The 144179-nt window shown below is 46.1% G+C and overlaps 1 protein-coding gene and 1 pseudogene across 7 annotated transcripts; one reads left to right on the top strand and one right to left on the bottom strand.

Annotated features, from left to right (window-relative positions):
* Positions 1-13493: 13493 nt before the first annotated feature.
* On the bottom strand, positions 13494-13586 carry LOC121824575 (U6 spliceosomal RNA; annotated as a pseudogene).
* Positions 13587-55626: 42040 nt separating this feature from the next.
* Slc38a1 (solute carrier family 38 member 1) lies at positions 55627-121866 on the top strand. 7 transcript variants are annotated; one of them, XM_076556668.1, is made up of 17 exons: positions 55647-56106; positions 56288-56374; positions 72205-72421; positions 83341-83416; positions 83743-83858; positions 103596-103669; positions 105680-105772; positions 106065-106146; positions 107521-107603; positions 108970-109028; positions 109142-109252; positions 109607-109686; positions 111610-111710; positions 113486-113607; positions 114110-114251; positions 114346-114443; positions 116170-121866. In XM_076556668.1, the coding sequence occupies exons 3-17, from the start codon at positions 72300-72302 to the stop codon at positions 116269-116271; spliced, it is 1461 nt and encodes a 486-aa protein (XP_076412783.1). In that variant the 5' UTR covers positions 55647-56106; positions 56288-56374; positions 72205-72299; the 3' UTR covers positions 116272-121866. The 7 variants fall into 7 exon arrangements, with proteins under 7 accessions (XP_076412785.1, XP_076412783.1, XP_015848692.1 ...); XM_015993206.3 differs by having other exon boundaries at positions 55687-56106; positions 56254-56374; XM_076556667.1 differs by having other exon boundaries at positions 55702-56106; positions 56284-56374.
* Positions 121867-144179: the final 22313 nt, after the last annotated feature.

Genomic DNA, 144179 nt, shown 5'->3' with positions numbered 1-144179 from the left:
ACCTACACCTGATGTCAGAAATGGAGCTACAAGATTTAATGTATTTCCCTCTGGTCTTCAGTGTTGCTCTGGACCATTCCTTTATTGATATACTCTCCAAAGGGGAGGAAAGATCTACTTGGCGACACTATATGTTGGAAGTGTGTAGCTGGCTTTTTAAATTACAGAGGCTCACAGTTAAGGCTTGCCTTTGCCACACTGGCTGCTGTAAGCCTGTAATCTGTAGGAGAATATTATTTTTAGGGGTGTTACTTTCGTTTATGTTGCATTTGTTGAACTCTGGGAAGCTGTGGTACTGTGCCTGTCTAGAACACCCGATGGCTTAATAAAGAACTGGCAGGAGAAAGAATAGGTGGGGCTGGCAGACAGAGAGTATATATAGAAGGAGAAAATTGGGAGGGGAGATCTAGAATCTAGCAGCCAGAGGAGAAGGAGGACTCCAGGGGCCAGCCATCCAGCTACACACACAGCCAGCCCCTGAGTAAGAGTAAGATTTACAGAAGTAAGAGAACGGGAAAAGCCCAGAGGCAAAAGATAGACAGGATCATTTAAGTTAAGGAAAGCTGGCTAGAAACAAGACAAGCTAAGGCCGGGCATTCTTAAGTAAGAATAAGCCTCTGTGTATGGGAGGAGCTGGATGGCGGCCCCCCAAAAAGGGCCAAAAACCAAACAACAATAGTAATTCTAGTACTTGGAAGGTTGGGGCAGGAAGACTGTCGCTCTAGGGCACCCTACACTACCTGCTGAGACCCTGTCCCAAATAACAAAAACAAACAGACAAAGACTTGGCTGCAAATCCCAGATAAGCTTTGATTTTACGAAGTGTTAGAACCGTAAAAATTATGAGGACTCTAGGAGAGAGGCAGGCTTCATTTTCTTTATGAGCCTTTTGGGGGCCAGAGACGGAGGCCATGGTTTAAGAGCATCAAGGGGCCCCAGAGTTAGGTGCCGTGCTAACGTTGACTGTGTTAGAGAAGGCCTCCGTTCTAGCACTTTCCAGACCAAGTCCTCAGCTGGGTCTTGTCAAACCTTTAGCAACAGGCAACATGTCAGTCTCTGAGATGAACATCAGGCATCTGAAGATGGTGAAGGCTCTTCTGCCCTTTAAGAATTTCTCAATCAAGGGCTGGAGAGATGGCTCAGAGGTCCTGAGTTCAATTCCCAGCAACCACATAGTGGCTCACAACCATCTGTAATGAGATCTGGCGCCCTCTTCTGGCCTGAAGGGATATACGCAAGTAGAACACCGTATACATAATAAATAAATTTAAAAATAAATAAAATAAACTTTAAAAAAATAATTTTTTCAATCAAGCCTAGGATCAAACAGCAATTTGGGCTGGAGAAATGGCTCAGTAGTTAAGAGCACTGTCCAGAGGACCTGAGTTCAATTCCCAGCACCTACATGGTGGCTGTCGACTCCTCTATCAGGGGATCTGATGCCCTCTTCTGGCCACCATGGGCATTGTATGTACATGCTGGCAAAACACCCATACACATAAAGTAAAAATGAATAAATCTTTAAAAATAAAACAGAAAAAGTCATAATTTAATATGAGAGGGTAATAATTTAGTCCAGCAACAAAGGGTTAAAGGGAATCCCCATGGGCAGTCGACGTTCATCCCTGCCCTAACTATGTGAGTATGAGGTTATACCTCTGAAATGGGAGCAGTCCTAACTGGGTGGAAATACACAGATACCAAAATATTCATCATTTTATGCCAGTCACAGGTGTGCCACTTAGTGGAATTAAGTGCATTCTCAATGTTGTGTAAGTATCCCCATTATCGACTCCTAAGAATTTTCCATCGCCCTCAACAAGATCTAATTAGACTCCATTAAAGAGTAACTTCTTGCCTCCCTCCCCTTAGGTAGGTTTTCTGCTTTGAGGTAAAATAGTTCACCACAGGCTAAGGTGTTTGAACATGTGGCCCCCGGGTGGTGGCACTGATGCTGTAGAATTTAAGGAGGTGGGGCCTAATTGGAGGGAGGGAGTTGTAGCATTTGGGGCTTGAGGCTTAGATCCTGTCCTGGCTCGTCTCTCTGTTCTGAGACATGAGGAGGTGAAGAGTCCCGGGTGCATGCTTCTGCTGCTGTGGAACCATCTGCCAACACGCCTTCTCTGCCATGATGGACTCTGTCCCTCACGCCCTAAGTCATAATGAGACCTCCCTCCCCTGAGTGGCTTCTGTCGGTTATTTTGAAAGCAGCTCACACACCCGGTGACTCCGTTCAGCTTTCTAAATTTCCAGGCACTTATGTGAATGCCATTGTGTTGGTTTGTGTCAACCGTGTTTCTAGATTCAACCGTATTGTAACGGATTTCAAAATTCCATTCTTCTCTGTGGGTAAATAATACATTCGTCTGTCTGTGTGTGGACCAGATTTTGTTTACTCACCTGTGGGTGGGCAAAGTCGAAGTTTTCTACTTCTTAACTGTGGTGAATAGTGATACAGTGGGGAAATCGAGGGAGCTCAAGGGGGTGAAAACACTTGTCACGTAAGCCTGACGAGGACGACGACAGCCTGAGCGCTAACCCTGAAACCCACGGAGAGAATCAACTCCACAAAGCTGTGTCCGGACCCTCACACAAAAGCCTGGTGACTTGTGAGCCCACACATACATCCTGCACATACACACTAATAATAATAATAGTAATAAAACATTTTGAAAAATAATAACGTTACACGGAAAAATGGCATACGAACATCTGCCTTCTCCCTGCGGGAGTGGCGTGGCTGGCTCACATGCCAATTCTACCGTTTTGAAAAGCCTCTGCATTGTTTCCTGCAGCAGAGGCAGCTTTGCATATTCATACCAGCTGTGCAGGAAGGCTGCAACCTCCCCATCTCCTCAGCAATACCTGCTTTCCTTTCCTTCTTCCATTATAGCCTCCCTGCTAAGGACCGTCAGATAATGACCATCTTCAGCTTCCTGAACTTGATGGTATAATTCAAGGAGAAGATCTCTGGGCAGGAAGAGAGTGTATTTCTTTGCTGAACATAGATTGGAAAACTAGAGGGTATGCTAAAGGGGGAAGCAAAGAAGAGGGGAAATGTGGACAAGTAAGATTTTGGGGGCTGGAGAGATGGCTTAGCGGTTAAGAGCACTGGCTGCACTTCCAGAGGACCTGGGTTCAATTCCCAACACCCACATGGTGGCTCACAACTGTCTGTAACTCCAGTTCCAGGAGATCTGACACCTTCACACCAATGAACATAAAATAAAATTATTAAAAAAAAAAAAAGAAAGGTTTGGGAGTGGCAAGCAGGGGAAGGAGAAGGAAGTTACAGGGCAGAAAGCCAGTGTGGCATGTGAAAATGGCTAAGGGGCTTTTACAGAGAAAGGTTAAGCTAGGCAGAGTGGTGTGTGCCAGCTCTCAGGCTGGAGGCAGGAGGATTGCAAGTTCAAGATCACTCTGGGCTACATAGTGAGATACTGTTTAAAATAATAATAATTTTCAAAGTTAAGCTTTCTTTCTAAAAAGAATTATTTGTTTCTATGTGTCTCTGACTCTCTCTGTCTCCATCTCTCTCTGTCATCTCTGTCTCTGTCTGTGTGTGTGTGTGTGTGTGTGTGTGTGTGTGTGTGTGTGTGCACGAACATGTACAGCCAGCATGTGGAGGGTTAGAGAACTACTTTGGAAGTTGGCTTTCTCCTTTCACCATTTGGGTCCTAGAGATTGATCTCAGGTTGTAAGGCCTGGCAGGGAGCACGGTTATCCACTGAACCATCTCAGTGGCCTTTATTTTATTTTCTTAAATAAGATGCTATCTAGAACCTTCTGTAGATTTGGGACAAACAGAGGGAAAGCTTAGCATGTGCACATTTCACTTGGCTGGGTATCGCACACATCCCTTTCCCAACATCCCATTCCTCAACCTAGGACTCCAGCCTGTGCATCAAGCTGCATGTACCTTTGACTCCAAACAATACGGTAATACAATACCGTACTGTTTACAATACAGTAGAACAATACAGCGCCTTCCTAGAAACCTTCAGTAATTACTCTTTTGTGGTTAGCTTCCATTTAAACATGTCCTAGAACGTAATCCGGAAACTAAAGGCAGGGAGCTAATCCAGTCTAAACTGGTTTAGGGTTCATCTGTAGAAAGGCAACTGTGTCTTCTGACTAAACATTTAGGGAAAATCTCCTTTACCATCCTCTCTACCTGTGCATGTTTGGGCATGCAGAGTATTAAAGTCAGATGCATCATGGGAATGGGCAAGCTTGCATAACCCAAGCCTGTCAATCAGAACAGAAAACAGCACATTCCCCACTTTTAGCAACCGATTCCTCATCCTGGACCCCTTGACAAGGAGTCCCAGGGCTCTCGAGCAGCATGTCTTCTCTGCACTTTCCTTTGAATAAGATGTCCTGGTGCCTCGCTGTGTGCCTGTTCCTAAACCTTTGAATAGGACACTGAGAACTCGGAGACATCTGGTCAAAACAGAAACCCCTTCCAAACACTCTTCCCAAGGTAATCCCAGCACATTAAATTGGGCACACATTTTTTAAACTGTATCCCAATATGAAAAATCCTGTGCTATTCATAAAATACAGCTTGCTGCAGAAATTGGAAAATCATCAAAAATGGTGTTTAAAAATAGACTGTTGAGGACAAATTTGTATTTAAAAATATCCTCTGTAGCAGCCCATATTATAGCCTCAACAAACTCATATTATATGAAAGAACAAATTAAACCTGTTGTAGAATATTATTTTAAGGTGTATTACTTTTGTTTATGTTGCATTTGTTTAACTCTGTGGAGCTGTGTTACTGTGCCTGTGTAAAACATTCGATGGTCTAATAAAGAACTGAATGACCAATAGCAAGGCAGGAGAAAGGATAGGTGGGGCTGGCAGGCAGAGAGAATAAATAGAAGGAAAAATCTGGGAGAGGAGGGATCTAGGAGAGAAAGAAGGAGGAGGGCACTGGGGTCCAGCCACCCAGCCACCCAGCCACCCAGCCACACAGTCACACAGCCACACAGCCACACAGCCACACAGCCACACAGTCACACAGCCACACAGCCACACAGCCACACAGCCACACAGCCACACAGCCACACAGCCACACAGCAAGTAAAAGAGTAAGAGAGAAAGAAGTAGGGACATAGAAAAAGGTAAAAGTTCAGAGGCAAAAGACAGATGGGTTAATTTAAATTAAGAAAAGCTGGCAAGAAACAAGCCAAGCTAAGGCCCGGCATTTATAATTAAGAATAAGCCTCTGTGTGTGATTTATTTTGGAGCTGGGTGGCGGCCCCCCCAAAGAGTGAAAACAACCAACAACAAAACCTTACTGAGTGATAAACAATGTATTCAATATTTCATGCCCTCTCTTGACACAAATGAATTCTATAAGCCCTGGTGAAATGAAAAAGAGTGGCCTGGGACTATCCAGAGTCATAGTCAGAGAGATAGTGAGATGAATCATAGGTCAATGCGATCTTTTTTTTTTTTTTTTCCAAGCTTTTCTCTATGAGTTGAAGGTCAGCCTGGTCTACAGAGTGAGTTCCAGGACAGCCAGAGCAACACAGAGAAACCCTGTCTGGAAAAACCAAAAACCAACCCCCCCTCCCCCACTACCCCCCAAAAAAGGATTTATTTTTTAAATTTTATGTGTGTTTTGCCTGCATGTATGTCTGAGTATGCAGTGCTCAAGGAGGCCAGAAGAGGGCGTCCTCTGAAACTGGTGCTACAGACAGATGTGAGCTGCCAGCCGGGTTCTGGGAAGCAAACCCAGGTCCTTTGGAGGAGCAGGACGCACTCTTAATCCCTGAGCCGTTTCTCCAGCCCGGATGGAGGTCTTTTGTGCATGTGAATGAATAACTTCATGTATCGGGATGTCCTCCCCTTAGATGATTCTTTGGTGGGACAAAAATAACCTGCTTTGGAAACAGCTTAATTAATGCTACCTAGTTCATACCACGGGGTTCGGTTGCTAGTGTATACTCTGCTTACTTCGATCCGTTTATCTTAGTCCGTGTATCAGAGAGGGTGGTACTATAGCAACCAAAGACTTGTATTCCTTAACTTTTCTCACTACTGGGATGGAAGCAACTTAAGGAAGGAAGGATTTCTTTTGGCTCACGGTTTCGGAGAGTCATGGCCCGCCATGGTGGAGAAGTGCAATGCCCAGGCCGTTTCCTCAGTGGTGAGAGCTTCAGGCTTCTGGGAGACAGGACACAGAGAGAGCTGAACTGGAATGAGGAGTGGGTATCACCCTCAAAGGCCCGTCTCTAGTTATCTACCTCAGCTAGCCAACCTGCACCACCGCAAGGTTCCACAGAGTTCACCGTTAGCTCCAACCAGGGGAGAGGTGTTCCAAACATGAGCCTGTGGGGGAACATTTCAGGTTCAAACCACTGAATACCCCAAATTCAATGGCTCAGTTCTGCTGAGACTTGCTGCACATTCAAGTTGTTTGTTCTTTGTCGGAAATACAGACGAAACACAGTTCACTCTGCTGGTCACCAGCTATTTGCTTCTTTCCCCATTTCCCGAGAGACACAAACCATGAAGGCCTCCCCTTGCGCTGCACACTTGAATCTAAGACAACGACGGCTGTGTGCTGGTCTCTGTGTGAAGGATGGCATTCCACCGTATAACATAAGGTCTGGATGTAACACCTCTCCAAGTCTCGAGACATAAAGGACAGGTTTCCAGGTCTTGATGGACCAGGCTCATGGGCACCAGGGGCAGCGGAAATGTTTGAACTGCTCGCTCTGGAAGTCAGAGTCCACACCACGGCTAAAATCCTGCCAGGCCACCTGCAGGAAGGCTAGCAACCATGAGGTAGGGTAAATTTCTTAATTAAGTTCCCATTCTGCTTCTCCTCCACAGGAGACTCCTCAGTCCACTTATTTTCACAGCCCTTGAATAAACACTCATCAAGATTCTGGTTTTTTTTTTTTTCTTCCTTCTGATAGTCTCTTGACTTCATTAGAAATGGGAATAGTAAATACACCTTTACTGTGGCTAAGGAAGGTTTCTTAGCCGGATTCCTACTCGTAGTGGGCTAGGTCAAGGCTTGTTTTCAATTCTGAACAGTTCTCTCTTTCTAGGCTAGTAGGTCATTTATCAACTTAACTCCCCAAAACTCAGAAATCTTCTCAGAGGGGTTCAGTTGGTCCCTTCTGCCAATAACCACATTCACAGATGCATCGTGAGATATAGTATATACCAGTCTGTATAAATGGTTCAACCATTAAAAAATATAGCTCGGTAGGCTTTGGTATAGTCACAACATTGTACAACAATCAATAATTATAGACTTTCACCATTCCTCACCCCACCCCCATCCCACCCTCACTCTACCCCTGAGATATAGGTAACCACCAATCTAATTTGTTTATTTTATTTATCTATTACAGATATGTTATAGAAACTGAGTCACACACTACATAGGCGGCTTATTTCACTTAGCATGGTGTTTTCAAGATTCATCTGTGTGGTGGTGTGTCTGCATTTAATTTGCTTACTGTTGAATACATTTCACCATGTTTCATTTGCCCATCCATCAAGTGACATTTGGGTTGCTTCCACATGTTTGGCCATTACGAATAATGTCGCTGTAAACGTTTTTCAGAGCTTTCACATGTACATCGATTTTCATTTCTCTTTAGCTGATGCAACATTGAACATGGCTGTTAAATATCACATGCTGTTCACGCTTGTGGAGAACTGACCCCCAAGGGCAAGATCTCAGACTCAAGCCTGTCTGTCCTATGTTTCCAAGGCCTTTTCCCGGGGGGTGAGGGGGGGGTGGGGGGGGTGGGGTGGGGTGGGGGTGGGTAAGGCAAACAGCCAACGGTAAGCAGCAGCAGGGTCCGCAGTTGTTTATCCTACGGCAATAAAACGCCTGCAGTGAAACAGGAAGCTGGACGCTCACCCATGAACAGAACGCTTTCTGGAAACCCTTAGTTGGGAACTCCAGGACAGCAGCTCCAGCAAGGCTTCCCCGGGGCGTTTCTGTTGGATGGTGTAAGCGCTTGACTTGACGATGCTTTGCTCTTCATCTGCCGTTTCCGTCTGTCGGCTACCTGATATTTTTCTTTTACTTCTGCTTGTCACGTGTTTATGTAATTTCCTCATTTGAAACCCAAGTACAACTCTCCTATCATCCTCGGTGTTTCGTGGATTTGCCCGATTTCTTTTTCTGTTTCCCCTCTCCGCTCCCATCCCCCCTTTTAGTAGCCGCGACTTTGGGGCTCACTTCAGAGGGAGGGCCACATCGTTAGTTTTTATTCATGTTTCTAGTCTGAACCATTTAAGCCGATCAAAAAGCTAAAGCAGGGGCCGTTTTCATCCCCGAGGAGACCGTTAACCAAGCCTCCCGAGGCGGCTGCACCCTGACTTGATCCTTCTTGTAGGAACGTGTGATGGGATCAGAGTATTCCTGCATGCCACCCTTTACCGCCGAGGCACAGAAATGGCTGTCGCCTGCAGCGCTGAACGTCATTTCTAGATCAGTGGACACGCTCTGTGCCCTTTGGCTTGCAAACTAGCCAGTTCTTCTCTGAGTTCCTCCCCATTTTTTTTTTAATTTAATTTTATTGTTGTTGTTTGAAATCAGATCTCCCTCTGTAGCCCTGGTTGGCCCAGAACTCTGCATGTAGATCAGCGGTCCTCCACCTCACAGAGATCCGCCTGCCTCTGCCTCCAGAGGGCTGGGGTCAAAGGTGCGCGCCACCCGCTTAGCTCCATCTTTTCCTCATGCTACCTTGTCAAACAGCCGTCACCGAGCAGCGAGACTGACGTTCTGTTTTCTGATCTCCTCCTGTAATGTTACATATTCTCAGCCACATGCCTTTTACATGACTTCAGATGACACTTTCCTTTCCTGAAGGTTTTGCCACCGCAAGCCTGCACACTGTGAAGAATGTTTCACCCCCTAACAACGACTTTCTGTTCCACGGGTCTCACTCCCACTGGTGTGTTCTGCCACATACTACCTTGTGTAGCAGTTTTCTTCCTTTCTTTCTTCTCCTCCTCCTCCTCCTTCTTCTTTTTTGTTTTGTTTATTTGCTTTAGAGACAGGGTTTCTCTGTGTAGCTTTGTACCTTTCCTGGAACTCATAGAAATCCGCCTGCCTCTGCCTCCCAAGTGCTGGGATTAAAGGCATGAACCACCACCGCCCAGCTGTGTAGCAGTTTTCTGCCACATTGTCTTAGTATGGGAATTTAATTAAAACAAATTCCCATGGCATTCGAAACTGGCTTATTTATGCTCTGACCAAACAAATCACAATCCACAAATGAACAAACCTCCTCAGAACATCAGCAGTTTCCTTTGATCTAAGTTTGCTTCTTGATCAGGCTACATGCCTAATACATGTCATTAAGTTAGTGAGAAAGTTAAAGTTAACTTGGGCTGTAAAATTCTGCTCCCTGCCACATTCATCAGACCAAAATAAAAAAAACAAACATAAAAACAGATAAACCCAGCTGCAGAGTTCACAGGAATTTCCTCTAGATCCAGGAGCCTGGCCCTGTGTCTAAGCAGCCGCCAACTACCAACAACATTTGAAGAACAAATAGCAAAGAGCTGTAGAAGCAGCGAGCCTCCCCCATCCTCACCCATTCCTGTAGGTAAGCCCAGAGAATAAGGACTGACTCGATCAGGACGATCGTGAGAGCCGGGAGAAGCGCCGCAGGCCTGAGGAGGGGGGGTGTCGAAGTCGGGCTGCGCCCTGCTGTAAGTTACTCCCAGTTATATAAGGCAGTGGTTTTGCAGAAGGCCCACACCGACCTGTCACCTGGTCACCTGCCGTGTGCATTGAGGACTAAGGGACAGAGAACTTCCCCCTGTGACGAATTCTGCTGCAAAGCCAGGAAAGACACACAGGTAAAGCGTGGGACACCAGCACCTACTAATCTATGTCCTCTATGAATTTGCCTGTCTGGATGTTTCACATAAGAGAGCTCAAACAGTGCCTGTGGTTTGCTACTATTATCTTCCGGTTAGCACAATGTTTCTGAGAGCTCCCCATTGTGGTATGTCTCACACTTCAGTCCTTATCGATTTTTTAAAAAAAAGATTATTTATTTATTTATTTATTTATTTATTTATTTATTTATTTATTTATTTGTTATGTACACAGTATTCTGCCTGCATGCATCCTTGCAAGCCAGAAGAGGGCACCAGATCTCATTACAGGTGGCTGTGAGCTACCATGTGGTTGTTGGGAATTGAACTCAGGACCTCTGGAAGAACAGCCAGTGCTCTTAACTGCTGAGCCATCTCTCCAGCCCCCTTAACGATTTTTTTTAAAGAAAAATTTAATTGATGTTGTAGAATATTATTTTAAGGTGTGTTGCTTTTGTTTACGTTGCATTTGTTTCACTCTGTGAAACTGTGTTACTGTGCCTGTCTAAAACACCTGATGGTCTAATAAAGAACTGAACGGCCAATAGCGAGGCAGGAGAAAGGATAGGCGGGGCTGGCAGGCAGAGAGAATATATAGAGGGAGAAATCTGGGAGGGGGAAAAAAGAGAAGTAGCCAGAGAAGGAAGAGGACTCCAGGGGTCAGCCACCCAGCTACACAGCCAGCCCTGGAGTAAGAGTGAGATTTATACAAGTAAGAGAATGGGAAAATCCCAGAGGCAAAAGGTAGATGGGATAATTTAAGGAAAGCTGGCAAGAAACAAGCCAAGCTAAGGCTGGACATTCATAAGTAAGAATAAGCCTTCGTGTGTGATTTATTTGGGAGCTGGGTGGCAGGCCCCCGCAAAGGAACAAAAACAACAAGCAACAAATTGACTCAAAAAATTTTGTGTGATTGTTCAATATGTGTTGTAATATGATGATGAAATCCAAGTAATTACCATGTCCATCACCTCAAACATTCATCATTTCTTTATTGGGACTATGTCATCCTCTGTAGAGCTGGGTGGCATGCCTTGTGTGAATTTGTTACATTTGTTCATCTATTCACTGGCTGATACAGACCTGATTCCACTGTTCTGGCCTGTGTAGCTGTGGATATTCAAGTACAAGATTTTGTGGGCACTGTGCTCTTGACTTAGGGCACATACTGAGGGGAATTACTAGGTCACATGACAACTCTACTTTCTGTTTTTTGACAATCATGGTCAAACTGTTGTCCAAAATAGTTGTATACCACTTAGGACACCAGATGTAGTGATACAGACCTGAACACTCAACCCTTAGGAGGTGGAGTGTTGAGGTCAGGCTGTGCCCTGCTGTAAGCTACTCCCAATTGTAACTTAGAGACTGTAAAAAGTAGTTTCTCTGAAGGCCCACACTGACCTGTCATCTGGCCACCCGGTGTGCGTATCAAGGACCGACAGGTGTCCGTATGTCTACCAACCACACAAGAGTTCCAGTTTCTCCATCCTCACCAATATTTTTATTGTTCACACTCTTCTGCTGTCATTGTTTTATTGTTGCTATCGTTTTCTACGTGTGTGCTTGTTTCCTTATGTCATCCAGGTGGGCTGTGAACTCCCAGCATCCCAAGCCCCGGGATTACAAGTGTATACCACCACGCCTACCCCAATGTTTTGATTATTCCTATTTTTTTAAATTACATTTTATACTGAATTTGCCTCCTATCATTAGACTGTTGAGGTTGGGCTCTGAGATAGGCAGGGAACAGAGGTCTTGGTGGGGTAAACACACTTGGAAAGTGATGACTAGCTGGCTGATGGCTCTAGGGTTTCAGTCTCCTTGCTTGGGACACCTGCAGCAGTGCACTCTGGGAGAAACGCCTACCAGGGCCCTCCCTTCCACATGTTTATGCCTTATGCCTTTCGGAGCACTGGGAGATCTGGAAAGTCTATGTGTTGCCCATGGTTCTTCCAGACACAAAGGTTCTGGAGAAAATGTAGTGCTGGAGACTTCAGGGAACAGATAATGGACAGAGAAGCTGGCAAATCTCATGGAGGTGCGGTACCCAAGCTAGCCAGCTGTCTGTAGAGCATCTACTAACAAACAGGGCCACTCATACTGCTAGGGCTGGGTTAGGGTTTCAGACCAAGGCAGTGGGTGGTTACTGAAAGTTTTTTTAAAAAACTATTTATTTTTTTATTATGTATACAGTGTTCTGTTTGCATGCATGCCTGCAGGCCAGAAGAGGGCATCAGATCTCATTACAGATGGTTGTGAGCCACCATGTGGTTGCTGGGAATTGAACTTAGAACCTCTGGAAGAGCAGCCAGTATTCTTAACTGCTGAGTTATCTTTCCAGCTCTGAAAGTTTTGTTTTTTTTAATTTAATTAAATCTGCATTTTTATGTGTATAGGTATTCTGCCTGCATGTAGGTATGGGCCCTGAGCACAGGATCAGCTATGAGGAAGGAGAGACACAGAGGCAGATGTGCATGACCTGGGCAGCATCTAGTCTGGTTCTGACGGTGAGGCTGCCTGGCATGGGACAAGCTGTGGCCTTTAGCTGCTTTCACGATCACCTCTCTGTCTTCATCTTTTACCAGTTTAATTCTATTCTGTCCTCTCTGTCCTTCCTCGAGAGTCTCTTTCTTGAGGAATGCCCAGGCCGCTGGGATATTTATATTCATGTCTTTCATCAAATTTGGAATTTTTCTGGTCATTATTTTTCTTTTCAAGTATTTTCTGTGTTCCCTTTTTTGTCCTCCCTCTGAGGCTCTGATAATGCTCACACTGGCCTGCTTCATGGTGGCCCAGGAATTCTGCAACCATCCTTGCAGAAAGATATTCTGAAGAAATACTTGGACCCTCCCTTTGACTATCAGGCCATTGAAAGAATGGACCCAAAGAAACTGGAATTTCACCAAGAATCTCATGAAGGCCTGGACTCAGACAGAGGGTGGACTTGCCTCCAGGAAAGATTCTCACCTTGTCTGAGGACCTTGAAGAGACTGGAGTCAAGACAATGGATGGATGGGCACATACCTTGACTATAACTGCTTCTTCTTTTTTTTGTTTTGTTTTTGAAGACAGGATTTCTCTGTGTGTATTTCTGGCTGTCCTGGAACTCACTTTGTAGACCAGGCTGGCCTTGAACTCACAGAGATCCGCCTGCCTCTGCCTCCCAAGTGTTGGCATTAAAGATGTGCACCACCGCTGCCCATCGACTATAACTTTTTTTTTTTTAAGATTTATTTATTTATTACACATACAATGTTCTGTCTGCGACCAGAAGAGGGCACCAGAGATCTCATTACAGGTGGTTATGAGCCACCATGTGGTTGCTGGGTATTGAACTCAGGACCTTTGGAAGAGCAGCCAGTACTCTTAACCGCTGAGCCATCTCTCCAGCCCGACTGTAACTTCTTAACTACACATACCTCTTGTCTTCTATTTCAGTCCAAATCTCATGTCAGGACCCCAAAACCAAACTGGAGCAGGGAAAGAGGTGGCCACAGAATCTCTTTGTCCCTCTTCTCAATGGGACAACACAGAATAAATCTCCCTCTCTGCTTTTCCCTGTTAATTTGTCTCTTTTAATTACCTTATTGATGACTGGTGGTAGAGCCTACCTTGTGAAGGAAATGATTACGTGTCATCCTTGCTCAGGGGCCATGCTAATCTTCTCTGTATTGTTCCAATTTTAGTCTATGTGCTGCCGAAGTGAGCACAGTGAAGGAAATGATGACAAGGAATCCAAATGGTTTCTGTCACAAGAGTGGTCCCCGGAATGTAACCTCGGTAACGCCATTTTGAAGCCTTCCCCACCTTGTAAAACTTTCTGTTTACACAACTTCTGCATTCCCCAGACTTGACTGCCAGGAGCAAGCAACCCAGCCCCCCATCTCTCCCTCATCTCCTTCACAACATCCTTAAAAAGCTACCCAACCTTGAAAGGCTGAGATTAGACCCCAGCCACCGAGGAAAAGAAAGATACAGTGCCCGCACATCCGGATTAAAAAAAAAAAAAAAAACAAATCACTGTCCTGCTCCATGTGCTTGAAGCAACCACCCCTTTGCAAAAGTAAAAGCTGCCTTGGGGACTCTCTGAGTCCCATGTTCCCACGATTTTACTTCACTTTCCAGTTGCTGTAGAAACACTGACCAAGCTGGGGAGGAAAGGAGCCATTATGTCTTACAGGTGAGGGTTCATCATCAAAGGAAGCCAAAGCAGGAGCTTGAAGCAGAAAGCACGGAGGAACGCTGTTGACTGGCTTGCTCACCACGACTTGCTCAGCTTGCTTTTTTTCTACAACTGAGGACCACCTGCTCAGGGGTGGCCCTGCCAACAGTCTGCTGGGCCCTCCCTCATCAACCCTTAATCAAGAAGACAGCCCTTAGACATGCCCACAGGCCAGTCTGAGGGAGGCAGTTCCTCTGCTGAGGGTCCCTTTTCCCAGGTGACTCGATCGTGTCAGGTTGCCGAAACAAAACAAAAGAACCCGTGTACTTGAACTCTTTGCACGTTATCAGTGGGATCCTTGGCACCAGATTTTATTTACAACAATTTTGGGGTTCATCCAGGATCCTAATTCTGTCTGGAAAGAAGTAAAGAACCGTAGCTTTTGGGAGACATGTCCCAGGACTCTGCTGTGGTGAAACCCCAGCATAGGCAATCGGTACTTCCTAGATAAGTGCACTGGCTGGTTTCCTGTGTCAACTTGACACTGATGACCGGAGTCATCAGTCCTCAGCCGAGGAAATGTCTCCATGAGATCCAGCTGTAAGGCGTTTTCTCAATTAGTGATTGATGGAGAAGGGCCCAGGCCAGGGTGGGTGGTGCCATCCCTGAGCTGCTGGTCCTGGGTTCTATAAGAAAGCAAGCCAGGGAAAGCAAGCCAGTAAACAGCACTCCTCCATGGCCTTTGCATCAGCTCCTGCCTCCAGGTTCCTGTCCTGTTTGAGTTCCTGTCCTGACTTCCTTCAGTGATGAACAGTGATGAGGAAGTGTGAGCTGAACAAACCCTTTCCTCTCCAACTTGCTTTTTGGTCATGGTGTTTCGCTGCAGCCATAGAAACCCTAACTAAGACAATAGGGTAATGATCCAGAAAGAGAAAAACTCTCAGGAATGTTGGGGAGGGCCCAAGCAAGCACCCCAGCTACTAGGCAACTCTGTGCACAGACCACGGTAAGACAACCCCATGGGGTCCAGTGTGGTGGCCCACACCTTTAATCTCAGCACTCAGGAGGCAGAAGCAGGTGGATCTCAGTGTGTTTGAGGGCAGCCAAGGCTACATAGAAAGACTTCTTAGTAAAACAGAAAAGGAAGAAAAAGGAGGAAGAGGAAGAGAGGAGGAGGAGGAAGAGAAGAAGAAAAGTCATGGGAATGACAGAGTACTGCCTTGACCATTCGAGAAGCTGAGAGTGAATGAAATGTGCAACTGATTATGGAGAGCCGCAGTTCTGAGTGTTCAGTGACCTCAGAAGGCTCACCCGCTGTCTAGGTCTCTGGATCGAGTCTAGAGTTTATACCAAGTTTATACCCTTTGCCCTTGAGTGGACCAACCATCTCAGTAAAAAAGCAACACAGATGGACAGTTCTTTCCCCAGGGACTTACTGTCTCTCCTAACCTATCTGGACAAATTCTGGAACAACTGTTAGAAAAGCTAGCATTCCCTTTTCCAGTTCGCCACATCCCACAGGGAGATGATCTTTGGTTGTCAGAGGCCACCAAGGAGGAGCTCACTTGGACCACTCAGGCCACCTTTGCTCTCCTTAATTTTCTGGATCGACAAAGTTTAAGAGTCTCCCCGAATAAATGACAATTTGTTGAAAATCAAGTTTGTTGTTTGGGACACTTAATCATTAAAGGAAAATGAAGGTTGGGGCCTGATGAATAGAAAGGATTGCCAATTCACCTCTTCCTTCTACAACAAAGAGACTGTAGAAAATTCCAGGGACTAGCTGGTATTGTAAACTCTGGATAAACTCTTTTCTTTGTATTTGTGTGGTATGTCTGTGTATGGGTATGTGCACAAGAGTGCACGTGGAGGCAGAGAGAGCGTTGGATCCCTAGAGATAACATTACAGGAGGTTGTGAACTGCTGTGTGTTATGACCTACTGGGAACTGAAGTTGGGTCCTCAACCACTGAGCTCTCTCTCCAGCCCCTCGATAAATTCTTATGTCCCCAGAACTAAGAACCTCTATCTCCTTATTGGAAGGCAAACCCAATGGTCTCTTATGGCCCCAGCAGAGATCAAGCCCAGGATCTTCAACAGCCTCTTATTTCAACCCGTGTTAGCACTTCTCACTTGGAAGACCCTCCCCCTTGTTTGTGATATAAACAGGGAGCAGCTCTGAGATCTTAATTCAAGAACACGGGAGGAGGAAAGGCAGACTACAGCTAAACTCCTAGACCCTGTCACCAGAAGACGGCCTGGATGTATCCAGTCAACGGCAGCCATTACCTTTTAGCCAAAGAAAACAAAAAGTTGACTTTTGGGGGTCTCCTGATGGTTAATGTTTACCACCAGGTTAGCGTTATCCTCAACCAGAGGGTGGAAAAATGGTTGACTGGCTGGCTCGAGTTCTCAGATATGACATTGTACTTGTAGGGAAAAAATGACCTGATCCCTTACTATCCACCGTCCCCTCAATCCTGCTGAATTATCTGCAGGGAATGAGACCCTTGGAGCACAGTCCTGATGGGATATCAGACCCTAGTCCAGCCTGATCTTGGAGCTCTATTCCAGGAAGGATTCAAGCTCTTCACAGCTGGGTCCTCCTGAGTCATGAAGGGAAAGAGTCATAATGACTATCCTATGATGGATGGAGAAGAGTTAGTCATCAGGGAATTGTGCAAACTACCTAATACCTGGTCAGCACAAATGTGTGAATTATTCACTCTTAACTAAGCTGACTCCAAATACACTTTTAGAGTGGCCCAAATGTTTGGAAAAATCTGGGCAGAATGATGTCTTATCATCAGCAAAGGCCAGGACTTGGTGTGTCAGGAGAGAGATGTCAATGACTCTCTCTTGTCCCCAGATTCTCCTCTTCCACTTCTGGCTCCTCCCCCTTTCTCTCATACCCAAAAATGTTCCCAAGCCTTTTAGGAATGACCCCACCTAGGTACCAATCGCTAGAATTAAAGACCTGAAACAGACCTGAGGCAGGGCGTGGAGACCAAATGCTTGGCTGAATGGATGAAATATTTCCTTTGCACACTCAATAAAGCAACTGCTATGCATGTGTGCTGGGAGACCCAAGGCTCACATAGTTCTCTTCCCAGGAATGGGACCAACTGGAACGGCACGCACTGCGTGAGCTCTCTCCCAAGACCAAGAGGCCTAGGGCGGAGTCCTACCGTTCCCCCTGAAAGAGTCGCCGTCTCCCAGGAATAATTACTTCGCATGCTCTCCCTGGGTGGGGGAGCAATTGACTCCAGTGAACAGTGTCACTGGGAGCAGTGAAGACCAGTCTTCTAGAGTGATGACTAGCCGATCAGCCCTGGTGGTCACGGGAGCCGACATCCGGAGGTGAGGTGGAGGGCCCTGATCTGAAGTCTTGCCTGTCAACGGCTTGTACTTTAGTCTAGTTGGCGATCCCTTTCACTGTGCATGTAGACATTCCAACCCAGCCCAGGAGAGCCACTGACCCCAGGAGTCTCATTCAATCCCCATATGGACATAGATACTAAAGGAGTAACCTGAGAGGTCGCAAAAGAATTCAAAGCCAGAAACCAAATGGCTGCTGGTTTTGAGCAGACCTTGTGTGGGTAGTTGACCATTAATAAAAGTGTAGATTGCATTAACTCTATTTATCACAACCAGCAAAGGTTTGTTAACTATACCTGGGATGCTGTCAGAGGAATAGGTGAGCCACTTGGCCCTATGAGCAAAACGGCTTGGGAGAAAAGGTTAATGTTAGAAGTGACTTTAGAAGGTGACTTCTGTGTAATGCTGGGAGGATAATACTGTACTTCCATCCCAGATGGGACCATTACTGAAGGCTCTCCAAGGTCCCAATGACCTCCCTAATGAACCTGCAGAAAATTCAGAGAGAGGTGACCCCTTTCCTATCTAGTGGCACAATGGTTCAGTCACTGGGAGGGGAAAGTGATGTCATTTTACTGTCCTTGAATGTAACAGTTGGAGTCATGATTCTCGGAGGATGCGACATAGTTCCCCTAAGTGTTCCCGACTTAGTCCAGAGACTCTCAGAAACAGTTTTGACTGGACAATCTCCTTCCCGTTCCTCATCAAAGTCACCCATCCTTACCAGAGACAAAGAAAAAAGAGGCAAGAACGGACGGTAAAAGTTGAAGAAGAATTTGCTGGTATAATAAAGAGGGGGTAATTGAGGGAAATAATTAGAAAGAATCACAATCTTTTATATCAAAAGAAGGACCCCAGGAATGTGACTTTGTAGTGCTATTTCGAAACCTCCTCCACCTCGTCAAGCTTATTGTCTGCGATGCTCCTGCTGTGTTCTCTGGTGGTTCCTGAAACCTGATGGTCAGGAGCAGCCGAAGCAGCCAATCCCTTCCTTCATCTCCATAACTCAGATTTTTAAAAAGCTAGCCAACTTCAAAAAACTATAAAGGCACAGTTTCCTCACATTAGAATAAAAACCTGGGGCTGGAGAGATGGCCCAGCGGTTAAGAGCACTGGCTGCTCTTCCAGAGGACCCAGGTTCAATTCCCAGCACCCACATGGCAGCTCACAACTGTCTGTAGTTCTAGTTCCAGGGGATTTGACACCTTCACACCAATGCGTATAAAATAAAGTTTAAAAAAATATTTAAAAAAAAAAAAACATCACATTTCCGGCTCTGTGTGTTTGCTACGTTAACTAACCACCACAGTCTTTGGCAGAAGTAAATAAAAGCTGCCCTCCCAGCCTCCTTTTCTTTGTTTCTATGTTCTTAGTGTGGTATTGATGGGTCCTTGGACTCCAGGGTTTCTTCCTAATACTCACTAGGGTTTCCTCCAATGTTTTCTTTCTATACCCAGGACTTGGCATTACCCCTTGCCCTATCTGCAGGCTCCCCAATGCTTTCTTCTGCTTGCTCAAATGTATTTTTGACAGCCCCCCAACCCCGATGTTATTTTCTTTCTTTTATTTATTGTACTTTTCTGCTCCAAAGTCTCTTTTTAAATTTCTATCTCTTTATTTTTGTTTTGCTCGATTGTTTTTGGTGTGGGTGTTGGTTTATTTGCTTGTGAGATTCTACATATCTTCTTTTAGTCCGTTGGCCATAAGATGCCTGCCTCATAAGGCAGGGGTTTGAACGTCTGAATCTAGTAGATCTACCATTAAATTTTCTTTCTTTTTTTTTTCATTAAGTGGTTTTCAAAGACACTTTTTTGTTTATACCCTCCATGAGTTTGTTTGTTTGGTTGGTTGGTTTAGAGACAATCTTGAGAAGCCCAGGCTGGCCTGGCACTACACTAGAGGATGATCTTGGAATCCTGCCATCCTGCCTCAGCCTCCCAAAGTACTGGGGTCACAAATGTGTGCAGCCGCACCCAGCTAATGGATCTTGCATCTCTCTCCGTTCTCTCTGTCTCTTAGCGCTCTCTCTCTCTCTCTCTCTCTCTCTCTCTCTCTCTCTCTCTCTCTCTCTCTCTCTCTCTCTCTTTTCCAGGTTGAGATAGGGTCTCTGTGTGTAGCCCTGGCTGTCCTGGAACTCACTCTGTAGACCAGGCTCGCCTTGAACTCAGAGATCCACCTGCCTCTGCCTGTGCTGAGATTAAAGGTGTGTGCCACCACCAGACTGGTTAGATAGTGAGTGCAATTGGTTGTCTGAACCAGGAGACAGATTTGTGGTGCTTCTTAGTCTGTCATCTTTCCAGAATCTTCTTCCCAAAGGCTTTTGGGCATTGTTTTACTGATGATTCTGGTTCCGAAGCCCACGGATCCAGAGTAGCAATTTTTTTTTTTGTTTTTGTTTTTGTTTTTTCGAGACAGGGTTTCTCTGTGTAGCTTTGCACCTTTCCTGGTACTCACTTTGGAGACCAGGCTGGCCTCGAACTCATAGAGATCCACCTGCCTCTGCCTCCCAAGTGCTGGGATTAAAGGCGTGCGCCGCCGCCGCCGCCGCCGCCGCCGCCGCCGCCGCCGCCGCCGCCGCCGCCGCCGCCACCACCTGGCCAGAGTAGCAATTTTAAAGAAGGCCGCAGTGGACAAGAGGTCAATCCACTGTGTCATCAGAGGTGCCTGGGACAGAGGTCCCTACCTCCATGGCTATCACTTCAACCATTCCTGGTCTTCAAAGCCATCACTCTGTTGTCCACTGACCACCACCTGCTCTGGGTCATGCGTCGTTCTTAGTAGGTTGGGGACATCTGCTTTTCCAAGCAGCTCTTCTAGGAAAAGGCTGCCACAGATGAGTCACGCCCCACACCATCAGGGTCTTCGACACCATTAAAGACATCTTTTCTCCTTAACAATACAGGAAAATGCCAGCTCCCTTCATTCTTGAAGCTTTCATTAGATTACACATTTAACCAAAAAGAATTTTTCTTCAAAGCCTCCTTAGTTCATTTGTCCTTCCTTTTCTTTCTTCCTTCCTCCCCCCCCCCCCCACTTTGTGGGAGGCTCTCTCTTTTACCATTAAAACTTTCTGCACATTGGAGAATCCATTTTTCCTTTTTCTTTCAATTAAAATAAAATTACGTCACTTCCTCCTTCCTTCCCTCCCTCCAACCCCTCCTAAGTCCCTCCCACTCTCAACTTGGCGGCCTCTTTTTCTTTATTATTGTTAGGTACAAATACACGCTGCATTGGACAGCCAGTGAGGGGACTCATCCCGGGGAGAAGCTAATTCTCTCTTTTTCAGCTGTCGTTAGTTGCCTGGAGTTCTTTGCCAGGGATGGACCCTGTGAAATTTCCCCTTCCCCATTGTCATGTCCATTGATACTGCCGTTCTGGTTTTGTTTATGCAGTCATTCTAGGAGAGGCTGTTTCACAGCCGACCTCCTGGTCTTCAGGCTCTTTGCACACACTCTTCCTGATGTTTCCTGATCTGTTGGTGCAGGAACTGTGAGGTAGATTTTCCATTGGGGCTGCATTTGTCCCATTGTTATTTTCTGGAACGGTCTCCATTTGCTGTAAAGAGAGCCTTCTTGGGTGGGAGTTGGCAGCCAGCGTTGTCTGTCGATACAAGGATAAGATTTAGGATGTAGGAAGGAATTATGCTATCTAGCAGAGTGGCGATAGTAGGTGCTTTCCTATGGTCCACACCCTCACTAGCTCTGGGAAGACAGCTAGGTTTTCAGTGCCAGGCATGATTGCCCTCCTGTTGAGAGAGCATTAAGTCCAATTAGACAGCTCTTGGTTACCACCGACATGGAAGTGGCACTTACTGCACCTTTACAGAGATCTTGCTCTGCCGGTCATTGTTGTGGTTCATAGGAGTCGCAGCTGGTAGGACTATGTGTTGCTTCCCTCCCTTGGCAGCTTGCATAGTATTTTCTGGTGCCAAGGAAACTAGAATGCATGAAGGACGCTTTCAGGTTAGATCCAGCTCGAATGTACGATCGCTTATAAGATAAATTATCTATCACTTCCAACTGAATTCCTGTATCCCCTCAAATCAGAAAATGCAGCTTGACATCTCTCATGAACCCTCCACCGGAGTTTAATTTCTGCAATTTTCTACTGCGATTAGGAAGCCAGCCTGCTTACATCATGTAGATGACCTCTAGGGGGCAGTGCCTCCTAATCCCAGGTAACAACCCATGGGCCTTTGCTCTGATGTATCAAAAGCGTTTCTCCCCTAGACAGTGAGTCAAAACTACTATTTTAAGTTAACATACAAAGTAGCGAGCGTCACCATGACTCTTTAATTATACGTTATACATCGTCATTAGTTCCTTCCCTTCCCCCAATCTCCCCCCTTCTTTCTCATCGTTCGTATTTCATTACTGCGGGTTTTCTCCTTCCTCCCTTCTCACGATCCCTTTTCCAGTTTAATAACATAAATAAATACACTCATTTGTGTACACACATGTATTTAAAAAAAATCCACGTCCTGCACAGAAGAGAATTTACTTGGTATTTGTTTTTTGAATCTGGTTTATTTCGTGTAATGTGATGTTTTCCAGTCCTGCAAATTTCGTGATTTCGTTTTTCTTTACAGTTGCATAAGATTTCTTTGGGTATAAGAACCACATTTTCTTTATCCATCTACTGATGGCTCTATTTCCCGGCTGTTGTGAGCAGTACCACAATGAACATGAGTGTACACGTACCTCAGCAGTATGTTGATTTAGAGACCCTTAGGTATGCACCCTAGAGTGGTTTAGTGGTTTAGATATATCAGATGATAGTTCTAGTTTTAGATTTTTTTCGTGTGTGTGTGTGTGTGTGTGTGTGTGTTGTGTATGTGTGTATGGGTAAATCATGATCTGTGGAGGCCAGAAGGCTTGGTTCCCTGCAGCTGGAATTAAAGCTGGTTGTGAGTTTCCCATGGTAGATGCTAGGAACCTAACTCAGGTCCTCTGGAAGAGCAGCCAGTGCTCTGAGCCATCTTTCCAGCCCCCTACTTTTTAAGTGTTTGAGAAATCTCCACACTGACTTCCATAATGGCAGCACAAGTTTGCACTCCCAACCGAAGTGAATAAGGGGTTGTTTCTCTTTCCTCATTTCTTCACAAGCAGACCCTTTAAGAGATGTGAGGTTTTTATATTCATGCACATTTTGAATTCTGACATTTGGAAATCAGGCTAATGTACAAGTTTCCTATTTTATTTTCAGTTGCCATCACTTGAAGCTTCCCATTCCCATCTACGTTGCCAACAAGGTTTCTTTATGTTTTATGCATGACCTCATGACTTCAGAACCATTCCATTGCAGGTTCCTGATACTAACAGCACCATCTGATGCCCCGTCCCATATCCTGCACTCCAGAGGCTTCTCCTGGGCACTTTGCACTCCCTGGCTTCAGGGAGAACTCAGCTCGGGAAGAGGAAAAGCCTGCCATCTGTGCAGGAAGGTAAAAGCCACGCAGATTAAATGGGGTGTGAGGAAAAGGCACTTAGGATCTTTAAACATGTGCTACTTGAGAGAAAAGCTCATCTATGGACAAAACTAATCACTGGACACACAATACAGTCAAGTGACCAGTTCTCAGCCTTCTTCATGTTCAAAGAACATAAAGCAATCTCAGTTTTCAAAGTAAATCTTTGGAGCTCCTAATGACCTGAGGGATTTTGATCAAACCTTAAATTTTTCAAGGATGTTCAGCTGAGCACAAACTATTCTTTTTTCCAGCAAGGATGCACCATTCCTCTAGGCTCCTCGTCAGCCCTGGGTGTTCTGGACATTTTCTGTTCATCCAGGGCTGTCTACTCACACACGTCCTTCCCAGACAATGCCGGTTTCTTATCTGCCCTTTCCTTTCCTTTCTGTTTCTCCCCCAACATATCTCTGTGTGTTTGTGGGAGCACTCCCACAAACGACACAGGGCTCAAGAGAACACAAGAGCTGAAGTCAAACTGGGAGCTTGATTCTGTGTCACTGGTCCTTCCTCGGTCTTGTCCTCAGTCCTAGTCTGACCAGTGGGGTTGACAGTGCCTACCTCCTGTTGTGGTCAAGAGGGCTCAGATGTTGCTTGCTTGCTCTTCTTCTTCTTCTTCTTCTTCTTCTTCTTCTTCTTCTTCTTCTTCTTCTTCTTCTTCTTCTTCTTCTCCTCCTCCTCCTCCTCCTCCTCCTCCTCCTCCTCCTCGTCCTCCTCCTTCTTTTTTTTGCTTTTTCGAGACAGGGTTTCTCTGTGTAGCCTGACGCCTGTCCTGGAACTCAACTCTGTAGCCCAGGCTGGCCTCGAACTCACAGAGATCCACCTGCCTCTCCCTCCCGAGTGCTGGGATTAAAGGCATGCGCCACCACTGCTCGGCTAGGTGTTGCTTTCTATAAAGCACTTGAGAGTGTGCCCAGTGCACAATGAGCACCTGACCTGTGGTGCCACTGCTATCAACACTGAGACACTGTAGCTGGAGTTTTCTCTCCAGCTCCCGCCAACCCCACCTGTCCCGGAGCCCACTTATAAAATAAACACACAGACTCTTATATTATTTGAACTGATTGGCCTAATGGCTCAGGCTTCTAGCTATCTAGTTCTTACATCTGAAATTAATTCATTTCTATAAATCTATACCTTGCCACATGGCTCGTGGCTTACTGGCATCTTCACGTGCTGCTTGTCATGGCGGCAGCTGGCAGTGTCTCCTCCCACCTTCCTGTTCTCTCAAGTCTCCTCTCTGTTAGTCCCGCCTATACTTCTTGCCTGGCCACTGGCCAATCAGTGTTTTATTTATTGACCAATCAGAACAACACATTTGACATACAGACCATCCCACAGCAAGATGCTTCCTAGCTATCACCTCGGCCTCTCTCCTCTCGGTCCCTCAGAGGATAATTCCAGCCACCTCTGTGGCCTGTGAGCACTCCCTGTGGACCAATTCCAGCCTAAGTTCATTTTAGTTCCTTTTGGGTTTTGTTTGTTTTGGTGAGACAGGGTAGCACTCTGTTGCCTGGGCTAACCTCAAACTCAAGATCCTCCTTCCTCTACCTCCTGAGTGCTGGGGTTACTGGAGTGTACCTTCACACCCAATATTTTCTCTTTATTCTTTACAACAGTCTGCCCAAAGGTACTATCTTCCACTTTACAGACAGAAAAATGGAGAGTGGGGAGAGGTGCTTTCCATTCTTGATACATTTTCAAACAATAAATTGTAACCGTTGTTGGAAAACCCACCAGAGATGACCACTCAGACACAGTTTATAATCAATAGAAAGCCTTTATTCCAGTTGTCTGGGACTTTCAGGTATTCAGCACCTAAGTGTAGCCCAGAGCATTTAGACAAGTGGTTCTCAACCTTCCTAAGACTGCGACCCTTTAACACAGTTCTTCATGCTCTGCTGACGCCCAGCCATACAATTAGTTTTATTGCTACTTCATAACTGTCATTTTGCTACTGGTATGAATCATAATGTAAATATCTGATAGGCAGGCTATCTGATATGCGACCCCTGTGAAAGGGTCATTGGACTCTAAAAGGGTTGCGACCCACAGGTTGAGAACTGCTAATTTAGACCAAGAAGCTTTTAAAGTCAAAAACCACATCCTGGGGTCTCGCTTAGCAGCTGCAGGGAGAGGCTTACATAAGCAAACAATTTAGCAGAAGCTGAGATAAGTTAGCTAGGCATCTTGGCCTTGGGTCCTAGAATAGAGTTGGATGATTTTCCAGGGGATTCTCCATCAAGGAGAATCAAATCTTAGTTAAACTTCAAATGGCCTCAGCCAGAGCACAAGATGAAGGAGCCTCAGCACTGTCCTGCCCTGTCACACAGCATCCTTTTAAATCGCTCTTTCTTTGCTCAGATGTCCACAAGGCATCTTATTAACTGCCCCCACTTCAGCTTTCAAGCTGCAGGCCAGATGTGTGTTAATCCATTTCCATGCAGCCCATCGTAGCTACTCCAGCCCAAGCCCGCAACGCCAGCTCCAGCTCCCGAGGAACCTTTGATATCCTTCTTCCTTCCAGTTCCATCCTTGTTATGACACGATAAATCTATATCATAAGATGGAGACTTAAATCTTCATCCTCTCCAGAACATCCCACCCAAAACAGTACAGATTACACATCCTTCTCGGCAGCCCATGGGGCTTTCTCTAAACCAGATCGTAAATCAGGATGTCAAGCAAGTCTTAATAATCCCAAACTCAGGCAGGTGAGGTGGCTCAGTGGGTAAGGGCACCTGCCAGCAAGCCTGATGACCCAAGGTCAATACCCGGGACTCACGTGATACACACAGTAGTAGAGAACCAACTCTTGAAAGTTTTCCCTGAACTTCACACACACACACCCTGGCATGTGCTCATGCATGAACACATGCAACCATGCACACACACAAGACAACTGTGTCCACTAGCTCAATTTTTACAACAGCAGAACAGAGATCTTAGTGAGAGAAATAAGACAAGAAAAACAAATAAGACAGATAGAAATAAAGGAAGAAAGCATCTTTATTTGTAGATGATATGATTGATTCCATACATTAAGAGATACTAAGTGCTTCACCAGAAAATTCTCAGAATACCAGTGTGTATCACACATCTTCAGCAAAGTGTCAGGATACAAAATTAACACACAGAAAATCAGTCACCTTCCTTTACAGAATGATAAATATATAAATAAGAGAAATCAGGGCGATAAACCCATCCACAATAGCCCAAAACAAAAACAAAAACCCACCTTGGAAGAAACCTAACCATATGAAGTGAAAGACTTCCGCAATGAAAACATGAAGAAAGAAATCGAGAAAGACATGAGGAGATCAAAAGGCCTCCTGTGCTCATGGAGCAGAAGAATTAATATTGTGAAAATGGTCATGCTACCACAAGTAATCTAAAGATTTAATGCAATCCCAATCAAAATCCCATCATTATTCTTCATAGGGATAGGGGAAAATATTAAAATTCATATGGAAACACAAAAGACTCCAAATAGCCAAAGAAATCCTGAGCAAAAAGTATATTGGTGGTATTGTGCATCGTTATACCTGATTTTGAGTTATACTGCAGAGACATTGTAATAAAAATAGCCAAAACCAGACACATTGACTAGTGGACTAGACATGATGAGACCAATGCCCCTACAGTCATCTGACTTTGGACAAAGTGGCCAAAACCACATTCTTTGAGGAAAGACAGTATCTTCAACAAAGAGTTTTAGGAAAACAGAACAGCCAAATGTGGGAGGAGAAAACTAGATCTTTATCTCCCATCCTGACTAAAAGTCAACTCCAGCCGGGCAGTGGTGGCGCACGTCTTTAATCCCAGCACTCGGGAGGCAGAGCCAGGCGGATCTCTGTGAGTTCGAGGCCAGCCTGGGCTACCAAGTGAGCTCCATGAAAGGCGCAAAGCTACGCAGAGAAACCCTGTCTCGAAAAACAAAAAAAAAGTCAACTCCAAATGGATCGAGGACTTCAACATAAAACCTGAAACTCTTAAACCACTAGGGGAAAGAAGTAGAGTATACACTCCAATGTTATGGAATAACCTTTTTGTACATTGTAAAGATGTATCTTTTCTGAGGCATCTTCTGATTGGTTTAATAAAAGGCTAAATGGCCAGTAGCTAGGTAGGTAGAGGTTAAATGGGACTTGTGGACAAAAAGAGAACACAGGGAGGGTCCCCAGCCAGACACAGAAGAAGAGGGGATGAACACACTGTGCTGAAAAAAGGTACTGCCACGTGGTAGAGTGTAGATAAGAAATATGGGTTAATTTAAGTTTTAAGAGCTAGTTAGTAACAAGCCTAAGCTATTGACCTAAGCATTTATAATTAATAATAAGTCTCTGTGCGGTTATTTGGGAACTGGTTAGTGGGACAGAGCTGACTGGCAGGACAGAAAAACTCTGTCTACACTCCAAGATAGAGACATAGATAAAGACTTTCTGAATAAGACTCCAATCACTACGGTGATGAGACCAATCATCATCAAATGGGGCCTCGTTAAATTAAAAAGTTTCTGTATAACAAAGGAAAGCCTCAATTGAGTGAAGAGGCAGCCTACATCATGGGAGAAAATCCTTGTCAGCTATATACCTGACAGAGTATTAGTATCTAGAATATACAAAGAACTCAAGAAACTAAACATCAAGAAAACAAACAAGCACACCGTGAGGAGGCGGAGCCTGTGGGGCAAGATGGCGCCGTCCTCGGTCCTGCTTCCTTTCTCGCGGCTGCATGGTCCAAGTTCTACATCCGGGAGCCATACAATGCCAAACCTAACTGGCTGAGAGTTGGGCTGGCCTTGGGCACCTCGGTTTTCCAGAGGGTTTATCTCATTCAACAACATAATAAATATGTTTTGGAGTAGAAAAGAAGAAATGGATTGGAATAAACTTTGGAAATGTTAATATAGTCTGCTTCATATGATGATCATGGTCATTCTGCTGGATTCACCCATCTGTTGAGTTATGAATATGAGGGGGAAAGTTATGTATGAATGTGTATCAGTTAACATGTGCATTTTACATTATTGAACAAATAAAAATACTTATGTTCTTACACACACACACACACACACACACACACACACACACAAAAAAAAAAAAAAAAAAAAAAAAAAAAAAAAAAACCAAACAACCCAATTTAAAAAATGGCTAGAGATCTGAGCAGAAAGTCCTCCAAAGCAGAAATACAAATGGCTGGTAAACATTTCAAAGTGTTCAACTTCCTTAGCCATCAAGGGAAATGCAAATTAAAACTACTTTGAGATTCCATCTCACCCCAGTCCGAATGGTTATCTTCAAGAAAACCAAGGACAACAAATGCTGTTAAGGATGTGGGGAGAGAGAAACCCTCACTCATGGTTGGTGTGTGGTTGGTTTAAAGACATTAATAATAAATCCAAGTCACCAATAATGTATCAGTTTTGTATTAAGGAAAGAAATCAAATCACTCCCCCTTGGGGTCATTTAACCAAGAGTGAATCCAGATTTGAATTCTCTATTTCACGCGCCCTGTCACACAGCCTCCATCTGTCTGATGCATAAACCTGAACCTGTGCCTGCCTGGAGGCTGTCTTGTGAATCTGTGCTTGTGTGTCTATGTGTCTTTGTGTGTGTGATTGTGTGTCTGTGTGTCTGTGTGACTGTGTGTGTGTGCATGTCTGTCCCTCACAGAGGGCTTTGCTCTGTATCTATTGAATAGCACAGAAGGCATCACCTGGGGGAAGAGATAAAGGACACTTTACAGAAATCTTTAACAGAGTTTTATAAAGGACTAAGCCACTACCTCAACTGACCCCAACTGAATCAGACAATAAACAGTATCCAGACATCACTGTATCCCAACCAATATCCAAATGTTGTGTTCAACAATCATGGTGGATCTTCATCATTCATTTCAGAAGACTGCTTTCAACCTCTATTTTTGCTGCTTTCGGCTAATTATACACGTGTATTATCTGAGTCAGGGGCATGGAAAAATACACAACTTAAGCTTACAGCTGTGCATTAGCTTAGGTTGTAAAAACTGATTACGTGGTATCTTAGGGTTCCTATTGCTGTGAAGACACACCGTGACCACGGCAACTCTCACAAAGGAAACATTTCATTGAGGCTTGGCACAGTTTCAGAGGCTTAGTCCATTATTATCACAGTAGCGTGTAGGTAGGCATGGTGCTGGAGAAGGAGCTGAGAGTTCTACATTTTTTTGGGGGGACAAAGTTTTTCTGTGTGTGTTCCTGGCTGTCCTGGAACTTGCTCTGTAGACCAGGCTGGCCTCTAAAACTCACAGAGATCCACCTGCCTCTTCCTCTTGAGTGCTGGGATTAAACACCACCTGGCCTGAGTTCTACATCTTGATCCACAAGCAGCAGAAACAACTGTCAATGGCTGTAGCTTGAACATATGGGACCTCAAAGCCCGCCCCCACAGTGACCCACTTCCTCCAACAAGGCCACACCTCCTCCAACAAGGCCCATACCTCCCAATAGTGTCATTCTCTATGGGTCAAGCATTCAAACATATGAACATATGGGGGCCATACCTATTCAAACCACCACACATGGGAAGCCCAAAGCAAGGAAGGTTGGCTGTTAGATTGTTCTCTTAAAGCCCAGTTAAACAAACAGGCTGAGTCAAGAGTAGGATAGCAATCTCAAGTTGAAATATTACCTCTGACGGTGAGAGCTAGCAAAAGTTCTAGTCTCTTAGAGCGTAAGAGATTTTTATCACAGTTCACTGTCACATTGGCGGGGGTGTAAACTGGTGCAGCCACTATGGAAATCATTATGGAGGTTTCTCAGAAGGCTAAAAAAACTACCATATGACTCAACTATACCACTTCTGGGCATAATCCTAAAAGACTCTGTATCCTACTATAGAGGTAATTGTACATTCATGTTCACTGACACTCTACTTGTAACAGAGTCAGCCCAGATGTCTTATCAGTTGATGAATGGATAGTGAAAATATGGTACATACACACAATGGAATGTTGTTCAGCTGTATAGAACAATTATGCAATTTTCAAAAAAATGAATGGAACTGGAAAACATACTAAATAAGGTGACCTGGGCTCAGAAGGACAAATGCCACATGTTCTTATATGTGGATCCTAGCTTTGACTGTTTAGATTTCTATGATTACTTCTGGGTGTCTGTAGGGGTCAGGAATCTAGAAAAGACCTGTGAAGACGTGGAGGGAGAGAGTCTAGATCAGTGGTTCTCAACCTTCCTAATGCTGTGATCCTTCCTAAGCAACAGTTCCTCATGTTGTGGTGAGCCCCCAGCCATAACATTATTTAGTTTCTACTTCATAACGATAGTTTTGCTACTGTTCTAAATCACGATGTAAATATCTGATATGCAGGAGATCTACTATATGACCTCTGTGGGGCTCATGACCCACAGGTTAGAACCACTGCCTTAAGGGGATAGTAGAGCATCTGCGATATGAAACAGAGGCAGGGGAAACACAAGATGGAAATGTCTCAGCGTAAATGGAAGCAGGAGGGGAGAGGAGAGGAGGGATGAGGAAGGCCCAACCAAAGCTAAGGATGTATGAAAAACCGCACAGAAACTCACTAATTGTAAACCAATCATAAAACACAATTTTTAAAAAGGAGGTACCCTTCCGGGGTGAATAATGCTTCTCCCAGAAGCCATAGTTTATTAAACATAAACTACAGTGCTGGGTGGTATCCATCACTATGAGTTGTTGGTCAAGGAGGCCACTCAAACAATGTAGTCTGTTGCTACTACTTTTAATTGCCCACGAGATATAGATAGTAAGAGTCTGTTGCTGAAGAAACCATATACTTTGGTCACAGGGCATAGAAAAATCAAGCAGGAATTGATGCGGTAGCTCTCTTCCTGCTGGCTAGCATTCATAGTGCTTGCCGGCAGGTGCTATGTGGCCACTTGGCAGAGAAGTCATCAGTGGTTTTACTCAGCAGTGCAACCTGGATGCTGTCGTACTGACCTGCTAGGCATGACTATCGTGGGGTTAACCACTCACTTCTCGACTTGATCTGAAGCTAGTCTCACAGGAGGGAATTCATACCTGATACTGTAAACCTGCTCAAGGCCCAAGGCTGGAAGAGCTCATGGGTCCTGGGGTACATGGAGGAGAGGAAGCCCATGATTGTTGTTAAATGGGCATGCTGTCAGCTTTCCCTCTATATATCTGTTGATACTCACTCACAAACTAACGCTGTTCTTGGCTGTGGTCAGGGGCTTCTTTTTTGCAGTGGACAGGGGTTAATGCTGAGACTCATAACTGGTCAAAGTGCTGAGAATCACTGACTGGTGAGGGACATCCCAGGACAGGACATCTATTATTGTGTTGATTAAAGATAACCTCAGAGGGGGCACCCCATTGCACTGAAGCTGTTTTAAAAATGAAAACAAGAACTTTTTCCTGGGGTTGTTAGGTCAAGAGTGAAACCAGATTTGAATTCTCCACATCTCTCCCAGTCCCAGTGTCTTTTGTCTATGGTTACTGGCCTGTGTGTTATCTGTCTGGTGTGTGTGTGTGTGTGTGTGTGTGTGTGTGTGTGTGTGTGAGAGAGAGAGAGAGAGAGAGAGAGAGAGAGAGAGAGAGAGCGAGAGAGAGAGCTCTGTGTGTGTTTCTGTTTGTGTGTTGTACTTGTGAGTTGTGCCTGTCCAGAACAAAGGGTTTTACTCTGTATTTATTGAGCAGCACAGAAAACAGGTATGGAAAGTAAACGAGAATTCTATAAAATTATTTATTTGATGTGTATAAGTGTTTCTTTTGTAGATTATGTCTGTGCATCGTGGTCATGCCTGGCGCTCTCAGAGGCCAGAAGAGGGCGCCAGATTCCTTGGGACAGAAGTTACAGGTGGTCATGAGCCATCATGGGAGTGGTAGGAATAGAACTCATGTCCTCTGGAAAAACAGCTAGTGCCCTTAACAACAGAACCACCTCTCCAGACCCTGAAATGGGGAATTCTTTACAGAACTCTTGAGCAGGGCTTTACAAGGGGAGAAGTCGCTACACTGACCCAGAACAGCCCTCCGAACCGCAATCAGACGTTATCAACCTGTAGCCACATGTTGTCTCCAACATTCGTGGGCTGTTTGTTTTGCTTAAGGTTGTTTTAGCTTGTTGGCTACTTCCAGCCAATAATGATCACAACACAGATATGTTCACATGCATTATTCTGAGTCAGAGACATGGAAGAGCATGTAATTTAAGATTAAAGCCATGCATTTAGCTTAGGTTGTAAAAGCTGAGTACATGGAGTCAGGGTTCTCTAGAGGAACAGAACTTATAGAATGAATATATGTATAATGTATATAATATATATGGGAATTATTAGGACAGTTTATAGGCTGTGGTCCAGCTATTCCAACAACAGCTGTCTACCGACCAACAGAAGATTCAGTCCACATGGCTGCATGTCTCAGCTGATCTTCAGCATACTCCGGAATCCTGAAGTCGGCTGTACTGCAGGCAGAGGAGTGGACTTCACAGTGAGAAAAAGCAAGCCAATAGAGCGAGCTTCCTTCCTCCATGACCTTTATATAGACGTCCAGCAGAAGGTGTGGCCCAGATTAAAGGTGGATCTTCCCACCTCAAAAGATCTGGATTAAAAGTGGGTCTTTCTGGTGCTGGAGAGATGGCTCAGAGGTTAGGAACACTGGCTGTTCTTCCAGAGGTCCTGAGTTCAATTCCCAGTACCCACATGGTGGCTGAAAACCATCTGTAATGAGATCTGGCTCCTTCTTCTGGCCTGAAGGGATACATGCATGCAGAACACTGTATACATAATAAATAAATAAATCTTAAAAAAAAAAAGTGGGTCTTCCTACTTCAAATAATTTAATTAGGAAAAAAATCAGCCACAGGTGTGCCCAGCCACTTAGTTTTTTGTTTTGTTTTGTTTTTTTTGTTGTTAGCCATCACACATGGGAAATCCCATCTCCTCCTCCAAGGTTCAAAGAACATCGAAGAAGAGGAGACAGAAAGAATGTGAGATCTGGAGGTTGGGGAGTTTGCAAAATAGCCTGACCTTCTGCACATGACATGACCATTTTACTCATGAAGTCACAGTAGCTGTGGTTACCTGCACAATGCTCTAAGACTGTTAACATTCCAGTATGGATGGGAAAGGTTCCGAGGTCTGGCCCCTAGCTAAGGATCCATATGGCTGCTTGGGGAGGGTAGTAATTTTTCTTCAGTGTATTCACTGGCAAGTTGCCCCATGCTTTGGTAAATAACTACACACTGATGCTTATGCAGCAACCATAATTAACCTTAGTGGGTTATTATCATTGTATTATTATTATTGTTGTTGTTGTTATTTTGGACTTTTGTTGTTGTCATTGCTTTTTGTTTTCCAAGACAGGGTTTCTCTGCCAGCTGCCCTGGAACTCTCTCTGTAGACCAGGCTAGTCTCAGACTCAGAGATCTGCCTGCCCCTGTCTCTGCCCCCCCCCCCCCCGCCCCCGACACATTAAAGGCATGTGCCACCACCGGCCTTATTTTTCTTTTTTTTATGACTTAAAAGTAGGAGTGGGATGGAGGTGTTGGGAAGAGGATTCTAGAGAGAGGGAGGGGATAAGAGCAAGGGATGGGTGATCATTCTGATCAAAATATGTTAGAGACACGTAAGAAATTGCCAAAGTGTAAATTAAAATGGTAACAAGAAATACAGGCTGGAGAGGCAGCTCAGCAGTTAAGATCACTTCTGCAAAGACCCAGGTTCTGTTACCAGCATCCACATGGTGGCTCACAATCATCTGCAGCTCCAGTTCCAGAAGATCTGACAGAACCTCTGGCCTCTGTGGGCACCAGGCACATGCGTGGTACACAGACATATATGCAGGCAAAAACCCCATACACATAAAACAAATAAATCTAAAACAAGAAAGAAAAGTGAAAAAGAAAGGGAGAAAGAAAGAAGACAGACTGTGTCTTTGTACTCAGTAAAGTATGCCTGCATTGAATGGCATTGAATATTTCTCTGCCAACCTTAAGAATGATGCCCAGGGTCCAAGATGAAATGATCAGTAATATTGATAGAATTCTGGCGTAAAAGGTCATTTTAAGATTTTTCATTAACCCCCTCACCCTCCCCCCCCCCCACACACAAAGACCTATTCTGGATAGGCAAGGTGGCCCTGCAGCCTGTGGTAGGAACTGGCCACCGTGGGAGCTCTGATTCCACGGGCATGGGGCAAAGCCCAGGAATACGCTTCTCTCGCTGACTCCAGGGGACGCCAGTGCAGGTGGGTTTGAGCAGGAAGGACTGAGCAGACATTAAGTAGAAACTGAATAATTCATGAAAGGAAAGAGGAAAACAGCAACTCTGAGAGAAAAGGGAAAAGACTCAGGAGGAAAGAGCTGTTTGGTAAGAGCCCAAAATTCGTAATGTCAGGAATTCCACTACAAATCTGACTAGACAAGTTTTGTCTGCCAATTTTAGACCCTAAATTAGTACTCCTCTGTTTAATTAATTTTTTACATTAATTTATTAACTTTATCTTTGTGTGTGTGTGTATGTGTGTGTTTATGTGTGTGTATGTCTCTGTGTGTATATGTTTATGTATGTGTGTGTATATGTGTATGTGTCTGTATGTGTATGTCTGTGTGTGTATATGTTATGTGTGTGTGTTTGTGTGTGTGTGTATGTGTTTATGTATATGTGTATGTGTTTATGTATGTGTGTGTGTGTGTGTGTGTGTGTGTGTGTGTGTGTGTGTGTGTTACCACAGTATTTGTATGGAGATCGGATGACAAAGGTGAATGAGAGTCCTTACCTTCCACCTTACTTGAGACAGGGTGTCCTGTTGACCTGGCTGACCCCAAACATCCAAAAACTTCCTCTCTGCTTTCTGTCTAGGGCCCTGTAGGAGCCCTGGGGCCACAGATCCACATTCAGCTTTTATGAGGGTTCTGGGGATTTGAACTCAGGCCTTTTACACTTGTGCAGAAAGCTCTGTAACCACTGTGCCATCTCCCTAGCCCAGCGCTCCTCTCCACCATTTAGAAGTTGTCATTTGTGCTGCCCTCCTGACCCATCCGGGTCACTCCTGTGTTCACCAATCTGGAGAGATCTTGGGAGGATGGCCCCTTCCTCAGGCATGCGTTCTGAGCATTTAGGCAGTTGTACTGGGTTGGACAGAGAGGAAGAGAACAGGAATGGGGGGTTTGCATTGGAGACTTCTGGGCAGGAGGGTGGTGGCCCAGAGCAACATCCCGAACAAAAGCTGGGACGTATGGTTTGACATAGGCCAGCCACAGCGAGGAGACCAGAACTGAGGATCTGAAGCATATTGTTAATTTTGCGCCTTGGGGTCAGCCCTAAAGTACTTGCGTTGAGACAGAGAAGAAAAACAGACTAGAGGGGGGTTAGCCTCAGCTAACCTGGGTGGAGCCCGGAACAAGGAACAGTCAAGATAAACAGACCACGTAGTGCCAAGTTCTGAGACGCAATTCTCACTGGGAATGTGCTATGGGGGAGAATGTAGCCGCCCAGCTCGGAACTCCGGTCACATCTGCAGCTCACCCCTGAGTTGCCACGGAAAGTCCAGTCAAGGCCTCCATCAGGCTTCCCGGAAGCTCAGATCCTTTCTCACTTAAACCCGCTGCCAGCCTCTTTTTCACGTGCCCTGCAGCTGGGCTCCTTTCCAGCTAAAACTGAAAGGTTCTGTGAGCGCTGAAGTGGCAGAGACTGACGAGGTGCCTGATGAGAACGGTTTCTATTGGGCTGGAGGCGGGGTATGGGGTGGGGAGGGGTGGGGGGTGGGGGGTGGGGGTAGCGGGTGGTGGGGGGTAGCTCTGTGGTAGAGCGATTGCTAATCATGTGTGAGGGTCCGGTTCGATCCTTAGCACCAAGGGGGTGGGGAGGAAATCTAAACCAAAAGGAAAAGATCCTGTTTGCCAAAACTCGTCAAGGGAGTCAGCTCATGTCCTGATGGAGAGGGGCAGGGAGAAGACACCCTACTGCCCGGCCTGCTGCAGCTGTCCCTGTCATGGGACAGGCAGCGAGAAGGGAGGTCTGGAGTGGTGGGACAGTGACAGCAGGCTTTGTTCCTCCCTCCTTAAAAGAAAGAAAGGAAGGAGGAAGGGAGGGAGGGAGGGAGGGAGGGAGAAAGAGAGAGAGAGAGAGAGAGAGAGAGAGAGAGAGAGAGAGAGAGAAAGAAAGAAAGAAAGAAAGAAAAGAAAGAAAGAAAGAAAGAAGAAAAGAAGGAAAGAAAGGAAGGAAGGAAGGAAGGAAGGAAGGAGGGAGGGAGGCAGGGAGGGAGGGAGGGAGGGAGGGAGGGAGGGAAGGAAGGAAGAAAAAAAGGGAAGCTCCCAGGGAGCAGCCAATAACTGTTTGAACAAGGACTCATCGCTGCTGCTCATTGATAATCAGTGCCTGGATGCAAGAGAGGCCTTGAGTGGCTGTGGAGGGTAGGAGAGGAAGAAGAAAGGCCACAGCATCCTTGCTGTGAGCTGACTGAGACAGTCCATTCCTTCCTCATTTCCTCCCCCCCCCCCCAGATTTTGCTACAGATATTGGCTCTGTCTCTTAGGGGAACAAGTGAAAATAACGGATTCCGTCGACAAGCAGTGTATGACTGATCTTCTCAGAGAAGGAACTTCAGTGCTTGGACTCTTAAGGAAGTTGGGGGAGGGGAGAGGGCAGGTGTACAAACATGTACCTGTCTGAGGGCTTGTACGTTTTATACTTTCAGCTGATCTGGAGGTGCTCGTGTCTCTAGTACCCCAGCAATGATTGATGGTGGTGGCGGTGGAGACAGCGGTGGCAGCCATTATAGCGCGATGGCAGCCATTATAGCGCGATGGCAGCCATTATAGCGCGGGTCTTCTATATGGTACTTCTTTAGAGGCTTTCCATACATGAACTCAATTGTCACAGCACCACTGTGAACAGCAAGGGTAATAAACCCTGCTTTGCAGACCAGGACATCAAAGGGCCCCTGGGTTGAGTAACTTGCCCACATTCACATAGCCAGCCCTTGGCAGAGCCTGGATTGGACATCTGGCTGCCTGGTGCCAGCATCTACTTCCTTCACTGGCAAGTGTACTGTCTTCCACGTAGATGGGAGAGTTAGCTAAATGCTCAACAGGAATATCGTTAGCAATAGCGAGTGGGTGTTAGCCCCGCCAGTTGACCTCTGAGCTTCTGTATCAGATACATAATATCAACTTGTGTCTCACGGAATCCACAAAATGTTCTTATCACTTCTCCTCATTTCACAATGAAGAGACTCAAGGTTAGGAAAGTTAATTAACTTGCCCACAACTGACTGGCACACGGCCAGAACTAGACTTCGGCATGGCAGCAAAGCTCACGTTGGTGTCTGGTGTCCCGCACCCAATGAAAGAAGGACGAATTTTCTCTTTCAGATTCTCCCTTGAAGCCAACAAACAAGTTAACATAACCCCTCTCAGACAGAATTTTTATTCTCTTTACATCCCACAAGTTTATTTAGCCTGCATTATAAAAAAAAGGGGGTCTCCTGTTCACACGGACATATCCTGATTTCATCTCCAAAACTCCACCTAAGAGCCTAGCCTACGCTTTCCTCGACTTTGGAACGCTGGCTTGACGTGTGTGAGCAGGCAGGGGGCATTTCAGTTGCTCTGCTGTCGGGGCGAGACGGCACAGCTAATACCCAGGCGATTAAGAGGGCCGTGAGCTCCCTCTCTCAGGCGACTACAGTTTTACTCAGCTTGTAAGTGAAACTGCACTTTGCTCCTCTCACGTAAAGTGTCTGATAGGAACTTTGTGAATGAGCGCTAAAGTGAGGGATGATAGGACGGAATGTTCTAGAAAGATGATTTATGAATGCTCCGGCTCATTCTCCCTCTCCTGTTTATAAGACTTGACAGCCAGCCAGGCCCTCAGTTGTCTCTGCACGCTGCCCCTCAGATCCCTCTCCTGCCCACGGACGACTGCAGTGTTGGTCTCCGAGACGGTTGTGAAGGCAGAGCCAACCACCAGCCAACCGGACCAGGAGATGGCACCGTCCCCAGCACTTCCTGCAGTGGGCACACAGCCCCCTCATTCTTTTCTCCCTTCAATCCCCACGTGCTCCGTGCTCCCTCCCCTGTGCTCCGTGCTCCCTCCCCTGTGCTCCGTGCTCCCTCCCCTGTGCTCCGTGCTCCCTCCCCTGTGCTCCGTGCTCCCTCCCCTGTGCTCCGTGCTCCCTCCCCTGTGCTCCCTCCCCTGTGCTCCCTCCCCTGTGCTCCCTCCCCTGTGCTCCGTGCTCCCTCCCCTGTGCTCCCTCCCCTGTGCTCCGTGCTCCCTCCCCTGTGCTCCGTGCTCCCTCCCCGTGCTCCCTCCCCTTGCTCCCTCCCCTGTGCTCCCTCCCCTGTGCTCCCTCCCCTGTGCTCCCTCCCGTGCTCCGTGCTCCCTCCCCTGTGCTCCCTCCTCTGTGCTCCCTCCCCTGTGCTCCGTGCTCCCTCCCCTGTGCTCCCTCCCCTGTGCTCCGTGCTCCCTCCCCTGTGCTCCCTCCCCTGTGCTCCCTCCCCTGTGCTCCCTCCCCTGTGCTCCCTCCCCTGTGCTCCGTGCTCCCTCCCCGTGCTCCCTCCCCTGTGCTCCCTCCCCTGTGCTCCGTGCTCTCTCCCCTGTGCTCCCTCCCCTGTGCTCCGTGCTCCCTCCCCTGTGCTCCCTCCCCTGTGCTCCCTCCCCTGTGCTCTGTGCTCCCTCCCCTGTGCTCCGTGCTCCCTCCCCTGTGCTCCGTGCTCCCCCCCCCCCCCCGTGCTCCAATTCAGTTTCATAAAGAAGGAACAATGTAGCCATTTTTCTTATTATGGAAGACTCACTAGCAACAGTTGTTTTATGTCCACTGCGTGGTGTTCCTTTAACCCTCTCCTCTCTCTCCCCTCTCCTCTTCCCTTTCTTCCTCACTTCCCTTGTTCCTCTCTCCTCCTCTTCCTCTCTCTCTTTTTCTCGACATCCTTGTGAGTGCCAATCAAGTGCTTGTAACTGGAGTTTTCCTGCCTTGCCCACAGTCAGGACAAATCTTTGTCACCCGCCAGTCCCACAGCCGCTCAGACCCAACCAAGTAAACACAGAGACTTATATTGCTTACAAACTGTATGGCCGTGGCAGGCTTCTTGTTAACTGTTCTTATAGCTTAAATTAATCCATTTCCATAAATCTATACCTTGCCATGTGGCTCGTGACTTACTGCATCTTCACATGCGGCTTGTCATGGCGGCAGCTGGCAGTGTCTCTCCGCCTCTGCCTTCCGCTTCCCAGAATTCTCTTCTCTCCTTGTCCCACCTACTTCCTGCCTGGCCACTGGCCAATCAGTGTTTTATTTTATTGACCAATCAGAGCAATTTGACATACAGACCGTCCCACAGCAAGTGCTATTCCCCTGGCCTCTTGCATTCTTTTTATTTTACTATTTCAATAAATCACATGAGATTTGGGGCTGCGGACGGCTCCGTGGTTAGGAACACTTGCTGTTCTTGCAGAGGACCCAGGTTTGGCTCCCAGCACCCACATGGTGACTCACAACCGTCTGTAACCTCAGGGGAGGCAACACCCTCCTCTGGCCTCTGAAGGCACCAGATAAACACCCTCACACATAAAGATAAAAAAGAGATTCATTTTTTTTTTAATCAAGCTCTTCAATCCTCCCATTTAGCCAAACCTGAAAAATGAGAATCTTCAAACTTCTCCCTTTACTTTCACCTGATCACGACACAAAGTATAAAGAGGTATGTTTTTAGAAGTAATTATCTCAGTGATTGCTACATGCTTTTGCAAATATTCATCGGATACACATTGATGATGCAGGATTTGAAGGACCTTCTTTAACGCACAGTATAGTGGACACTGATTCCCTGCCTGTACCCTTTAGAACAGTGGCTGGCCTTGCTGCAGATATCCAGGTCTCATTTCCTGCCTTCTTATGGAAGTAGCTCACTCTAAGAAAGCTACTTTGCCCAGGTCCCCCTCCCTGGGCAACCTTCATCTAGTGATGAGGTGATGTGGGAGTAAAGTGTGTGCCCCCTTGCCTTAGCTCAGAACATCCCCAGGTGGTTGTGGCAGCCTCATAACTCTCCATGGCACTAGCCAAGGGCTTTGCTGGGGTGGTATCTGAACCCTGATTTTTCCCTCTTCTTTTTATTTTATTAAATTTTCTATTTCTTTAACATACTACCCACAGATTCCCTCCTCCTGCCCCCCAGCCTTTCCTTCCCATACACCTCCCATTCCCACCTCCTCCAAGGCAAGGTCTCCCATGGGGAGTCAGCAGAGCCTGGTACATTCAGCTGAGGCAGGTCCAAGCCCCTCCTCCCTGCACCAAGGCTGCACAAGGTGTCCCACCATAGGCACTGGGCTCCAAAAAGCCAGCTCATGCACCAGATTTTCCCTCTTCTTGAAGCTTACTTTCTTCCTTTTTAACTCAAGCTTGGATCTCAAAACCACTTTCTCGTAGACTTATGCTCACTTTATCTTGCTTCAGAATCTATTTCCTGGGGAACTCAACCTGTGCCAGACACCTAATTGGTTGCTGGTTTTCAAAAGTCTGTAGTCGGTTAGACCAAGGCTCTCTCTATGTCATTTAGTGAGCATGAGTCATGCCTTTATGTTTCCTGTAGGGTTGGAATGCTCACAAGTGTAGATCTTGAATTAGCATAGAAGGGGTTCACACGGACGCTTACCTAATGCAGAAATGCAACCTACTAAAAAATGGCAATAATGGCTGCGACAGTTGAGTTTTCATTTAGAACAAACGGGATTTTATGCACAGTAACTTTTCTATAAATTAAAGATTGCTGGGCAGTGGTGGCACACGCCTTTAATCCCTGCACTCAGGAGGCAGAGGCAGGCAGTTCTCTGTGAGTTGGAGGCCAGCCTGGTCTACAGAGTGAGTTCCAGAATGGCCAGGGATACACAGAGAAACCTTATCTCAAAAAAAAATTTAAAAATTCGGATGAATTAATATATGAGACTGTTCAGAAAGTGGGCTACATTTAACTCCATGAATCTATCAGCAAAGTTGGTACTTTTATAAAAACAGAGGACAACTACATTTCTGATAAAGAGATTTTTTTTTTATGGTGTTTTATATGTTTTGTTGTAAATGTTTTTTTGTGTGTATTTAAATTGATTTACAGGCATAACAAAAGTTCAATTCCAGGGTTTTTGTTGTACTGGCTTAGTAATGAGTCTAAATTTATCTGGAATAATAAACTGACAAGAATAGCTAAAAAAAAAAAAATACCATAGTTGACATTAAAACACATCCCAAAGGCATAATAAATAAACTAGTGTAGATAATAAAAGGTTAGATAACAGTGGGTAGAGGAGTCGGATGAGGAGTAGAACTCTTCCAGAAGGAATCACGTGCTAGAGAAGGAGCCGTCACTGAGGGAAAAGGAACTTTCCACAATTGGTCCTTAAAGAATGGTTTGGAAGAAATTCACGTCGAGTCTTAACTCTAGCTGGATCGATTCAAGAATTAAATAAAGGAAGACAACCATGGTGGTCCACTTCTAGAACCCCAGTACCCAGGAAGCTGGCTATAGTAGTTACTTTTCTCTGGCTGTGGTAAAACACCATTATCAAAGGAAGGAAGAGTTTAGTTGGCTTACATGAGGAATGAGCCCATCATGGCAGGCAGTGGTGGGCGTGTCGGGCAGTGGTGGGCGTGGTGTGAGGTGGTGGGCGTGGCGGGCGGTGGTGGGCGTGGCAGTCAGGATGTACAGCTGTAATGGCTCAGAGACTTCTTATTCATTATGAAAGGCTTGTTTTTAAGCTGGCTCTTACAACTTAAATCAACCCATTTCTATTCATCTACGCGCTGCCACGTGGCTCGTGGCTTTTACCTCTCCTTCCGCGCGTGTCCTGCTTCCTCGACATCCCGCTGGTGACTCCGCCTTTCTCCTCCCCTGAGACCTCTCTGTCCTCAGAAGCCCTGCCTAACCTCTTCCTGCCTAGCTTGACTACTCAGCTCTTTATTAAACCAATCACAGTGACACATCTTCTCACAGAGTAGTGCAGGCCGCGCGGAGGGACCACATCTTTCACAAGCAAACAGGTAGCAAAGAGAGCAAACTGAGGGTAGGGTAAGACTGTAAACTCTCCAAGTCCACCTCCAGTGACATGCTCCCTCCAGCAAGGCCGCATTGACACCCCTCTAAACAGCACCACCAACTTGGAACCACATGTTCAAACACCTGAGCCTGTGGGGACATACACTCTCATTCAAACCACCGGACTGAGGCAGTCTTGAAAGAAAAATAACCAAATAAAATTTAAAACATTAAAAAACCACAAACACTGAAGTCCTAAGAGCTAAAGCCAGGGCCTGGAGAGATGAGATGGATCAGCAGCTGAGAACCCTGGCTGCTTTTCCAGAGGATTCAAGTTCATTCCCAGCACCCATATGGCGGCTCCCAACTGTCTGTAATTCCAGAGAATCTCTGACACCCTCTTCTGGCCTTCAGGGGCACCAGGTATGTACAATCCACTCATACACAAAATAAAAATTAAAGAAAAAAACTAAAACCAACTTTCAATGAATATTATGCGGGGATATGTCTGGGGGGAAAACGTCAAGAGTTCATTGACATAAAACATAGAAACCTTATTTTTGAGGGATAAAAGGTGTATTTTGGTTCACAGTTGCAGACAGAGACAATTCCAGTAGGAGAGACATGGCGGCAGGTGTGGCGGCGGGGAACAGAAGGCTGGGGGCCATATTGCATCTGCACGAAGAAAACAGTGGACAGGAAGTGGCCTTAAAGCCTGACCCCAGTCATTCCCTCCCCCCGGGTTCTACCTCCTGAAGGTCCCACAACCTTGCCAAACAGAGACACCAGCTGTGGGCCAAGGGTTCAAACATGTGAGCCAATACAGGACACTTCACAGTCAAACCACGCCACACGATACCTTTAAACTTTCGATTTCAACATGCAGAAGGTTGAGGTAGGGGGAAGGTGAGTTCAAAGCCAGCCTGGGTGATGCAGCAAGACCTTCTCTCAAAACTCACCATAGAAAACAAACAAACAAAACCAAAAGCAAAACAAAACCAACCCCCTTCATCCACCTTGTAAAAATGTGAACATAAAAAGGAAAATAAAACATCAACGTAGTTACATATAACATTTATACATAAGAAATATACATAAATGGGGCTGGAGAGATGGCTCAGCGGTTAAGAGCACTAGCTGTTCTCCCAGGGGTCCTAAGTTCAATTCCCAGCAACCACATGGTGGCTCACAACCATCTGTAATGAGATCTGGTGCCCTCTTCTGGCCTGCAGGCAAACACAGAACACAGTATACATAATAAATAAATAAATAAATAAATAATTTTTTAAAGGGCTGGAGAGATGGCTCAGGGGTTAAGAGCGCTGACTCTTCTTCCAGAGGACGTGAGTTCAATTCCCAGCACCCACATGGCAGCTTACACCCGTCTATAACTCCAGTTTCAGGGGATCCCCACACCCATGGCAAAAACACAAATGCACATAAAAATAAAATAAAAAATATATTTTAAAAAAATATATACATAAATGGATCTTACAGCAGGGAAAATGAGCAAAGCCCTTTAAGATATATTAATATAACACCTAAAAGGTCAAATTTTTAAAGTTCACCAACAACAAAACAAATGAAACTTAAATGTCAAAACTCTTTCAAGTTCTAAGTTATGAACAGGAGCAACTTTAGAATACTCACAATGCACCTTCACAGCAGCACCTTCCTGTACTACTAGTGAGGATTTTAGTACGATTCTTCCCGGGAAAATGTACCAAACATTTAAAAATGATCCTGTATTTTAACTCTGAATTTCTACTTTTGGAGATTAGGACAAAGAGCCATACACACACACAGAAGAGTGGAAGTCCAATGTGAGTGTGGGTTATTATAAAATAATGTGAGTGGCTATCAACATTTATATTTTTGAGGAATTTTTAGTTGGAGTCTGATTATGTAGCCCAAGATGGCCTCAAATTCATGTTGTCCCTGCCTCTACCTCACAAGTGCTGGGAAAGGAATTTTCAATGATGTAGGGAAATGATCATAATTTAATATTACATTCTTATTACAAAACCGGATGCTATTTTCAGTGTCAAAAAATAAGCACCCAAACAAAATGAAAAATATCAACAGTAGTTATGTGTGGACTGTTGTTTTTGCTCTTTACCTCTTTGGGGGGGCCAACACCCAGCTCCTAATAAATCACACATGGCCAGGCGGTGGTGGCACACGCCTTTAATCCCAGCACTTGGGAGGCAGAGGCAGGCAGATCTCTGTGAGTCTGAGGCCAGCCTGGACTACAGAGAGAGTTCCAAAAAAGGCACAAAGCTACACAGAGAAACCCTGTCTTGAAAAACCAATATAAATAGATAAATAAATCACACATGGAGGCTTATTCTTAATTATGAATGCCCAGGCTTACCTTGGCTTGTTTCTTGCCAGCTTTTCTTAACCTAAAATTATCCCACTTGTCTTCTCCTTCTGGGCTTTTCCCATTCTCTTACTTCGGCAAAGCTCTTACTCTGTGGCTTGCTGTGTAGCTGGGTGGCTGGCTCCTGGGTCCCCCCTCCTTCTCTGGGCTCCTTTTTTTCATCCCAGATTTCTCCTTCTATTATTCTCTCAGCCTGCCAGCCCCGCCTCTTTCTCTCTCCTGCCTCACTACTGGCTGTCCGGCTCTTTATTAGACCATCAGGTGTTTCACACAGACACAGTAACACAGCTTCACAGAGTTAAACAAATGCAACATAAACAAAAGGAACACCCCTTAAAATAATATTCTCCAACAGTGGACTGTGAATTTTGAATAGTTTGGTTTTCTTTTCTACATTTTAATGCATTTCCACATGTTCTACAGTGAGCAAGTTTTGTAAGCATATGCATATTTACATCATGGCATGGGAGGTAAAGATTTAGAAGCAGGCACCACCAGCTATTCTGTGAGACTTGGTTCTTCAGCAGAAGAAGGGAGAGCTGGAGGGAAGTGCAAAAGTCAAGGCAACTCCCCCTTCCTCCTCCTCCTTTTCTCCCTCCTTCCTTCCTCTCTTCGGTGATGAAATGATTTGACTACTTCACCCCCAGCAGAGAAGAGGATGCAGATACAGAAGGAAAGAAAACAAAACTGCAGGATGAGCCAGAGAGATGGCTCAGTGGTGAGAGCGTGGTTGCTCTTACTGCAGAGGGGCCGAGTTTGATCCTCAGCACTCACACTCAGCAGCTCACAACCACAGGTAAACTCCAGCGCCAGGGACCTGATGCCCTCTTCTGGCCTTGTCTGGCATGTACACATATGGCAGGCGCAGGCACACACACACACACACACACACACACACACACACACACACATACACACACACACTAAATGCAAAGGGAAATGTCCTGGGGAGATAAAGGTCAAATGAAGAATACTGCAAAAAAAGGACATTGGAAATTCATGAAAGAAGGAAATGAGTGTGGAATGATCAGACGGCAGGTCTCTGACATCCTGTCCCCTTTTTAACACAGAGGAAGGAAGACCAATCCATTTCTCTGTTTGTTAAAATAAGAACGCTGGATACAGGAACAAGTTGTTGAGCTCATTATTAAATTGATATCGCTAAGTGGTTCGTACCTGAACCCCAGGATTTTGCCTAAATGCTAAGCACTTGTAATGGCAAGCAGAAACAGCAGAGCATTAGCATGTGGCTCTTCTTCTAAGGCACAACATTTAATTAGAATTCATTTACAAATGTTCATTTCATACTGAGAATGTGACTTGGAGAATGCTGGCATCAATCCAGACGATTCTGGGAGCAAAACAGCCACATTTTCCATTAGAAGAGGCCATTAGGTGGTGAAGTCCTGAATTTACAGGAAAATTCTATATACTAAAAAAACTGGTAAACTACATACACTGCTTTTTAAACACAGGCTGAGGTTTTTTTTTTTTTATTTAAAACAATCTAACATGCAACAGGTACTTTTGATTTTTAAAGGCTATAATTTAGTCACATAAGATTTCAAAAAAATAATTATAGCTCCCTGTTGTGGAATATTAGTTTACATTCTTTAATGCTGTGGAATATTTGTTTAATGATGCAAAGATGTGTTGCATTCTTTTCTGTTGCATTTGTTTAACTCTGTGAAGCTGTGTTACTTTGCCTGCCTAAAACACCTGATTGGTCTAATAAAGAACTGAATGGCCAATAGCTAGGCAGGAGAGGGATAGGCGGGGCTGCCAGGCAGAGAGAATAAACAGAAGGAGAAAAAGAGAAGGAGAGGAGGAGCAAGAAGAGGAAAAGAAGAGGAGGATGCCAGGGGCCAGCCCCCCGGCCACACAGCCAGACACGGAGTAAGAAGGAAAGAAAGGTATACAGAATAGAGAAAGGTAAAGCCTGAGGCAAATGGTAGATGGGATAATTTAAGAAAATCTGGCTAGCAATAAGCCAAGCTAAGACCAGGCATTCATAAGTCGTAAGTAAGCGTAAGTCTCTGTGTATTCATTTGGAAGCTGGGTGGTGGGCCCCCAAAGAGCAAAGAGTAAAGACAAAAACAAAAACAAAAAACAACAGCTCACAAAATAGCTATTTGACTTGCTAAGTTTGCTAAGTATAAGTTATTAAACTTTGATAATGTAGATAAATGTAAATTTGATAGTTGGTGTGCTTTTATACATTCTTTATCTTTTAAAAGACCCGAAACATTAATAAATATAAAAAGAATCACAGCTATGTATCTGTAAAGGTATTTGATACTCATCCATTCAGCTACTGTTTACCAAGCTTCTCCCAAAGTACACAACCTAGTTGAGGCTTACCAATCTCTAAGCTGCTGTGGAGGTCAAAAGCCAGTAGACAGAGTCCAGTTCAAAGGCCTCCATGGAATACTAAGGAAGAACCAAAAGGCGTACTACAAGGAAAATATACCAGGACCCCACATTACTAGCTTGATGGCCCATGCATCAGATGGTTCTTATAACACTCAAGGTCTCTTGAGGAAGGAGCAAGGGAGAAATGACATTTTTGTCCGTTTATTCCTGTTCGATATGCTTAGATTGCTTCAGTGTCTTTGTACATAGGTGACTGATCTTATACAATAGATTATCTGATTTGCACAGTTTTACCTCCTCCTGCGGTGGACAACCAGTTTTTTAATGTTGCTCTGAGTAAATCTCACTTTGAAAGATGACATGCATGACCTTAAGGGAACAAAGAACAGTAGAGTCAGCTTGTACTCCCTCCAGGAGCTCTTTGGTGGCGGCACAGTGTGGGGCACGTGAGACAAGACAATGTCCATTCACTCACATGGGACAAGAAATCTGTTAGAATAAATTCAGTATTAGGAAGCAAGATTCCTCTTAAACTTCCTCTCATCTGAGTATATGTTTGTAGACTTACAATAAAACATATCTTCTTATGCTGGTAGACGACAGTACAGAGAAATGAACTGTCCATTTGGGATCTCAAAGCTTGAACCCCACAGGGCATGGTCTCTCTTGGGTCTCACTGTCTCTCTGGGAGATCTCTTTTTAGCTATGGCAGCCATTAAGCCCCGGAATCTAAACAAGCAAAAATCTAGAACTAGACTTGTTCTATGGCACTGTTAAATGAAATATGCTGAGTCAAATTTCTCCCACTGAAATGTTAAACTCTGAAAAACAATTAGAAATGTATTATAGTGTTAGAGTAAAATATTAACAAATAAATCTAAAGCGTAACACCACAGTATTTGAATTTTTAACTTTTACACATGTTGAATGTACATGATAACTAGAAAAATAAAGTGCATTATTGTTGATATACATGCACGTACACATCAGGTTGAATAGATGTAATCAAGATGCTTTCAGTGATGAAGTGTGCCAGGTGGACTATTTGGAGGGAATTTGCCCGAGACTGAGTTGATAGAGATGCGCGCGCTAACAATTGTCAAGAGGATGTCAAGATGTCACTAAGGGCTGCCATGGAGGAATACAAATCAAAATATCCCGGAGGTGGAATGACAGCTTTGACAGCATTCCTTCAAAAACGCACACGTGATCGTATCTGGTACCTGGTCCTCAGCACAGGGAAGAGTGGAGTCAAAACAAGGGTCATGTCCCTCGGAGAGACTTCTCTGGCCCCTGGGTCAGGCTTGTCTTTCTGTCCCACAGAGTTTTCTCTCCTCTGCCATTTGTGCATGCATGGGTGGGACCTTCTGAGTAATGTCAGTCTCTGTGCACAAGGCCAAGCTCCACGAGAGAGTCGCGGAATACCTGGCATTTGGTAAATGTTAGTTAAAAGAGTGAATGAGATGTGAAGAGTGAGGCGATGAGCCAAGACCCCTCTGCTGGGGACCACACGGTGTCATTTCCCAAGATGAGGCTTATTGGAGAAGCGAGTTTAGATGGAGGGAAAGAACAATGAATTCAATTTTAACGTGTTATATTTGAATGAAAACTTGGAACGCTTTATTTTAGAAGTGTGTGAGTATAACTGCCAGTATGGAAGCCTGGAAGACTGTCAATTTTAAATCCTTCTCATTAAAATTACCTCCTTTGTGGTTTTGAAATAGCCTTTTATGCCTCAAATATAAAAATCAAGCACACTGAAAATTACTTTGTTTCTTATTTTAGGACCAATCATTTAGAATGGAAGCTCGTTTTTTTTTTCATACAGTTACTCTATACAAGTTATAAATAGAGCCTCCCCCTTAAATACAGCCAGCAGCAGAAAGACAACAGGAAAGACAGACAAAAGCAGCCATTCCCAAAGCTGCCCTTCCAACAGAAAATTCAAAACCTTATTTCTTCCCAGGCAGACCTTAGCCTCATACTAAGTGTGCATGGCAGCCTACCCACATCATCTGAGATGCCCAGAGCACCTGGCCCTGAAAACCTAGGCTGTGCATTTGTGACTGGTTCCAGATACTCCTAGCTGTTCATCTTGTTTGATTTCAAGATTTCTTAACTGCATCATGACTTTTCTGGATGTCTTTCATGGCTTCCCAGTGATCACTTTCATTTCTCTGGTCTTAGATGAAGATCCTTGCCTTGTACCATGTTACCTTTGGCATCTCAATCTGGTAAGCAGGAGTGACCATATGGGGTTAGAACTGAGAACACTCAGGCCATCATCCTGTCTCTCAAGACATGTCTAAGTGTTTCCGGAAGGTGTGGAGCTCCCCCAAGGCCGGCTACCCGAGTATTTTATTTGAATGTCATTTATAATTTCCTTATTCTGGCATTGGAAGGATATTATTCAAGCATACAACTTCCTTTTATCTGGTTTATTCTGAAGACTGTCGTCTTCTTAACTGAAATATTTCTATACACCATTTCCAGGATCCAGAAACATAGACGAGGCATATACATCACCTGGGTTTCTCCTACTTTTGGTCAAATTGTTTTTACAACAAGAATTATCATTTATTAAGTACTTAACATGTGCTGTGAGCTACTGAGACACACATATGCATGTTACCACATGTTTCTATGACTAAAACCTCTGAAAGAAGGATCCAAAGTGAATCTTTCTTCCTTTAGGTTGTTTTTATCAGATATTCTCTCACAGCAACAAAAGCTGGCTAACAGAGTAATATTATTTCCTTTTTAAATAAGAGAAAACCAAGATGCAGAGAAATCAAGTAGCTTTCTGAAGCTCACAGGGACTGTATGCTGTGGGGCCAAGATAACAATTTGGGGGCCAGGCGGTGGTGATGCATGCCTTTAATCCCAGCACTCGGGAGGCAGAGGCAGGTGAATTCCTGAATTAGAGGCCAGCCTGGTCTACAAATCGAGTTCCAGGACAGCCAAGGCTAAACAGAGAAACCCTGTCTCAAAAAACAAAAACAAAAAGCCAAACAACCAACAAACAAAAAAACCCAACTCTTGGGGAAACAGGGGCCCACAAAAAAGTTGTATCAATTTATAACAGCAGCATTCATAAAGGCAGCTGGCTGCTTTCTCACCTTAAAGATAAGCTTTTATGTTGAAGGGGAAGCCTAGATAGTCTTTAATACCCACTCTCTCATTGTCACTGTGGAAGGAATTTGAATTGAAATGAGAATTTCAAAGCAGCCCTTTCAGTATAGGGCAAACACAGCAGAATGCTTGGTGCTTACTAGTTTGGGTGTTGAAAATTCATTGCTGCTTGTTTTTGCAAAGTGTACAAAATAATGGCAAATGCCATCTACCGAGCACTTATTACACCAAGTAGCATACTTAAGTACTTTGGAGACAGAGTCATGTGATCGCCAGATGGGTCCCGGTCTTAGGGTTTCTATTGCTGTGACAAACACCATGGCCAACAAAAACAAACAAAACAAAACAACAACAACAACAACAAAACAGGTTAGAGAGGAAAGGGTTTATTCAGCTTTCACTTCGACATCTCTGTTCATCACTGAAGGAAGTCAGGACAGGAACTCAAACATGGCAGGGTCCTGGAGGCAGGAGCTGATGCAAAGGCCATGGAGGGGTGCTGCTTACTGGCTTGCTTCCCCTGGCTTGCTCAGTCTGCTTTCTTATAGAACCCAGGACCACCAGCTTAGAGATGTCACCACCCACCATGGACTGGGCCCTCCCCCACCGATCACTAATTGAGAAAATACCTGACAGCTGGAGCTCCAGTCAGCAGGGTGAAGGTTCTAGTTAGCCATCAGCTTGACTTCTCCATGTTCAATGAGTTGTGTAAGTGTGGTCTTTAGCAACAGGGGCTTGCCATCAGTTTGTGGAGAGCAAACAATAGCCTTGGAAATAGCCTAAGATGTTTGGGGATTCCCATGGCCCCTTTGGCCAACAGTTCAACTTGATGTAGCCCATTTTGGGTACTGAAAGTCTCACTTCGTGGTGAAAGATGGCTAGTTAGGGTACTGTGTCCCCTGCTGTTTGGTGACTCCATTTAGATTTCTTTCACTTATATGTAGTAGTCAGACTTCTCTAGAGTAAAAAACTTATAGAATCTCTCTCTCTCTATATATATACATGATTTATTAGAATGACTTATAGGCTGTGGTCCAGCTAATCCAACAGTGGCTGCCTATGAGCAGAAAGTCCAAGAACCCAGTAGTTGTTCAGTCTATGAGGTTGGATGTCTCAGCTGGTCTTCAGTAGACACTGGAATCCTGAAGAAGGAGGCTGTAATGCAATGGGAGGAATGGACTTGCTATCGAGAGCAAGAGCAAGCAGGCAAACAGTGAAGCTCCCTTCTTCCATGTCCTTTATATAGGCTTCCTGTGGTGGTATTGTGTTCCCCAAAATATCGTGCACCCTACTAAACGTATCTGGGGTCACAGAATAGAACGGCCATAATATTCAAGATAGAGGTTAGGCAGTGGTAGCACACGCCTTTAATTCTAGCATTCCAGAGGCAGAGATCCGTCTGGATCTCTGTGAGTTCAAAGCCACACTGGAAGCAGCCAGGCCTTTAGTCCCAGGAAGTGATGGCAGAAAGGTGTTTAAGGCGTGAGGACCAGGAACTAGAGCTGGTTAAGTTTTTAGGCTTTTGAGCAACAAACAGTTCAGCTGAGATTCATTCTGGATGAGGACTCAGAGGCTTCCAGTCTGAGGAAACAGGATCAGCTGAGGAACTGGCAAGGTGAGGTGGCTGTGACTTGTTCTGCTTCTCTGATCTTCCAGCATTCACCCCAATGCCTGGCTCCAGGTTTGTTTTTATTAATAAGACCTTTTAAGATTCGAGCTACAGCTTCCAGCAGAGGGTGTGGCCCCGATTAGAGGTGGGTCTTCCCATCTCAAAAGATCTGGATTAAAGATGTGTCTTCCTACCTCAAAGATCTGGATCAAAAGTGGATCTTCCTACTTCAAATGATTTAATTAAGCAAAAACCCCTGACAGGTATGCCCTGCCATTTTGGGGTTTTAGTTAATTCCAGACATAGTCAAGGGAACAGTCAAAATCCATACATGTATATTTTAAGATGCTTCTAGTAGGTTCCCATATGACCCCTCAAATGGCCCTTAGTGGTAGTTGTCCCTCCCTTCCCCCCTCCTCTCCCCTTCCACATTTAATCCTCTGTTCCATTCACTCCATAACTATACATTCGATTTCCCCTTCCTTGGGAGATGCTTCCCTTTCTCCTAGTCCTTTGCTTAATACTTGACCTCTGTGGATATACAGATAGTAGTGTGCCCATTAAAGACTTAAAAGCTAACACACACATATAAGATAATACATCCAATATTTGTCTTTTGGGGTCTGGGTTATCTCACTTAGCACAATTTTCTTTCTCTAGCTCCATCCATTTACCTGAGAATTCATGACTTTTGAAAAAAGTTTTCATTGTGTAAATGTAGCAGTTTCATTATTCATTCATCTGCTGACGGACATCTAGGCTATTATGAATAGAGCAAGGAATGCACATGGTTGAGCAAGAGTCTCTGTATTAGAAGGTTGAGTCCTTTGGGAATATGCCCAAGAGTGATATTGATGGATCTTGAGGTAGATCTATTCTCAGCTTCCTGAGGAACCCCACACTGATCTCCATAGTGACAGTCAGTACAAGTTTGCACCTCACCAGCAATGCATAAGTGGTCCCCTCTCTCCACACCCTCACCAGCATGAGCTGTCATTGTTTTGTTGGCCATTCTGACCAAGGGTAAGACTAAATCTCAAAGTACTTTTCATTTGCATTTCCTGATGGCTAAGGATGTTGGACATTTCCACAAGTGTTCCTCAGCCGTCTGCGCTTCATCTTTTGAGAACTCTCTGTTTAGTTTTGTACTCCATTTTCCATTGGGTTATTTGTTTTCTTGATGCCCGGTTTTTGCTTTCTATATGTTAGATATTAACTCTCTCTTGAATGTGTAATTGATAAAGATCTTTGCCTGCTCTGTAGCCTGCCTCTTTGTCCCAGTGATGGTGTCCTTTGCCTTAGAGAGCTTTGCAGTTTCATGAGGTCCCATGTACTATTAGTTGTTCTTAGTGCCTGTGCTACCATTGTTCTGCTCACAAAGTCTCTTCCTGGGCCAGTGAGTTCAAGACTGTTCCCTACCTTCGCTGCTATCAGATGCAGTATATCTGGCCTCAGAGTAAGGTCCTTGATCTATTTGGTGTTGGGTTTTGCACAAGACGATAAGTATGGATTTATTTGCACTCTTCTATATACATTCAGTTTGACGATTTGTTGTTGATGCTGTCTTTTCCTCCAGTGTGTGTTTTTGGCTTCTGTGTTAAAACTCAGGTGTCCGTAGGTGTGTGAAGTTATGTTCGGGTCTTCAATGGGTCTGTTTTTATGCCAATACCCTGTTTTTATTACTATAGCTCCACAGTACAACTTAAAGTCAGGGGTGGTGATAATTCCAGCAGTTCTTTTATTGTTCAGGATGGTTTCAGTTATCCTGTCTGTTGTTGTTTCCATATGAAGCTGAAATTAGTCTTGTCAAAGGAATTCTATTTTCTGTTCCTTAGGACAGCTTGGTAAAATCTGCTGATGAGTCCTAGCCCCTTTGGTACCATTGTGGATAGTATGCTCAACTGAGAAAGGCAGGCAGATAAATTACATCCTAACAGCAATGCCCATGGTGCTCATAAATCTAACACAGGGCAAAGTGACCCCCTCAGGCCTAGAAAAACTGGAAACAGAGGCTCCTATCTGAAGTGCAGTGGCCTGGACCCTTCTCACCTCCTCATTCTGTAAACAGAGCTGTCCCAGAATCCAGGAACCTCTTAGAGCCAGGCATAGATAACTGTATCTGGGCTTAAGATTTAGATGTGCCGATTACAGCTTTGTGGTCTTGGGGTAAATTTTTTAACTCTTCAATCAGGGATTAGGACAGCATGTCCTATTCTGGGGATTAACCGAGAAACCATGTGTAAAATGCTTCACCTGCTGCGGGTTTCTTAGCAAGCAGACAGTTAGTAGGGAGCCATCATGGCGTCATTCAAAGGCCATGCATCTAAGGACTGCTAATGGATTTTGAATCAGACCTGAGTGGGAATCCCTCCCCATCTCTACTTTCTGACTTTGGTTATATGGTCAGTTTTACCTCTTTGAATCTGCTTTCTTGTTTATAGAGAGGATAATTAATACCCAATTGAAGGATTAAATTAAATTAAATAGAGGATTAAATGTGAATATTCAATTAAGCATGAAGTGCTAAGCACAGAAAGAAGCTGGTGAATGGAAGGTGCAAGGTTCCTAACTTTTGAATTCAATTCAGATAGCGGCGGGCAGCCAGTCTGTCTGTGTACAGAAGCTGACAAGTTAAGCTAAAATCTGAGCTAAAAAATCTCAGGATCAGATTCTCTGAAACACGAATGAGTGTACATCTTCCTTTAACAATGTACACCTGTCAACAGGCTTATTGAGCTGTGCCTCGGTTGACCGACTCAGTCTAATTTACTCAAAGTTAGTTCCAGGAAAGGTGCAAAGCTACACAGAGAAACCCTGTCTCAAAAAAAGTAACTTAAAACCATCAATGTCAACCTTCCTTTAGAAAAAATGGTAAAAAAAGAACGGATTTTGTGTATGTGTGTGTGTGTGTGTGTGTGTGTGTGTGTGTGTGTGTGTAAATCTAAAGATTATTATTGTGATGCGTAAAATTTGCATATGAAGAAGCAGTAACAGGACAAAAATGGCCTAGGTTAAAGACGCTGTCTGAGGAAGAAACTGCCCTGTACTGGGCTCAGCTGCCCGCCCTTTTTGCAACGACCTTTCGGTTTTCAGGCAAATTAAAGAACACGCCTCCCACTCGGTTCTCTGGAAGCCAGCGTTTAATGAACCAGGACCATTTACTGCCATCAAAAGGCTGCAAGAATTTTAGTCACTAAGGAGCTTAGATCTTGGTTGTCCTCTCATTTTTCCAGTGGAAAATGAAAATCTGTAACCACTGCAAAACAGCATTACTCATCCGCTTGAAAGGATCCAGGTAGACTCATTTTTAAATTATGACTCAACCGCCGTTTTCTTGTTTTGATGGAACAGAAAGACGGAGCTGTAATGGCTAACGTTATGTTGATGGCTAACTTCATGTTTAAAAGTTTAAAATCTCTGTGCTTAAGGGAAGTGTAAAGCAGAATCAGACTTCCAAATGTTAAGGGTTGCTAAGGGTTAATTTTTTAAAATTTTTTTTTAATTTTTTTTTTTTAACTGCTGGCTCTGCTCTAAATAAGCTTGCAGAACAAATTGTAACTTTGCATTCTTTGCCATTATAAACCCCTGGCTGAGGTGGCTGGGTGCTGCATTCGGGAATCCCAGCCCCGCGCCAGTATCTGAAGAAAAGCCTCTTCTTTGTTAAAAATTATTAATGGTCAGACTGGGGAATCTCTCACCAGACCCGTAACAGGATCCATCCGTGTGAGAGGGATCCATCCTGCCGAGTCCTGGTGGTGGTGGTCGTCTCATTGGCTGGCTCGCAGGTGGGATTTCCTGTCGCCATTTTAAGAAGAAGCGACTGTGCCAGCCAGTGCCTAGTCAGTTAAGGGGCTGCACCTCAGACAAAGAGTGGGACAGGAAGAGGAACCCGAGACTGATGCCGCTTGCACCCTGTTCCCCTTCCCTGGCCCACCAAGGGTAGAGAGTCACGTGGCTGGGGCATCAGGGCCATTGGCGCAGACCCCTTGGGCCATTGTCACACCCAGCGCCCCAAGGGGTCCCCAGCGCTGCCCTAGGGGGGGACTGCAGGTGTCGCAGTGGGAGAGGGGAGGTGCCTTAGCCCGCTGGCTCGGGACACCAGGTTTCCAAAGGTGTCCCCGCGTCCCATAGCCCGCCAATGCCTCGGGGTCGCGGGGGCTACCCTCGCGCTGCGCCCTTCCCACAATGCAACTCCGCTCGCTGCGGCCCTGGCGTACCCCAAGAGACAGCCCCCTGCCACCGCCTGGGCGAGTGATCTGCTCCACCTCCAACCCCGAGGGTGCGGGTGCCGCAGCTGTGGCCCCAGCTGAGCCCCCGGGAGGGCGCGGGCAGGTGCTGGGCGGCGGCGGTGCAGCCTCGGCTTGCTGGGGCAGCATCTGCACGCTGCTCGCGCATCCGCTCGCACGGCACTTCCTGGATGCTCGGTCTCCGCCAGCTAGGGTCGCCGCGCTGTCCTCCAGCCTGGGAGAGAGGCACGAAGGTGCGGCGACCAGAGGCATGTGACCTGTGCACAGCTCTCCGCCGCAGGCAGCTCAGCTCGGAGGGCGCAGCTCAGCTCGGAGGGCGCACGGGCAGGGAGGGATGATGGTCTGAAAAGGCCGCGCTCCCGTCCCCAAACTGCAGAAGCGAAAGGGCGCCGCGCCCCGCGGTAGCCAATGAGTCAGGCTGGAGCCCCTCCGCGCCGGGCGTGTGGATGTAAGTGTGAGGCTGGCGGGCAGAGTGTGGGTGGGGGGGAACTCTGATGCAATCAGCCCCGGGAGGAGGAGAGCCAGGGAGAGCTCTGCCTGAAGGTCGCCCGCCACCCGGCCCTTCACCTTCCTCCCAAACCTCCTCCCCGCCCAGCCTTGCTGACGAGGGGCCACCTTTCCCTAGCCAGACCTTGACACAAAGGACATCTAACTGCGGGGGACAGCCTGGAAGGGCGGACACTTTGGCGGCGGCGCCTTTCCCTTTATTTCTCGAGGTAAGGTGCGTTCGGAGGGCAGTGGGAGCGGCGGCGTGGAGGGAAGGGGAGGCGGTAATGCGGACAGCCTCCATGTCTCGTGGACCTGGGCACAGAGCGCGGCGGTGCCTTCCTTTCTAGAAGGCAGAGTCCGGTGCCCTTCCCGGAACGCGGGGACCCCTGATGCTACCGTTGCGTGCCGTGGCTTACTTTTTGGACTTGTTTTCATGGTGGTGGAGTGTGGCACCGGATCTGGTTCCTTTTTCGAGGTTTAGGGACCAAGCATGCGATGCGAGGGACAGAAGGTACACCCGAGGAGTGAGTGAGTCCAGTCTACATCTCGGGCCTGGCAGGGCTGCCCCGCGCGGTAAACAGGTGCACGTTGGATGCACCTCCACGGGGCCCAGCCCCTGGCTCCGCTCGGATTAGTGGGAGGATGCTGGCAGTGACTCACTTTCCTCTCCCGCCCTGGAGGTTCTTTCCAGAATGAAGAGCCGGTGATAGGCTACTTCCTTTGCTAGAGCCGGGTCCACTGGGGCGGGAGAACAAAAGGCCACTGCTTGCGCAGGACCCGGAGCCTGGTGCCCCGGTCTCCCCTCCCCCGCACCTGGCCCCAAACGTTGCGGCAAAAGGCTTTAATCTGGCCGGCTCCACGCGGGGAGGAAAACGCTCCCAAGATCTCGTGCTGCTCGCCTTCACCCACCAGACAGCCCGGTTCTGGGCGCGGGGGTTCCTCCGCACCCCTTGTGAACAGCACGCGGTTCCCGGCGCATCGCCGGCGGCTGGGTTTTCTTGGCCCAACTGTGCTCGCGCTAGACCCGAGTGCATATGGCGGCAAAAGGAATTTCGCGGTAAGCGCGTCACGCCGCGGACTGCCTTTCACAAGCTGCCTCTGGCCGAGGAAGGTGGTGCTTACTCCAGCCCTTTGTGTCTCGCTCTGCGGCGTGGACCCGGGCTTTCGCTAGCCTGTTCCATCGGTGGAAAACACTCCGGCTTTGGGGGATCGCGTGCTATTCTCAGCCGGATAGACGGTGTTGTACGTGGAAGAGAGGAAACGACCCACTGCTTAGGAAACGGTATGCATTTCCAAGATCTGACACCTCCGCATGTTTCTTTTTTTTTTTTTTATAACTTAAAAAGAATATAATAGGGGGAAATAAATGTATGGTTTGCAGAACGCAGGGCCAGCAAGGCTGTAATTTGTCACCTTGATAAAAGAAACGGTGCTGCAACTCGTGCTTTTTCTGACGTCAGAAGGACAACGGAAATAAAACCTGAGCTGGCTGGCCTCATTGTCAAACAACTCACCCTATAGGAAACTGGCAAGTCTCGCCGCCGATCTGGTATGGCCTCGCGACCTCTGCCTTCAAATGACTTCAATGACTTTGCTGTTCAGTTACTTAAATTCTCAGTGTGTGGCTGTGTGGCTGAAAGCAACAGAGAGAAGCGGCCTAGTTTGATGGAGGTATTAATCTTAGCAGGGCTTTTTTTTTTTTTTTTTTTAAACCAGGTGCTGAATTTAGTGCATGCTGTGTTGCAGGCAGCCACTAATCAGATCAAGTTCCGTCTCCCTTGCCATGTCCATTCTCAACAGGAAACAGGCTATGGGTGAACGCATACAGAAATGCCAGGTGTTCAGGCCGTGAAGAAATGACAGGGGATCATGAGACCTGAGGATGCTTGAGACAGGGCGACCCATTAGGAGGGGTTGCGTGAGGGGTGACACGTGTCTTCCTGTCTTAATGAGGAGCGTGGATCCGCTATGGGAATAATTAGGGGAAGACTCTCAGAAGAAACAGTGCTTACGGTATCCGGGGTTGACTATAATTCAGCAAGATTAAGTAGACCTAAAGATACTTTAGGTCTTTGAACTTTGGTTGTCTATGGATAGTTTGACCGAGCTTCAGGAACTGAGACTATGATGAGAGGAGCCGTGGCATCTGCTTCCGAGCTCACTCACCCTTTCCTCCTCCAGTGCCAGGGATAGAGGGATTGCTTAATCAATTCTTACTGGATTGCGACCTTGGCCAGGCAGCTCACCCAGCCCTTTGTGATACTGTGGATCATCTCTCCTTTTCCGTAGCCTGTAACCTGTTTCTCTTCCTTGAAACATTGCAGTCTTCCTGTTCTGCTCTTCTTTTTACCACAGCCCCCACTTTTGAGCAGCAGCCGGGCCCTTGAGACGGCCCCCACTTGTCATCTGCAAATGTGCAAGCCCACCAAGTAGATTCTTGGGGTGTAGGAATTGTGCGATGGGAGGCGCCCTGAAGTGAGGACACGAGCATGCTTAGGAATGGGGGAGTCAGCTGAGGCAATGGAACAGCTGCCCAGCTGTTCCTGTCTGTACTAAATGCTGCTGCCCCAGCTCAGTCTGGGCACTTGCACGAGTCTTACATTTTCTTCTGTTTTTAAAATTGTTCCTGTTTTGTAAGGCCCTCCCTCTCCAGTGAGTTCCCACTTGCCTACAGATAAAATCTGAATTCCTTTGCCAGGTGCCCAGAACCGGCACCGTCTGACCCATCACCCCTTTGCATCTCTGCCAGATGACATCCCCCACCCCCTGCACGATGCAAATCCACCCTGCCCCCTGGTGCTTTTCTGCCTCGATGGCACTCTAGCTTCCAGACGAGAATGCCTACTGAAATCCTGTGTGTTTGTGACAGCCTAGCCCGGGTGCTATTTTTCTGCCCTTTAGAAGTGCTTAGTGACCACCTTCAGTGACATTTTCATAAGATCAGGGTGTCACTCTCATTAGATGGTAAGGCTTAGCGGCCTCGGGAACTTGGGGCAAATTGTTGAGTTTCTCTGCGCTTCAGGATTTCCACCCTCATTTATGAAATGAGGATGATGCCCGTGATAGTTATTGAGTTATCCTAGAGGTTTAATCAAGATGGCGGAGATGAGGTTACTCACACATTCTTATTTGTACGATTTGGTGGCTTGGTTATTGTTTTTCTGGTGATGATGGGTTTCAAGCCAGTCGTTAATGGCAGAGGAATTCAGTTACTGAGAAGCCAGCATGGCATGGGGGTGGGGTGGGGTGGTAGGTAGCGCAGTGAGAGACTCACTTCCCTCGAGGTTGAAGTAACCTGTGGGCAGCTCAGTCAACAGGTTGAGGCCTCGCTGTCCCCATCCAGAGTTGGGGAAGATACAGTGAGAGAGAACCAGCCGGGAGACTCTGTGGACAAGTCAAGACTATTGGGTCTAAGTTCACTGCCCTTGGAAGGTGCGGAGAACCATGTTAGTGCTTCTCTGCCCAGCTCCACAGTTGACTCAGCCTGTGTCTTTGAAACTCTACCAGTGCATGCATGGACTCCATCTCCAAAGACAGATCAGCCAGGAGAATGAAAAGTAAACAAAACCCCGAGGGGAGGGGCGAGTCTGTCGTGGTGTAGATTGAAAGCAGAACACACAAACTGAGCATCACAAGGGCGGCCAGGTTGCCTGGTGAAATCTTAGCAGTGTGAAGCTACGCGAGCTCGCCTGGCTTTTCCCTTTGATTTTTACTAAACCATCCAGTTGCTGACATCATGGGGCCCCGGCCTCAGGTTACAACGCGTGGCCTGTATTATTCCCAGGCCTGGAGGCCCTTCCAGCGAGACAGCCAGGATCACGTGAAGGTGTAATGTGAGGATCTCGGTTTCCATCCCTTGCAGTGACGGAGGAGACTGGAAAAGAAAAGGAAAGGGACAGACAGGTGGCCTGAGGTGTGGAAGGAAGAGGGGCTGATGGGAGAGGTCAGACCTGAGAAGAGTAGGCTTTAACTTGTCCTTGTTTTTCGTTGTGGTTGCAAACTGCTGAGTGCTGGTGGGCATAGTTTGTGTGAGTTGCACTTCTGAGATTATTTGGAGTTAATTGCTGGGTAAACATTAGGATGCCACTTCACACATGGATTTCTAGCATTCCTTTTAAAAAATGTCAGTGGATCTGGTGGCGCATGCCTCTCATTCCTGAACTCCAGAGGCAGAAGTAGGGGGATCTCTGTGAGTTCGAGGCCAGCCTGGCCTACATTGTGAGTTCTAGGCCAGCCAAGGCTATGCGATAAGACCGTCTCTCAAACTAAACAAACCCCTAAAGATCGGGTTTATTCCTGCTGCAGGTTGGACCTGAGTTAAGACTAGTGTTCTCCAATTCTGTGAGCATACGCTGTATTGTTCATCTCCCTTGCCTGCCTGGACACACTAGCTGTACTTGATCTTAGTCTTCTATCTCAGTCTGTGGATCTGAAGGCTGGCTTCCCGTTAGATCCCCCGTGAGAGCTCTTAAAATACACATGGTGTATTGGACCCATGGCGTTACAGACCCATGGTGTGGGCGGTCACTCTTTATCTCTGATCTTCTTTTTTTTTTTTTTTTAAGTCTCCTGGTTGGCTCTCTTGTCCAGCTAGAATGACAGCTACTAGTCTTGAGTTGGTGGTTGAGAAGCTGTATTCATAGGTCCATCTGCTTAGTTAAAGTTGATCTGTAAACAGCCAGATCAAACAGAGGGTGTGAGAACTGGGAGAGATCTTGAAAGAACATCAGTTCCTTCAACCTCCAGTGACCCATATAGAAAAAAGGAATTGTTCGCTTTCTGCACCATCGTGTGATTTTTTTTTTAGATTTAGCTTATTTAATTTTTTTTTAATTTAAGAAAACTCTTTTATTCATTTTACATACCAACCACAGATTCCCCTCTCATCCCTCTTCCTCCTCCCCCCCAGCCTCCCACCCCACCCCACTCTCCATCCCCTCCTCTGAAAGGGTAGGGCTTTTTGAATGGCCAGGTGTCTTGGGACTTTTTCGTCTTATCAAATTGAGGTACATATTTAAAGATATCTTTGTCGAAATGATCCACTTTTCATATGCTACTCTGTGGTGCTTTCAATCCCTCTACATTTGTGTTTTTCCTGGGGTGTTTTGTTAGGACTTGACGTCGGAGCTCAGCTGGGGGTTAAATACAGCTCAATTACTGCCCAGTGCTTCTAGTACCAGATTGGTCTGTGATCAGAAACGCCAACACACCAAAACACACGTATGCCGAGAGTAATGCTTTTCTTCAGTGTTCTAAGTTGTTTCCGACTCCATACGTTTTGTAGTAATTCTAGAAATCCATATAATTTTCACTTAATGGGAGTTTAAGTTGTATTACTGTTCACACCAATGTACTCACTGTTCTCATGAAGTTAAACTTCAAATGTTGATTTATTATATTGTTATTATTATTTTACAGTAGTGTAGAATCTGTTTTCCCACATCCAACGTTATATGTTGGCTTTACTTCCGGAGTTTGTATCGCAAGGAAATCAGTGCCATTTTGAAACCTGCAAATATGGGTATTAATTCACAGATAACATAGCTTGGGCATATTGAAAGCAGGAACTTGGGTGATACTGTGGGGACCTGAACACTCATGGGATGGAGCAGTAGGAAGGGGACTGGGACACCGCGGATAGGACAGAGTGCAGTGGGCAGTTATCACTGTGTCCCCAGTGACTGGCAGGGCTCGTTCTGGGTGAGCCTTCTGTGACACTGAGTTGGTTCTTCATCAGCATGCTGCCATTTTGAGCCAGATCCCATCCCCCTTTGCTGTGGAGGTTTAGAGCCATTTCCAGCCTGGTCTACTGGGAGTCTGCAATGACCCCTCATACGTGATAACTAGAAACGTCTCCAGACTTTGCCAAGTATCTCCTGATGGGCAAAGTTGCTCCTGCCTGAGACAGATAGCTTTGATACACTTTCTTTGGACTTTTTGAAACAACATAGACTCTCTTAACCATTCCAGCACAGTGGCAGGATATGATCAAAACACCTTCGATTATGCTGCGCTCAATGGTTTTAAATGTATTTTCGTACCTGTCCCATCCAGATTCAACATGAAGGAACAAGTTCATGAGGGTCAAGCAGCGCTGTCTGTGCCTCTTCACACTCTTGTTTTTATTTCTCTTTTCTGGAGAAATTGTGCTTGTTAGGATCACTGTGTGTCTGCAGATTTAGCTTAAAGAAAACTTCCATCGTCTTGAGTGTTAACAAATATCTACTATGCTATGTACCTATGATGTCTGTGTTACCTCTCCCCATCAAACTGAAATTGAAAAACAAAAACAAAAACAAAACATCATTGAAATATGAATCCTGATCTAAGCCGATGAGTAATCAGCTTAACGGTATGTGTGAATTCATCACCAATAAATAACCACAGGTTGGTCACTAGAGAAGCTTTTACAGAAGAGGTTGGCTTGACGTTCTTAGAAAAAGCAAACAACACAGCCTTGGAAGACAAGGTCCCGTTTGAGTTTGCACATGCGTGACGGCAAGTGGGGGGGTGGTGTGGACAGGGCCCAGTGGGAGCTGCCTGGGAGCAGTCTCACTGCAGGAATGCAGAGGCCCAGCACAGTGGAAGGGGAAGCAGGCAGAGGGCCAGGAGCAATGGGGCTTCCAATGCCAGGCTCCAGAAATCACGTCTGTACACATCTGGAACTGTCACGGTCCGCGGTGGGGGAAGAGAAAGATGCAAGGCAGATGTTTTCCAGAAGAATCCTTTTCTACAGCTAGGCGAGCGGAGGGCCCCAGAGTGGCGTGGAGGGAAGGTGGGAGAGAGGTAGCATCGTGCAACTATAAGGAATGGAGGGAAGGGATGGGACGTTTTGAAGGAAAGCTGGCCAGACGGACTTGGTGACTGATTCACTGGGGGGTCTTAAAGTGACACACACAGTTGCCGTGAAAAAGTGAAGAGGTTGGAAGTTTGACTGAGGACAGGTGATGTGTTCCGCGTCCATTCTGCCGTGGCTGTGTGGACAGCAAACATCTGTGTGCACAGGTCCAGCAGGCAGCCGGAGACTTAAAGAATTTATGGAAATTTCTGAGCAGGAAGGAGCTGACAGAGCCGCTCTCCTCCCCCAACCCACCCCTCTCTTTTTTACAGATTAAAAAACAAACCATGTTTTGTGTGGAGGGTCATGGTCACCATCAAGCAGAGTTTAGAAGGGAAATCTCATGTTACAGTATCGCAAAGGAATTCTAGTCTACAGTGAGAGACTGGGAAAGGAGACCTGAAAGATGCTTGTGGGATGGAACCTCACACTTGATAGGAGTTTGGAATGTGCAGAGCTGGAGGAGCGGGGCCAGAGAATGGCCCCTGCCCTCAGGGCAGGTGGGGGAAGGCAGCTGGTAAGCAACTAAAAAGCAGGCAAGAGGTCAGGAGTCAAAGAGAAAGAAGACCGAGGGAAGCCATCTGCCTTGATGAGGAAAGTCATTTTAGCTCGCCAGAACCAGGCAGGCTAGCAACTACGATGCATGGCTAAACCATGGCTCTTCTGACTGTGCCCACCAGCGTCTGTCAGCTTGCCTAGCTGTGGTCATCTGGGAAGAGGAAACTTAATTGAGAAAAGGCCTATGTAAGTTTGACCTACAGGCAAGTCTTTTTGCATTTTCTTGATTAATGATTGGTGTGGAAAGACTCAGTCACTCCTGGACAGGTAGTCCTGGGTTATATCAGAAAACAGGCTGAGGAAGCAGTGGAGAGCAAGCCAGTAAGTTCCTCTGTGACTTCTGCTCGGTGCCTGCCTCCAGGTTCCTGTCTTGACTTTCCTTCATGATGGACTGTGGTCAGGATATGCATGCTGAAATAAACCCTTTCCTCCCCAAGTTGCTTTTGGTCATGGTGTTTCATCACAGCAACAGAAACCCTAAGACAATAACTATATGAACAGGTAATGTTATATCATATGAGCAGGATAGTAGTGTATCTTCATTTCCTAGATGGGGAAGCTGAGGCAAGAGAACTTAACCTGGCATCACATAGTTCCTGTATGGTGGAGCAAGAATTTGATGGTCAAACATGGCGGCATTAGAGGATTAGGGGAGACGAGGGCAAGTATGTCAGAGGTAGTTGGAAGGAAAGAGCATCTCTGGACAGGTTACATGGCAGGTACCGTGTTCTGAGAGTGCGGGACAGAAGCCAGGAGGCCAGAGAGGATGGACGATACATGGTCCTATGAAGCACCAACGATTGGCGTTGGCCTGGTCTGGGACCTTAGACAAGAGGAAACAGCCTATTTCTGAGATGTGCAAGCTCTCACTCTTGGTCTCAAAGACCATTTTTATTGTTGCCCATCTCCCAAGGATCCCAAGTTTTAAAGATTTCGATGGTCAACATTAAACTTTTAATTGAAGTATCACATGTACCCTCATGCTTAGATATTTGTTTTGTTTACATCTAGAGTGTGCATGTGTGTGCACACGCAGTGCCAGGTGTGGTGCCATGGCATGCATTGGAGAGTCAGAGGACACCTTTGAGAGGAAGTTTTCTCCTTCCACTGTGTAGCTCCTGGGATCAGACTCAGGTCATTGGGCTTGGCAGCCAATCAATCTGTCTAGCCATCTTGCCTGCCCTAGATCTTTAAGTTTTTTTTTAAAGATTTGCTTTTATTGTTGAGTTATGTGTATTGTGTGTTTGGTGTGGGTAAGTGCATGTGTGAGTGCACTGTCCTGGGAATCCAGAAGAGGGTGTCGCATCCCTTGGAGCTGTGTCCCGATAGAGACCCTTGGATCTGAACTCAGAGCCTCTGCTAGAGTGGAAAAGGCTCTTAACTGCTGGGTCATCTCTTCAGCCCCAGATCTTTGTTTCTGTTTGCTTGTTTGTTTGTTGTTGTTTTGTTTGAGATTAAGCCTCACTGTGTAGCACTGGCTGGGCTCACTCACTGTGTAGACAAGCTGACTTGTAGCAGTCCTCTGCCTCCACAGGCCTCCCTGTGCTGAGATTACAAAGTGTGCCCCTATTCTGGGCTCATAATGACCAGATTCTGTGTTGCTGAGGTTGGCTGTCTACTGTGGGTTTTTTGTTTGTTTGTTTTATTTACCCAATGATATGTGACATTATTAACTACAAGCTTGGCTTATTACATTTAGATAGATAACCCAACTAAAAGATGGGATGTATATATATATATGTTATAATGTTATATAAGATGACATTATAGTTAACTTGTTTAGCCTATCTGAGGCCTTTTGAAATAGACCCATGTTAGCATTTGGATACTTGTCACTATAGTGTTAGTGCAGAGATCGGGGACTCTCAAGTATGTATACAGGCTCAGCTAGTGGTTAGAAGAGACAGCCAGGAAGAATAAGACCCTTTTCTGACTATCTGTCTGTCTGTCTCTCAGTGCATATGTCTCTCTTTCAGTGTTCTGTGTGTGTGTGTGTGTGTGTGTGTGTGTGTGTGTGTGTGTGTGTGTGTGTGTGCATGCTCATGCACAGGTGTTACTGTTTCCGCATCCATCCATCAGTGTACACATCCCTGGTTTGGGTATCTTGCCTATTAGAATAATGCTGCAATGAACATGTGAGTGCAGATATCCTCAAGAAGTGGTGATTTCATTTCCTTTGGGTGTGTGCCCAGAAGAGGGATTGCTGGGTCATATGGCGGTTCTATTTTTAATTTCTTTAGAAATTGCAATGTAAGTTTCCACCTACAGCATACAAGGTCTCTCCCTCTCCACACCCTCACTGACACTTGTTATCTCTTGAGTTTCTGCTGAGCACCATCCCAATGGGTGTGAGGTTGTAGTTCTTCTGTGGTTTTGATTTGCATCCCCAGTTACTAGTGGTGCTGAGGACTTTCCATGTATCTGGTAGCTATTGGCATGTCCTCTTTGGTGACAGACACTCCCTTAAACTGCTGACTTAGTTAGCTGTTATAGTTGATTCCAGCTGGTGTTGAGCTAGGCTACCTACCAGGGGCTGAGCTAGGATACCTACTAGGTGTTGAGCTAGGATACCTACCAGGTGCTGAGCTAGGATACCTACTAGGTGTTGAGCTAGGATACCTACTAGGTGCTGAGCTAGGCTATCTAGTAGGATATCTAGGATACCTATGATCACATTAGCTCTTCATAATAAAAAACAAACCAACAGAAGCTGGAGAGCTGGCTCAGCAGTTAAGAGCACTGGGTGCTCTTCCAGAGGACCCGGGTTCCATTATCAGCACTAAGCATGGTAGCACTGTCCCCGGGGTAAGCAGTGCCTCACCATCCTCCTCCAGTCTAAGAAATGCAACTCAAGTCCGGATCTCTCCAGGGTCTATTTATCTCTCCTCCTTTTTCTTGTCTTTTCCTCATTCCTTCCTCATGCATACAGTACATGCACATGCATATTTCAGAAATCTTCCTGCATTTTGTCTCTGTTCATAGTTTGAGCTCTGTCACGCAAAATGTTTTATGGTGTACCAGCATCTTATGTGGGATGGCCTTGCGTGCTTAAACAGGTTCGGGTTGACTGAAAGCCAGATGAGTTTATTTGTGTACTCCCTCCTCTGATACATAACACAGTGCAGTCTTTGTATTTTACTTTAGTGCTGTGCTAAAATGCACCGGGATAATCCTTGCCTTAAGAACAAAGATTCTTGTGGTAAAGATCAAAAGTAGTCTACACTGAGTGAGCTGTGACTTGTTACTATTTTAAATGTTGAGATGTAGTTAGGTTAACATTAAGATCTGCATATGATGTTTTTTTTTTTTAATTGTATAGTCTGACTGTGGCGTGTGTGTGTGCGTGTGTGTGTGTGTGTGTGTGTGTGTGTGTTTGCACACGTGTGCACATGCCACAGCAAGCATGTGGACGTCAGAGACAACTTGTGGGAGTTGACTGTCTCCTCTCACCATGTGGGTCCCAGGCATTGAGCTCAGCAGCCTTTGGTGGTGAGTGCCTTTCCCCACCAGCGTGACCCACCTTATCTCTTTGGACCATCGTCTTATATTTTGAGGCAGGGTCTCTCGCTGAACCTAGAATTTACTATTTCCACTAGACTGGCTGGCCAGCGATCCCTAAGGATACCTTCATTTCCTCCCCCTCTCTCTCACAGGCAGGCTGCCAGGATTTCACCTGGGCAAAGGGGGACCTGACCTTGGGTCCTCATGTTCATTCACCAGGCTCTTTATTACTGAGACGCCTCCCCAGGCCCTGATGTTTTGTTTTTTGTTTTGTTTCTCCCATTTCTTTGGAATCAATGGCTCTCTCTGGTAGCCCAGACTGGCCTCAAATTCACTCTCCTTCTGTCTTGGTCCCCCAAGTTCCAGATTACATGAGTGTGCACCTGCCTTAATGGTGATGGTTCTTATCTTTCAGGGAAACTGTAATTTTTTTGTTTCTTAAATCCAACCTTGACTTCCTACCTCTATTGACTCTACTTCTACTGAGAAGTCTCAGCTCAGGCCCCATCTCTACCTGTCAGTCTCTCCATCAAACATCTGAGCATCAGCAGTAACAGATTGGGTACCACTGGGCACCACTGGGCACCATTGGGCACCATTGGGCACCATTGGGTACTATTGGGTACCATTGGGCACCATTGGGTACTATTGGGTACCATTGGGCACCATTGGGCATCAAGCTGTTAACCAGGCATTAGCAGTGATCACGAAGACTTGTGTTAGTTGACAGAATTCAGGGTAGAAAATTATATCTTAAATGAAAATGAATACTTAAAAAAAAACCCTCAAAGCCAAGTATGGTGATGCTCAAGTGTAATGTCTGCACTTGGAAGGTAGAGGCAGATGGATTTTGAAATTCAAGGCCATCCTCAGATAGCCTAGACTATGTGAGACCGAGTCTCAAAGGAAAACAAAAAACAAAAACAAACACCTAAAAACACACATGAAGAAGATCTCTCGGTGGGCTGTCGGGAGTCTCATTTTCTTGAATGTATACATTTTCCTTTGTAGCCTTCCTTTATTTGACGGGCTTACTGAGGGTGCTCTTGTGAGAGGCGGCGTCCTCACAGAAGACTGGACAACCTACTGTGACTCACTGGTAGCAACGTCACCGCTTGCTGAGACGACAGATACCCTTAGACGTGTTTTCCTCTTTGTAGAGCTGTTCTTCTCACAAAACCTGTATTATTTGTCAGCGAGGAACTGACTTTTGGTCTTGCCTATACATGTAAGCATCCGATCTATGTGTATGTGTATACATGTTCATGTGTGTGCACCGGTGTGGACCTACATATGCTCATGCTCACTTGCATGCACGTGGAGGTCAAAGGTCAGCCTTGGGTGCCTTCCTTAGTCTCTTTTCCACTTCATTTTTTGAGGCAGATTCTCTCACTGAGCCTGGAGCTCATCAGTTCCAGTTCCAGGGATCCATCGGTCCCCACCTCACCCCCAACTCTGGGAGGACAGACACACACAATGTGCACAGCTTTTCCATGAGGCCTGGGAGGGGGGTGGGGTTTGAATTCAGATTCTCGTGATTTACTCCTAAGCCATGTGCCCGGAACTAACAGCTTCCAAAAACACTTCTGTCCTTCAGAACCCTCACAGTCTGGTGCTCCGTGAGAAAAGTAGGTTATAAACAATCTAAAGTCTTCAGTGTTAAAGGGAAAGTTGCGGGGGTAGATATGGAAAAAGAGACAAGAAAGAAAAAGGAGTGAGATGAGGAGGAGGAGGAGGAGGAGGAAATGAGTGTGTCTCGGTGGCCTATTTTTAGGTGGTGGAATTTCTCTTAGGTTTGTTCTAGAGACTCTCCATCAAGTGTGTATTACTCTCGGGGACAAAAAGAAAAGTCATGGTCCAGTCCAAATAACTTTTCTATAACACTGTCTCAGGTCCCGTTTAAACTTCATCATTACTGAGTTCTCAAATAAGGATAATTTGAGCATCAAGTATTTCCCAATCAATCAATCAATCAATCAATCAATCAATCAATCACTCAATCAATCTCAGGTGGGATGAGAGGCATGACAGACTTTGTGGTTTCTGTTTCTTCTCCAATTCTCTCTCTCTCTCTCTCTCTCTTTTTTTTTTTTTTTATCGTCTTTCAAGACAGGGTTTCTCTGTGTAGTTTTGGTGCCTGTCCTGGATCTCGCTCTGTAGACCAGGCTGGCCTCAAAATCACAGAGATCCGCCTGGCTCTGCCTCCTGAGTGCTGGGATTAGAGGCGTGCGCCACTGCCGCCCAGCTCTTTTACGGTTTTTATCTTCAAGAACACATTAGGCTTCGAGGCGACTTACTTCATACCCTCGACAACTTCCTGTTTGATGAACTTGCACTGACTGGCATTTGCATAGGTGTAGTGGGCGGGGTTTTGGTAACCATTGTCATATTCATTTCCCTACATGACAAGTTCATGACATTTGTATACTACACACACACACACACACACACACACACACACACAGATGTGAAAGGTTAACTTCAAACATTAAACTCCAAATCTCTTACTAAATATATTCTGCTCTTAGAAAACCCTGCCTGGTACCCCACTACCTTCTAGTTTGGAGGGAGAAACACTTGACGCAGATTAGAAATTCCATCTCTCAGGCCTGCGGCCTCACTTCAGCAGCCTCTCAGATAGTTTTAGAAGCAAGAGTGAAAATGTCACGAGTTTAGAAATTACCCAGCCTGCTTTGTGGCTCAGTTTTCCTTAAAGGAGGCCCAGAGGTGAGGATGGGGTTTAGGTGCTTGAATGAAATGCATTCAGCTTTGTCCAGAGAAGATGGGGCGGCCATTGCTGCTATTTGAAGACCCCCCCAAAGCAGTCAAAGCTGGACTCAGCTACCCTCCCTCACCCCCCAAACCCACACCCTGCCGCCACCCCTAGGCTTCCTGAATTCCCAGAGGTGCCCAATGGCAGCAGGTTGGAGAGACTCCTGGAACCTGAGATATTAGAATGTGCTTATGCTGTACAAGTTTAAACACCCACCACCGGAGAAATTTCTTTCTCGATGGGAGAACCCGGAAGGGAAAGGATTACTGTGTGGTTTCCATGTGCCAAGAGATTATACCTCAGATGTGTCATTCCGGGTACTTCTGTGGGTTCATTGGTGATCAGTGAGTAAAATGCGTCTGGGTGTGTCCCAGCCAGGACGGATGCACAGGCATATCGGGTCTCTCTTAATTAGGTCACAGTCATCTTGCCATTCAGGATCAGACAGTACATCAGATGTTCTCAAGGAGGTACTCCTTAGAAAATGTGTTTATTTGTATTAACGTCTTGAAACGCCAGTTTTATTTTTCTACATCTATCCAATTTTTTGAGCATTTCAAACATGAGTAATTGTTACTTACATAATCTCTGTCCACTCCCAACTCCTTCCACGTCCCTTACTCCTCGGATTTATGACCTCTTTAGTTATTACTGCTATGCACATATATGCCAACATAAGTCCAGCCTGCTGTGTCCTTTAGTGTTGTTCCTGTGTCTATGCACATGGCCGACCACTGGGATTGGATAATGTTTTGGGAGGGAGACATTGGTCCCTGGAGGAGACTGATTTTTCCCTTACTCAGCAGCCATTAATTGCCTGTAGCTTTTCCTCTAAGTCAGTGGTTCTCGTCCTTGTTAGAGGGGGGTGTCGAACCACATACCAGATCTCCTGCATCTCAGATATTTACATTACAGTTCACAACAGTAGCAAAATTACAGTTGTGGAGTAGCAACAGAATAATTTTTATGGTTGGAGGTTACCACAGCGTGAGGAACTGTATGAAAGGGTGGTAGCGTTAGGCAAGCTGAGAACCACTGGTCTAGCCCTAGATTCTAAGGGTATGTCTTTTGTTGTTGTTTGTTTTCTGAGACAGCGTTTCTCTGTGCAGTCTTTGGTGCCGGTCCTGGATCTCGCTCTGTAGACCAGGCTGGCCTTGCCCTATCTGCCTCTGTCTTCCCAGTGTTGGGATTAGAGGCATGCGCACCACCGCCCGGCTTCTAAGGGTGTGTCTTTGACATTCTATGCCATTCAAAGATGCCCTTGAAGTGACACCTGAGAATAGCCTAGTGAGGGAGCCATGCTCACAGGAGCTCTCCCTCTCCTCCCCCTCCCCCTCCCTGTACCCCTCCCCATCTCCATTTTGAAGCAGAGTCTTGCTGTAGAAGCACGGAGAAGTCACTCCAGCCCCTCTGTCTGCAAGCCCACACTACCACGGATGGTTTGGTCTTGCATTGGAAGTTTCCTTTGCCTTTGTGGCCATCCTTTTGGAATTTGGTGCTGTGTCCCCACACCTTCACCCGTTCAGTCTCTCAGTGGTACCTCAGGAATTGGTGCCACAGCCGTCCGTGTGAGGGAAGCTAGACCTCTGATCGTCTCTCATGTCTGAGGAGAAAATAGAGTAGCAGGTGGGTTCACCCAAATCCCCTGCCTCTGAGTTTTTAATTCCCTAATTCCCTGACATGGAGTGATTTCATTGAGGAGATTGATTTAATCTCTTGCAGTTGATGTATAAACTATCTGCTAAATTCTAAAATAAAATTCGTTCAGGTTGTAGGTCAATCCCCCGTGATGGCATTTATTGAGGATTTGCCTTCTCATTCACCTGGGATTGCTTCCTGGGACCAAGGCCCTTGTGCCCTGTGAGCAAGCTCGTAAAAAATCACTGAACTCTCTCTCATTCAATTACTCATTTAATAGATTTTAAGTCATTTGTCTATTTATGGTTGGGGGACGTGTATGCCACAGCACACATTCGGAAGTCAATTGCAGGGGCTGACTCCTTCATGTCACCTTGTGGGTCATGGGACTCGAACCCGGATACTTGGGTTGGGTAGCAAGGGCCTCAGCTTGCTGACCCACCTTGCTGGCCTTTCGCTTTCATCTTTAAACCCGAGTTCATAAAAGAGTGTATGTTGCCCGCCACTAACATGAGGGTTCTATAAGTGTGAGCTGAAGATCATGGGACATGACTTACCTGATAGCTGAAAATGGAGGGAAATGTGTCAAAGACATAAGATGTAGAGATAAGCTTCTTTTAATACATCTGGTAGCAAAATCTCAAAGTGGCGTTTTTGCCAACTTTTCTGTTTGCTTTCCACGATGGTTTGCATGCCACCAGTTCTGCCTTTTATCAGTTTACTAACCCTTTTATTTTGCTTTGTTGCAGGGGTCTCAAGCATCTATACTTGCTGCTCTCTCTGCTTCTGAAGACCCTCAGAGCAGAAGAACTTGGACTGACTTTTTGACGACAGACACCTGAATATGATGCATTTCAAAAGTGGCCTCGAGTTAACGGAGTTACAGAACATGACGGTGCCCGAAGACGACAACATCAGCAACGACTCTAACGACTTCACTGAAGTAGAGAATGGCCAGATAAATAGGTGAGTGTTTCTCCACAAGTGCCACCCAGTGAACGATGACTTCGGAAAATTGTTCTGGTTCTCAGTTAGTCTCGTGAATTATTCATTTACTAAAGTTATGCTTCGTTTGAAGACGCAATTTGAATTTCTTATGTGACATCTGTTGGACATAGTCTGGAATAGCGGATGAGGGGGGGATAGGGAAGTAATTTATTCATCTTTTCAAATCTTTCAATTGAGTCTAATAAAAATGTATAAATACATTGGACCCCAACCAGCCCAAACTTCTCAAAACTCTATGCCTGTGAATTCGACAGGCTATAGAATTTCATCACATCTCCTATCCAAATGTGTGCCGCCGTGGCCATTGCTACACATTTTAATCAAGAAACCCTCCAAGTTGCATTTGCGCGGTATTTCTTTCTAGGAGTGAGTAAAAACTACAAGGGCCTCACCATTCTGAACAGCATTTGAAGTATGGACTTTAGATAATAGCGATCGATAGGCCCACATGGCTTTGTGAAAGACTGTGGGACAGAAATAGTCCGTGAGAAAGAAAAAGGTTGGGAGGAGGGCATAGAGAGCAGGGAGGGAGAGGCTGGCCTGGTACAAGTCCTTCCCACTCTTGAATCTGGGACTGTTAAATTATCAGGGTAGAGCCACTTTTTAAATTTTATTTTCAATGGCTTGAGATCATCCCGGGACATGGTGACTTTTTATCTGGTTTTTATGGATCCGTAGCAGGAAGCCTTCCCTCTGCAGGAGTTCGTGGCACAGTCTCCCAGGACGCTGGAAGAGACTGGTGCCTGCAGGACTCCTTTAAAAAAAGCTCGATTGGATGTGTGTGATGTCATGGTAAGATTGACAACCTGAGGGAGTTGATTCCTTTTTTCCAGCATGTGGAGTCCAGGGATCAAACTCAAGTGGTCAGGTCTGGTGGCAAGTGCCTTTTACCTGTGGCCCATCTCATCGGGTCCTGGAGGACTGTTAATTAAAATGCCGTCAAGTGTACACTTTGTTAAGGCCACAGGGGAACAGAGATGGGAGGGTAAGCACACAGTCACAAGCAGGCATCTTTGTAGAAATCATTTCTGACAGTCTGAAGTACATCCTGATATATTGTGCCATGGAAAGCCCAGCCCAGGACTGTCATTATTTACACAGTTCCCTTTCCTTCCTGTAGCGAAGGTTAAGCCTCCCAATATAGACACTTCCTCATTACTGCCCAGTGTGTGTACAGTGTTAAGTGAGGTTTCTTTTTATTGGGATCAAATTTACTTACTCCTTCCGCCTTTTTGAGTGATCATTAATAGTTACTTCTGCTTCTTTTCTTTTATTTATGTGTATGAGAATGTGTATGAGGAGCAGGTGCACGTGAGTGCAATTGCCTGTGGAGACCAGAAGAGGGCGTCAGGTTTCCTGGAGCTAGAGTTACCTGTAGTTGTGAGTCTCCTAACACGGGAGCTGGGAATTGAACTTGGGTACTCCAGAAGAGCAGCAAGTATTCTTAACTACAGAGCATCTCTCTGGCCCCATAACTGCCATGCTATTATTATTATTATTATTATTATTATTATTATTATTATTATTATTACTGTTATTTGTAGCACAAATTCTAATTGGTCTTAATAATAAAAACCTGGAGTCAGATATCAGGGTGAAGGCTGAAAGATCAGAGAAGCAGAGCAGCCAGCCTCTAGAAAGATCCTCTAGGAATTCTCAGACTGAAAGGGCCAAGCCCCTGTCTCTACCTGGAATTATCACTTCCTCTCTCCTCCTAGCCATACCACTTCCTGTTTCCTCCTCCCAAGTACCGGGATCAAAGGCATGAAATCCTAAGTGCCGGGTTTAAAGGTGTGTGCCACCACTGCCTGGTCTCTAGTGGTTAGCTCCGCACTCTGATCTCCAGGCAAGCTTTATTTGTTAGAGCACAAACAAAATATTACCACAATTATTGCTGTTATTATTATTATTGCTATTTTTTTTTTTGAGACAGGATCTATCTGTGTAAACCTGGAACTCTCTATGTAAACCAGGCTGGCCTTGAACTCACAGAGCTTGAATCCATTTCTTGAATCGAAGTGTTTTGCCTGTATTGCCATGGATCCTTAGACCATCGCTCAAAATGGGCATCCTCAAATGAGGGAAAAATCTGAGACTCAAGGGACCGGTCTGGGCCAGTCTAAATCTGTCTCTCTTCTCTGTCCTTCCGGTTAAAAGTCTAGGCTTTAATAGTCACATGTTGTCTGTGCATTGTACTCCTGGAGCATTCTGTAGCCACTGCTGACCTCTGCCCAACGGTGGAAAGTAGGCCATTTTGATTTTATAACAAAGCCTCCTTCTCAAAGCAGTGTTACCTTGAGGGCCTTAAAGGGAGTCATTTATAACATTCAGCTTAGGGTCTACCCTTGAAGTTTAGAAGGTCTACCTACAAAGCATTGGGTTTCTAGGTGATTGCCACTTGTAGTAGGTGGAACACCCCTTGCTCACCCAGACATGGGCCTCCCGAGGGGTGAGCTCACTTCCCCACAGACGGTGACTAGCCGCAGCTGGTACAGCAGAGCTTTGGCTGACGTTTCATGGAATTTTTGTCCCGTTCTCTGAAAGTTAGTGCCTTGCACTTCTGTTTTTTTTTTTGTTTGTTTGGGTTTGGTTTTGGGTTTTTTTTGTTTTGTTTTGTTTTGTTTTTTAACCTCATTTTATTTCTTCTCCTTTACTGACATAATTCAGAATTCTGGCTTCATTTCTGTTTTTGTTGTTGTTTTTTTTTTTTGTTTGTTTGTTTTTGGCTGTACTAGGAGTTGAATTCAGGGCTTTGTGTAGGCCAGGCAAGAGCCTGACTACTGAGCTGGAGCCCCAGCCCTTACTTCATTTCTGGTTCTGACAATTAAACACGGCACATGGCCCATGAAGCAAGTAAAAGTAAACAAATGTTAAAAAACAAAGCCACCCAAACCCAGCCAGTGTTATGAAGGCCCCATTGAGTGACCCGCGTTTCTTCATCGGTGTACTTCATCGGTGTATCCGTTCACCCTTGGTTCCAGCCCTGCCTGCCTGCCCTTTGCTCTGCCTGTAGCTAGCTCACATTCTGTGGGAAGGTGGGGCCAATTATATCAATCTGCGAGAAGAAAGTGCCCCAAGCATGGAGCTCCTCCCTTTGTCCGGAACTAAAGAAAACACTGAAGATGATATTGATCTTGGCCGACATGCCATCTAGCTCAGAGCTGTACCTGGAAACTTCCCCAGATACAATAAGAATCATTTTCTGAGGTTTTTAATTAAGAGTAGAGTAGGACCACTTAGGCATTCAAATAAATGCTTCCTGTATTCCAGGCCGGCTGTTTCTCTTATGCCCTAAGTTTTGCCAGATAGTGAGAAGCATAAGCTTGGGATGACCAGCCATCTAATCAGATGACAGCCGATTAGACCTTCCTCAGAGACATCTTCATGTAGGTGTGAGACACCGAGGAGCTGGTTAAAACGCAGGTCCTACTTCAGGAAGTCTGGAGTGGGTCCTGAGACTGGATGTCTAGCAAGCCTGAACTGCTCTTTGGAAACCAAACTGGGTAGCCAGCTCTTACTGGAGCCTCTGTCTGAGCTCCCTGGGGAAGATGATCTCAGTCTTTGAGATATTAGTGTACTTATCACTGTACCTGAGACAGCGTGGACTTAGCAAATGGGTTTTGAAGAGACAGAGAGGAGGAGGATGGAGGGATGGAGAGAGACAGTGTAGCTTTGGGTTTAGATCTGTGTTGAATCCTGGTGTTGTCACAGACTTTGTGTGATTTTCCCTGGGAGCCTCACCTGAGGCAGGCTCCAGGGCTGTCAGGAATCAGCCAAGCTGTACATTTGGTAGATTAAGAACACTGGCCCTGTAGGCACCTGTTGAGGTTCCGATTCCAGCTCAGCAGTTCAGGAGTTAGCAATGTAACTTCATTCAGGTCATTTAATGTCTCTGAAATAGTACCAAGCCCAGTTAATTGTTATGAATATAGATGAGCGCATCCATGTAAAGCCCTTGGCCCCGCGTCTGGCCTGGTAGTTCTAAGCCTCTTAGTATGAGAAGTGTCTGCATCAATAAAACTGTAACCCTCTTCTGGCCAGCACTCTGTGCTTCTCTACCCCAGGGAGCAATGATTTGCTTTTGGTTTTAATGATGGCTGTTATTGCTGTCCTAAGTTTGGTGAAATATTTGTAGGTTATCCTAAATTAGTGGTTCTCGAGCTTCCTAAAGCCGTGACCTTTTAATAGAGTTCCTCATTTTGTGGTGACTTCCAACTATAAAATTATTTTCGTTGCTACCTCATAACTATAATTTTGCTACTGCTATGAATCGTAATGTAAATATCTGATGTGCATGATATCTGATATGTGATCATTCGACCCCCAAAGGAATCACAACCCACAGGTTGATAAATGCTGTCTTATATATATATTTTGGAGACAGGGACTTGCTCTGTAGCCCAGGCTAGCTGGAACTCACTGTGTAGCCCAGGCTGGTCTGGAACTCATTTCTCCCACCTGATTGCTAGTGTTCCATGCTGATGCCACCACCCTGGCCCTGATCCCTTTTTATGTGTTTCTCCTTCCCTTCTCTTTCTCTGTAGAGTATCTGAATGTCAGGGAAAGGACTGGGAACCAGTATTTAAGTTCAACCACTCCTCTCTTTTGCGTCTCTTGTGTTGCAGATCCTCAAACCCAGGGTCATAATCTAGTGAGAACTCAGATGGTTGAGATTCTGGTCCAAGATTATCTCCCCACTTCCAAAGCACCCCTGGGTGATTCTCAAGGGAAGAAAGGAGAAAAGAAATCATGTGGCAGGTCTAGGGACCATGTCTTAAATACCCTGTAGGCATGGTCTTGACCCTGGGGGAGGGAGGCAATCCTTGGCGGGCTTTCTGAGGGGCAGGGAGGAGAGGGGCCAGAGTGGAGATTCCCAACATCCCAACCTTTTTGGGTATGTATGGGTGCTGGTTCAAGTCTGGCTACTTCCTCCTGGTAAGGGACAATATGGGGGACAGGGGAGAGTCAGGATTCAGTGGGCTCATGCTCAAAAGGAGGTGTGGGTGAAGAAGCATTTGCTTAACTGCCATCCTGGAGACCACAGGGATCTGTTTCTTGAGGAAGCGGAGAAGGCAAGTTGCTAGGAGAAAAAAAATAGATTATTAACATCGGCCCTATGAACGTGGCTAGCCATGGGGAGCGTGAAGACTGCCAGAAACAATGGTTTCTGGATAAAGATGGCTCAAGGATAAAGATGTGCCCATTTATCCTTGATAGCTGCCCACTTGAGTCTAGAGAGGTGGTACCAGCACTGATGTCCCAGGAGCTTGGGGGGATGGCGTACTCCAGGAGTCCCTGAGTCATCACCTAGGCTGTTTCCCTGGGGGTGGGGAATCCCTCCACCAAGGATTATCTTTGTGTTGCACAGCACGTTCTTAACCAGTCTGTTCATTTACTTTTAATATCAAGTAACAGCTTTACATTGCTTCTTCTCATGTTGTATCTGATTATGACGCCTAGGTCCTTTTTCAAGGTTTTGTCACTTAAATCATCAGTTGTAGGGCTTCGTTTCATTTTGTTTTATTCGCAGAGCAGTTGGGTACTTGACGGTTCATCAAATGCTGCTTTATGGGTACAGACTGACCCAGTGTAGACTCTTTTTAATAATAAGTCTGTATCTGAAAATCACTTGTCACAGATAGCTTCTCCCCGTACTTTCAAGCCAATAAAAAGAAGTTTTATGTCAATTTCAGTGCCAGAGGTCAGTGATTTTAAACAGCCAGTTGCCTTTTAAAAATGGAGAGATAAAACTTGTGGTGAAAGCTGTCTGACCTAGTTGTTTGAGTGGAATTTTCCATTACAAAAAGAAAGATTGGTTCTCTCTCTCTTTTTTAAGTTTACAGGAATACAAAGTAAAGACCAAAGAAAAGAAAAACCAATAAAGGGACTTCCTTTAAATACTTCATTCTAGAGCAGGGGTTCTCAACCTTCCTCACGCTGCGACCCCTTTAACACAGTTCCTCAAGTCGTGGTGACCCCCAACCATAACATTATTTCCGTTGGTACTTCATACCTAATTTTGCTGCTGTTATGAATCGTGATGCAGATGCCCAGGATTTGACCCCCCAAAGGCGTCGGTGACCCACAGGTTGAGAACAACTGTTCTAGAGTCTGAAGTGAGTGCCAAGCCTGACAACCTGAGTTCTTATTCTGGTGGAAAGAGAAAACCAATTCCCTAAAGTTGACCTCTGACCTTCACATGCTGATGACATACATGTGTATGCACACAGATGGCGTGCACACACGCTGTCACACACACACTAAATAAATAAATAAATAAATGAATGAATAAATGAATAAATGTAATTAAATGCTCCCACCTTATATGGCTAAATTTTCCTGCAGCCTAAGGTAGTTCCTAATTACTAATAGAAGATGCTTGCTTAGTTAGTAGGGCCTCTTCTGAATTCCCATGTGGGAAGGTGCACACTTGGGGAGCTCAGTGACATTGGGCGTCACCTGGTTCCCTAGATGGGTTCAGGGCACCGTGTATTCTACAGGTAGAGTAGGAAACAGGTCAGAAACGTCAGGTCACATTGCAACGTCAGAAAACTTGTGATAGTTTGAGAGGTCTGAATTGGCTGGAGGGGACAGAGACCGCCTGCCCCTGCCTGCCCCTGCCTGCCCCTGCCTGCCCCTGCCTGCCCCTGCCTGCCCCTGCCTGCCCCTGCCTGCCCCTGCCTGCCCCTGCCTGCCCCTGCCTGCCGAGTGCTGGGATTAAAGGTGTGCTGGGATTAAAGGTGTGCCTGGCTTTTACTTGTCTTGATCATCACCACAGCTGAACTTGGGAGGATCCTCTCGAGCCATAGGAGGAAGCCATGATTGGAACACTGAGGCAAAACCAAATTCAGCATTTGAAAGGCCCAGTGGAAAAGCCAGCTGTGGTGGTTTGAATGAGAATGGCCCCTGTAGGCTCATATGCTTGAATGCTTGGCCCCCAGTTGATGGAACTGTTTGGGAAGGATTAGGAGGTGTGGCCTTGTTGGAGGAGGTGTGTGACTGGGCTTGGGCTTTGAGGCTTGAAAAGCCCACACCATTCCCGGTCAGTTCTCTCTTTTCTTCATGTCTGTGGGTCAGGATGTAAGGTCTCAGCTACTGCTCCAGCACCATGCCTGCCTGCCTGCCGCCATACCATGAAACCTACCACAATGGTCGTGGATGCTGACCCTTTGGAATCTTGAGCCCCCAATAAATGCTTTCTTTTATAAGTTACCTTAGGCATGGTGTTTTATCACAGCAACAGAAAAGGGACTACAACACCAGCAGAGATATTTGAGCAGTCTACTGCCATGCTGCAGTGAGTGAGGCAGGAGAGACAGAATGGGTGTTTTAATGTATCTTAACGGCCATGATTTATACGTTAGTGCCCTTCTTGTCCTGAGTGGCCTCAGCACCCATCCCCTCTGCTTGCACAGGTGTTGGAGCCTGTTGAAGACCCCTCCTGTAACACTGCCTCCTGTCAGGCCGCTCCCACACCCCTCCTCTGCCCAGCTCTGTGAGACTTACTGGTGCTTTGACTGACTTGGTGGGGGAAGAAAGTGCTAGGGCTTTCCCTCTGTTTAAAAAACAATGGAAATAGCCAGACGGTGGTGGTGCACGCCTTTAATCCCAGCACTTGGGAGGCAGAGGCAAGCGGATCTCTGTGAGTTCGAAGCCAGCCTGGTCTCCAAAGCGAGTTCCAGGACAGGCGCAAAGCTACACAGAGAAACCCTGTCTTGAGGAAAAAAAAAAAAAAAAAAGAGGAAATTCTGTTTGAAAGAGAAGCCTTCTCCATAAGAAAGGCAAATGGAGACTGGCTGGACCAGGCTACCGCAGATCTGAGTTTGTCATTAAATTTAGCCTGGTCGAGTCTATTGAGTAGCTCAAGCAGGAGTCTTTATTTGGACAAGCCCAACACCCACGTGCCCTTGGGCTGTCTTTTCCTGCCTCTCTGCAACCAGACCTGTAAGCCTTCATTCTGTAGAAAGATTTAAAATGCTGAGGACCAAAGCAGGGCCACATGAAGCGTTCAGGGCGATGCTACGCCAGTTATCTCAAGATCCTGTTGTTCTCCCTGCTGAGAACAAGCAATTCTGAGTCTCTGGCTTCTGCTTCTGAGTCTGTTCTGCCCAGTACTCTACCCAGCACTGCTTTTGCCTTCTCCGGACTCTTATCTCATCTTTATTCTGGACATCCCCACACTCCTATACCAGTGTTAGCGGATGTGGTCTTTTCTCAGTTGGAACATAATCACTTATGTTTCAGGAGGCTGGTGTTTTCTTCCCTAAGCAAAGCAGGGTCTGTGGACGGCCACTTCTACGAAGCAAGGGTCTGCAGGTAAATTTGTCATATGTGTATACATGGCAGCCTTTGGCTTATTCTGATAAAACAGTATGAACTTAGAGAGGGGATAGTGAAAGGTTTTTACACCCTGACAAGCCTCTCTGTCAACGCAGCAATCCAAATTAGACCAAATCAGACCAAATTAGAAAAAGCCCAGGTTTAATGGGTAAAGCATTCCTGGGTGATTCTCCAGCCCCACAGAGAGGAGACAGGTACAAGAGACTGGAAAAGCACGTGTCTGTTTTCTGGGATGCAGCTTAAATATCCTGTGGGAGTGGTCTTGAGCCTCTCTGGGGGAGGAGCTGTGTTTGGCGGGCTTTGAAGGGGCGGGTTTAGGGAAAGAGATGGGGGAGGGGAGTTGAGGTGGCTCTTCTGCCAGAAAATTCCAGACTCTTTGGGCATATTGATGCCAGAACAGATAGCAAGACAGAACCAGGCCCCTTGAATTAAAGATGGAAAAGGCAGATAAATAAGATCGACTCTACAATTCACTTAAAAGAAACTTAATTGTGAAAATGTAGCATTATTCAAAAGAAATATATAAAATTCTAAGCACCGTTTAAAGATGTTTCTTTAAATTAGATTCAGGTCCCTTTAGATTTACTAATGAAAAATTTACTGTGACTCATTCTGACGATGGCTAGATAATTGAATTTCTCTAGAAGGGCTTGTCTTAGATAAGGTTGCTATTGCTGTGATGAAACACCATGACCAGAAAGCAAGTTGAGCGGGGGAACACTGCTTACTGGCTTGCTCCTCATGGCTTGCTGGGCCTGCTTACAGAACCCAGGACCACCAGCCCAGGGGTGATGCCACCCACAGTGGGCTGGGCCGCCCCACATCAATCACTAATTAAGAATGTGCCCTGCAGGCCTACCTACAGCTCAGATATTTATAGAAGCATTTTCTTAATTGAGGTCCCTCCTCTCAGATGACTTTGGTGTGTGTCAAGTTGACATGAAACTAGCCAGCCCAAGGGCCAAAAATCATTCTTAAAATGTTTTTAAGGGGCTGGAGAGATGGCTCAGAGGTTAAGAGCACTGACTGCTCCTCCCCAGGTCCTGAGTTCAATTCCCAGCAACCACATGGTGGCTCACAACCACCTGTAATGAGATCTGGTGCCCTCTTCTGGTGTGCAGGCATACATGCAGGCAGAAATACTGTATATGTAATAAATAAATAAGTCTTAAAAATAAATAAATCTTTAAAAAATGTTTTTAAGGGGCCAATGAGATGGCTCAGTGGGTAAAGGCGTTTTCTGCGCAAATCTGTTGACCTGAGTTCAGTCCCTGGAATCCATGTCAAGATGGAGAGAGAGAACTGACTCCACAGTGTTGCCCTCTGACCTCCACACGCGCACCGTGACACACGTGCCATGGCACACGGGAACACACTCACGCAGGTCTGCACACACAAACAAGAAAAGGATGCAAGCATCCGTTTGTCTGTGTAGGATTTTTCTTCGACAGAAGCTCTCCTTTAAGGCTGACTTTTTACAGATTGCAAATTTAGATGATAAAGTTCTGAAACTCGCCCTGGATGCGCTGTGTCAGCCTTGAGAACGCTTTATGTTCTGTGTAGCTGTGTCTGTGTGGCATGCTGGAGTTCCTTCTGCTGTCTGGGGTCTTACCCATCCCAATTCAAGCTCTTCCCCTGGGAGAGGAATGACTGACCTCTGCTGCTCCTGTTCTGAGCTGGGTGTTGGATCTACTTCCGTTGCTCCCACAGCTGCCCTGAGAGTGTGACTCCCATTTTACAGATGAGAATCCCAAGGTGGCATGCCCAGGCCCTTGGACCTCATCAGAGTCTGAATTCAAATCCTGAGTTTCTCCCTATTTCCTTAAGTCCCCAGCCTTGACTCTTCACTGTGGCCGACTTGCTCTACCAAAACCTCCCCGTCTCGACCCTGATAGCCTAGAGATCTCTCACGGCCCCTGTGTCTGCTCCTGTGTCTTGCACAGAGCTGGTGCTGACTCAGCGTTTGCTGGTGGACCAGCTGCTGTCTTTTTAGCAGGGGAGCAGAGGTTCCTGTTTGTGACCCTACGGTACAGTAGCATCTGAGCTCGGGAGGAATCTTGCCTCCAGTATTCTTTCTAATACCAGGTGCATAGTATGGTAGTCTTGGTTTTATCTGATTTTCTACTTAGCGAAAAATCTGCCTAAAAGCTAAGCTTACATTGTGTGTGGCGTTTTGCTTTACTTTGAAAATGATTCAAACTGTATAGCTCTTTTGTAGCTTACAGTAATCTTTCATCTCGTTCAAGTTAAGCAACTGTTGCCTTTTTTGATAGTAGAGTGAGAGAGAAAAATGAGTGAGGAGGAGGACCTGCCCTGGGAAGGCTTAGAGTTTATTTAATAAGAGAAGAATGTAGATCATGTATGCACACACACACACATTCACACACACCTTGAGGAGATGTTGAATAAGATGATTTTAGGCATCCAGCTGACAGCTTGTTGTGTGCAGTGTGTTTTGGGAAATAAATCATTTAGCATTGCTGCTTAAACTCTTGTTCACTAGCATAAAGGTAAAGGTGTTCTGTGTGTCTTTTCAGCAAGTTCATCTCGGACCGCGAAAGCAGACGAAGTCTCACCAACAGCCATTTGGAGAAAAGGAAATGTGATGAATACGTAAGTGTCATCGGTGTGCTCCCTGACTCTAACCACATGATGGGGACAGCGCTTCTGTGTGTGTCGTGCAGTATAAAAGCGTATGTGCTCACTGGAGGACACCTCAGATGCATGGGGACAGCATTTTAATTCACCTAGCACAGCGCTGAATCTTACTGTGCCACTGGCTACATTTTCTCATGCAACCCATTAAAACAAATCAGACTGCAAAGAAAGTTCTGTAGTTCCATTTCCCTCTGGGTTCTTGGTAGCATTTGAAAGGCTTTGGCTTGAAGAACTACCTTGAGACCATGTGCTTAGTGAGGATGTTTGTTTCTGCTGTTCAGATCCCAGGAACGACCTCCCTGGGCATGTCTGTTTTTAACCTGAGCAACGCCATCATGGGCAGTGGGATTTTGGGACTCGCCTTTGCCCTGGCCAACACTGGAATCCTCCTTTTTCTGTGAGTATTGACGTGACCATGCATTCTGTTTTATATCTGTTTATGTATGCTTCCTGTCGGGCCCCAAAGTAACCCAGGACAAGTGGCTAACGGTGGTGTCTTAGCTTACCAAAGATCACGAGTGGCCTCTAGCTCACTCACTCAGTACCTGTGGCCCCTCCCAGCATTCTCACCCCACCCCACCCCCTGCCCTTAACCTCCTCAGCCCAGGGGGCATCCCTTCCCTTCCCCCAGCTTCTCACTACTGTGTAAACCTGTCAGTTCAGCCTTGCCCTCTCTGGCTCCGCTCTTGATTCTCTCTTGATTCTCTCGTGGTCTTCTTTTGTCTCTTTCTCTTCCTCTCTTGATCCCCGCACCCACACCCTACCTCACGGCCCGGTTCCGTCTGACTCTTCCAGATGCCTCTGGCTCTCCCCTCCCTCCTCTCTATAATAAAAACCTCCTTCTCAACCGTACCTAGGAGTGGTCACGTCCCATTTTCACTCACTTCCTTTATCACACAGAAAAAAAGAAATGGAAATGTTTCTCAACAGTTTTTATTTGTTTGCTTATTTATTAATTTGGCTAAGGAACCAGAACATACTTTCAGGTTTGTTTGAACGCCTTTCAGGAATACACTTAGTCCCTACAAGAAAGAAGAAATTCTTTCTTATTAACCGAAATGCCGAAACTTGCATCTGTAAGGACTGAAACATTCAAAATTAGCCTTAACATTTTTGTATTTGTTATTTTATTTTCGGGCTCCACTTGTCACTGTAAATCTCAGCCACATGGTCACAATATTAAAACAGGTTTAACCCAGACTTCGGTCACTCTGGAGTTTGAGCTGCTTTGGAGCATGCACCGTGCGCGAAGGTAATTGCAAATGTGTTGTGGTTACTAATCCCAGATGGTACCAAGGGATTGTTTGTTTTGGAGACGAGTGGTTGGTGTCCACCTCTCCTCAGAGGCAGTGAAAACGTGGAATTATCTGTTTGCATAAGTTTGTCTGAAACTGTTAGGTGGGGCTTGGCAAATATTCTCAGTTGGAACTTGATTGAAATGGACTTCCTGGAAAATTGTCACATGTCTTGCCTCTTGACACTCACACTCAGGTGTCTGGGAGGTCACACCCCCTGCTCTGTGCGCCTCTGGTCCTTTCAAGGGGAACTTTGTTTTATTGGAAGCAGTGACCGAACTGGCCAATTAGTGTGTACACACACACACACACACACACACACACACACACACACACACACTTCATATGTATATGTGATCTGCATCATGAGCCAGGTGCCAGGTTTAAGAGTAAAATGGTGATATTGGACAATACACTTTAATGGTGATTTTTTTTTTTTATTCATGAAACTCTGAACCTCTGAAGATGCCACAGACATACGTAGGTAGTTACAGTTGATTTTCGCTGTATGTCAGATGAGGCATCTGTGTCAGCCCCGCCCTCACCCCATCTCCTCTTCTACACACTGGTACTGTCTTTTTTTTTTTTTTTTCTTCTGTGTAACAGTCCTGGCTGTCCTGGAACTCACTCTGTAGACCAGGCTGGCCTCGAACTCACAGAGATCCTCCTGCCTCTGCTTCCCCCAGCCTCACTGGTGCTATCTTAAGCAGCTACCTGGGCCCCTCTGAGATTCGGTTCCCTGGACAAGGAAACTTTGTTAGGAGTGTCACACAGCCCTGCCAATCTCTAAAGCCCCACGGCTCTGCGACTTTCCAGTCATTCCAGTGCCAGCCATCTATTTACTCAGAAACGTGTATTTCATCAATTGCCTTTGCTTTTTCTCTTTTTACATTAAAACTATTTATTATCAGTATTATTGTGTGTGGGCTTGTGCGTGAATATGGAAGTCCGAGGACAACTCTGAAGTTGGTTCTCCACCCTTACAGGGTCTGGGGATGTGACTCCGGTCATCAGGTTTGTGTGAAGCCAATGCCTGAACTCAATAAGCACTCTCATGCCCCAGTGTTCTTCCTCTTAAAAATCCGCAGTAACCTATCAAGTTATGTGTGGACGCAGTGTTAAGTATCCACATGGCCACTCGTGAAGCTCTGACTTTGCACCAGGTCTTTAGGGAGTCTGTGTGTCAACTGTAGGGGAGTGGACTGTCACTAGTCGCCTGCTCTTTCTGGATTTGATTCCTTGCCGTTGTTACTGAGACACAGACCCCCTGAACGATGCTTGTGTCGTACCTGTGTCTTTGATGAACAGCCCGAGAGCCAACGCTCTCTGTGTTAGCAACAGTTTGCCTCCAGGATTTTGAAGGAGTTGCTGCCTGGCCTTCCTGGGACAAGGTCCCATGTGCTTCTCACCTGAGGTCTTTTCTGCGCATTCTGGTTTGGGTTTTCTTTTCACTGGGCACACACTGCATGTCCTTGTCCCCACTGTCCTGCAGGTCCACGGTGGCGCCTTGACGTGAGCATTTCTTCACTCATGTCAGGCCCTTGGGGCGTCTCTTTCATTTTGTTTTGTTTTCTTGTCTTTATTTTTGGGATAGGGTCTCTCTCCATAGCCCTGGCTATCCTGGAACTCACTGTGGAGACCAAGCTTGTCTCAAACTCACAGAGATCTGCTTGCTTCTGCCTCCCTAGTGATGGAATTAACGGCATTCACCACCACACCTCATCGTCTTCTTCATTTTGAAATTCAACCCATGACCTTCCATTTGGGGACATTTTCTTACATGATTGTGTATTGAGGTATCTTTTTTTTCCCCACCACCTCTAATGATATTTCACTGTCCTTTCCAGACTTTCAATTTTCCTTCAATCCTTTATTGGTTATTTTACATCTGCTGGTCTTTTCTTTGGGAGAAGCCTCTAAACTGTTCCCTTCCTGTATCTCTTGGCTCTTCGTCATAGTTTCGGCCTCTTCTCTGAGGACTCTAACAGTAATTCTTCTCCATTGTGGAAAATTTCAGACAAGTAGCGGAGTAAAAGATTTTCATGTACCCTTCCTTCTACATCTACACGTTTTTTGGTCAATTCCACCCCTAGATTTCCTGAAAAACCAACCCACCACACCACTTTATTCATATACATGTCTATGTATAGCTCTAAAATGTAAACACTATAATGTCATAGCTAAAACCTACAGGTAATGGTTCCTTAATATACCCAACGAACATTAAAATTGCTCTGGTTTGTAGTTTTTATTTTATTGCGATGGCGTCTTACTATGTAGACACCTGGCTATTGGCAGAACTCACAGGGATCTGCCTGCTTCTGCCTCTCCAGGGATGACAAGTGTGTATCACCACAAACAGAAACCATCAGGTTATTCAAACAAGGTCTGTAGAATGCAGTTGGCTGATGTGCCTTAAATCTCTTTTATGTAGGTTTCCCAATTCTCCTTTTTCCCCCATGGGATTCATTTATTGGGTAAACTGGGCCATTTCCCTGCCATCTGTATTTGCTGACGGAGCCCCATGCTCCCAGTTGACTTTTGTTGGTTGGAGGCAGCCTTCCATTTCACGTGTTCCTCAGCATCAGATGGTGCTTCCATTTCGGCCCTGGTCTAGAATGGGGAAACGAGGCTAAGTTGAGCCCAGCACACATGTAGGGATTGTAGGTAGCAGCTTCCCTTGAGGACCTTACAGAAGTCCTTCCCTCCAGGGACCACCAGTGTGGGTTCTGTAGGATGCTCCTCTTTGGCTGTTCAGATTATCCTACCTGCAGGGCATGGCCAGGGCTGCTATCCTTGTGGGGACCAAAGCGATAGGGAGAATGTCCGGACATGCATGTGTTCCTGCATGTCCAGTTTGTGGATGTAGAGTCCATGCTTGTTCCCTTCCTCGATACTATGTCTGTCTGTCTGTCTGTTTTAAAGAAAGGTCTCACTGTATAGTCCAGGCTGGCCTCAACTTGCACTCTTCCTTCCTCAGCCACTTAAATGCTAGGATTAAAGATGTGTGCCACCACGCCTGGCTAGACCCATACTATGTGTTGACCAACATCTTCAGACTTTTGCCAAAACAGAGGAGGAACAGCTGGTCATCTTTATGGCATATACTTGCGGTGGTGGTGGTGGTGGGGGGTGTCTAGAAGCTTCTTCAAGGAAATTAAAGCTACTCAGCATACTTTTGGCCCACTTTCCCATTGCCACTGGCTTCTAGGAAAGTTGCCAGTACCTTTGGAGGATTTTGGTGTGATCTAGATTGGCTTTGGCCTTCTCGTCTATCAGGTCAGGTTCCAGCTCTGTCTGCTCCTCCTCCAAAATGCTGTTGTCTTATGTGTTACTGACTTAGCAATTTAATAGGAAATGAAGGAGTAAAGTAAAACAAAATCCTGTCAGTGGGCTTTCGTGTGGGAACAGAAGTAAATCCTTGAACCCAATCTACCATTCCTAGAAAAATCAATGACTTTTAATTATACTAGCTTAGGGATGACTGATCTCCTCCACTGCCTTTTAATCACTGGAAGAAGCTAAGGACTGGGTAAACGGCGCTTAGTGCTGAAGGGAGCGGGTTCCCCTGGATGAGGCTGTTAGGAGTCATTTTATTTGACGCACCTGGAGAGCAAGCGCAGCCTATCACACCCCAGGGTGGACTCTCCTGAAGGCAGCTGTAGAAAGACGCCGAAGTTTCTCACAGACCATGGGACTTTGTGGCTTCAGAACAAGGAAGCAGGGCTGTGTTTTAAAGCCAGCTGCTCCTGCTGCTCCCAGCCAGCAAGCCGTTGGCCGGCCCGGGGAGGCTCAGGCATCAGCTGCTCCAGGGCCCTGGTCCAGGCTCCCTGGCCAGCAGACAAGGGGAGTCCAAGACTGCCTGGGCTTTAGAGCCTCAGCTGGGGAGGCTCCTCCCTGTCGCCCTGCGGCTGGGTGTGGAGCTCTTCACTGGGCCCTTTGGGAACGTCTTAGTGTGATTTCTTTTTCTTGGATGAGCTTCAGGTTTAGTTTTGGGCCAAACATAATGGCTGCCGTTACCATGTACCACACCTTATTCAGTTAAACTCAACGGGTTCCGCCCTGTTAGAAGAACGCCGTTAAGTTTGGGATTTTGTTGAATTTGGGGTCCTTAACATTACATTCAGGGGCCGGGCAGTGGTGGCACATGTCTTTAATCCCAGCGCTCCCTGGGAGGCAGAGGCAGGCGGATCTCTGTGAGTTCAAGGCCAGCCTGGTCTACAGAGCGAGTTCAGGACAGCCACCAAAACTACACAGAGAAACTCTGTCTCAAAAAACCAAAAAAAAAAAAAACCCAAAACAAAGCAAAACCACATTACATTCAGAGAACAGGAAGTATGCTGGTGAGGATTCTCAAAGTATGGCTTAAAGAAATGATTCATTTTCTACAGGAAACAAAAGGGCTAAAGCTATCACAGAATCCAGTTTGCCCCAGGAGATCCAATGAAGGAGTCACTGCAGAAGAGACACACTGTTATTTCTTCTTTATCTCTCGTCTCTTTATAAGCATCCCCCTATCTTCATCTTAGCAAAACCAAGAGTTAGAAATCAGTTCTGAGGGCAGCTCAGCAGGTAAAGGCACTTGCTGCCAACCCTGATGGTCTGAGCTTGATACCCCTGGACCCCCATGGTGGACGGAGAGAACCAGCTCTGCAAGTTGTCCTCCGACCCCCACGTGTGCACTGTGGGATGTGCTCCCCTAACATAAACTAAATTGATAAATGCAATAATAATAATAATAACAATAATAATAATAATAATATCAGTATCGAGCTGATCATCAGTACTGGTGGCACTTGCTTGTAACCCAGGACTCAGGGACGCTGAGGCAGGAGGATCCCAAGTTGGAGGCCAGCCTGGGTTACATGGCAAGACGTTGTCTCGACAAATAGCCCCTAAAAACCCAAAATACAATTCCATCAATACTGATATGGAAGGAGGGTGTTTATTTTATATTTTTACACTTTCTAAATATCTTTGTTAAAGGCATACATTTTTATAGAAATTGAATCTCTTTAGGATATATTGTTTTCCATAGCACTAAATAAATAAAATATTAAGTGACAGAATCTGGTGAAACAATAAACTTTATCCTTTTCCATAACATCTTAGAACATTTTACCATTTTTTATTTTAACAATATTACCTTTAAACTAGTAATCATTTTGGGCTAAAAAAAAAAAAAACTTTATTGAGCTGGGTAGAGCGGTGCATGTCTTTAATCCCAGCATGCAAGAGGAAGAGGCAGGGGGATCTCTGAGTTGGAAACCAACCTGGTCCACATAGGGAGTTCCAGGCCAGCCAGGGCTACATAAAAGAGAAACCCTGTCTCTCTCTGTCTGCCTCTCAGATTTATGCCGCTCATCTGGCTTTTACTCGGGCTCCAGGGACTGAATCTAGGTTGTCAGCTTTGCACAGGAGGCATTTTTTACCTTTTGTACCATCTCCCGAGCCCAGCACTTAAGCTGGGAACCATGAAGTACAGACAGTCCACGATAACTTCCAAAATCCCAGCCCACTGGAGACCGTGAGTTTGTAAGCAACCCTTTCTTTGCACACGTTACTTTCCAAACAACACTGTAGTCTGTGCAAAAGTAATAGTTCCGATTTGAATTTGGTTATAACGTCAGATATTTGTGGGGTTTTGCTCTCTGAGAAGTTTGTCTCCCTTGGGTAGGTAGGGGCTGTAGAAACAAAAAGGATCAGGCTTCTAAAGCCACATTCTTCAAAGTGGCGTGTTGTAGGAGGAGCCGCGGTATTGGTACCGGCCCGGAGGACTCCAGGGCCGCTATGAGGTGTGAAGGAGTGTATGGTTTGTGTTCATGTGTGCATATCTACGTACGTGGGTGAGAAAGGATGCAGACAGTGCCTGTCGTGCCTGGCAGAGTAAGCACGTTGTAGTCAGTATTTGCTAGAGTACTGGGTTAATAGTCACTAAGTACTTATATCATTTATTGCACAGTAACTACAGGTAGATATACACACCATATTATCCTGTTTAATCCCCACCACCAACACTACGGGTTAAGTATTAGTTCCATTTAACTAACCCCCTGAGCTATCTCCACAAGCTTAACTGAGGCTTAGTAACTATCTGTGACGGTGAGTTAGAATATGGGGAGCCAGGATTCCATCCAGGCTTGTGGGATCTGAAACAGGAGACTGCCCCTCACTGTTGCCGTCCTTGGGAACCAGACATGTTATTAATGTATTGGAGGAAATACAGCCTTACCAATGGATGTCGGTCAGTTACTATTTACTTCCTAATTATGTAGCTTTAGGATGGTGAAATCATCAGCATCCCGGGATGATCTTGCTAATGCTCCTTTAAGATCAGGACCCTCCACAATAAAGGAACCAGTTTTGCAGTGTTAGATGTTGCAACCTGCAGATCTGAGGCAGTTAGATTCCGAGCAGCAGCAGATAAACTCCATGCCTAAAGTGCATTGCAAAACAATAAGCCTCTAAACTGCATGTGGCTGTATAAAGTACTTTTCTGCTCCTGTGATGAAAATATTATGACTAAGGCAAGAAAGGGTTTATTCGCACTTAAGGTTCTAGAGTGGTTAAGAGCCCACCATGATGGGGAAGCGGAGCAGCAAGTGGCAGGCGTGGAGGAGGAGAGCTCACCCACATCTGTTACCACAAACTGAAGTAGGAAGAAGGAAGTGGAACTTGAAGAGGTTTTCCCCTCAAAGCCCGCCCTCGGCTCCTCAAGCAAGCCTGTACCATCTACGCCTCCCCAAACGGCACCATCAACTGAAGACAGTATTCAAATGCCCAAGACTGGAGGAGACATTTCTCACCCAAACCACCACGGTGGCTTTCACACAGTCTGCCTGGTTTCCCTCCCAGTCAGTTTAAGATCTTCTACAGCGCCCTTGCAAAGAAGTAACTGAGCTTTTCGCCATTTATTGTTAGTCACAGGTTCCACCGAAGATTGTGGTCCACCGAAGATCCATCTGTTCTTAAACTGTCGTTATTACTTGTGTGTATATTCCCAAAAGGCGGAGTGATGGAACCATGATAATTTTGCCCTAAGCAGAGGATGGTTTATGTGCTACATATCAAATTATTTTTGTTAATGCTAAGTCGTCATCTCTGGGCACTCCCTTCAGGAAAGACAAATATGTAATATAAAAATGGAGTGGTTAACTGGGAGTCAACAAGGAGACCTCGCTCTTCCGGATGATGCTAGGAGGTCCATGGGTATGGTCAGATTCATCTCCGTTCTTGTCAATCCGTTACTTGTTTTTTAAAATTCTTTGAGTTATAGTCACGGTTCCTTAGAAATGATCTGAAGAGAAAAATGTTGTTTTGCTGGCAGCAAAACCCGCTGGCATCAGAGGCCCTTGTTTGGGAATAATGACACTCGAGGGGGAGAAGGGGCACAGTCAGCTTGCCAGCATTCGGAATTCATGTAGAAAGGACAGGGCTAGAGCCGTTGAACTCTATTGAAATTCATTGGCTTTAGAAGCTCTTCAGAAATAGAGAAGTACTCACAATGAGGGCCTGTTTTGTAAACAGAGGGAGCTGGCCTGTGTAGGAGATGGGTCCCAGGCATTATTTTCAAAAGTTGAACACTGATTGCTTAGCTTGGGTCATCCGAGATGCCTCTGACAAATTGGTTCCAAGAATTGGATTCTCTGGGTCTCAGATGGGAGCCTGTGTGTGTGTGTGTGTGTGTGTGTGTGTGTGTGTGTGTGTGTGTGTGTGTGTGTGTGTGTATGCTTCTGTGTGCTGTGCATGGATGTGCACAAGACTTCACCTTGCTCAGACTGTCGCCTCTGGTGCTTTAGTCCATCAAGAGCATAGCACCATGGCTTCTATCTTGTCCTACTGTATCTTTCTTAGCTTGCAAGAGACAACTATGTGGTCTTTAGTCTTCACCCCATTATTCAGCTCCACAATGCATGGAATGCTTTTCTGTTAACTCTGGTTCACTGTAGACAGACCATGCATCGGCCCAGTAGGGCAGGTTAAGTACAGTCTGGAGATACGGGTTTGCAAATCTAAGTTAAATTTCATCTCCTAGAGCAATAGCCAACTTAATAGAAAGGAAAACTGCTCCTGTGTAGCCCAGTTAGTTTTGCCTTGCTCTGTGTTAGATGCATGGCATCAAAGATCAGCATCCATGTCAAGGGTTGGCACACAGTGGCCGACAGAACGTCATCACAGTATCTACTTGAGAGTGGCCTTTATTTTTTTTAAAAAAAGAATATAGAGAAGACAGCCATACACCATGCATGATTTTATAGAATTCCAAGAATGTTATGTTGTCACCTTCCATTTATAGATGAAGAAATTGAGATTCACAGAGGTTAACTGGCTCTTCTAGGGTGACCATAATTCCTGGGGGTAGGGACCATATCTGTTGTGCACTCCTGGTCCACTTTGTGTCCATGGGCACATGTGCAAGTTCCCATGGAAATGAATGGAGTGAGGGAGGACACGCGGATGGAGCCCCCCACATCCAGCAGGCTTCTGGAACTGGACTCTAAACCCAGTCTAAATCATTTCACTTGTTATGAGGACTTTATCTGTCATGAAAAGTTACATCTTCAGAGGCGGAAAGTGAGGTGGAGGGAGGCACGTTATTTTAAAGGGTAAACATCTAGGTTTGAAGAGAAGAGAGGCCAGTTGTCCCTGTAGGATCAGGAGGAGGAGTTAGGACAATGTCAGCAGTTACACATTAAGTCCCACACAAATCCACAGTCCTCTACCCACTGCCAGAAAAAAAATGGGAAATGATCATAAGGAGTGGCTTGCTTTTTTAGCCAGTACAACTTCCTCCTCCAAGCTCAGGCCTCCTGCTTTCTGTCTTCACATCTCTTTTGAACACCCCTTTCTTTGTAGGGTGATATTAGATTCAGACATCAGTGAGATGGATTTTGCTCTCTGGATTAAAAATAGCTAACCCACCGTGGGGCTAGTTCAAGGTCAATTTTTCGTGAAAGGATTTAGACTAGACTTGTCTACAAGGAAACACATGAAAGGTGTTGGATGGGTAATTGACTTCCGCTTGCTCCTGGGCCAGCCTATTAAAACCATGGTTCAAGGCTCTCCATTGTGTAAATAGTACAAGTAACCGCACACCACCGGATCCTAGTGTGCTGATCCTTTGGCTCTCCTACTTTGGGCAAAATGCTTAACCTCTATGCTTCATTGACCTGTAAATGGGACCAGGGATGGTAACACTTGAGAAGTGAAATACAAACCATGCTTAGGATGAACACTCCAAAGTTTGTTTTTGTTATTAACCAATAAAGTGCTTTATTAATTATATTGGGAATCCCATTACATTAAAGGTCTAAAAAACTCCTTTGCATGTAAGAGGAATTTGAGTTCTTCAAAACATTTAAAATATTCATGTGAATTAGAGACTGAAAAACCCGTCCTTATTGCTTTCAATGTGTGTGTCCTTTCCATTGAGTTCCCGGTGAATGAAGTCCTCTGTGTCCCTTGCCTCTGCACTTACACTTTGCACCTCGGTGGCTCCCCAGGGCAGGGGCCACCACTGCTGGAACCCCCTGAGAACCTGTAGTCGGCATCTCTTTCCCTAACCACTTTCAATGTCAGGGTCCCTCACTTCTATCCATCCCTTGTCCATACTCAGTTTTCCTGTTTTGAAGATTTATTATTTTAAAGGGCGGGGGAAGGTGGTGAGTGAGTGTTTGTGTATGTGTGAGTGTGTGTGTATATGAGTATGTGTGTGAAAGTTTGTGTGTTTGAGTGTGTATGTGTGTGTATGAGTATGTGTGAAAGTGTGTTAGAGAGAGAGAAAGAGTGTGTGTGTGAGTGTATGAAAGTGTGTTAGAGAGAGAGTGAGTGTGTGTGTGTGAGTGTGTGAAAGTGTGTTAGAGAGAGAGTGAGTGTGTGTGTGTGTGTGTGTGTGTGTACACTTATGAGTGCAGGTAACTGGAGGCCATAGATGTAGATCCCCCAGAACTGTAATTACCAGACAGTTGTGAGCAACCTGATGTTAGTGCTAGGAGCCGAACCATGGTCCTCTGGAGGGAGGACTACAGACCCTTAACCCCAAAACATCTCTCCAGCCCTGCCCCCATTTTTTCTTTTCCCATGCCAAGATCTCTATCGCATGAGCCTGGAAAATCCCCAGATCTGAGCCTTCCCGCCAGACAGCCAGGCATCAATTTCAGTTCTTGGTCTCTGCCCTCAGCCGGGTCCTCTGTGCTGTCTGCCCTCCTGCTATTTCCAGTTCTCAACAGAGACTCCAGTCTGAATAGGGATGTGACAGAAGAGCGGCGGAGGATGGGGGGGTGGGGTTAGCGGAGATGAAAGGTGGGTGGGGACTAGAGGTAGAAGTCCTCAAACGGAAGCCCGCAGCAGAGGAGCGCGGGAGAAGGTGAATGGCCAGAAAGCAATGAGTGTTTCCTTCTGGTTGATCCATTTCTGTTGTACTGGATTTAAAAATCTTTCTTACAAAGCTGGGCGGTGGTGGCACACGCCTTTAATCCCAGCACTCAGGAGGCTGAGCCAGGTGGATCTCTGTGAGTTCGAGGCCAGCCTGGGCTACAGAGTGAGTTCCAGGACAGGAACCAAAACTACACAGAGAAACCCTGTCTCGAAAAACCAAAACAAACGAACAAAAAAAAACTTTCTTACAATACCCTACCTCAACCAGCAGACTGACTGAGCTTTTAAGTGAGGGGTGTGGGTTGCTGGGAAACAGAACGTGTCCCACAGACTGCCTGTGCTTTGGTTCGGTTTCTGGGTGAGCTCTTCTGCCCACTTCATCAAAACTGGTAGTTGTTTTCTACTGCTCCCTGGATGTAAAAGGGAAAGACTTAGCTGTCTGATTGTCAGCACAGAAGAGGCCAACAACATGCCACTTTCCTTGGTTGTTCTAAATCCAAACTGATACACCACCAGCTGTTCCCGCCGCCACGCCACTGGGGTTCAGCTCTGACGAGATGCAGGCAGTGCATCCGATGTGCATTCCTGGTGAGGTGCGCACCAAGGTCACCTTGGCTCCCGCGAAGGGCTATCACAGGCGAACAGTGAGTGACAAAGTCTGAGGATTACAGTGAGACTGAACGTTCAGAACAGACAGGCGAGGGTGAGGTGGCAATTTCTACCCTGTCCTGGTAACCCTCAGAGCCCTCAGAAAACCTCCAGCAGGCAGAAGGCAACAGAGAAACCCCAGATGCCCCGGAAACAACACCTGTAATGAGGTGGCCAAAATTTGCCTGATAAATACAACCTGAATCTTTAGAGAGAGAACTCTCCAGAACCCTTGACATCCCAGGGACTGTTCAGCCTGTGGGCTGCAAGGTTGATGATGATGGCCGCCACCCCCGTGACAGCATAGAGGACATCAGCATGGTACAATGGGTTGCCCAGCTAGTTAACAATGGAAAATAGTTCAATATAGAACATCTGACGGGGGGGGGGGGGGGGGGGGGGGAAGAGGGAAAATTACCTAGCGTGGTGATGCTCAAAGCCTAGCAGAGGCATTGGGGAGGGGTGTAAATAATGTTTAAATATACACCTGCATGAAGAAGGAAGCTTAAAGGAGTTGAGCAGAAACATGGACACCGTCTGGCTCTTCCCAGAGCCCATTGGTGTCTCACAGCAGTGGTGGTTGGGCGATGGGTGCTGCCTTTCTTTATACTCTTTCCTGTTCCCAGTAGCTGAGCTGGGGTGTCGGATGGGCATCTCTCGGCAGACAGCATGGCAGGGGTATAGATGTGTCATATTATGAGAGTCAGGAACAACTGAGATGTGTCTGCCACAGGGCCAGAGCTGGGCTGTATGTCTCACCGTTGCGGGTGTGGTCCATGGACCTCCAGCATCGGCGCTTCTGGGAGGCTTGTTAGGAACACAGAACCCGAGGTCCCCCTCTGGACCTGCCGGATAGACCGTTCACCTTATCCAGACCTGCGGGTAGTTCCGCAGTGTGGGGCAGACTTTGGCAAGACACGGCAGGGAAGGGCAATCTGTTTTTCAGAGAGGAGCTGGTCCTGGAGGAGGTGCAAGCTCTCAGCTGGGTGGCAGCCCCAGATACCCCCACCTGAGCTACTTTTGGCTTCACAGCAGTGGCTGCTGTTTTATCCCCCTCTCCTCCAAGGGCTCAGCTGCTGAGGTGGGAGGGTTGGCAGCACTTGGCTGTATAATTAGACCTCTACAATCCAGTGTCACCTCTCCTAAGGTATCATGATGTACTTCTTTGTGACGGTGGCTCAGGGGTACTTTACCATCAAATCTCCCAATTTAAAGAGGAGGTTTACCCAGTTACACTCATGATATCACCATGACCACTGTAAATATTCTAGTTCCTTCTGTTGTTACGACCTTTCCATTTCATCCACATAAACTTTAAAAGTGGTGTTTATTATATCACCTGTACAGTCTTTTTCAAATGTGTGTGTTCGTTTACATGTATGTCAGGACTGCACATGCATGCGCGCGTGTATGTAGATGCCGGAGGCGCTGACATTGGGTGTCTACCTCAGTCAGTCTCCACGTTAGATGTTAAGGCAGGGTCTCTCACTTGGACTCAATGTTCACCAGTTCAGCTAGTCTGGAGAGTCGGGTTGCTCTCCGAATCCCGTCTCTGCCCCTGGAGCACTAGGGTATAGGTGGACTGTCACACCTACCTACCATTCAGGTGGGTTCTGGAATTCTAAACTCCAGTCCTCAGAGAAGGACTCTACCCACTGAACCATCTCCCGTCTCCTGTCTGTACAATCTTCACATGTCATAGAAGTCTAAGGAATTACTGCCCTGTCAGTGAGATTCGAAACAATGACATACACATTTTTTAAAGATAAGTGGGGCTGGGGAGATGGGTTAGGGGTTAAGAGCACAGCTTGCTCTTCCAGAGGTCCTGAGTTCAACTCCCCTCCCCCCTATCTGTCAGATCACAATTGTCTGTAACTCCAGCTCCAGTAGGCCACCTCTGGTCTCTCTAAGGCATCAATATCTATGTGTATGTACCTACTGACAGATATATACATAATTAAACGTATAACAACAATAAATCTTTTTTAAAATTTAAAGGTGTCTAGAGAGATGACGTCATTGGTAAAGCACATGCCACACAAGTGCGAAGACCCGAGTTCAATCCCCAGAATCTGGGGTCTGTTTTTGTTTTGTTTTTGCTTTGTGTTTTTTAAAAAAAAGTGTTGTGGTGGTTCAAGCTTGTAATCCCAGCTCTGGTGAGGAGGAAACAGGCCAGTTCCTGGGGTTTGCAGACCAGCCAGCCTCACCTACTTGGCAAGTTCTATATCACCAAGAAACTCTATCTCCAAAAACAAGGTGAACAGCTTCCGAGGAATGATACCCACGTTGTCCTCTGGCCTCTAGACTCCCATGTACACACAGGCACGTGCACCCGCACAAGCAGGCACACACACACACACACACACACACACACACACACACACACACACACGTAGGTACTTAGAAGTTCACTGAGAGGACTTAAAATTTTCTAGCAGAAAGTAGAATAAATTTATCTTAGAACACAGTCACAGTAGTTAAGAAGATTGGGGGGGGGGGGCAGGTGTATCCCCTGGGACTAAATGTGGGAAGATTCTTTCTGTGCTTTTGGAGGGCTCAAGCAACATCCTGGAGTAAATGATTAAACAGCTCATTTACATACAGTTGCTCGTGGTCCTTTAGAATCACCAGACTAACGTCAACTGTTGAGATAAGTGGGAACGAGCAGGTCACAGGACTGTTCTTAGGGAGACAGGTGTGGCTGGATTTTACCAGGATATTGGTGTAGTCTCGGGTAACTTGCAGACAAGATCCTAATTGTGTGTTCATTGATTCTTCGGTAAGTTGTTCGTAGGTGTTGAGGATGAGCAGGTGAATTAAACCGTCCTTGCCTGACTCGTAATCTAGACATGAAAACACATGCTACAGCCAGCAATAAGGCAGGAGAAGGATTCTGGATGCCGGGTGGACAGGGGGTCTCAGCAGGAAAAGGGAGCTGGCCACAGACCGTGGCCTTTGGACATGCTTGCCAGTAGAAATAAAGAGTCCTTACTGCTGGGTAGACGTGGGGTATGGGAGACAGGTGACAGCCCTGTCTGACTTGCAGATTTGGGTTTGAATAGTTGTCTCATGGGTGCCTATTTCAGGTCACCTTATGCAGGTGTAGTCCGTGGAACTCCACAGTCCCTACCAGTGGTTTGGAGGAAGGCAAACCGAGGACAGGAAGCAGATGAGATGAACAGTACAGGGTGAGGACGAATAACAATTCCAAAAGATTTCATGAGACTTGAGATCAAATGGAGAAGGTGTACATGTGGAGTTTTGCTCTTTGATAGACACGATAGGGCCAGGTAAACTTAGCCTAATCTCAAACAGACAAACAAAAACAAACAAGTTGGTATGACTGCCAGAAAAACGAATCTCAAAATGAGGTATTTTTTTTTTAATGTATGATGTTCAACTCAGAGAATTAAAAAATCCCATCATGCTTTGCACCATTTAGACAAAAAGTGATGTCGTGTCTCTGTGTTTGTCCCAGCACACAGCCCTTGAGGTTGACTGAGGTGTAAACAGCCCAGATACTTATAGGATGAAGAGATGAGAGGATCAGAGCTGATTAAATCAGAGAGCACTGGAGTGGGGAGGGCTGGTCCAGCAGAAACGCCGTTCGAGTTCAGGTGGCTTGAGAAGGGCCCGGAGGAAAGTGGAAACCCGAATGGAGAAATGACTGCAGCCATGTCAGCTCAGCCTCATTTCTAACACACAGAACTTCTAGAAATGGAACCGGTTGCCTAGTGCATTCCCCATCAGGAGGCATTGTTGATTCAGATGTCTGCCTGTTGGCACAGAGCAAAGAGATCTCCTTTCTGGGGTAAAATGCCAGGCAGTCTTTGAAGATTGTGCTCTGATCCAGGAGTCTAAAATTCTCTCTTTCTTTCTTTCTTTCTTTCTTTCTTTCTTTCTTTCTTTCTTTCTTTCTTTCTTTCTTTCTTTCCTTTCTTCCTTCCTTCCTTTCGTTTTCTTTCTTTTTCTTTCTGTCTATCTTTCTTTCTCCCTTTTTTTTTCTTTTCTTTTCTTTTTTTTTTTTTTTTTTTTTTTTTGAGACAGGGTTTCTCTGTGTAGTTTTGGTGCCTGTCCTGTGCTGGATCTCACTCTGTAGACTAGGCTGGTCTCAAACTCACAGAGATCCGCCCGGGTCTGCCTCCTGAGTGCTGGAATTAAAGGCATGCACTACCTAGAATTCTGTTTCTTAACAGTCTTCTTGTCAGGAGAAAAAAAGACTCCTAGGTTATTCCTGTACCACAGCTTGGGGAAGAGGTTCTTTATTTGGAGATCATATTATTCCTGTCTCATAGTAGCACAGGCTAGCCTTGAATGTGCTAAGTAGCTGAGGTTGGCCTTAAACTCCTGATCATTTTGCTACTGCCTCTCAAATGCTGGGATTCCAGGCTTGTGCCACCATATCTGGTTTCCTACACCACATCTTTGAAGTGTTATTAACACAAGGATTCTTCAAATTCCTAACCACATCCCTCACAGTGGCGGCTTTCTTGCCCCCCCTCCCAAACTGTCCATACACACTTATACATTCTAGGTCCTTTTTTGGCAAAGATGACCCAAGACTGGATGAGCAGCACCTCTACAACTCAGTTACCACATGCAACCAGCTTTTCCCTAGTGGTGTGGGAGCTGGAGTGATTTCTAATTGGCTCGAGTCTTTGCAGGAAACCGTAATTATGTGTTCAACTCTTTGGACAAATAGGGTCATTGTTAGGCTGGAAACCCAAGCGTTCAGAGACATGATCACACACATTTCTCTGCTTTATTCCTCTTGGCTCATTCTTTCAGTTGTCACGGTCTTAAGGCATCTCTAACTTGAGTTTCATACTATTCTAGGTATGTTAGAATCAATTAGGAAACATTGCTTCTTTCGAATATCTAAACAAAAAGGTTCACCCTGCTAAATTAGCTGCTAGACTTCGGTGCAGCCTACATTCTTGGAATTTTACATATACAGTATGCTTTTTAGTGGTCTGATAGAAAAAGATATTTTTAAAAATATTTTGTGTGGGGGGGTGCTTGCCTGCCTATATATCTGTGTGCCATATGTGTACAATGCCTTGTGGAGGCCACAAGAGAGCTTCAGATCCCCTGGGACTGGAGCTGCAAATGGTTACAAGCTGCCAGTGGCCACTGGGAATTGAATCCTGGTCCTCTTGGGATAGGATCCTCTTAATATCTGAGCTATCTCTGCAGCCCCAGGTTTGGTTTTATGTCGGTTTTCAGTTATAGGCGAGATCTGGCTAGATGTGGTGGGTCACACCTGAAATCTCAGCACTCAGGAGTCTGAGGCAGGAGGTTCATGAGTTCGAGGCTAGGTTGGACTATGTATGTGGTAAGACTGTCCTAGGGGAGGAGGGGGGAGAAAAGAAGAAGAAGAAGAAGAAGAAGAAGAAGAAGAAGAAGAAGAAGAAGAAGAAGAAGAAGAAGAAGAAGAAGAAGAAGAAGAAGAAGAGGGGATATATTTTGGGAAGGATGAAGAAGAGAATCTTCTCCAGAGATTGGATGGCTTGAGGCAAAGGCTCCGGGACATTCCATGTTGTTGACTGCACAGTGCCATGTTATGTGACTAAACATGGAAGAAAGTGAATCATTGTCACCATCATGGGAATACCTCATCCTGCTGCGTTCAGGTGTGGGAAAGATGGGGACACTTTATTAAAATCTTCCCTGATCTGCCGAGCAGTGGTGGCGCACACCTTTAATCCCGGCACTCAGGAGGCAGAGGCAGGTAGATCTCTGTGAGTTCAAGGACAGCCTGGTCTAAAAAATGGGTTCCAGGATAGCCAAGGCTCACAAAGAAACCCTGTCTCAAAAAACAAAAACAACACAAAATGAAAAATCTTCCCTGACTGATATTTCTCCTTGAACAAGGAAGGGAGCGACAGGAGCTTTTGAAGAGGTTCTTCACCTCTCCTGTCTCCTAGAGGCCACTGAGTGTCATCTACAGAGAGATGGGGCTCACAGAACGGAGACAGGAAACTGTGTGCTAGAGCTGTGTGGTCCCAGGCGCTCTTTTATTGGATGAGAGAGTACTCGGATGTGTTCCTAGAATGCCTTGAGTCATTCTGTAGATGTTAATAACCGGCCCCTTTGGGCAGGTGCATCCTCCTCTTACAAGGTTATACCCCTTTCTACCCCTCATCCTTGGATCTGTGAGTGGCAATGGTTCCTCTCCACTCCTGGTTGGTCCCTGCAGAACCCCGACCTGGTCCATGTCATTGAAGAATAGCATACGACAGATCCTGAGTTGGTACCTTTCCTGTTCACACGAGGGAGTCCTGTGCCTTGAGCCTGTCACCTGTGCTTGTAGAAGTTGGCCCTTGGGGTTCAATAAAACCCAAAGCTTGTTTCTTCGACGTGTAGTTTTGTTTAGAAGACTGCCTGGTCCACCCTTGCCTAACACCAGTCAAATCCCATCCCGTTACAACCTCCTGGGTTGGTTAAACAAATGTTCTTGGTATCTTCCTGCCCCTCGGACAGGATAGACCACAAGGGACTTACTGTCTTCATCACCCTCTTCACGCAAGGATCTTTGCCAAATAAATATAAACCTGAACGCACTTTCTCAACCATCATAAATATCCTCGGTCCCCCTCCGTCAGCAGGGTGGTTTTAGCTTTTCCCAGCGTTCGCTTTTTTTCTCTTCTTTCTCCTGGGGTTTGTTTTGCCTCTATGGAACTTGGCCTTCTTGTTTCCGGGTCCATTTCTGGAGTCCATCAGTTCTGGGGATCGTGAACTCCCTAGTCATCTCTCCAAGACAATGCCGTGTGCAGGGGAAACAAAATGCTACCGAATCGAGAGCACAGCCATCCTGCCCCGGGCAGGGGAGAGGCCGGAAGAGGTAGCCTCTGGCCCCAGAGTGGCGGGCCCACAGGTGTGCAGGGGGGGAGCTTTGGGAGCCTGAGCTCACAGAGCACTGCTGGAGGGGCCAAATGCCTCTCAACAGCACTTCCTAGGAAAAGAGCTGCTTTTAATTAGGCTAAGGCTACCGTGGGGCCAATATATGCCAGGCATTGTTCCCTGCAGGAGGAAGTAGGTGGTTTTGTTTGAGGACTGGAATTGTATTTTCTTCTTCTTTTTTTTTTTAATAAGCAAGCTTTATTTCAGTTATCATGTCTGTTTTACCTAAGTGCTTTAGAAATACTCTGTGTGACTGCCCCCCCCCCATCACTCTAAATACCCTTTTTCTTGAGAAAGGTCTGTTAATGAGCCAGGTGTCCTAAAACAAAAACATGAATTTGTTCTCGTGTTGTTCTTGATTGTGAGAATGCCCCACATTTTAGAGAGGTTTGCAATTATCTAAGAGGAGCCAGGTGCAAAGAGAAAAAAAAATTAAATTAATGGCATGATGCGCAGATTGAGGAATAGCTCCCGAGCGATAGGTCACGTCATCATCTGGCGTGTCTTTGGGTCATACATGAGAAATCAGAGGGAGAGGAAGTCAAGCATGTCTACTAACGTCACATGGTCCCTCTCCTAAGGTCACTGACATCTTTCCCTGCCACCCCATCTGTAAAATCCCTTCCCCACCCGGATGTAACCCTTGAGTATTCATGCCATAGGCTACAAAGGCTTGCTTTCATAACCTGATCCTACTACAGTGGTGTCGCCTGAATGTCCTCCTGGAGCTGCTTGGGTTTTGAATTACATCACAGATGGTGACTGGTACATTCACTTAGACTCCGATGAGAAGAATTTTTGTGAGGATTTTAAGCAGGCAGCTAACTTGATGCTAACCAGCCATGTTAACCGGAAGGAGACCTTTGCCTTTCCAAAATGTGTTTTCTAAATACTTATTTTCTTTGCTCTAGGATACTTCTGACTTCGGTGACGTTGTTGTCTATATACTCAATAAACCTACTATTGATCTGTTCCAAGGAAACGGGTAAGCTGAGATGTACAATTTTGTTGAAGGCAGGATGCTCACGGACAATGTGTCATTGCGTCATTTACAGTGATATCTCAATTGTACCTGTTTTTCTAGTTTGGGATCACTTGGTTTTAAAGGCTTCACTGTTTCCTTAGGCCTTGGTGAACCTTGAACAAAGATCCTATGTTTTCCTATCATAGCTTCCAAGGTCTTAAGTAAACAGGCCTTTTATGCTCTTTTGTGCACATTTCAAGGAGAAAATGTTATTCCCAAGGCATTGTGGGAGTGAGCATGCTACCAGGGATACTTCAAGTTCTCTGGGCAATGTAACACCTGAAGTGTTTATTTTCTATCTGGGGACACTGGCTCATGTTTGGAATGCTTTGACTTTTACATTAGCTAAAGCCACCTTGGCCAGCTATTGTATACAGATGACTGGAATGTTTTGTAATAAATTCAGGGTCTAGCCATTGTCTGCTTTAAACACTAGTCTTACATGAGGTTGAGCAAAGCTTTAATTATAGCCTGACCCAAATTGCTGCTTGTGAACCTTTTGAAATTATGAACTGCCATCAAGAAGGATAAACTTTCTTTTCTTTTCTTTCTTTCTTTCTTTCTTTCTTTCTTTCTTTCTTTCTTTCTTTCTTTCTTTCTTTCTTTCTTTCTTTCTTTCTTCCTTCCTTCCTTCCTTCCTTCCTTCCTTCCTTCCTTTCTCTTCTTTTTTTTTGTGAATTGGTTTAAAAATTTACTGTTTATTGAAACAAACCAGTTGACCACTTGAGAATTCTGCTACGGCCAAAATTCTCTTCAGGCAGTTTTGTCTGCTTCTTTCTCTGGGCAGTTGCATGTCTTTGAACTGTGTTTACATGTGATGAGAACTCTTATGTAGTGACTATTAGACGTTCTAAGTTTATTGTTATATTTAAAACAGGAGGGATCGATGGGAAAATACGAAAATACTCCTCGAGTTTTGAAAAAGCGTTTGATAGTTTCATATATTTATAGAGTGAATTTTAGTAATTGTGCCCCCATTTTTCTCCCTTCTCCACCCCTTCCAACTGGAACCCTTCTCAACAAGCCCGCCCTTGCTTATTTTTGTGTGTGGCCCACTGAATTTAATAGTTTCGGTGGGAGATTGTTTACTGGAGCAGAGGCAACTATGGGGGGGCTACACCCACTCAAGAAAATGACCCCTCCTCCCATCATTAATCACCAGCAGTCCCCTCAGGGAAGGATGGAGCCTCCTGGGCCCTCCCCGTTTGTCATCAAATGCTCCTGGGCCCAGTCTTGGGCAGGTTTTGTGCAGACTGCCACAGCCGCCGCGAGTTCCTAGGTGTGACAGTTGTGCCATGTCCAGTAGACAACATCTGGCCGCGCCCCTCCCCAGCCTCTGGCTCCACGTCCCTTCCACCCCTTCTTCCATGAAGTTCCCTGAGCCTTGGAGCTGGTGACTAACTAGTCAGGCCCAGCGCTCCCACCATCACTTATGCTTAGCACTCTGGCCTGTTAGGGGCTTCCACATTAACCACTGTCCCCTACAGATAAAGGCGTCCCTCTCAGATGGCGAAACAGGTTGGGGCCCAAGTATGGGTGGGCTTCCCATTTCAGACAGAAGGCAGCTCTCTGTTAGCCTCTGGCCAGTGCAGCACATTCATTCAGAAGAAATTTTTTCTTTTTTTTTTTTTTGTCTCAAACATGAGGGCCTTTAAAAATCAAGTCTTGATTTTAGTACTACACGGCAGATCCATGGAGTCCATGTGATGCTCCCCCACCCAGTATGACCCAGTCTTTCCTCGTAATATTTCTGAAGCCAACGTGACCAAGGAGGAACAGTGCTGGTGTCTGACATGGAGACATGTCAAGGTGGTTCAAATGACAGCGCCTTAACCCTTCTAGTGCCAAGGTGTGAGCGTGGGAAAGGCTCCAAGTCACGTGACGCGTAGCCCCCAGCGTAAGGAGATGTTGGCTGTCTTGACTCTCGGAGCTTTGTCATTTCTTGTACTCCCAAATTCCGTTTGTAAATAGGCTGCATGGTTTATGAGAAGCTGGGAGAGCAAGTCTTTGGCACCACGGGGAAGCTGGTGATTTTTGGAGCCACCTCGCTACAGAATACTGGCGGTAAGAGCCTGTTTCTCTGATGTGACTTGGCTGTGCGTGGCTATTCCTGGCTTTTCTGATGCTGGTGGTTGGGTGTCCACGTGCCATTGGACGTAATTCAGGCAGTCAGAGTCCTGTTGCCTGCGTGGCATGTGGACAGGGAAGCGGAGGGGGCACTCAGATGCTGCAGCCGAGCTAACGTTACCTGCGCTCACCGAAGGTGAGCCTCAAGCCGCTGCCCGCCGCTCCTGAACCTTGTAATAAGAGCTGTGGGTGTTGTCTTTCTGAACTTGTTCTCATTCTCATCCTCCAGCGATGCTGAGCTACCTCTTCATAGTAAAAAACGAACTTCCTTCCGCCATCAAATTCCTCATGGGACAGGAGGAGGCATTTTCGTAAGCTTTTCTTACTTCTGGTGTGGGATGTAACGGAACCAATTGCTCCAGTGTTTCTCAACCTGTGGGTCACAACCCCCTTGGAGGCGTCAAATGACCCTTTCACAGGGGTCGCATATCAAATATCCTGCATGTCCAATATTTAGATAAATAAATACATGCATACATACATAAGTAATATGCCCGGTGGTGGTGGCGGTGGCGCATGCCTTTAATCCCAGCACTTGGGAGGCAGAGGCAGGTGGATCTCTGTGTATTCGAGGCCAGTCTGGTCTACAGAGTGGATTTAAGGACAGCCAGAGCTACAGAGAGAAACCCTGTCCCCACAAAATGAAACAAAAAAAGTAAATAATAATGATAATAAATAGCTGTATGGTTGGGGGTCACCACAGCATGAGGAACTCTGTTAAAGGGTCGCAGCACTAGGAAGACTGAGAACCACTGGCTTAAATGAAGGATGACCAAGTTTTGTTTTATGAAAGTTTTAGAAATAAAATGTTCCTAAACCTGTTTTCTTTTTTTTTTGGGGGGGGGTGAGGGGTGGGAGGTGGCAATATAAATGGAAGAACCAGAGAGCCATTTAACTGTGGCTGTCACCCTGAAAATGGTAGGGGGCCTGGACTCTGCATCTATGTGCTGTGAAAGAGAACACATATGGAATATTTTAAACACAGAAGTAGAACATACGAAGAAGAAGGAAAAAAAAAGAAAGAAAAAGAGAAAACCCTACCTTCTTTTTAAAGAAAGTCCATGGCATTTGGGGAGCAAAATTTCCATGAACTGACATCATTCACAATGTAACTCACCCTAGGAAGCGCTGCCAGCAACATTTGGCACAGCATTACGTTTGACCCCTCGTCTGAGAGTCCTTGACAGCCTCGGTCTCCCCATTTTCCCTCATGGGAAACTGTAGAAGCTGTAGTTCCCCGTGTTCTATTCAAGGTCAAATCCAAAGGCTTCGGGGAGGGAGGGATGCCTACCTGTGGTGACTCCGTTCTTGTTGGTATCATCCAAACAAAACAAAGGGGACTTTCTCTTTAAATAATTGATAGGACAAGTTGTAATCTGACAGAATGCCACATACGAAGTTGGCTTTGAAGCCGCATAAATAATTCCTAGGAATGGAACATTTAGCCAATGGGAGACGGAGGGAAAATTCCGCCCCCCCCCCCCGCCCCCCCGTTAGTCACATGAGGATGAGGCAGTATTAAAGTAGTGGTGGGTTAAAGTATTTGATGAATAGTCCTCAAAAAGAAAATAATAAAAAGCAGTGATTTAAAAGTCATTAAAATGCATTGTGAAATTTTACATTTGAGGGAAACAATGTCACTTTCTAATTGGAGACCGTAACCTAGCCACTTCCATGCCTTTCAGAGCCTGGTACGTCGATGGTCGCGTCCTGGTTGTGATGGTAACCTTTGGTATAATTCTCCCGCTGTGTCTCCTGAAGAACCTGGGTGAGCAAAGATCCAGCTTTATCTCAGGCTCTCTGCTTCCAGATGAATCCGAACCATTAGAAAACAAACACCTTTGCCTGCCTTCAGTAGGATATTAACAAAATAAACCATAAATTGCATCTCTTAACGAGGCCTGATGTTAACGTGAGATTGAAAACATGATGTGGCTTTCTGAGAAACCCCTCCACTGAGGCAGAGCTCAGAGGATGGCAGTTCTGGGACTGGAATAGACTCTTAGTGTTTTCTTTTCTTTCTTTTTTTTCTTTTCTTTTTTATTTGAAACATGCATTAAAAAACAAACAAACAAACCAGCAAATGTGGATCAATTGTACACTCTTTAAGGCATAGTGTTTTCAATAGCATGCCTTAGAGACTACCTTAAGAAAAGTCCAGAAAATGGAATTCCCCTCTAAAGTTCCGTTCTTTTGTTTCGTGGTTTTGGGGATCAAACTCAGGGCTTTGGGCATGCTACCCAAGTGCTCTACTACTGACTTACGCCCCACCCTACTTCCTGTGAATTCCGAAACAGGGTCTCCCCAAGTCTGAAACTCAATCTTCCCACCTTGGCGGGTTTGTGGTGTTTAATATTCCAGTCATTCATACTCAGAGATGTCAAATGTTACAAATGACAGTTCAGTTTAGAGTGCGGCCAGTCTCAGTGACTCCACCCACCAAAGGAAGAGACCCCTTGGGAGGAACAAAGACTCCTTTCACAGGGGTCCCCCAAGACCATCTGAAAACACAAATATTTACATTATGATTCATAACAGTAGCAAAATTACAGTTATGAAGTAGCAATGAAAATAATTTTTATGGTTGGGGGTCCCCTTAGCATGAGGGACTATGATAAAGGGTCACAGCATTAGGAAGGTTGAGAACCACTGCTCTGTTTGTTTCCAGAAGCTCACATCTACTTGTGTTGGCCTCTTGTTGAGAGAGAAGTTTATCAGTAACATTGAGGATTCCCACAGTAGGTGCCCAGGAAAGGCTGGGGAGAAGGGCATGGAGTAAAAAGGTTTAGCACTAGAGACACCCACACAGAGACAGAGGGCCGAAACCAGGAGGCTACTTCTTCCTAGATGCTGAGATCTGTGCCCTGGAATGTGCCAGGAATGCCTGGAATCAAAATGCTGAATATGATGCTTTTATTCAAAGCCCTATTACTATTATTATTCTTTTTGCCAAAAAAACAAAAATATAGCGCTATGAAATGATACATCTTGTTTTCATATGGATATGTAGGCATATTGTTAAAGTCCCAAACTATGCTTAAAGCAATATGTACAAGTAATTGATATTTTTAATAATAATAACTATTCATAATTATATTAATAAAATAGTAATTGATATTTTTCTTTTTAAAAAGGGTATCTTGGCTACACTAGTGGATTTTCCTTGAGCTGCATGGTTTTTTTCCTAATAGTGGTAAGTTCTGATTGAAGCAATTCCTGTGGTTTTGATGTTGTTCAAAGTGCTGTAATAGTTATTCATGATTTGGTCTTAATACAATCTCTGTTGATTGCATTTCTCAATACCAGGTTATCTACAAGAAATTTCAAATTCCGTGCATGAATGTAGAACAAAACTCAACAATAAGTGCCAATGTAACTGACATGTGTACGCCAAAATACGTTACCTTCAACTCAAAGGTAAGTTTAAAAATAAACATGAGCATTTTTCTTAAGGGCAATATTTCTTGTGCTTGTTGTAATCACCTGTTGGGATATATTCATCTTCAAGAGAAGACACAACACTGTTCCTCTGTATTTTACAATCCATTCATACACCTTCGAGAAACACACAGCATTATTGCCCTGTGGCTCTACTAGATGAACCTTTGTGGGAAAGCTCCTTTCATTTGGGGACCAAAACCCCCCTAATAACCTCGTCATCCCAGGGTCCTGGGGGAACAGGCTGAATATGACAGCCCAGGAATACGACTGCTGCATCATTTTTGTCGTAAGAATGTCTCTCCTGAATGTCTTCTTTTTCCCTTCGAATAGACGGTGTACGCTCTGCCCACCATTGCGTTTGCGTTTGTCTGCCACCCATCTGTCCTGCCGATCTACAGCGAACTCAAAGAGTAAGATCCGTTACGTTTTCATGCCTCGTCCTTTATTGCCCACCTCCTACTAATGGCCAAGTTCTGTGTGAGAGAGTAGACAGGGATTCCTCACCTGGTGTTGACGTTTGCTGCATTCTTGAGCAAGCTCTGTGTTAAGGAAACTCTGAAATCTGCAATATTTTTAGCTATAAATAAGAAAGCAACAAGCCATGTAGCCTTAGTGTGTGTGTGTGTGTGTGTGTGTGTGTGTGTGTGTGTGTGTGTTTGTGTGTGGTTGTATTGGGCACCACACTTGCACACACTCAGGTTCTGTCATGGTCCCCACCTTATTCCCTTGAGACAGAATCTAACTAAGTTGGCAGCCAGCAAGTACCACCTTCCACCCTCCCACCCCACCCCACCCTCCACCCCCACCCCCAAGCACTGGGTTCCAGGCAGACTCCCACCCCATCCCACCCTCCACCCCCCACCCCCAAGCACTGGGGTTACAGGCAGGCACGCTCTGTTAGGCCAGCTTTTCACTTGGTGTCTGGGAACCTGAGTTCAAGCCCTTCTGCTTACACAGCAGGTCCTCTTAGCCACCAAGTCACCTCCCCGGCACCCCCGATTCCCAAACGTGGGCTTTTTAGCTAGTTTTTTTTCTCTAAACACCGTGTTATTTAGGAGTTCAAGTATCTGCACTGAGTTTTGTTTACTCGGGGTTGTTTTGTAAGTGAATTCGTTGTTTTTACGTCAGGATCTTACTTATCAGGAAGCCCAAGCTACCCTCAAGCTCACAATCCCCCTGTCTCAGCGTCCCCGGTAGTACACTACCACACTGTCTTCCTGTGGCCTTATCTTCTTCGTTGTCTCAGAGAGGGCTAAAGGCCTGCTTCTGAATTCCTTCAGTGTTCCCCTTTCAGCCCACCAGATCCACTCTACGTAAAGATTGTCACCCCTGTAGTCTCAAGTTCAGAAGAACGGCGTAATATGCTGCCCGTTCCCATTTTGATGTGTCCCTTAGCACATGGCACTGAGTTTCCTGTTCAGTCTTTATCTTTCCTATTTAACTGACACACGGCTAAATTCTAAGTGCCTGCATCTATGAACACACCTTGTTCTTCCCCATGGCCCTAAACTTAGAGAATTTAAGTATATCTTTGTGTGTGTGTATGTGTGTGTGTGTGTGTGTGTGTGTGTGTATGTGTGTGTGTGTGTGTGTGTGTATGTGTGTGTGTGTGTGTGTGTGTGTGTGTGTGTGTGTGTGGTTGAGGATCAGTATTTAGTTTATGACTCTCCCAGTGTTCCTGTTCTCCAGACTCCCCATGACACCTCAGCTATCCGCCAGCCTAACCGGATGCTGTGACTGGCACACAGCCACACACGTTGTAGAGTTGCTGTGTGAGCGGGCCAGCTTGAAGGGTCATGAAGCCTGACCTGAGGGCCAGAGCCTGCCACCCTCTGAGCCGAGACCTCTTGACTCCTCGGAGGGAAGCAAAGCCCAGGTGTGTCCCTGAGGCTGAACAGACCTGGGGTCAGGTTCTACCTCTGGGACTGGGAGAAGAACACTTGAGTCTGTCTGTACATGGTACAGAAATTTTTCTGCAGCATGGGAAATCAAATATTTTTTTAAAAATTCCACCCTCCGGGTAAGAAGTGGCTATTTTTTAAAAAGCACCTGGAAGGGTACTCCTGAGTTACCCAGGGCTAGAAGCTTGCAAGCACCCATTTGTTATTAAAGAACTATCTAAAAACGACATCACTGTAGGGGTCAGCTGAGCTCTCAGGGAATATACCAGCCTGAGAGGAAGGAACTTCAGCTGGTCTCTGGCTCAGGTTGAACTCTGACACTTTGAATCAGCAATATATATATATACATATATATATATATATACATATATATATATATATATGTATATATATATATATTTTTTTTTTAAATTCCTCGGTCTTTGTTTTTAGTCGATCACAGAAAAAAATGCAGATGGTCTCCAATATTTCCTTCTTCGCCATGTTTGTGATGTACTTCCTGACCGCCATCTTTGGGTACTTGACATTTTATGGTAAGTGACTTCTCCTGGTGAGTGCCTATCTGTATTTAAAAATAACAGGTAAAAACCAATACTGAAGTCACTTCACATTGAAGCCAAAGGGTACAACAAAACATTTCCTGTTTTGTTTCATGGTGTTTTTTTATTTCCTCATAGCAGAGGGCAATGGCTCCTTCCATATTCATTCAGGCTGCACAATAGAATAATCACTGAGAAATAATATATTTTCTTCTGGAGCTTTTTCTTCTTCCGAGAAATTGTATTTCAGAAGCATGCCATCTTAGGAAAATTTTAAACGCCATCAGAGAAGGCTTTCCTACTTGACACTGAAAATTGGGTCGGATTCCATTAATAGAAGAGAGAGAGAAAAGCCGAAAGTGAGAAAAAAAGCCGAGCCCACACTCATGACACTCAGCGTTAATTAAAAATAAAGCAGCTAATTGTTCCCTGGGACTTGGTGCCCCACAGCGAAGGACAGCAATGACTTAGCAGTGAACGCTGAGAAAGAAAGTGTGTTCCGTCTGTGCTGCTGACCCCGTCGGGGCAGTGGTGGCCTTTCCTGCCCCGGCGTCTCACGCGATGACCCTTCCGTGAGTGCCGTGGTGTGAGAGCTATGGAAGCTGACTTTACCGTCTTTTCTATTAAATGCTTCGTTCGGACTCCCCACCAGCACCATAAAAATAACAAAATCTAAACACATTTACAGATGAATTCAGCTTAGAAGAAAGGTTATTGATTTCATAAGCACTGGAGGATGGTACCTGCCAGAGGTGTACGTAACCACTGCCTTTCGTTTTAGTAGAAATGCTGTTAGGAGGAGGTCTCTCACGTCACAGGGCTGGTGGGTGAGGGGAGAGAGGAGCCCCGATAGTCAGCCTGAGTTACCTTGTTCCGTTAGGAGTCCTCTTTGTATATTCATTTTGTCACCTGTAATAGGACAGGGGGTCCTTTTGTACGATTGGGGGGGGGGTGACGGCTCAGCTGTTGATGATAGTTACGTGTTTCGAGTAAAGAAAATGAAATCTAAAGAGATTTTCACTATAGCCTCCAGTCCTGTTTCAGACATGGACAGAGACTGGTTCCAGTCTGAATTCCTTGCCCACAACCTTGAGAACAGGTGTAGGGCGGAGCCCTGGAGGGGGAGAATCGCGAGGGGGCAGGCACTTGTCAAGAGAGTGAGCGTTTGCCACCGCAGGATCAACAGCCTTTGAAATACCACTTCTCACAGTTGGGAGTTGAGGAGGATCCAAGGAGCCCGGGCACTAAAGACGGTTTTGTGAGAGCCATGAACATGAAGGGGAAGGATTCGCTCCCTAGGGTGGTTGAGTGGCTTTTACCCTCTGATGCTTGGCCCCTCGAAAGCTGAGTTACAGGGAGCGAGAGGGAAGGAGAGGTGTTTGTGTGGCCCATCGTTCCTGCAGGGAGATGGGCAGTCTTTGGTGTGAGCTCCCAGTGTGGAAAATCAGGTAGGAAGGGCTTTAGGCTTCCCGTGTGTGTGTGTATGTGTGTGTGTGTGTGTGTGTGTATGTATGTGTGTGTGTGTGTGTGAACACAAATGAGGCCTTCCACACTGGGCAGCTTTTTCTAGTGGTGACTTCAGACCCCTTCTAGCTAACAGTGCATGTGCAGTAACCGTCTCTCACTTGAATTTTTAGATTGTTGTAATAGACGCTTCCAAGCCTTGCCCCCCATTGCTCTTTACCGAGGCCTGGCTGCTTAGGGGAGCTGTCGTGGTTAAGCAATGTTCGAGTTGCCTTTAAAAGCCCTCCGACACCCCTTCGTTTCAGAAAAGGTGCAGTCAGACCTCCTTCACAAGTACGACATTCACAAGGGCGACATTCTCATCCTGACCGTGCGGCTGGCTGTCATCGTGGCCGTCATCCTCACCGTGCCCGTCTTATTCTTCACGGTAAGTAAAGGGCCTCGGGGTAACAGAAATGCTGGCCTCTGGACTTCCTTTCTGACTCCAGGATCCAGTTTCCGGAGAAGGCCCGCCATAGGTGGCCTTTCTGGTCATCGACACTTGGCTCAGCCCAAGTCTCTACCTCATAGGCAGCGAGTGGGATCTATACATTAGCGTGGAGGGGCTGGATCCGCATTCTCACCTTCCTCCTTTTACAAGAGTATCAGTAGAGTGGTTGCCTCTCTGTCTCACCTCACTGCAGAGACTACCCAGGTGGATATTAGCCCACCCAAAAGGAAAGCTTACTGGGTCATACAGGAGGAGCCTCACAGTTGGAGTCAAGCCCCCCCAATACCTTCAGACTGTTACGCCAGCTCTAAGTTTGCTGAGCGTTAAGAAAACTCTTGACAGTCAAAATTCCACGCACCAGTAAACAGTTCAGCTCTTCCGCTGAGAGCGGAGGGTCGGCAACCATCTGGAGCCCCTGGGGTTTCTGCTTTCCCTGCAGGTTCGCTCATCATTATTTGAACTGGCCAAGAAGACTAAGTTCAACTTGTGCCGCCACATCTTGGTGACCGTCGTCCTCTTGGTGATTATCAACTTGTTGGTCATCTTCATTCCCTCCATGAAGGATATATTTGGAGTCGTAGGTACGGTGGTATGGTTGCTTTACGGCATACAGGAGCTGTTAATGGTTAAAGCTTCGAAATAACAGCCCTGAACGATTGTTTCCTTAATTTATAGGAGTAACGTCTGCTAATATGCTCATCTTCATTCTCCCGTCATCACTTTATCTAAAAATCACAAACCAGGACGGAGATAAAGGCACTCAAAGAATCTGGGTATGTATGTCTCTTGCCAGCCACTCTAATATTTCTGCTTAGTCTCCCAGCTAGACTTGCAGGTAAACGGTCCCCTCACGTTGCCCACAGTTGCGTCGAAGGGAGTGTCAACCCCTTAGATTTCCCCTGGGGAGAGCCAGAGCCGTAAATCTGGACTCTTTCCATCCTCACAGTAGCTTTTCCAGTGTGGCTCTGAGTGGGCCTTTGCCTGTCTGTGTTCTTACCCTGGGCACAGCTAGCTGAGGAATGGATGTTTGCACCCCTGCGTCTCTGGAGAGTAGTGCCTTGTCTTTAGCCAGACTGGAAGTGCACAAGGACTCAGAAGATTTTGATGCTATCTACCGTTCCCAGACGGCTTCTTACCACATGCCTCCCTTGCACAGCTCAGGGCACAGGCAATGCGATACATACAAAGTGTCGGGAGTTAGCACAGAGGGTCTTTTCATGTTCTGACGGGTGCTTCGGAGCAAGCAGATGTGGATTCAGAACTGCCTTTTTGTGTTGGGATCGTTGTTTGTGGATCTGGTGACATTCAAGGACACCTTGAGGGTGGCGTGATTGGACAGCGCGGGGAACAGGGGTAAAAGGGCTCCGTCCTGTCTGGAGTATCTTTTTGCTTGGCCTTGGAGAAGGCTTCTCAGCTGCCTCCCAGATACGCAGGCCCTGCAGTCCCCAACGTCACCCTCGTCTAGGGACCCAGAGGAGAGGCAAACAAGAGTCTGTTCACTGTGCACTTTGCAGAGGGGTCATTAACGCTGGTAGAACCCCAGTTCCCCAAGAGAATTATCCTCAAAGCCATGAGTCCCAAATCCTCTAGCCCTATGCAGAGAGTCCTCACAGCACAGTGAAACCCACTCAGACGGAAGCTACAAAAAGCGGAGTCCTGTTGTCCTCGAGTTCTCTAGGTTCTCCAGTCCTGCTTCCAAAGTAAAACCGGGTCTCCTAAAGTGTGCTGGATGGAAGCTCTGTTTGGGTAGGAAGAGCAGGGTGTTAGACCCACTAGCCCCCCCACTTACCATCCTTTCCTTAGCTCTGTCTCCCCTCCAGTTTTCAGGCCAGCCCCTGTCCCTCCACCCCACCCCGGCAAAGTTTACCATCAAGGCCAAGCTATGTGTAAGCTAAAAAAACCCTGGGTGCATCTGATCCCCTTGTGACCTTCATCAACCTTTCAAGTAACTTAGTTTTGCCCTGTTCCCCGATACAATGAGATCAAGTCAACATGTGATACACTCTTACAAACAGAAACACTTGCTTCTCAGTAACATTGCCGGTTGGTAGGTAATGGCCAACAAAACGGCCTAGATATATTTCCATGGCTGGCTTGGAACTCCTATATAGACCAGGCTAGCCTGGAACTCGCAGAGACCTGCCTGCCCCTGCCTCCCGAGTGCTGAGACTAAAGGCGTGTATCGCCACACCCGGCTCATTAGGTTGTAATCTTTTTAGAGAGGAAGTCATAAGGAGACTCAGTCATTTGTAGCGTGGACACACCCGAGGTGACCCAGAAGACAAAGTGTAAAGTGTAGAGGACCAGGGCTCCTTGCTCTTCGCCCATCCTTGCCTGACCACATTCACCCAGTTTTAGAAGAAAGTCTTCAAAGTTCAGCCACCCAGTTGTAATGAACCCCCCAAAACCCCGGGGCACAAAGGCGGTTTCTACTCTTCCTCCAGGTACACATGGAAAAGGTGGGCTACGCCGGAAATAACCCATGTTTTGTCGCTACAGGCGGCCCTTTTCTTGGCCCTGGGGGTCCTGTTCTCCTTGATCAGCATCCCGCTGGTCATCTACGACTGGGCTTGCTCATCTGGCAGTGACGAAGGCCACTGAGACCAGCCAGCCGGGGAAAGCCAGCACCTGCTCCCTCCCGTCTCTTCACCACCCATCAGCAATCCTTCGCCCTTTCTTTTGCAAGTTTACGGACAGAGAGGCACACAGCAACAGCCGGGTTGTGACACGGAGACCCGCTTCCAGCGTGACTGTGGCCTCCCGGGATGTCCACGTAGGGACGGTGGATTTTATCTTTTGCAGATTTCATGCCGTCGCCAATATTTCCCTCTACTTACTGTGTTTTGTGGCTTCTGCTTTAGTCTCTTAGAACTTTGAAAACACGATCATCAGGTGTATTCATTTGTTAGACACCAAGGTTCTGAAATCGTTTTCCTACTGATGTTCCTGCTCACGCTATCTGTATCTTTTTAGAAGAGAAAATAATCTTGAATTGTATATATTTATTTTGCTTTACAGAAAAAAAAAAGGTTTCAGGAAAAAAAAAAAAGGTTTCATAAATCCTCTGCCTATTTTGGTTAACATAGCACACAGGGGTAATCCTTCGAGAGACACTTGAGTGCCATTGCTGCATCTGAGCATGCCCAATATTTGAGGCGGCTCTGATCACCCAACATGGGCTGTCCTGGACCTGCTGGTACTCCATCCTGCTCCCACAGGGAGCTATTCCCTGGGAGTGTCTGTGGCTGGGAAGGGGTGGGCACGGCACTTGTGGGAAGATATTAAAATGCACATTTGGGAGAGCTCGCAAATGAAGCTTTGTCGTACCCCCCCCCACTTGGCATCTGGTGTCACAGTTACTCTAGGCTGAGTCACCTGCGTGGGGTCCCATGGCCCCCCTAGTGATGAATGAGACTGCCCAAAATGCCTAAGGAAATACTCCCGATGCAGACAGCCTCCGTCTACACCCATATTATTGAAGGGGGAGATGATTTGTTGGTTTATACGCCCAGCAGCATTTAGTCATGTCCACCAGCTTTTTGCAACAGAGAATAATGTGTACCTAAGGATGACCAAGGGTAGGTAGGTCATCCTCTTTTATATTGGGTACTTTACTTTAGGGGAGTCTTTAAAAGACGTGTTTTATATCTATAAATCTAGGTTACTACAAATAACAGGATTTTTGTACCTTAAATAAGCCTCATTTCTATTCTCCATTAACTCTCCATCCCATCTTGAAAGTAAACCTTCTGAGACAGTCTTTGCGGAGAGCTTCTGAAGTCACTGTGTCCTCTCTTGTCCCTGCTGGGGAAGACAAGCAGCTCTTCTCCATCTGTGTTTCTTCCGTGTATCCTGTCACTGCCTCTTCTATGTGACCCACGCGGGAGGGCAGGGTGGCCTGTGCTCTCTCCCTGGCCCCTCCCAAGGGGAGCAGAGAGAAACGACTGGAAACGACAGGAGCTTTGGACGTGGCAGCGAGGGCACCCAGAGCGGCATGTCCTGCTGGTGAGCACACCCGTGGCTGCCCATAGCTTAGCTGCGGTGGGAAATGCATGTGCTCTGTGACCACTGTCTGCAGACAGGGCTTGTACTGCAGCCAGATGTATTCTGGTTGAGTTCTCAGATTAAAATATATATATATACTGAGCACAGATTTCTTACCTGGAGACAGGTAGGATCGGACACAGAGAGTTGGCAGAGAACCCAGACACTCATCTGTAGACACTGTTCCTACTGACTGAAATCCCCCAGGGTCTTTGGGAAGGCATCTTCTGAGAGTTACACCCAGAGATGTCCCTTCATATACTGAAGTCCCACAGGTAAGGTAGGCATCCAAGTGCCTGCCACCATCCTCTTGGGGAAGAAGGAAAAGCTACTTCCTACATTGCGTCATCACCTTGGTCTAGTGTTTCAGAGTTCTGTCCACATCGAGTTCGGGCAACTGGACACAGAGGCCTAGACAGGAAAAGGGCAAACCCCACAGCGGCCTCTGCCCTTTGTGGAAATGCTTTCCATGTCACAGAGAATGATGGATGATTCGCCAACCTATGTAGCTTGTTTGGCCCTGTTTAAAAAAAATACATTGATTCAGTTTGCCTACTATCCTGCCCTCTGATTTCCTCATTCTGTAACCATTTCATTCATTTTACATTCACGAAGTGAATTCAAAAACCGTCATTAACTCCGGGATGTGTTGTGATTTGGGATCTCTGGATTTTATGTGTTGGTAAAAACTAATGTATTATTTACAGTATATTTATTTGCAGGAAGCACATTGTTGTTGATGTCTGATACGTGGTTTTTCTGTTTTTGGTTTTTTAAGCTCCTTTATACGTATACCTGAGTTTGTTTGAATGTTATAGACCTCACTGTCGTTTGTTAGCCACAGACTAATCCCATGGTGTCTGTGGTATTCCCTGTATACACCTCTTACCCTTGCTCAGAATAATGAACTGGTAGCCAAAACATACCTGTATCACAGATGTTAGGTAGAATTCAACAGCGCGGTCAAACGCAGTAGACGTTTTCCTGCTAAATGAGTAGACTCGGGAGTAGCAGGCCTTCGCCACGGGAAGCAGTGCTATCCTTTGGCACCCAGGATCTCCACACTGCTGACCAGGGCCAGTTCCACCCTTTGGGTGAAGAACTGGCTAGTGTCACACAGACTACTGTAGATTCCTAGCTTAGTGTTGCTGGTTAGACGTAGTTAGCAGGGTGTGTGCAGAAAGAACACCCATCTTTTAGGCGCGGACAGGCAGTCCCCAGGTCACGGGGAGCACATATCCCAAAGCTTTGTCACCTGGAATGGATTTCCTGTAACTGGGCTCTATGTGAAGATGAGGCCCCCAGAGCCGCTGGGAAAGACTGCCAGACCCAGAGTCGAGTCGAAATGGAATAGTATGACAGGACTGCAGAAGAGCCAAGTCCCCAGAGAGAATGGAGGTGGGGTTTGGGGGTGGGGGGGGTGGGGAAGAATCCAAGTCACCCAGAGAAAGCCACAGCCTGTTGCTGTGGAACCCAGACTGTTCGTCTCTACCACAGAGTCTGCTGGATGCGGGGTTTGGGGCTCTGCCACAGTGGCCTGAAGCCTGGGCTCCTGAAATGCTAGAGGAACTAAGTTCAAAACCCTGCTGGTGGGGTGGTGTTGGAGGAGGAAGAGGGATTCCTTGGCTACCACCTTTTGTTTGCTCCGAAACTGTCAAGCTTGGCCTGGCTGCTTCCAGTTCTGTGACAGCCTTTCGCTCCTGGAGTTCACCCCCCTCCTTCTCGGCCACTGACGTCATAGCTTCTCCCAGGTGCCAGCTTTGAGACCAGCACACGGCGCTTTTAATGTCTTCGGTTTCATCCATGGTTTAACTGCTCAGTGATCAGATGGAAGGTACAAAGGGGGTCTCCGTCCACTGTCTGGTGTATGTATGGACCATATTGAGAAGCATAAAGCACTGTGGGAGTGGGCGGCAGACGACCAGGGTCTGTGGTGAGATGCTCCGGCGTTTCAGAGGATACCTCCAACAGTTACGCCAAGAATTCTGGAGTTGCACTCAGGCCCCCAAGCTGGTGTTTCTCAAATTGTGGCCCCCAGGCCAGCAGCGTGAACCTCACGACAGACTCATCAGAATGCAGATCCCCAGCGCTGCCAGAATCCCACAGACAAAGCCACCTGTCCTCCGCAAGTCTCAGGTCTAGACTCCAGGTGACACCTGTGGCATAAAGTTTGGGGACCACTCTCCAGTCAGTCAGCCCTCGGAAGGCAGTTCCTGGGGTGAGGAATCAAAGCCAGGACCCAGAAAAGGTATAAAAGGCCTCCAGCCAGTGTCTCTGCAAATGCAGGAAACATCTTGGGGGGGGGCGTGGAGCGTGGAGCGGCATACCTGTGTCCCCCTCCTACCGGAAATGCAATGCCAGGGCCATGAGTAAAACTCAGGGTGCCTGCACTTGAGGGAAAACGGCCTAAGGCACTCACATTTTCTCACAGCTGTGAAGACATCAAATTGAGGCTTCACAAAATTTAAGTAAATTAAAATGCCTCTTTGTAAATGCTACCGTAAGAGCACTGTTGAGTTTTCAGGAGTCCGTTCCCCAAGAGGACTGTGTTCGTGGTTGGGTAGAGAGCTGGCCTGCTAGGTACAGTGCCCTGGGGAAGTTCAGTCCTGATATTGTAAAATATAAACTATCAATACAATGAGAATTCTAGTGAAAGGTCCGCACTGCTGAGGGAGCTTCAGGGGGCTGTGAGGGGAGGGCAGAGCCCAGCCCATCTCCGCGGAGCACGGTGTGAGGTGGCATTGTTAACTGGAGTAGGGCAGAGGTGGGTGGTATGGTCTTAGGCGGGGTGTATGCCTTGGAGCAACGCCTCCATTGACCCATTGTTTAGAAAGGAGATAGGGCTTTAAGAATGGCATCCTGTTCCGGGGGACATCCGGGCACCTGGAAAGAGAAGTCACCTAGCAATATTAATCAGTGGATTCCTCTCAGGAGGGCAGATCTGAGAATTCCTTCTGCAACAGAACACATTCCTTTAAAATGCAATGGACTGTGGATAGTAATAAAAAGACTTTGGGTTCAAACTGGGGTTGTGGGTAATGACCGAAAATAATGCTAAGTCTAAAGAGGCGGGTTCTTGAACAATAATGCAAAGTTCGCATGGATGTAGATGTCTTTCCCGGGGTTTCCCTGGGGAAGAACCGTAAAGCACTGGGCCTATCTGTACACAGGCTTGAATCTATGCATTTGAGGCTCACTGGAGGACTCCTTCATTTGTATGTAAATATGTTGTAAATACATAGGAGGCTGTATATTTTTGCAGTTGTTGATCCGCACAGAAATAGAGGTCTCTAGTACCTGCATATAAGAAATACACATTCTCATAGATGTTAGTGGTTTTGTTTGGGAATTAGAAGAATTTTACCTTCTCTCCCATAGTTCTGTCAATGTAAACCTGGAGCCTAAAACCTTAACTAATTGTTTGGAGAACGAAGTGCTGAGAAATGGCTGCTTTGATCTCTTCTGCTGGTGTTACGATCTGTTATTTAGATGACACAAATAAGAATGATTTAGAAGAAAACCATGGTCGTATAGCAACAGACATGCCCCCAAATGAGAAGGTGTTTCTTTGTGACGTTCTTTCATGGTTAACATGGATGCCACTGCATAGAATGTAAGAAAACCGAAGTTAGAGAGGGTTTGTTTTGTTTTGTTTTCCAAAATGGAATTATCTTTTCCCAAACTTTGGGATCCTTGAGGGGAGGGCTGAATATTCTTATGAGCACAGATTTGAAGGAAAACATCCTGTTATTTAAGCTTTCGAAGGTCTTGCATGTTTGCCTTTTAATGTCGATGCCAACATAGACTGTCGTGTCTGTCCCCACCACCACCACCACCACCACCACGTGAATCTTAACCATTGGTACGTAATACAGTCTCTAGAGTCCAGTGTGTTCTAGACTCCCTCTGACTCAGTACATGTAGCACACCACTGTTTTATTAATGGAAAAAACTTGTAAATGATTTGGGGTGGGCATCCAAAGTGAGTCACACGTCACAAAACTTTGCTGTTCACTGTCCATCGTATGAAGTTGGGTTGTTCTTTTCTTTTTTTTTTTCAGGGTGTGGTATAAATAAGAAAGTGTAAGAAATTATGTCCTATAAATGCAGTGTTAACATAGTTTTCAAACATTAAAATGTGAATTAAAAGTACTTGTGAGTCTTGTGTGGTGCTCCAGGAAGCAGTGTAGAGACAGCAGTTGTAGTGGGCTGGTGAGTTACTGGAGGAGCTTTGTTCACATGCCGTGATTTTAGACCACGGAAGTTTCTCTTCAATACCCAGACTTCAGCTGGGCCTGATGGTTACATGCCTGTACTCCAGCAACTTGGGAAGCAGAGACAAGAGGATGGAAAGTGGGCTGTCCTGGGCTATTACAGCAAGGTACATTCTTTAAAAAAAAAAATTTTTTGTTTTGTTTTTGATGGTATCATCCAGTCTGGCATATGCACATTTCTCCATTCTTCGGAATCAGAGTAGGTTGTACATAGTGTTTCCAGTGTCTGTCCTGTTACAGTAGGGGCTCTGTTCACGTTACAGCCTCCATAAGATAGGGAATCCTGTCAACACATTTCTTTCCATTGCTTGTTCTTGTGACCTTAAGAAGGTTTTGATGGACAAGGTCAGGGTGAGATACACAAATTCTTCACGTGACTAGTCACTGTAAGGATAACCTGGGCTTTTTTTTCCCCCTGTGACTGGATATGAGGCTGGCCATGTCTCTCCCTGTCCTGTTGATGACAATACCCCATCCTTCAGAGCCACAATGGTAGAAATAGGAACACAGGTGTCCAAGTTAGGTAGCCCAACCTAGCTTCATTAGGAATAAGGCTAATACCATTAAACTTATATGTCTTTTGTGTCTACTGTGTGTGTGTCTGTGTGTGTCTGTGTGTGTGTGTCAGTATGTGTCTTTGAGACAGTGCATCTCTCTACAAAGAGTACTGGCTGTCCTAGAACTTACTATGTAGACCATGCTGGCCTGGAACTCAGATTTATCTGCCTCTGCCTCTTGAGTGCTGGGGTTAAAGGCGTGCACCACCATACCCCACAAACTTCTTAATTCATTGAAGTCACAAAGGCAAACAGTATAATGATGACTTTCAAGCCCAAGTGTAGGGAAAAGATTATACACCATTGAGGCTTTTGAGGTTATGAGTCGATTTGATAGCCCTGATGCTGGCCACTGTCCTCGTGTGTGTGTGTGTGTGTGTGTGTGTGTGTGTGTGTGTGTGTGTGTGTGTGTGTGTCCTCTAACTTATCTTTGTTGGGCTAGGGTTGGTCTGCACCACCCCTGGAGAATAAACTGGGCTTCGTGGAAACTGCACCTCACCCTCACGTTCTATTTGCTTGCTTACTAGAGACATCAATGTGTTCTACTTAGTCTGGAGAGAAGGATGAGGCCCAAATAACGGGGCCCTTAAAAAAGATCTGGTTACTGTAAATTTTAGACTAATTCAAGTTGAATTATGATCTGCTCTGCTTTGCTAGATTTAACACAATATCAAAATGACCAAATTATGGTTTCATCTTACAGCTACAGCAGTAAAACTAAATTGGTATTGGCATAAAAATAATTGCCACCATGGACAGCACAAATGGTACCAGAAAGGTGGTCTTTAGAACCTATGGAGAAGAAAAAGGTTACTCAATAAATATTGGGGGGTGGGGTGGGGTAGATTTGAGGAACATAAACCTAGATCACTATTACCTCATATCTAAAGAGAACTCAAAATACAGACTTTAAACAACACATTGGCACACACACACACACACACACACACATACACACGAAATACAAGTGGGCAACCTGTATGCTGGAGACATGGCTTAAAGTCATGCCTTATTTAGCTAGCTTGCATTCATTTATTTAAGACCAGGTCTGCATTGCCCAAGCTGGCCTGTAATTCACTGTGTAGACCAGGCTGACCTCAGACTTATGGCAATCCTCTTACGTCAGCCTCCTGAGTGCTGGGATTAGGACCACGAGCCACCACACCCAGCTTCAGCTCACTTAATAACTAAGGAACAAGATGTTTGAAAATGATTTACAGTGTTAGGCATGGTAGTACCCTCAAGAGAATGAGGTAGGAGGAGAGCAGTCTAGACGACATGGAACATTTGAGGCTAGCCTGGGACTATGTAAGAAGAACTTGAAGCATTAAAAAAAAAAATACTTGCAAGGCTCTGGGTTCAATATTTTAGCAGAAAGTCTAGGTGGGAGGCTCAAATAGGAATTCAAGACCAGACATGGAAGTAATTGATGTAAAACTGCCCTTCTCAAGGAAGACAAGCCTATTAATATCTCAACCAGAATTCATTTTTATCTCTGGACAAGAAAAGTTTCTGTCTTTTATCAGTTTGCTACAGGATTATAAAATAGCTCAAAGACAAAAAATAAAATTGAAAGCAGAGCGCAAAAACAATGTGTAGGCTATACAGAATACCATAGCCCAGAAGGGATACACACTTGTTCACTGAAAGTTTACCCAAAAGTTTTTTTAACCTCTTCCAAAGTCAATTTTTCTGACTTCCCTTTTGGTCGCAATAAAAGTGCAGCAGATTATTCTTAGTAATAAAATGGCTATTCTCAGTAGGGTTGGCCTGTTTATCTGCATAGGTGTGACTAGATTTAAGTGACCATAAAGGCTTCCTTTGCAATCTAGAACGGTGTGATCCTGACTAGCTACTGGGACAGTAGACCACACCTTTAAAGGTTTATTATTTCCTAGCTCAAAGCTAGGAAAGTAAACGTAAGGAATGAGGGCATTCACCTGTACTGTCTATATATCTGAGAGAATTCCTTTCTACTTCCCTATGGCTGAGGTTCCTGGTCTATGAGGAAGTACCCTTGGTTAACCTCTACAAGGTTAGTACCCTACCTTTGGAACTAGGGTGCAGGTTACAGGCCTTGAAGATTGGTTCTAGGCCAGTTTTTTGGAGGGAGGGCTTTGCAGGCATTCACTCCTTGATCTATCTGTCAAATGACCAGCGTTCTCCAGTATGTTCTTTCAAGATAGGCCAGGGTTACACAGTCAAGTTTTCAGGTTATACAGAAAGGAAGAGTTTCCTGATGTACGTGATTACATTGCTTGACAAAGGTAGAGAGACTTGGTCCCGGTGTTCAGTAGGTGTAGGGAAGTTGAACTCAGTTTTGTTGAGCAGATTCTACTGCACTGTTGTAGACTAAGGACAGCTTGAGAAGGAAGAGCTGTGGCTTCCTTATATAGACATGAAATGGAGCATTAAAACCCTGTCAGCTTGAAGAGGCTTTTTCCTTGGGTCATCCTGCTCTTTGGGTCTCTGCTCTGCTTAATCTTGGGTTGGCACTTGGCATACATAAAGCTGTTGCTTCTGGATTGAAAACAGTCCCGAACACTCCCCCTCGGTCTGCTGGTGCAGCCTGAAATATGTCTAAGGAATGTCAACTCAAAAGTCTGTGCCTAAGTGTCTCCTCTTGGAAGCGTCGTAGTTTCAGGCCCTTGGCACACAATCTCTGTCCATGAGCTTCAGGAAGGAAGGAAGGCCTTGCTGAAGATCCCAGTGTTGGCCTGTAGTTTGTGACAGATTTGGGCAAGCTTCAGCAGCAGAGTCTGTTTGATAAAGAGACTAGACCTGGACGGCTACAGTTAATATACTGTAATAGCTCATGGCTGTCCTTTTATCCACCCACCATAGGTCTTCTTAAAATAGACTTGCAGGGCTTTGTAGTGTTCCACTGAAAGGTCACCTAGGAACTGCCAGCATTCCCCATTTCTATGTCTTCAAGGCTTTTCTTTCTTCCTTTTCTTCTTCTCTTTCTTCCTTCCTTTTCTTCTTATTTCTTCTTCCTCCTCCTTCTCCTCATCTTCTCCTCCTCTTTTTTCTCCTCCTCCTTCCTTCTTTTCTTCCTCCTCCTCCTCTTCTTTTTCCTGAGACAGAATTTCTCCATGTAGCCCTGACTGTCCTGGAATTTGCTCTGCAGACCAGACTGGCCTTGAAATCACAGAGATCACAGATCCTGTCTCTGCCACCCAAGTGCTAGAGCTAAAGGCATGTGCCACCATGCCCAGCCTTCTTCAAGGCTTTTTTACAAAGTGTGTATCTCCACCTCATGTCATCTAGTAAGGAAGGCTCTCTCGGTTCAAAATCCAGAAGCCACACATGCACACAAAACCTAATAGACTCTGTTTCAGAAAACCCAAGAAGAAGAAAAAAAAAAATACTCCAAACTCAAAATAAAGAGAAGACATAGTATTAGGTCAGGACATGCCATTTACTATTGAATAACACGTCATTTGTTAACATAAACGTTCTTTTCTTGGTAGAAGTGATAGTGTCTTCTACTCAATAAAAAAAAAATAACCTCAAAGCTTATTAATTTAATTGGCCATCTTAGACTATAATTCCTTTAAAAATACACAGTAAGTTAAAGACAAAACACAAAAATGTACAGAAAGTCCATTAGGGAAGAAAAAGGAGAAACACAGGGCGAAAATGAAAGAAGGGGAAGCGCCAGGTGTGGTGCACATCTGTGATCCTAGCTCTTGAGAGGTGGAAGTCGGAAGGGCAGAAGCTCAAGGTCATCCTCCACTGTGTAGTGAGCCCTTGTGCCAACCAGGGCCAAAGACTGCCTCAAAAAACCCAAAATAAACGCGTTAAAATGTTGTGCAGCCTCGGCGGACATGTCTGTGAGTCGGCCATGTAGCGAGTCTTGCCTGGCCTCAGTTGAAGGGCCAACCCCAGGGAAGTACAGGAGGAGCAATCGAAGGGGTCCAGGAATGGGCAGAAGAGCAGACTTCCCCACGGACCTTTCTCAGGGGTGTAGTCCAGCAGGCAGAGGAAAAAGAACAGCCAAGAATGGCAAGTGGGAGTTGGGTGGCAGTGGCACACACCTTTAATCCCAGCAGAGCCAGGTAGAGCTCTGAGTTCGAGGCCAGCCTGGTCTATAGAGCGAGATCCAGGACAGGACTCCTGAGTGTTGGCTGGTAACTTTTGACTAAACCTGGCCTACAGGAACAGCTTAGCCCTTGCCAATGGGCATGAGAGAAGCTGTCCCATCTTTGGAAAGGATGGCTCTTCTGAGAGGCTTAGAAGCAGGCTTCTCTCCCAGGTGAGGGACAGTTAGGGCATCATAGGTAGACTGGGAAAGCAAGAGCTTTTTGTTCCCAGGAGACAATTCCAGGAGAGACGGTGGGAAGGCACAGTGGCTGGTATCCAAACAGAACCAAAAAAGGAAAAGGGGAGACCCAAGGGCCCCATAAAACACCCAACACACACTCACAGCTCTGAGGGCTCCCACCCCAGATGGAACCGTTCTCCGCGTCGATGAAGCAGTTACTCTCACGTTCTCCACATTTGGCTCCATCTCTGCCTTCCCTGCTGTTGGATTCTTTATCTGTCCCCTGGACAAGCTCATCAGTCCTCCAGAGGACCACCAGCCTTCCCATTACACTTCTCAGGGGCTTTCGTCTGGACGTGGAGAGAAGAAAACCTTACTCAAGGTTAGGATGCCTGACTGAAAATCTCAAAGGACTCAGAAGGGAACGTGAAATGCCCATCTGGTGCTCTGAGGATACCTTTCAAGGGAACCCTTCTCCAACCACAACTAGCACTTCTGGAACCCCCAATCAGCCCCCACCTCCACTGGGAGTGGGGAGAGTAAGCTATTGGGTTCTGACAGAACAGTGCACTCGATCTCACATGGCTAAACAGAAACATCTTCCTTGAATGTGTTCAATGCAGATCCGGGGCACTTCTAACCAAGACACACAGAGACCAGACCCCAAGGAATCAGTCATCTTCTTGAGGGCCAAGGGTGGGAGAGGGCAGATTCTCCACTTGCCATTCATATTTCCTCTGCCTGCTGGACTACACTGTGGTGGTATTGTGTTCCCCAAAATATTGTGCACCATAATAAACTTATCTGGGGCCAGAGACAGAACAGCCACAATATTAAACAGAGGATAGGCAGTGGTAGCACACGCCTTTAATCCTAGCATTCCCGAGGCAGAAATCCATCTGTTCAAGGATACAGCCAAGCATGGTGACTCACGCCTTTAATCCCAGGGAGTGATGGTGGAAAACAGAAAGGTATATAAGGCGTGAGGACCAGAAACTAGAAGCATTTTGGCCTGGTTAAGCTTTTAGGTTTTTGAGCTACAGTTTAGCTGAGACCCATTCTGGATGAGGACTCAGAAGCTTCCAGTCTGAGGAAACAGGATCAGCTGAGGAACTGTCGAGGTGAGGAAGCTGTGGCTTGTTCTGCTTCTCTCATCTTCCAGCATTCATCCCAATATCTGGCTCTGGGTTTGATTTAATTAAAAAGACCTTTTAAGATTCCTGCTACACTACACTCCTGAGAAAGGTCCGTGGGGAAGTTCGCTCTTCTGCCCACGCCTAGGCCCCTTCAATTGCTCCTCCTGTACTTCCCTGGGGTTGGTCCTCCAACTGAGGCCAGGCAAGACTAGCTACATATGCCATGTTTCTTGGAGCAGCAGCTCTTAAGATTGGATAGTCCTTTGTGGTCCTGAGGCATCCTTCTCTAGATCCGTCTCAGCTGGCGTCTAAGTGAAGATCGGGAAGGGGTCTGAGCAGAAAGGAAGAAACTCCAGTCCTTTCACAGTCAGCCAAGTTATTTAACAGGTAGTGTTCTCAGCGGCAGTGAGTTCACAGTATTCTCCACTAGCCTGTTACTTTAAAGCTGTACAGAAAGGGGGTGGGGCTACTTACCGATCATTTTCTGATGCTTCTTTGCCACCCACCCCTGGCCCAGTCACCCACCTGCCCCTGGCCCAGTCACCCACCTGCCCCTGGCCCAGTCACCCACCTGCCCCTGGCCCAGTCACCCACCTGCCCCTGGCCCAGTCACCCACCTGCCCCTGGCCCAGTCATCCACCTGCCCCTGGCCCAGTCACCCGCCTGCCCCTGGCCTAGTCACTCACCTGCCCCTGGACTAGTCACCCACCTGCCCCTGGCTTAGTCACCCACCTGCCCCTCACCTAGTCACTATGGACAGGGATCCCTGGAAGTCAATGGATATTGCCATGCTAGTGTCCAATAGTGTCCTTGTAGACATCCACTACTTGTGCCATGGACTCTTCTAATGGTCCTTGGGACTATGGCCACTTTACCCCGATCCCAGTTACATACCCCTGCTCTAGCCATGATGGCTTCTGGAGTTTCCTCATTGAGGAGTCACCCTGTCTGAGACCGGTAAGCTTTTGGAAACCTCTTCTTGCAAGAAATCAAATGGCAAGGCCAGTGTGTTGAGCAATGACTGCATCAGAAATATCTTGATAGAAACGGAGCTCGAGTGGACAGAAGGGTGGCATGGCCCTAAGAAAGACCACAGGAGGAAACAGAGAGATGGCAGGGACGGAGCCACGGCTAAGTGTGGACTAGAGAATGGGGTCACACCTCTCTGTCTTCCCTCTTCCGTCTTGTTGCTGAAGTTGCCGCTCACCTGCCTTCTCAAACACCGGGAAGACCGACCTTCAGGCACGCAAACAAAAATAACTGGTTTCCATTTGTCAGGAGGCATGATCCCAATGTACCTTGAGTGATGGGGGGAAATGGCTGCCTCTAAGGAAGCCCCGATTGTAATACTGGACCAGTTCTACAAAGCAGAGAGAATGGTCTGAGGTTTCCTATGTCCAACTTTTCTTCATCATCAAGACCACCTAGAATTGGTCCACTGTTGTTAGCTAGGTCCTGCTACTTTGATGGACGTCTGTGGTTTGGCTCCCCTGCCTCTGCAATCAGGGACCTCCTTATCTAACTCTCTCACCACATTGCCTGAATCTACTTTCCCAGTCCTAGTTTCTACAAAATCCACATATCCCAACCTGGCTCCCTTACTCCCCAGGACCTCAAGTAGCTCTGAGGCTTCTCAACCACCTCCAAAGGCCACTGAGGTGTGTTACTATAATTCTTATTAATAATTGTTTTTGTTGTACTATATTAAGGTTAAAACCTTTTTTAATTAGGCAAAAAAAAAAAAAGGAGAAATGCTGTGGGATAATGCTCTTGTACACTGCAAAGATCTGTCACTGGAATTGGTTTAATAAAATGCTGACTGGCCAGTAGCCAGGCAGGAAGTATAGGTGCAGGGACCAAACTAAGAATTCTGGGAAGAGGAAGGGAAGAGTCAGGAGTTGCCAGCCAGTTGCAGAGGAAGCAAGATGAGAATGTTGTACTGAGAAAAAGTACCGAGCCACATGGCGAAACATAGATAAGAATTAGGGGTTAATTTAAGTGTAAGAGCTAGTTAGTAATAAGCCTGAGCTACTGGTTGAGCATTTATAAGTAATGTTAAGCCTCTGAGTCAATTATCTGGGAAGCGGCTGCTGGGTATTTGGAAATAGGCAGGTGAGAGAGAAACTTCTACCTACAGAGATGTTTCCCTTGCAGGGGATCATGGGAGTTCCAGACTCTCTTTTTTTCTACCTATTATTATTATTAGTTTGGTGGGTTTTTTTTTTTTTTTTTTTTTTGACACAGGGTTTCTCTGTGTTGTTTTTGTGCCTGTCCTGGATCTCACTCTCTAGACCAGGCTGGCTTTGAGCTCACATGGTTCTGCCTTCTGAGTGCTGGGATTAAAGGCATGGGCCACCACCACCTGGCTCCTTTATTATTTCTTCATGGTAAAACACTCAAGACTCATCTCATTTTTTTTTTAAATTCTTCCTGACCACAATTTCCACTCTCTCCCCTACCCCCCAGTCTCTCTCTCCCACCTGTCCTCTCACCCAGATCCACCCTCCCTCCCTCCATCTCCCCTCAGAAGAGAGCAGGCCTCCCAGGGATATCAACCAAACACGGCATAGTATGCTACTACAAAACCAGATGCATATCGTCACATCAAAGCTGGATGAGGCAACCCAGTAGGAGGAAAAGGGTCCCATAAGTAGGCAAAAGAGTCAGCGACACCCCTGCTCCCACTGTTAGGAATCCAAGCTACTCAGCTATAACATAGACACAGGGGACCGCGGTCAGACCCCTACAGGCTCCCTGATCTCTGTGAGCCCTGGTCAGTTGATTCTGTGGACAGTGTTCTCATGGTGTCTCTGATCTCTCTGCTTCCTCTGATCCTTCCTCCCCCTCCTCCACAGGACTCCCTGAGCTCTGTCTAATGATTGGCTGTGGGACTCTGTGTCTGCTCCCATCAGTTGCTGGATTTAGCCTCTCTGGCCAGACCCTCCTCTTATTAATAGAGATTAAAGCTATCAAAAGGGAATTAAGTAGATTCACTGGTAATCCTGACCAATCTGTACAGGCCTCCCAGCATCTGAGCAGTGTCTATACATGGCCTGGAAGATACACCTTAGCTCAGACCTGGGCTTCAGTGGAAAAAAGAGGGTAATGGAAGGGGGGATAACTGTGGCTAATGATTACTACACAGCTTAGAGCTGAGACTCACAGGCCTAAGTTTCCACGGGAGCCCAGGCAGTCCCTTTGAGTGATCCACACTGGGATGTCATTGACTCCATGGTCATAGAGACAGGAAGCACTTGGTTGTATTTCTGAGAGCTTAACTAAAGCAACGATTAAACCTCGCGGGGACCCTCAGCGGATAGCCATTTGCCAAGGAGAAAGGGACCCCTGCAAATGCCTTTCTCCAGAGACTCAGTGAGGCTAAAGGCGGACCCCTTAGACAAAGTTACTACCCTCAGCCCTGACCTGCGGAAGGAGTACCCGGGGCAGTTGGGATTGCCCCCCCTTGAAGTAATGTATGGCAGACCTTTTCTTCCAAGACACTTGTCACATGATCTTGAAACCAACCAGCTGGTGACATATGTCACCCATCTAGCCAAGTTCCATAAAGTCCTTTCAGAACTCACACAGGGAGGTGTAGAAATGAGGGGCACAGAGTCCCCCCCCCCTATTCTGTCCTGGGGATGTAGTTCTTGTCAAACAATCAAGGAGACACCTTCTCTAAGTGCCAATAAGGGAGTCCCCGACTTGTCATTTTATCCACCCCTACGGTCGTTAAGGTGGCTAGTATGGCCTCCTGGACCCATCACACCAGGATGGAGAGTGGTACTTCACAGTCTCCACCTGAGGAGAAGTCAGCAAGCCTATCTCCAGAGCATGCTCCTGTGAGACAATGGAGGACTCCAGGCTGCTCTTCGGGGAAACAGCCAGCTAAGCCCTGAACCGGCAAATATCCCTTTGGCCTCCATACTGCCCCCTCTGGCTAGATTTTGTTCAGTTGCTACTATGTGGGGCTTTTCTGGAAATGTCATCCTATTCTGGGCTTTATCCTTTTTCTTATAGGTGGTCTCTCTGCTATGAAACTCACAAAGAAAAATTAATGACCCCAAACCCCGGGCTAAGGATGCCTTCTGTCAACTGGGAAACTCCTCCAACAATAGTGTTCTGGCTATAAGCAAGAGGCAGATAAGGTCAGTGCATCCAAACTACCAGACTACAGATGGTCTTGCAGATGGAGCTCCAGGTGCCCCGCTGGCTTGAATTTTCCCACAGTCTCCTAAAGCAGTGCCAGGAGCCTTCCTCATAGAAGGCTTGGATCAACACCTCCTGAACACCACCCCCTTCATCCTGAAGCCACTAGAGAGCTCGTTGCCCCAACCCCAACAGGAATTGGTATTGATCTCTGAGACATAGGATGGGGGAAGAGTTAGAGGATGGGGGAGAGAGGGAGGGAGAGGAAGGGGGGGAGGGGGAGAGAGAGAGAGAGAGAGAGAGAGAGAGAGAGAGAGAGAGAGAGAGAGAGATCCCTAAAATGGTGGCTTCTTCTTTCCAGGAGATATCGCTACTTGGGTTTGCTTTTGTCAACTTGAGCCAAGCTAGAGTTATCTGGGAAGAGGAACCTCCACTGAGAAAACGCCTCCATCAGATTGTCTGTCGGAGAGTCCATAGGGCGTTTTCTCAGTTAATGATTGATGTGGGAAGTCCCTGCCCACTGTGGGTGTTGCCATCCCCTAAGCAGGTGGTCCTGTTGTGACAAAGAAAACAAACTGAGCAAGCCATGGGGAGAAAGCCGATGAGCAGTGCCCCTCCATGGCCTCTGCTTCAGTTCCTGTCTCCAGGTCCCTTCCTTGAATTCGAACCCTGACTTCCTTTCCTGGGGAATTCTGATAGGCTGGAAAGATGTGATGGTCAGATCTGCACTCCATTCAAAGCTTTCAAAGATGCTTTTGATGGCCAAATAATGACCTTATGCCTGGATCTTTCCCTTAGGGATTTTTTTTTTTAATGGAGTCCATGCCTGCCTGATGGCTAGCACATCCCTGATTACTCAGCCCGTGACTGACATGGGTGACATTTAAGTGGTAGAGCAAGAAAGTCCCGACGATGTTACAGGTCTAAATCTTGACAAATAAAATCCTGTCTGGTTTTGTTTTCCTGATTGCTGTTGTTTGTGTTTTGGTCATTTTGTATGGTGAAGGTTATTAGTGGGGGTAGGGGTCATCCTGAATAATGTCCATGACCCTTTTTCCTTCTGTTCAAAATCAAAGAACTTGTTCTGTAGGAAAGAGTGCCCCCCCAACCCCCGTACTTCCAAAGTCCTTTCTTTAAATGACACAGTGTCATGACCAACCACGGAGAGTACACAACACATTCTAACCACAGGGTCTGTCCAACTGCTGCCTGGGATGGGACTTCTGGACCATTCTCAGGAGCCTCATGGCGTTCCCCTCAGGGATCTCTGAAAACTCTCAGGCCACATCCTCTTTTCAAGCCATGCTTGGGGGTGGGGGCAGCTGCCACAGTGCCTGCTGTGTGGGATGTATGTGAACACATACTATCTGCCTGGGTCTGAATTACTGGGCCAGGAGCTGACTCCAAGCAGTAAGTTACAAAGTTATACCATGCCACTAGTGGTACCCTGCAGCGGCTTCTGATCCCAGGCAGATACCAAGAGAGTTTTCCATGAACTCTTCTTCCCGAAACTGGCTTTCTCGTTCCTTAGCTGGGCCAAACGTGCCCTGAACTCAGGTCTTTGACTTGCTGTCGCCTCTGAGGTCAGACTCTTCCCGCAGTCACTAACGCGGCTTGTCCACCACAGTTGTCCTGACTGCCCTCAAGCATCTTCTCAAATGTCACCTTGTCACTCAGCCCATCCTGTAGACAGCAGCCCCTCCTTCCCAGTGGCATCACACTCCCTACGTCCCTTGCTTGGCTTTACTTTTCCCTTCGCCAGCCCGTGTCTCTCTGGAAGCACCTTCATTTGTGTATTACTAGTGTATGGTGTTTCTGTCTCTACTTGGACTATGCCCACTGGAAGGCTGGATCTGTATCTACTTGGACCCCTGTTATATTTCAGTACCAGAGAGGCAACAGGTGGGGGTAAGTCCTTGTTCCTCCCCAAAGTGGAAAAAGCTGACACAGAATTCAACACTGTGATCCCACACTAGTTTCCCTCCACCGTAAACATGCTAGCTCAACTTTAAAATAGTTTTTCTTTACAAGCATTTAGAGAATTATAGGCTTCTCCCTGCATTGAACATTACGGAGGAGTGTTAAGAAATGGTTAGTGGGACTGGCAGGATGACTCAGAGGGAAAAGGTGCTTGTTCCAAGCCTGACGACCTGAGCTTGATCCACTGGACCCACATGACAGAAGGGAGAACTGACCCCTACAAACTGTCATCTGATCTCCACACAAGTGTGGGCAGACACACACACACACACACACGCACACGCACACGCACACGCACACGCACGCACGCACGCACACGCGCGCATACACACGTACACATCTAAAACGTAATTTTAAAAAAGGAAATGGTTAATAATCTTCAGTTTTATAATGCCATTTCCTAAAATTAGCATCATTTGCCAGGACACAAGGCTGACTTCGTCTTTGAATGCTGAACTGACAGCAGGTGCCAGAGCTCTGAGTTTGGATTCACACGCGGACTCTGATGTCCCATTTGGATTCAGATCTTTTTGGTCTGGCAACCTCAGGTCTGTCCCTTAGTGTCACGATGCCTTTGTAATGTTTTGTCTTTGTAAAGCATGAATAGTACTGACTACTTTCCATGGAATTGCTGTGAGGATTGAGTGATGTAATCTGAACAGTAGTGACTTGCACTAATTCACACCAACGTGCAAGACTTCATCTGCTTTTCCCACTTGGCAATCCCTCTGCAACTACAGTCCTTCAGATTCAACTCTAGCAATTCTATGAATCTAGCATGAATAAGCCAAGGATGTAAATTTTCAATTTCCCTTTATCTGTAGACATAAGTGTTTGTATAGTTTTACTAGTATACACATCACTACAAGAAATATCCCTGATTATAGGTCTTTGCAAACTGATACATCATAGGTGTGAATAGAGGCACATTAATCTTAATTACTTACAAGGAATGGATACTTGTATCAATGATTATCATCTTCCCACCCAAGCTATGGCAAGACTCCTAATTTATATAGCTTTTATTTTATATCTTTCATAAAGATTCACTATACGGGTCCTATACTTCCCTTTTACAGTGTATTCCTAGGAACTGTATAGTTTGTTTAGTCGTAATTACAAACTGAGTATTTTCTCTATCCCTACTTTTGATGACCAATAGGCTTCAGATTATTTTGGAAGCAGCCTGTTCCAGGCCTTCCCATCATTCCCAAGATCATGACATTCTTATTTTCTGGAAAGTTTACCACTAGGGCCACTAAGAGAGTTCAGCAAGAAGGGACACCTGCCACCGAGTTGACAACCTGAGATCAACCCCAAGAACCCGAATGGAGGAAAAAAAGAACCAATTTCTATAAGTTGTTCTTTGACTTATGTGTGTGCTCTTGAAAACACACATACACGCTTGTGCATGCACATGTGTGTGCATGATCACTGGGTTTTAAAAATTAGTATTAGTGTAGCTCTTAAAAGCTACAGCAAGTCTGGAAAGTGACTTTTGCTTCTTATCTGGTATTTTCTACAAAACTCATATGATTTTTCCTCTCCAGAAAGTATAAAGAGTGCCAGAGGTCCACCTATGAACCAAAGGGTGTTTAAAAGGTTTTATGGGGAGTCCCAGTTATGAAGAACTTGCCATTGGATGAGGGCTCATCCACATGCACACAGCGCAGCTGGAAAGACTGTGGTGTGACATACACTGCCATTTACAGTATCAGCCTCTCAGTTCCTTCCTCCAGTGGTATTTTCATAGCTCATCTGAGGTTCAAAGCACAGTAGGATTCTCCCAGCTGCTCAGGCTGATTCTGGGTCTTTGAGGAAGTGGAGGCCAGGGGACGTCATACCATTTTCTGTGCCCATCACCTCTGCCACAGCTACAGATGCCATGGCAAAGAAGCCAGGCTCCCCCTAGTGGTGACATTCTAATACAGACCGTCAGGGCAATTCCTAGGTGTCAATGGCTGTGACCACCAGCTGGGAAACTTTAGAGGCCACAGCGACCCTCCATAGCACCAACTTAGATATCCTTTCCAGTCTGTCCCTCTGGTTTCTTCTCTCCTCTGCTCTAGGAACCAGGAGCCTTCGGAGATGCCTCCCTCCAGCCCTCACGGTTAGCTAGCTGCCAGCTGTGTTCAGCCAGGGATGGACACAGTAGAGGGAGGAGGAGGAGGAGACGGGTACGGTCCTCTTCTCCCTCCTGGTCAGGCTACAGTCAGGCAGTGGCTGTCTTTAAGGTTGCAGGTGAGAATGGACATCCCGTCTCAGGGTTCTGATGACCACTCTGGCCTCTTGTCCTTCTGTCCTGGAGTTCTCTTCCTAACCCCGATGACTTCACCATCTCCACTGTTTCCCTTAACACTGTGAACAACACCTTGGGGAACTGTTTCATCAATTTCTTTTTCAAGTGTCTTCCCTGGGTCAAATCCACTCCTTAGCAATGCTGTGCCTTCAGCACCACATCTCCATACATCTTGGGAAAATATCAACTTCCCGATAAGCTGTGGTATAAGCAGACACCTCAGCTGTACCCCCTCATCCACAGACATGAATCCATATGCTTCAAGTCCATTCCTTCTCCTAGTCTCTTAAACTGCCATTGAACCTCCCCTCTCTCTTCTTGAACCCCAAAGTTTCCTACCCATTTTTAGCTCTCACATACACGGTTTTATTTTCCTACTTCACTGAGAAAGTTGGAGCAATCAGAAGAGAACCCCATGCACCCACCAGCCGCCCCGTCTTCCACAGAAGTACTCTTCTGTTGCCATAAACGAACTTCCTACTCTCCATAGAAAGCCAGGCTCAGTTCTTGGGGCCCATTCCAACGACATTTGAGCGGGTGACTGCTCAGCATTTGAGTGCCCACTCTATGCCAGCCACTGCTCTAGCTACTTGGGAAGAACAGAAAGATCCGGCCCCATACAGAGCTTACATGGAGTCCAGCGGAAGAACAATAGTCAACACAAACAATCAAAAAGTAGCTTGCCCATTGTCTCTACACAGGCTCGGCTTCTCCTTGTAGTGTTGCCTCATCTGTGGTATAAGTATGTTCAAGATTCTCTGCTCCCTCCCACCTTATTCAAGACAGATCAATGCAGGGAAAGAACACCTCCATGCCGGTTTACAAACAACAGCTAGAGCCTTCTCTTCAACCTTTATTAGCTGCTACATTGTTTCCTTTCCCGTCCGTTTGTGACAACATTCCTAGAAAGAACTGTCCATCCTTAATTTCTTCAGCCATCCTCATAGCCCACGTCAGCCAGGTTTCACTCCGGTCACTCTGCCCACAGTGCTATTGCAGTCAAGCCTTCGACCCTAACCTGACCTGTGATGCTCCCCCTCTTCCGTGATGCTTTCCCAGCATCCCACATACTCCGGTTTCCCGCCCCCCTCCTCTCCAGTCACCTCTCACTTTCTTTTCTTTTCTGTTTCTTTTTACTCACCCCCTTAGTTGTTGGTGCAGGCTCAGTCAGAACCTCCTCCTGCCTCCTTGTTTATTTGTTTCTGTTTTTGTGAACACAGGGTTTCATGTAGCCTAGCCAGGGTGGCCTTAAACTCACTATGTAGCTGATGATGGCTTTGAACTTCTGATTCTCCTGCCTCCCCCTCCTGGGTGCTGGAATTACAAGGATGTGCCACCACATTAGGCCAGAATCTCCTTTATCAACATTCTGGTGATCTCAAATGGTCCCCGGTCTTTGCATAAGACCTGTGAGCTGATGGCGCCCAGGTTTACATCTCTCTTGAAATGGAAGCTTCGGAGTGCCTGCTTCACAACTCCCCTTAGCTGTCACTTCAAAAACAACCCTCCTCATCCCCTAAACTTGCTCCGTCCTCACCACCACCCACTCAGTTATAACTCAGACACAACAAAGTCGTAGCTCTTCTTGCCTCGCTCGCCATTCCTTTTTATTTATCTCCTTTTTTTCTTTTTCTTTCTTTTTTTTTTTTTTAGCATCTTTCTCACTCTGTTTTTTCCAGCTGCCCTGGCTTCCCGCGTGTTCTGGAAAATGGAGGCACAATCCACCATGGAATCTTTGCTCCTGTGTGTCCCCTGGGCCAGAATGTCTTCCTACAAACATCCTCTGCCCAGCTCATTCTCATCCTCAGACCCTTGCACAATCCTTAGTTCCTCAGTGACATCTGCTGTGACCATTTCAGGTGATGATACAGCAGCCCCAGAACTTAGTGCCTCGCTGTGGAATGTAAACCACCCACGTGAGGGATCTCTGCTCATTGATCTATCCCAAGGGTCTAGAGTGGTGTTTGACGCATGTCGGCCCTCAACTGTTGAGGAGGCCTTTAGATGGTGTTGAGTAGATGAGAGGTGGTGTGTTTTTTCAAAGATCTATTTAATTTTTAATTTAGTGTAATGTGTGTCTGTGTGTAGGTGATGGACATGATCTAGAAGAGAATGCAGATCCCGAGGGAGCTGTCAGGTGTGTAACATGGAGAGCAGTGTCTGTTCTTAACTGCTGAGCCATCTCTCCAGTCATACAAGGTGGGTGAAGCAGTAATTCCTCCTGGACTAGAGGAGGGCTCTGTCTCTGGTCACGCCATGTTTGCCTCAGAACCAAATATCAGGTCAGAACTTAATATCCACCTGGATGTGCGCAGACAGGAGAGTCTAGAAAAGGCAGAGATATGTGTGGGAGAAACGGAAAGGCAGCCAGTCGCTCCCTCCAGTCTCCGGGCTGTGCAAGCCTCCGCGGAGAGGACCTGGTCAGTGCTCATTAGGGTCTCATTAGAATTCTACATGGTCCAGAAAATAACATGGGTTGACTTCCCACATGTATATGAGCGTGCGTGCGTGCGTGCGTGCGTGCGTGCGTGCGTGCGTGTGTGTGTGTGTGTGTGTGTGTGTGACTGTGTATGCATGTATAGGAGTGTGTGTGTGTGTGTGTATGTATGTGTGTGTATGCATATGTGTGGTTTGTTTACACTCCACTTTCTCCTGAACCTAGCTTATTTAACACAAAGGGAATGTCAGAATATGCAAATCCAGAGCAGAGACAGGGTTCAGGGATTCTCTGTCCAGCATGCTGTACAAACTTCTCCAGACAGGACTCTTCTGGTAGAGCTCAGGGTTTTTGCTCGCCCAGCTTTGGAAGAGTCCCACCTGCTTTGGAAGAGTCAGGGTCTCAGCAGGATTCCTAAACAACCCAAGTTCGGACTAAAGATGAGAAGCACTGCTATGGATGGCCCTGCTTTAATCTATCCCGTCCCATTTCTATTCCGTCTTATCCCTCGGGCTTTGTTTTTTAAACTTTTATCTATCTATCTATCTATCTATCTATCTATCTATCTATCTATCTATGTGTGCGCGGGCACGCGCGCGCACACACACACACACACACACACACACACACACACACACACACACTGACTTTATCCTTAAAATGACCTATGTTTTGGGTTCTGTTTTGGATTAACTGGGAAACTACAAATGAAATTTACTTGATTCGACAATTCCCATGACCTGTTTTCTTCTCTTTCACTTCATCTTAGGTAGGGAAACTGCCTCTTCTCCCAGTTAGATTATTGTTAAACGCCCTTGCCTCCAGTCCAGGGTCCATAAACCCTCTGGATTTACAGGTTGCTTTGGGAGAAGTGGACACTTTCACACCAAATCTCGGAACTCCGCAGAATGTCAGAATAAAAAAATCTCTTCCAAATACCAACTAAGTCAACACCAGATTGCACCATGAAGATCACCTTCAGTAACATCAGCCATTATTTAAACAAAGCATTATTGTTTAATTAACCGTTATTTAAACAAAGCTGTCCTGAACTGTGTCCTTGACAACCCTGGCCCCAGGGAGGCGGAGGTAGAACAAGAAAACATTTAAGATCTAAGATCAATTATCTGACAGGAGTTCAAAGCCAGTCTGGGTTCCATGAGACCCTGTCTCAAAATGGCAAAATAATAAAATATAAAATAAGAAAAAAATCTGCTTTCACAAAAAGGACCTTTAAAATTCATTTGGTAGCTGGGCGGTGGTGGTACATGCCTTTAATCCCAGCACTTGGGAGGCAAAGCCAGGCAACTCTCTGTAAGTTCTAGGCCATCCTGGTCTATAGAGCAAGATCCAGGACAGGTGACAAAGAAACCCTGTCTTGAAACAAAACAAGACAAACAAACAAAAAAAAAAAATTCATTTTGTAGAGTCCATCGTTATTAAAGCGAAGGAGTTATAGGGAGCAAATGAAGTCCTGATTGAACGTGAATTGTTTTATGTGAGCACAGCCATGTCAAGGATTCCAGTGCCTCAGACCCATGGGAGTGGCAAAATCTTCCTTGGGTGAGTCTGGGGTTTGGGGGTGGGGTGGTAAAGCCTTCCTCTGGTCTGAGTGCAAACGTTGACATTGTGTGTGGAAACCATCCACATAGCTTTCCCTCCCTGGATGTGTACAGCCCAGAGAGTGTTCCCCTTACAGAGACTGCTCCTCCTCCGGGCATGAGCGAAGCTTGTCTCCTTGTCAGGTCTGGTACGGTAACCCCGCTCCCTGATCGACTATGTCTGTAATAAACACGCTGCGCTTCCAGAGTGCTGCAGTCTGTCTGATAGCCCAGACCACCAGACCACCCGACCACCCGATCCACCCCAGCTTCTCTGTAAGTGTGGCTGCCGTTTATGTAGTGTGACTTCTTCAGTTCTAGTCAGGGATCTGGGAACAAGCTGTGCAAGGAATCATCTAAAGAGGATCCAGCAAACCCTGAGATCATCACCCCTCCCTCTTTTTTTGGGGGTGTGTGTGTGTTAGATTATCTTGCTTTCCAAAAGACACCATAGCCATCAAATGGAGTTCCAAGGTCATTTAGGAGAACAGAAAACTTTAAACACAGAATTCAGCTGTGTAAAGAGGAGGACTCTGGGGTCATGTGAGCAAGGCATACTGGAATGCTTTCACTTGAGAGTTACTGCTCATCTTTATTAATTTTTTGTGTACATTCTCAAAATAGTCTGTGGAACTACTTTTCCTACATTGGGGCTGCGGGAATGGTTTTCACATTAAATCTAAGCTAGTTCTCATAATATTTACTAGAGAGTTTTGCGAAGGAAGGGTCCATCTTGCATGGGGAAGGAAAAGATGACTGCCGAAGTCACCTCCCCACAAGCCCTGCACTGCTGTTGCCTCCAAACCACCAGGATACAGCTCCATTTCCTGACCAAAGAGACACGGAACATGCTCTACCCGACAATGACTTGACCTGGGCCTCCTTTTCGGAGTGAGGTCCCTAGGTGATGGCGTGGAGGCAGAGCTTGGTTCTTAGGTTAAAGGGGCAGCCAGACCACAGCAGTGTGTCTGGACCACCAGCCTCTGATGAGGCTTCTGCAGCCATCTTCAGAATCTTTTCTTTCAGAGACACTCAGTGGAGACCTCCCCAGACAGCCATCTGTACACCAGTCTCCTGAGGGCTGGAGAGGGAAGGAGGGTGCCAGTGCATGAATGGTGAGAAATTCTCCACAAGACTGTGTCTAGGAGGCAGTGTAGGACATGCATGTGTGAAAATTCTCCACAAGACTCTGTCTAGGAGGCAGTATAGGAGTGTGGAATGTAGTTCAAACTTGACTCACTCTGACTAGAAAGCCTTTATTGCTTTAAAAGCATCGTAAGTTTGGGCAGGTCTCCTCCATTTTCTGTCTCCACTTTCCTCAACTACAAATAAGGAATAAGAGCAGTGGCCTCCCCACAGGGCGGTTGAAAGGAATAAACTGGACCGGACTGTCCATTGTAAAGTCCACAGTGAAGGTCACCCTATTACCATCACAATGACCTCAGGTTGGGGGGTGGGGCAGAGTCCTTGCTTCCTTCACACTGGTGGGCAAAAGCAAGGAAGGAATTTGCTACCCAGCAAATACTGAGTCACTGTTAGAACAAAAGGCTGGGGTGGGAGCCCAGATCCCATTGTCCTTGGAGTTCAAAGGCAGCCCCAGCTCTTGTGCGCTCCTGTCCAGGAGGCCAAGGCAGAGCCGCCACAGAGATCTGAACCATTGTACGAAAGGCAAGCGCCCTGCATGTTTTAGAGAAGGGCTGTTTTCACACAGGCAACTGCTGGCGACAGACGCCAGGAAGAGCGCGAGCTTAGGTTCTCACGGGTAACGCGTGCCCACAGCAAAGACTCTTGGCAGAGGACAGGCAGCATGACATCATGACATCAACTGTTCAGTGAGTGCTGCCGGGTCGGGGGTAGGGGTGGGGGGCAAAAACCCACCAGGGAAAATGGGTCTATTTGAAGTTTGCCCGGCCTGAAGAAGTGTGAAGAGGAAAGGAAAAAAAAAAAAAATCTCACGTGTGAGGGCACAGCTGGTTCCCACAGCAATCAGGGCCAGATCTCACCTTCTTTCCATATTCACATATTACCTGCATGAATTTGCAGATTTGGGGGGAGGTCATAGGAGAGGTACTAGGTGCCTCATGAATGGCCCCTTATCCATAACGAGAAATGACGTGTATTGTAATTGGTTTGCTATGACGTAAGCCGCTGGCCCCAGCACGTCAGTCTTGTTCTGGCAGGCATTGGATGCTTGAGCAGTTTTATTTTATTGCTCCTTTTTTTTTTTTTTTTTTTTTTAAAGTTGTTTTTGGCATCTGTCCAGTAGTTCTTAGCGAGAGGCGGTCTTCTGCCCACAGCTCCACACACACACACACACCCCACACACCCCCATTTAGTCTGTTAAACAAGCTTGTTGAGCGACCGGGGCAGGAACACCGAAACCTTACTCACCTTCTTCCCCTAATTGGGCAATCGACGTGTGTACTTCCAGTCCTGACAAGAGAGGTACACACGCAGTTTTGGCTTTCCAGGAGCACAGGATAAAGGCGGCAGTTCGTTCATCTGAGTCCTGGCTTTTCCCGTCACACACGCCTAACTCCAAAGAGACTGGCACACTCTTCCTCATCCCTAACCTTTTGTGATTCTTCAGTGAGTAAAGGTGTAAAACCATCAGCTCAAATTTAAAAAAAAAAGTATTGATACGTAAGTAGACACATCCATACACATGTCCTATGACTCATCTCAGGGTCATATTTGTGTCTTTAAAAAAATAAAAATAAAAAAACCCCAAATGTCTATTTAGCTGCAGTTGGGAAAGTAAGTCTTTTTCAAAAGACCTTTTTTAATTAAAAAAATTATTTTTTAAAAATTTTATTTTAAATTATGTATACATTAGGGAGTATGTATGTGAGTACAGGTGCTCACAGAGGCCAGAGGCATCAAACACCCCTGGGACTGGAGTTACAGGCAGCTGGGAGGTCTCCAGACACAAGTGCTAGAATTCAAGTCCTCAGCAAAAGCCGTATGAGCTCTGCTGACCCATCTCTCCATCCCTTCAATCTTTATTTGAAAGATTTAACCCATGGAAGACATTTCTGATGGGATAATCTTTTTGTACACTGTGAAGATGTATGTGTCTCTGTTTAACCTTACCTGCCTAAGGAACCTTCTGATTGGTTTAATAAAGAGCTGATCGGCCAATAGTTAGGCAGGAGCGGATAGGCAGGACTTCTAGAAAGACATAAGAACTCTGGGAAAGAATCTGAGGTGGGAGACTCGCCAGCCAGACATGGAGGAGGTCAGACATATGGTACTGAGGAGAGGTAATGGGCGATGTGGCAGAATGTAGATTAATATAAACGGGTTAATTTAAGTTTTAATAGCTAGTTGGGAACAAGCCTAAGCTAAGGCCAAGCTTTCATAATTAATAAAAAGTCTCTGTGTCATTATTTGGGAGCTGGCAGTCCAAAGAAAGCCCAACTATAACGAGGCATTCTAGATAATTAGTTACACTAACATATTTTTAAATAGAGCTTGTGTTTACTTTTGTATTCCCACGTGGTAGGTAGGGTTTGAATGAGATGCCCCCCCCTATAGTCTCTGGCAGCTGAAGAACTGGTCTCTGTTTGGTACCACTTTGGGGGGAGGCTTAGGAGGTGTGGCCTTGTTGGAGGAAGTATGTCATTGGGGCCAGGCTTTGGGAGTTTAAAGACTCTATTCAACGAAAGCTCTTACCTCTTCCTGTCCCCACACCTGCCATCTGCAGTCACCATAGACTCTTACTCTTCTGGACCGTTAAGCCCCAAATAAACTTTGTCTTCTATA

Source organism: Peromyscus maniculatus, chromosome 20 (assembly GCF_049852395.1).
Source record: "Peromyscus maniculatus bairdii isolate BWxNUB_F1_BW_parent chromosome 20, HU_Pman_BW_mat_3.1, whole genome shotgun sequence".
Classification (NCBI taxonomy): Eukaryota; Metazoa; Chordata; class Mammalia; order Rodentia; family Cricetidae; genus Peromyscus; species Peromyscus maniculatus.
The sequence above is the reverse complement of the archived record's forward strand: the minus strand, read 5'-3'. Positions and strand labels throughout refer to the sequence as shown.

Excerpts from the sequence above, each read along its gene's own strand:
- Slc38a1 (XM_076556670.1), top strand. The coding sequence starts at position 72,300 with ATGATGCATTTCAAAAGTGGCCTCGAGTTAACGGAGTTACAGAACATG. Across the intron at positions 109,253-109,606 it reads ACGTTACCTTCAACTCAAAG|ACGGTGTACGCTCTGCCCAC; the intron begins GTAAGTTTAAAA and ends CCCTTCGAATAG. Across the intron at positions 109,687-111,609 it reads ATCTACAGCGAACTCAAAGA|TCGATCACAGAAAAAAATGC; the intron begins GTAAGATCCGTT and ends CTTTGTTTTTAG.